The sequence below is a fragment of the Halichoeres trimaculatus genome, unplaced genomic scaffold (assembly GCF_033239565.1).
Source record: "Halichoeres trimaculatus isolate MK-OKI-2021-1 unplaced genomic scaffold, fHalTri1.1 fHalTri1_scaffold_18, whole genome shotgun sequence".
In the NCBI taxonomy this organism is placed as follows: Eukaryota; Metazoa; Chordata; class Actinopteri; order Labriformes; family Labridae; genus Halichoeres; species Halichoeres trimaculatus.
In genome coordinates, this window is record NW_027437196.1 from 24,713,169 (window position 1) to 24,857,347 (window position 144,179).

At 41.1% G+C, this 144,179-nt stretch overlaps 3 protein-coding genes and 2 non-coding genes across 14 annotated transcripts in view; 2 read left to right on the top strand and 3 right to left on the bottom strand.

Moving 5' to 3' along the window:
* Window positions 1-2,421: 2,421 nt before the first annotated feature.
* mkxa (mohawk homeobox a) lies at window positions 2,422-41,631 on the bottom strand. Of its 2 annotated transcripts, none has more exons than XM_074693579.1 (7): window positions 41,532-41,631; window positions 40,134-40,418; window positions 37,793-37,952; window positions 33,952-34,105; window positions 28,664-29,059; window positions 5,110-5,143; window positions 2,422-4,978 (listed from the first exon to the last, which is right to left on the bottom strand). In XM_074693579.1, the coding sequence occupies exons 2-7, from the start codon at window positions 40,307-40,309 to the stop codon at window positions 4,774-4,776; spliced, it is 1,125 nt and encodes a 374-aa protein (XP_074549680.1). In that variant the 5' UTR covers window positions 40,310-40,418; window positions 41,532-41,631; the 3' UTR covers window positions 2,422-4,773. The 2 variants fall into 2 exon arrangements, with proteins under 2 accessions (XP_074549680.1, XP_074549679.1); XM_074693578.1 differs by having other exon boundaries at window positions 2,422-4,981.
* Window positions 41,632-51,552: 9,921 nt separating this feature from the next.
* trnas-cga (transfer RNA serine (anticodon CGA)) lies at window positions 51,553-51,634 on the top strand. Its single transcript has one exon. It is a non-coding gene; the product is annotated as a tRNA-Ser (tRNA).
* Window positions 51,635-51,839: 205 nt separating this feature from the next.
* On the top strand, window positions 51,840-51,911 carry trnaa-cgc (transfer RNA alanine (anticodon CGC)). Its single transcript has one exon. It is a non-coding gene; the product is annotated as a tRNA-Ala (tRNA).
* A 5,345-nt stretch (window positions 51,912-57,256) lies between these two features.
* Window positions 57,257-108,285, bottom strand: odad2 (outer dynein arm docking complex subunit 2). Of its 6 annotated transcripts, none has more exons than XM_074693556.1 (22): window positions 108,198-108,236; window positions 107,394-107,540; window positions 100,396-100,634; window positions 99,888-100,045; window positions 99,318-99,516; window positions 99,000-99,106; window positions 98,507-98,643; window positions 96,658-96,774; window positions 91,598-91,815; window positions 90,881-91,036; window positions 89,840-89,993; window positions 82,871-83,017; window positions 80,613-80,822; window positions 79,358-79,591; window positions 79,134-79,244; window positions 78,874-79,028; window positions 73,529-73,709; window positions 73,383-73,444; window positions 70,950-71,064; window positions 66,841-67,029; window positions 66,388-66,609; window positions 57,257-57,772 (listed from the first exon to the last, which is right to left on the bottom strand). In XM_074693556.1, the coding sequence occupies exons 3-22, from the start codon at window positions 100,617-100,619 to the stop codon at window positions 57,650-57,652; spliced, it is 3,219 nt and encodes a 1,072-aa protein (XP_074549657.1). In that variant the 5' UTR covers window positions 100,620-100,634; window positions 107,394-107,540; window positions 108,198-108,236; the 3' UTR covers window positions 57,257-57,649. The 6 variants fall into 6 exon arrangements, with proteins under 6 accessions (XP_074549657.1, XP_074549656.1, XP_074549655.1 ...); XM_074693555.1 differs by having other exon boundaries at window positions 100,396-100,637; XM_074693554.1 differs by lacking the exon at window positions 107,394-107,540 and having other exon boundaries at window positions 108,198-108,285.
* Window positions 108,286-126,723: 18,438 nt separating this feature from the next.
* mpp7a (MAGUK p55 scaffold protein 7a) overlaps window positions 126,724-144,179 on the bottom strand; it is a 228,423-nt gene continuing 210,967 nt past the window's right edge. For 3 of the 4 annotated variants that reach the window (XM_074693560.1, XM_074693561.1, XM_074693562.1), the window contains 3 exons: window positions 143,889-143,997; window positions 142,272-142,415; window positions 126,724-129,895 (listed from right to left, as the gene is read on the bottom strand). In XM_074693560.1, the coding sequence (XP_074549661.1) occupies window positions 129,716-129,895; window positions 142,272-142,415; window positions 143,889-143,997 (433 nt within the window). In that variant the 3' untranslated portion in view covers window positions 126,724-129,715. The remainder of the gene's footprint in view (window positions 129,896-142,271; window positions 142,416-143,888; window positions 143,998-144,179) is intronic. The other variant, XR_012599844.1, reaches the window with a different exon arrangement.

Here is a 144,179-nt window from a genome sequence, read left to right on the forward strand (position 1 = left end):
TTAGTCTTTGAAGTTGCACTTGGAGAAAAGCACTTACTGCTCAGATCTGCACAGCTTTGCATCTTTAGCTTCTTCTCCTTTGTTTCAGTAGGATTGAAAAAAACGTAAATGTATTCCTCTCACACTTCTCAACACAACCAGGTGATGCATTACGCAGCTAAAAAGAAACTTTTTTAGAAAGCTCTTACAATAGGAAACATAAAAATCTGTGTTCAGTGCTCTGGATTTTTTTTAGCAAAGTGTTTTGGCTCGTCTTTGGAATCCATCAGATCAGCAGGAAACAGTGTGGCCGGCATGACAGTACCTTCACAATGAAATCTCAGCTCTATCTAGGCTGAAATATCCTCATGCAAGTGCAGATTGAACAGCAAATCTGTCAGGCACCAAGCCACCGACCAGCAGTTTGGTTTTCCAGAGTCCTTGAATGATAAGCCCCGTTTCCACCAAGCAGTCCGGTTCAGATCAGTACTGTTTGGAATGGGTCGGCCCGGTTAAGCTTGATCTTGTTTGCATTTCCACAGCCAACCATGCCCCCTCATGGTAAGTGGCGTATAAGCTGGATGCTGACAGCTGCATGTAGTGTAATGCCAAAGCAGCGCCACACAGTGTACCCTGCTGATAAATCCAATGAAGAAGAAAAACTTGACACAGTAAACAAAGAGCATAGATGGAAGACATGCAGCATTTTGTCCTCTATGATCGGCATGTAGCTCTTTGATACAAAGTGCAATCAAGCTTTGTACCCGAGGAGGCTGTGTGCCACCAGGAGAAATGCAGCCGCTGTTGCACGGTAAGTGATGATTCTTTTGACCAACCAATGGTCTGCAGTGTTGTAGCTCCACCTTCCGAGAGCGGATCAGTTCAGTCTGGCACCCATACGAAATGGTCCCAAAAAGTGGGACGGCTTGTTTCAATTATTTGGGGATCTGTCCAAGGATAAGTCAGTGGAAACGCCACAAAATGTGCACTGTGCCGAGACCGGACCAAAGCAGACTGCTTGGTGGAAACACGGCTAAAGTCTGTATAATTAATGGACGTAGTCTCCTCGATGTCACCTGTCTGTTTCTGCAACGGATTTTTGAAGCAGTTCGGCTATCGCGGCCATATTGGAAGTAGCACAGGCTTTGAGTACAGCTATAGGGCACCCGTCAGTCACGTAGTCTGAGCTGTGCCTCTAAATGGGCGAGCTTGCAATCTTAGAATCCTCTGACTTAGAAAAAAAATTCATCCTCCACCCAGTGTGCGCCATTAAATAAGTAATTCAGATAGGAGACGTATTTTAAATCAGGCTGTAAATAGGTTAATTTCTGCCATGAAAATGGCTTTTTTGGCTTGGTGTGTATGAGACTTCTGGTACCTCCAGAGCAGTACCTCAAGCAGACACTCGAGAAACAGCAGATTTTTTTATTCTTAGAGAGGAGGTTGCCGCTTGCTTCAAATGTATCACAAATGTTCCCTCTTTCTTCACATATTTCCAGGCCTGTCAAGTTGTCGTTTTTGCTTCAATAAATCTGCATTGTGATGTTATTTTGACATAAAAATAATGTTAACCACAAGAAAATCAAAAGAAAACTGGTTTATTTTTCCTGCCTCTGTGTAACTTTATTTTACAACACCAGTAGAAACGCAGATCTACCTGGAACAGGTGAACCAAAACTTTTCCTGGGTATACAGTAGACCACATGAAAGCTAAGAGTTAAGTGCTGGTTACACCCTGTTCACTCAGGGGTACACCGTTTAGCATCTTTGGACAACAGGGGGCAATGATTTGCAATATGTTCCAGACTCACAGGGTGTTGATGTTGGACTTAAAGCTGTGAGGGATTCCACTCTTTGCCCACAGATCTATTGGTTGGCTCTAGCTAACCGCTCAAAGCCATGGTGTGTATTTCTTACCCTTGTTATCACCTAATCAGCCTGAAGTGACTCCAAAAGGAACGTCAATTTTATTTTAATTTAGCTTGAACTAATTCGTTTTAAAATTTCTGTCTGAAACTCATCATGTTACTGTCTGTCTCTTAAAGCCTCTGACTGGTTTCTTCCAATCGGCCAGCTTTCCAGAAGCCTCCTCCTTTGTTTCCATGCTACAAAACAAAGCTAAAAAACATGGAGTCTGACCAGGACAAGGAAAGAGGACGTTTCTGTTTGGTGATTGTTACAGTCGCCAATCAGTGATGGCACAGACTGAGCAGCGTCTGTCTTGGTTACTGTGTGATTACTCCAACAGGCGTTTACCTCACAGATTTAAACTTTGACCATCGTCAGCATTGACCAGACTGCTCAGTGTAATATCTGTTTGTAAAATGTGAAAAAGCACTATACCACCTCTGTCATTTACAAAAGCTTTTTCTACCTCCTTTACAAGTCCTCTCTTATAAATGAAATGAACACACTCTCCTTTCATTTCATTCAGAGGTTTATTTTTTTTGCTTTGACCATGAAACATCTGTTTTTATAAAAGAAATTTTACATGAGAGCAACAAAGAGATATGCATTTGGTCATTGGATTGTAAATCCAGTCTCTATCAAAACAAACAAAAAGAAAAATCTCAATTTATATAACTTAACAATAAAAAAACAAACTTTCTTTGTTTTTACAAAGTCTGTAATAATAATTTATAGGCTTTATTACATACCGTGACTTCCCATTTGTCAGCATGATTTGTGAGAAAGGTGTGTACAGTACCAAAGTCTGGGCTGTAAGAACCTCTTTGTTAGGACTCGTGGTGTCGTTGTTGGGGAGTGTCTGCAGGTAGAAACAACAAAGGCCGCTCTGTCGTCTCTGAAGCCTCCCTCCATCCCTCCTTCTCTTCCCAGCGCTGGTATCGTGTGAGGTGTGAGAGTCACGAGTGGTCCAGAGGTTCAGAGGTGCGATTAGAAACACAAGGCAGCCGGCCCGGCACTACCCTGCAGCTACCCTGCCTGGATCAGGTGTATAAAAAACACATGTGGGAGCCCAAAACCCCCGCTGCATAAGCAAATAGTGCCTGGGGATTGGCTAGTGCGATTGATTTCATTATACATCCATAGGCACGCTAGCAGGAACAATATAGGGCTGTCCTTCATTTCTGTTACTTCTCTCCACAAGTTTTCAATGGAGGCTGTTTTCCAATTGGAAACTAAAAACCATAAGTGCACCGTTTTTCAAACTGTTCGCACATTCAAGACACATAAAGGGTTTTAAAAAAAAGTCTCTGTGTATCTTCTTAAAAGTCTTTGACCAGAAGCACAGTCTGGGTTGTCTGAAAACAAAACAAAAAAAATACTGCACATTTTATGAAGAAGTGTACATTTTGACACACACACAGTACCTTGAAGATATACATAAAATTAAAAAGTCAGCACAAAGTGCCAACTTCAGTTTCTCCCATAAGTCCAACTTCATTTCCCCCTGGTCTGTGAACCTGGCTTCCTTTGCTACAAACGTTTTAAACATATGCACCGTACAAAAGTACAGATTCTTTCCACCGATGACGAAAGAAGCTCTTAATGCTGCACGGTTGAGAGGAAGCAAAGTACAAAAGGTCTGATTAAAAAGAAAACGACCACACATATACAGACTGACAGTAACAAATACTCTGAACACTTGCTTGGCCGACACGTAGATAATACTGGAATGTATTTTTGAAGACAAACCAAGAAAAAAAAAAAGGAGAAAGTCAAACGTTTAAGTCTCTCCCCTGGCTTCTTGTAAACAGCAATTTGAATGTAATGCTAAACAGCTGAGAGGGCTGAGGATCAAACAGCGGGGGGAGCTGATGGTGGCTTTTTCTTCTCTCCTTCACTCCTGACTATCTTGTTCTGAACACAAACATGTGAGAAGGCAACAAATGTCCACAGAAAAAAAAAACACTGATAATGCAAAGCAAAAAACATCCCTTTTAGGTCATGGCATTCTGTTAGAGCAGATACTGTACTGAAGTTTAAAACAGATCTACGTCGGCGTGAGTGAGCGTGACTTCACCGGGTCCAGCTGAGCGTTTGTGCACGTTTCAGCAACTTAAACACCCAGATAAGACAGAAATCCTTCGCTGATTGATGAAATCCAAGGCTGAGATGTGAACAAGGTGGAGAACGCTGGCTGCTTATCCATTGTTGCTAACTTATCTGCAGCAGTCATTGTTGCCCTGCCAGCAGCGAGAGGCCGACTGAGACAAAACAGTGTTCGGTTCGACCGTCAAAATGAACACTCCAGTCAAAACAAGCACGGCATCTTCAGGGAAATACTGCAGGGTGTGTTTCTGTGAGTGTGCTGCTTGAGTTCATCACTTCAGCGGGCGGTGAGCTCATTCAGTCATGAAGGCACAGGCCGAGTCTGAGGAGGAGTCCCATTCACAAAATGAATCCTGAATCACGACTCTAAACTTAGCAAGAGAGGCACATCAGCATCTGAAAGTCTGCATGGACCACAGTCAGCATGTTCATCTGGAAATAACAAAGGCACTTTGGCAAAATACAAACTTTGTTACATAGAAAAGAAGAAATAAAAAATAATCACAAAAATAAGTTAACATTACAAAAGTGTCTTGTTTTAGGAAATACTGCATGATCGTCTCCCGTCCGTCACACACCATGCCACGAATAAAATGTGTTCAAGGCCTCTTTTTGCATTTTTTGGACACCAGAAAGAATAAGAGTACACTTATTGTTCCACACTTCCTTCTTCAACCTCCTTCTTCTCGAATCAGGGAGTTTATTTGGACTCCAGCGACTTCGCTGGAACAGGAATGTTTGCTGGTTTTGCATAGAGAGATGTGAGAACGACGTCAGCGGCTAATATTTCTGCACCAGAGGCACTTTAACAGTCTTGATCTCTGCTATATGAGAGGACTTCTGGATGATGCAGCTGGTGGTCCCAGAAGCGCTGTCCTTCCCCTGCGCCAAGTTGGTCAAGGCCATGGCGGCGTTGATCTCCCTCCAGTACGTCTCGTCTTTGCCCTTCACCTTCTCTTTCTGCGCAGCACCGACGCCACCGCTGCTGCTGACGATCAGCCAAATGCGCAAACATGCGGAGGGGAACACAAAACAGAGAGCAGGGAAGTTAGAGGTCAGGTTCAGCGTGTGATGAATCAAACGGAGGATGTAATCTGGTAAGAGAAGGTCGCTTACTTGTCACATTTACTGGATCCGTGCTCTGTGGTTTCTGAAAGCACAGAAGGAGAAAAAAGGTTAATCCTCAACAGTCAATTAGTATTACTGTAATATAAATGAACGTACAGGCTCAGGAGATCTGTGTGTGTGTGTGTTAGAGGTTTGTACAGTATGTGCACTGCTCTGTTTTCTCTCCTCACTCAGATGCTGGACAGAAAGGACATTTTTGCAAGAAGCCGTCAAAACACAAGGTGACTAATAGGATTGGGTTGAAAGATGTTTCTTATGACTCATAAACTCCATTAGCTAATATTTTGTAAAAAAAAAAAAAATTGAAAGAGAGAAAAAAATGGGCCCAGGCTGGTGTAATTGACTTGTCTGAGGAAATCAGATTGAAAATGACTGAGCGTAAAAGGTTTGAGGGGGAATGTGAGGGCAGTCAGTGAGTCATTGAGAGAAAGATGAATGTCTGCTCAATCTTTGGTGCTCCTGAACGCAGAGCGATATCTGTGTCATGTGTTAAACATTAGTGAGGAATAGCAGAGTCATTAAACAATGAAAGCAAACTTCTCTTCAGGGCAAACGGTGTGTTTACTGCAGAGGAACCTGTCTTCTGTTCAGAGTTCAGATCCAGGTAGGCCTCGCCTGGCAGTGGATGTGATGACACAGGCTTGGCGGTTCATGAGGCATTAAAAGAGAGCAGAGCGTCTGGATTTGTGCAGCCTCCAGGCCTTCTTTTAAGTTGGCTAAACAAACAGCTAAGGCCCTCTGAGCTTTTGAGAAGTTCAGGTACAGATGATTGGCTGATTTAAGAATCCTCAAGGGAAGGTGCACGCTCCAGAAATTTCCATTTGGGAGCAGGGATGTGAACAGAAAATTAGAGGGCAGGGGCTTCAGCTGAATTAAGGCACCACAGGCTCCCAAAGTTTCTTTACTTACTTCAGTGTTTACACACGATCACTCATTATTACGGATGGTATAAGATCACAAATGGGAAGTTAACGCACAAATCAATCTGCAACCTCTGGGGCTGAAAAGTGAAGCCAAAAAGAAAATTGCAGTTCCTTGAGTGTCCACTGGGGCCTTGCTCCAACAGTTGGGCTTTTGTTTTTTGCACAACTTTTAAGATTCACCCACAACATTGTAAGACAAATATCAGCACTCTGAATCCTCTTTATTCCACACAAATGACCGTTTTGAGAATGTTTCTCAGAATCATAATCTTATTTTTGTCTCGTGAATGTGGGAAAACACAAAAGACAAGATTAAGAGCCATTTTAAAATCTAGTACTCAGACATAACAAACAAAAAAACACAATATAAGAAACCCCATACACACAATTACTAACAAATGTCCAGAGCTCAAACCAAAAATGGAAAATTACGACCAAGTAGTGCAAAAAACTGCAATGTGCAAATGAGTGATAGTAGTGCAAGAAGAACGCATACAACGTAAGGGCCGATCACCAGTAGCAATCAGAGTAAAACCCTTAATGTGGGTACACACTACAGGATAATCAGGCAAATTTCTGTCCCGATCTCCTCCTCATGATCAAAGGAAGCAAAGGCCTGATTGTCTGATCTTTGCAAATGTCATTGAGTGTGATTTTCCTGTAGTGTGAGGTGTGTTGAGAGTGATTTTTTTCTGGTCGGAGCTGCTCAGAAGACCTCCGGAGGAGAGATCATTGATAATGAACATGTTTAATATTTGCGACTAAAATACCTGTAGTGTGTGGGGCGCTCTGAGAGGAGTCGAGCAGGTACAGCGAGTAATGTCACGTGTGCTGGAGCAAAGCCAATCAGGCGCGAGCTGACGCAGCTGACTGACCGAAGAGGAAGTAAGAAATCATTCTGTAATACTTGTGACAACTTTACTCACCACTAACTCGCATACAGCCCATATCCCTTCCAACTCCATGACTTTTTCATTCACTGTTTTTCTTTCTTTGTGTTTTTTTTTCAAAGTTCTAGAAGCCAAAAACAGCCATCATTGCTTTTTCCTGTTCATCATGTTTGTTTGGAGAGTGCACACCACACACTGTAAGATCAGAAGAGAGATCTTGTGCGATCTGTCCTCTAAATGTGTGAAGTTTTAAAGAATCTTGAATGTGTGCCAGCCTTTATTTATTCTTTAAAGAACCCTAACAGTTTGTTATTGTTGTTGGTTTTACTTTGATAGTGTCTTTTGGACTGAAGTTCATTGTTTCCTGCAAGTTATAGTTCAATGGTAAATGCTTTCATTAATTTATTTTTGAAAACCTATTTTGGGGGCGTTTTGTGGCCTTTAATCAGATAGTAGAGAGGACAGTAGATGGAGCTGGAAACAGGGTGAGAGTGGGAAATGTCATGTAGGAAAGAGGCCACAGGCTGGATTCGAACCCCGGGCTGCCCGCATGAGGGCGAACCTCATGGAGCGCTACCCAAACCGCCAGGCCATCTGCGCTCCATAAATGCTTTTATTTTGAAGGATTATAAACCAGAAAGAAGCTGTGGAAGCTGCATAAGTTGCACAAAAAAGTTACATTTAAATAGTTATTTTATGATCACGAAGCAGCTGTGTTGATGGAGGCACAAAGTTTGCATGTATTTCAGTTTTTATGCAGATCAATGTGTGATCAATGCAACAAAAGTAACGTCACTCCTGTTAAAAGCTGTGAGATATTGAAAATTTAGTTTATTTTAAAGGGCCAACATAATGTGTCATTATTTGTTAACATATATTTTTAAGGATGTGATTGAACACATGCAATTATAAGGACTATGGTGATTAAGATACTTTTTTCTTCACTCATCTCTTTAAGCTCTTATAGTGTGCTCACTTTCTCCATGGGTTTACAAAGGAACAGTTTTTAATCAGACTTAATGAATCATCAGTTTAAGAGTCAAGTACAATTGTCTGTGTATCGTCACTGAAGCCTGAAGATGTCACTTGGGCCTTTTTCTCATTTTCCTGCTCTGACTTTCTTCCTTCAGTCTTGCAGATGTCACACCACAAACAGCACCCAGGAACAGCGCGTCCCCTGCACACCTCCCTGCGCCACATTTTCCAGTAAAGCAAATGTGAAAACCTGAGCTGCTGTTTTAACGAGCCGTCCCTTGCGCCACCGTCACCGCAACACACCCGTCGACAGGCGTTTCTGACGGTTCCCTGCTGCTAATGAAAATCTGCACCCGTCATTTTCGCTTGAGTTTCACTGCCGTGATTGTAAGAAGGGACTGGAAAAGGTTGCACGAGGACATTGTGTTCAGGTTTTTTTGCATTGTTGCAGACAGCCGCAGAGACAGACAGCCAAGCTCCTCTGGGTGTTGGGGAAAAGAGACAAAAGGTTTTTACCATTCTGCTTTGTCACCTCTACCCTCGCCTAAGCCCTCCGTTCAGTTTCCAAAGACCTGGATCCAGTGTTCAAGCTGCAATAAGCACCTAATTATCCCCAATGTATTACTTTGTTCCTCCCTTGTTTTCCAAAAATGTTCCCCTTTAGTCTGACCCGTGCCGAGTTTGCAAGGCCTCGGGCTAATAATGGCCTGATTATGAAATTTCCTGTAGTTTTCCATTCGCTCTGTAATAGGTATATTCCACAGAGAGAGACAGACTTCACTATGCACAGTTTTCTACCGTTGATGGTTCCTGACAGAAAGAGGGAGGAATGCGAGTGCACGTGTGAGAAGGAGATGAGGACATGATAACCCAGACGTACAAACCACAGAAAGAGATCTTAGGTTTGAGTGCGTCAAAGCGAAGCAATTAAATCCTCACATTCTCGTCTGACCACAACTCCCTGCTGTCCTATCTCTCTCCCGGCCTTTATCGTGCTTTATCAGCGGAGCTCTTTTCCCTCTATTGATATTCCTTAAGTCCCTGAGCCTCTGTCCTCCACTTGTTCTCTCCTCGCTGCAATTTGCCTTCACGTTTTCTGATCCAGGTACTGGAGAGTAAGCATTGTTCAGCCGGCCAGCCAAGACAAATGTTTCTCCTCCATGTTTTAATGAAGTCTGAGAGTGTGCTTTGTCTTCTTTTATTATGTCAAAGCCTGTGATGTTATCCATCTTGTCCTCGTCTCCTATTCTCTGTTTAGCCCTCCTCTCCAGCTCCTCTCTTTATTTTAGCCGATGCTCAGGAGCAGATTGTTCCTGATTAAAAATAAGCACCATCCTCCATAATCACAGCTCTGTAATTACAGGAACATTACACTGTCTCTAAGTGTGTTTTATGTCCCCCCAAAATATATTAGGTTAGTTTTTACTGCTGCGGTGTTAGGCGTATAGATCAGTTGGTGGCAGCAGCATGAAGGTCAGTACCAGCCACATCAACGACAACAGAAGAAAGTGTCTCTTTGTGTGTTGTGGACTTTCTGTGGGCTGTGAACTACAGTGTGTGCGAGTCTTTCCATCCACAGCCTTAAGTGTTTCCAGTGTGTGTGTGTGAGGCAGCCTGTGTCCACACGCTCCATTCAGAAACATTCAGAACGGTGTTTTGTAAAGGTCTCTGGCAGGTGGCGAAGGTGTGGATGCAGAACTTTAAGAGCGCCACGCCAATCTCTCAACCAACTTCTGGAGCAGGCACCGGGCTCTGCCCCTCGGGGAACCCAGGACCCTAAGACCTGGAAATGCACCACTGCATACAAAAACTCAGTTTCCAAAGCTCTGTGCCTAAAACATCTAAAAGTCAGATTTTTGAAAACAAGAGCAGCGCCAAAGACTCAATAAATCCTCAATAAATCACTGAGTAGCTTTCAAAATTTTCTAGTTCTTTTTTTTTTCTTTTTTGTTTTACTTCTCTTGCTACTGAACACCCGGTCCTCCCTCGCTGTTGCCTTTAGGCTGCACTGACAGCAGGGTTTCACAGGCCACCGCAGGCAAAAGCTACAGAGTGGGATGTTTTTTAGGAGCGTGCTGAAAGTCAAAAATACAGACTCACACATGTCACCACAGGGTAAAAGACAGGAGGGCTGCTAAAGATGGATGAAGAAAAAACTTTGAGTAGCTCAAAGAAAACTTGGTAAAAATGAGGGAAAATTAGAGCAGGAGTGAGGTTACACCTGTTGAGATGACTTTGGAGGAGAGAGGTTTGCTATCATCATTTCCATCTGGTGCTGTTGTTAGCAACATACAACAATAAACAAGGCAGGCTCTGTTGCACAAAGTGAGGGCTGGGCTGAATTAGGCAGACAAATAAACACACACACATACACACACACACACACACATGCGCGTGTACACACACAGCCTTTGATATGAGATTGAAGTTTCAGGCATTCAGTCGGTGGTCTTACCAAAAATGACTTAGAATAAGTGTCAAATCTTACATCACCAACGTAGCCTGCTGCCAAAAGCATCTGAGGCTTCACAATGTTTCCATAACTATAAAAACAATTGAGTTAAGTGTTTAAAACAACACAACAGATTAGAAAGGGATGGGAATTTAAAGGAGCAGTCCTACGTTCTTTATAAAAGGGGCTAATGCTTGCTTTCTTAGGGTTTGAAAATATATCTATATACACCACCGCCATGTTAGTCAATTTAATTGCTGACTCTTGAGCTCTTAGTTACTAGTCAGTTGTGTAAACCTGTTTCCAAAAAGAGTGGAAAAAATCTCAATATTCAGTTTTTAAGGATTTATGTTTCGCATTTATGTTTTGGCATTTAGCAACCAAGTGCTTGTCAGGGATGTGCTGCTCACAGAAAACATGTTATCAACTGCTATAGTTAGCACCATCATTTGCCAGTTGAAGACTTATTCCTATTTTTATCACTATATGCCGAGAACACTGGTTACATGTTGTGTCTGAGCTGTAGTTAAGCCATCCAACCACTAGCTGGTGCTATAGCTTCAGTTATGCTCTACCACACAGATGAAAATAAGCACAGGCAAAAGATGGCAACTTCAGTCCAACAAGCTGCATGACTGACGGACAGCTGGAGTCACAGACTGAGGAGTTCCTGCTCTTTCGACTCCATTGATAAGTCTCTCTTCAGTCATGTTGGGCTGAGTAACCTCAAACCTGTTGACTTCTGGTCTGGCTCTGCTCATTATGTCTGTTTGTTGTTGTAGTCAAGATAGATACGAACTGATTTTGACACAGTTTGTTTTATTTTGAAAGTCACTGGGTGTTTTCAGTTAGTTCTTGTACAAGTTCCCGCTCAATCTTCCATATATGGAATTTAAGCAACACAGCTCTGGCATCCAGCAAAAATAGGGTGGCTACATACAACCAATGTCCTGCCAAGCTAGACGAACCTAGAATGCAACAGAAATCCAATGCCGTGATAGAGCGGACTGGAGAAGGATCTGGTGTATTTCAGCTGTTAGAGTTAGTTAACCTGCAAGGAGGGGGCTGCTAGCTCTGCTAGTGGTAGCCCACACTTGGTAAACCAATTTATCTGCAGGCTCTAACCCTGTGTTTAATAACTGTGTTTTTTGTTGACTGTTTTCTGAGATTTTTCTTACCTTCGCAATCCAGAAGTATCTGTAATCATTGTACAGGAGTTAAACATTTGTTTAAATAATGTAAAATGTACTTTGAGTGAAAACAAACGTGGTACATCCTTAGCCAATTTTTGATCTTTAAACATGTTTATGGGCTGAATCCTCACATAAAATGTGTTTCATCTTGACAGTACACTGATCTCAGGGATAAAAGGTTTACAGACTGTCTCAAAGGAGCTGCTGTCAAGTGTTGTGAAAAGAAAGTTAGTCCTTCACTCAAGTGGACAATAAACTGGTTTGTAATTGCTAAACAAGACCAGATAATGTGGTGGAAAACAACAGATAAAGCCAGTGAGTTACAACCACTTTCCAACTCTAGTTTTGTTCCAAAAAAAGCAAAAGAACTGATCCGTTCACAGTCACCAGCTGTGAGTTTGGACATGAAAACAACACAGAAAGTTGAGTCAAACAGTACGTCACTGGACAGAAGGCGAAACGCTTTTACTCTGACCAGATTAAGAGGATTATTGCAAAACACACACACACACACTAAATCGACACACTCGAACCTGATTGTTAAAGTAAGGAAATGAGCTAAGCTGATTTTTCTTCAAGCACCAGATGAGAAGCAGAGTTTTGTTGCAGACTCAACAATGTGCTCGCTGCTGATCCGTGCAACTTCAGGTCAGGATGAGAACACGTCATCGCTTCATCACACAGCCGCTTTGATTTCTCGAGCAGACGGTAAGATCTGAGGATGAGTCAGGACTTACAGTCAGCAGGTCAGGTGAGTCAAAGCTCAATGCTGGACAGAAAATGTAGTGTCCTGACATCAAAAACAGGGCATACGCTGTTAGTTCTCCAGAGGTGTATGGTTAGAAATCCTGTTAACACTTTAACTTAACATGTTTTCTTTATTTCAAGTCACTGGTGAGGTGATAAAGTCACAAAACTAATTAAAATACAAATTTATTTTTAAGATATCAAACTTGTGCTGCAGGATAATTTCATCATTTAGATGCAACTTTGCAAACTTGTTGGATTCAAATCTGCAGCACCATCTTGGATTTTCAGACAGGAAACAGATGACTGGATAAAATGTTGGTGTCTGACTTTTGCAGATGCAACTGCATGGATGTTAACTTTTCACAAACTTCTCTTGGGTTGCACCGATCAAAAACAAGCAATGCTCCAAGGGATTGTCTGCTGGTGCCATCTTTGACACTCAAACCAAGTCTCAGGCTGGATTACGAGGTGCAGCACAGAGCAACCACTCACATGTCGAAGCTTCCAGATCTTCCATTTCTCTAAACCTTTCTTGTGATGGTGAGGCCTTTTATAATGTCCGGAACAGTCTGTAAATGAAGTTAGGGATTGCCTTGGCACTGCACTGCCTCTCACTCTGCCAACACATCTTTTATATCACCCCTCCCTGCCATTTTTCTGCCTCTCTCTCTGTCTCTACGGGTGGTGAATAAGTCTGAGTCTGAGGCTCCAAAGCACCAAACTGTCAGTTCCACTCAGCCGGCCAAAGACATCATACACGCTGTGAATTTAATGCCTTCTCCGTTTGTCTTGACAACACTTTCATCACTTAAGAAAATATTGAATAATTAGCTCTTCCACTATTAAATAGAACATACACACAGTGACGGAGCCAGACAGATAGCAATCTGCTGCCCAAAAACGACTCTCCCACCCTCTCTGTTTCTTCTTCTTCTGTGTTTTTTCTCCGTCTGCCCGGCAGATGACACGCTGGTGTGGCTGCGGTCAGGGCAGATAACCAACATCCAGCGCGGAGGACTCCGCTTTGTGTCTTCTAGTTAGATGGGGAAATAATAACAGTGTTTCAAGATGCTTAAGTGCTGCCAGGTTGTCATTGTGTTTACGAGTGCCAGTAAACACAGTGTAATCAGGGCCCCAGTAAATCAGCCAAAATGGGAAGATCGTCTCGACGGAGAAGTAAATATGTTGTCATGGCGAGCGTGCGAGTGTCTTCCTGATGTGTGTGCGTGAGGGCGTGACTGCCAGGGTGTCACGGACAAACTAAAAAAGACCAGGAATTGGGAATTGGCGTGACAACAGATGATCGCAAGGAAACGATCATCACACCAGATTTAAAAGGGGAGAGTGACATCATCGGAGGAGCAGCGCCAGGGTTTCCCCGAGTTAAGGCGGCTTTTGGCCTGACCTACAGCCGCCTAATTTGAAACCTTTGAGTAATAATTATGTTTTTTAAAACTACAAACAAGAAACGATGTGGTTAAACAGCAGATCCACCTGACACTCCTAACCTCAGAAAGCCCACAGCAGAAACCATAACTCTGCAGGGTTCGTCATGATCCAACCTCGAGGGCAGCCCCTTTAAACTAAGACCACAAGCCCAAGTGCTCATGAGCAATAACAAAGGAGTCAGTGCTTGTGTTTGGACTGCCTTTAATAATTTTTACAGTTGCAAGAGAAAAGTCTGCAGTAAAAGTGTAATCTAGTCAGGATTTTTTTCACACTTTTAAATAAAGTTTAAGGACTTAATTGGATTAAATCCGACACATTTCAATTGGAAACACTTGATTATTTATTGTTTTTATCTATGTAAATTTTTCTGGTATTCTCAGCATTGATCTAACCAGACTGCAGAGCGTTGTTGAGGTGTGTGGAAAAACTGCATATGAAGTCCTGGTAACTTAACATGCTTGTACAAAGTAAAGACAAAGAGACTCAACAAACCGATCTGTTTTAGCAGCTGCTGGCTTTCTGACTGACTACATGTGTCTAAATCTGTGTTGGAGTCTATTGTGTGTCTTTTGTTTTTACTTACATTTTTTCTCCAATGATTTTAATCTTTTTAAATGTTTTTTTTCTTTGTGTGTGTGTGTGTGTGTTGGCTTGATGGGCATATGATTTACTGCTGACTGCAAGACAAGTGGACCCTCACTGGTATCATGAAAACTACCTGGTACCTTTACTACGAGGTAGGGCTGGGTATCAATCAAAAAATTTTGATACAGCTGCATGTACCACTTTGACACCAGTTCCTGACAATACAATACTTTTTCTACTTTTCAAAGTTTCATTTTTCAGCTTTAATGTTTTTCCACCTCAAGCAATTTTCTAACATAGAAAATAAACAATCACCAATGCAGAAGAACGGTTGCTGCTCCATCATCCGCTGCTTCACAACAGACAGTGAGCGATGGGGCAGCAACTGTTCTTGCAACTGAGACCAACACATGATTTAACACCTGTCTCCAAACTCCTGAAAAGTCGCTAGATTTGTTGCTAATCGCTTTTTTGAAAAAAAAAAAAAAAAAAAAAAAAAAAAAACTTGCTTGAGGAGTTTGAAAAGTTGCTAAATATAGCGAAAAAGTAGCTTAAGTTGGCAACACTGTCCCGTATGCAGCAACCACATGTGACGCAGTGGTGTGGGGATTTTTTTTGAGGAAGCCAAGTGAGACAGAGCCTCGAATCTGTATGTTTTTTAGGGAGTGGGGTACATAAAAGACTATGTTGCAGCTTGTTGAATGCTATTTCATGTAATGGAATGACCTGTGAGTGCCCAGAACGCTCGTTTTACGTACATATGCTTGTCATGTAACAGACACTTTGAGCGCCGACACACGCCCTTTCACTCTCCCAACCTCAGTCACTCATTCACACACGTACATTGTCCTCTTGACTTAGCTTAAACATCTTATCAGTTTACTCAACCACCCACTCAAACACACAACTGTCCACTTCACGCACACTGCTAATGTGCTAATCTCCCTGATTTCATTCAGTGGATTGATGATGACGATACTGTGATTTGATTGGTTTGAGGCCAAAGACGAGGTGGCTTCCCTTCCCTTGACACAGTCTTGGCCAATCACAGGTGAGCAGTGTCATGACCGCAGCTTCATCTGGTGGTTAATCATTCTCTTTTCAAGACTCATTTGCCACAGAACATTTAGGAAGGCGCTGTTTAACACATCGTAAAATGCTCAATTACTAGAGGAGAGAAATAAGGAAGAGATGACAGTGGCGAAACACAGAATTATTGAAACTGTTAAAAGGAGTATTTTCATTGAATCACAGCCACAGTCTGAAAAAAAGAGATAACGCCACTGATGTAACGTTATATCCAATCAGTCATGGTGTTATCAGATCTTGATCATGTTATTAACACTTTTGGTACTGAAAGACAAGGGGTATTTTGAAACTTGGCACAATAAGCATTTCAGTCAGTGCCACAAAAGAACCTAAACTCAGTACTCAGACCTACTGAGAGGCTAATCTGTGAGATGTTTTAACCTTTTATCAGCAAGAAACTATATTTGGTAACTTTTACACTCACTACAAAATGAAAGGTTTTGAAAAATGTCACAAAAGTCAAGTCTTGTTATGGCCTTTAGTAACACTCTGTGGTTGAAAGTATTTCAATGGGTGTCCATAAAGGGCTGTGCTGTTGTTGAATCACAAAGCTTGATATTGATTTCAATTTCATTTGAAGCTGAGGGAAATAATACAAGCTACTTAACTACATCTTCTAACTTTTCTTTTTAATTTTATTTTACGTTTCTTACAGTTAACAGTCTCCATAGGTGATATCTTTGACAAAAGATCTGTTTTTATTGTCAGCCAAACATTTGACAAATGTAGCTGTATCAGAAATAATTTGTTACCTGCTAAACAGATTCTTTAAATCTAATTGTTATAGACTCTGAATGCCAGTCATCCACCACTACAGGGATGTGGCTCCAGCAAAAAGCTTTCAAAACCCAGATGCTAACAGATGGCATTACACAGCAGTATGTTCTTTTACTTTTTAGACAAGCTTGAGTCGAAATTTCACTTCAAATGATCAACAACTGTATTGACTGGAATGTCCCAACATCTGAGTGTGTCTGAGATTTTTGTCTTTAAAGATCCCTTATTGCACACGTGCAGGACGAATTTAACAAAAAGATAAGAGGTCAGAGCCTTAAATACCCAAGTTATTGTTAAAAAGCCTAAAAACTCACCAAACTCATGAAACTGTCCAAAATGACTACTTCTTTATCCCTCGACTGTTGTCACTTGTCCAGACTCTAACCACCGTGCCTGACGACTTTCCTGGGGAAACCCTGAGTGCGCTCATACTCCAGATACTGACTTTATGACACCAGAGACCCAGAAGAGTCACTTATCACTGCTTTTACACAACAGGTAATAAAAAGGGACAAGCCGTGGCGTATTTTCCAAAGTTAGACTATTACATCACAGCTTTCCGAGTGCGATCGCTGGAGAAGAACCGCTGCTGTTTGCGGTACGTTAAACACACTCACATTAAGGAAGAAAAAACAAAACCCGCAAGTAAACATTATTCAGATTTTTAAGTGTTTTCATGTGCCCAAAAATATCTCTTTTCTTTTGGGATCTGGAGGCCAAATGATACGTTAGCGCTTCGCTCACTGCATCATTATGTTGCAATTCTTCACAGTGGTTGGTTGAACAGGCCTCTCACACTCTTTGGGGATTTCTGTGTGTGTGTGTGTGTTCTGTGTCCTCGCTGGGTCACACCTCTGCTCTCTCATTAAACCTCCCTCTGCTCTCCTTCAACCCGTGGGAACACACAATGGCAGCCTATTGTTCTAGACACAGCTCGGTTTTTTAAAATGGAAACAATTTGTGTGTTTTATACGGAGCGGGGCACTGCGGCTCCGTTTCCCTGACTAGGCAGGCAGCTGGGAATCTGAAGACCTGGTTGTGTGAGAGCCGTGTCGTGCTGTGGATTTTAAAACGATCAAGTTGAGGGAGCACATTATTCCACACTCCTCCACTTCTATGTTAGGGAGTTGTGTATTTAGTGTCTGTGCCGATGTTTGTCTGTTAACACATCCCCGCAGGATGAACACTGTCTCACTCTGCTGCCGTCCTCTCTCTGTTTGCCTCGCACCCAGCCTCTGTTTAGTGGTCGGAAGCCAATATCCCAGCGTCCAAAGACAGAGATCCACCATCATTTTGATTTTTTCCTTTCTTTCCTTCCCCCTCTCTGTCTTCTCATCCACCTTTCCATTGCATGAAGCTGCTCAGTGCCAGGATATTCCCTCACCTCTGCCAGCTGCTTGTCGTTCCCACCATCAGAGCAGCCACACCCAAAAAGACACTTCACAGTCCTCTCAACACATCACTGGAGACTCCACATTTCACAGACAGAGAACAAAGATGACTTCAGTCATGTGATGGAGGCCCCAAACTCATTTAAACACAGTCTGTGAACAATAAAGAGGTGGTATCTCCCAAACATTTAGGGGTTTTTCAGAAGGTTGATAACAATCCTTACCTGAACAACTCTCTCTGACCCAGCTGGTACACTTTGTCTACAGTCTTCCGGGGTCAGTTTATAATGTTTGACAGTCAGAGAAAAATGCTGAATCACGGTAGATCCTGAAGAGACCAAAAGCAAACACCTAACTGACCCATGTTTGTTGATGGCAAGCTGTTCGCTGTCATGTGAGTCATGTGAACCTGCATCATCTACTTGCTGCTACATGACATGCAGTTCATGCAGTCTGATCAGAAATTGGGGATAAGATGAAAGGAAACTCCTCTGCTCATGCAGGTTAGTCTAAAAAAGATGGGCGACATGCCTGCCCAAAAGTGAAGCCAAAACATTTGGAGCTCCTGACTGGTTAGAGTCATAAAACCTGACTTGTGGGATTATGACACCATGACTCTTCAGCACTTAGTGTTGTAAGGTTGCACTAGTTGTAGTTTGGCAATCATGCTTCCTTCAATTTTGAATGTCCAGTATGGTTAAAGTTGCACTTTTTGTCTTGTATTTGCTTTACATAAAAATGTAATAACAGTTGACAGTAGCTTTGTACCCTTAAAGCAAGTATAGTTAGTTTCTCCTCAGTGCAAACCTCCGCTATTGTCGTTGACAAAGTCGACAACCCAACCCTTACGGGTTTTGATTGGTTGGTGATAAAGGGTGACTATAAGTATTTCAAAAGAGTGGAGTTATTCATCTACAATTCTACCATTTCATTTAGCAGATGCTTTTGTCCAAAGCCATGTGCAACACAAGCAAGAATTTAGACTGGAGGGAAAACTTTACAAGTGCAAAAAAGTGCTCTAGTGCCAGAAGAAGTGCCAGTTTTCCTTTAAATAATGTGATCTCAACTAATAATTCAGCAACAACAACACTGTTGTTGTTCATTAACGTTCAATAATCAGAGCTAAATATTCACAGAGAGCTGGGTCTGAGACCTTCTGAATCATTCTGCCCCAAAGAAGAAGAGTCAGATGATGAGCCTATAGCCTTGTTTTCACCGAGTGGTCCAGTATGGATCAGTACAATTTGGTACAGGTTGGCTTCGTAAAGCTTGATCCTGGTTGTGTTTCCACAGCTAACAGTGCCCCCATTGGTTGGCAGTGTGTAAGCCGGATTAAGATAGCCACTAAGTGTAACCCTATACAGTGTTTCCCACAGGATTTTAAGAGACTGTGGTGGCAGAGTCGCTGACCCTCGGCGGTTTTAATGTGTGTGTACGATTTTAAGCGTGATGTATCGCCCTTACAGTAAGTGCAGTTTGGGACTATGGACATGAACGTACGCTGATAAATAAGAACTTACAAAGGCATATCAGAAATATTTTAAATTTGATTCAGAAACAAAACCAAAAACTCACTTACTCACAATATTTTGAAAAATTTACTGAACAGCATTTCAACAACAGGTTATTTACACTATTTCCATGATCTGTGATCCGTTATCAGGCTACTGAGACTGTAGCCTACCGTTATTCTTCTTCTCTCTGCTCCCTTATCTGGATTTAGGACTGTTGTGTTTTCATCATTTTTTTTCTACAGTGACTGCAGAAAATAGTCTAAATAAATAAAGATGCCTAAATTTGCTGAGGCCCACTTCATTACAAAATGTAGCCTAAATCAATGCAAGATCATTTTCTGACTGATATTTCCTGATATTGCTGTGTATCTGGCTTTGAGATAAATTCAGCTTCTTCCATGCTCTCTCCGTATGTTATGTTCACCGTCTTACGCTGATGTCACTGTAAAATCCCACAGCGCACATGGCTACTTAATATGCACGTATTAAGTAGCCACAACATTTGCATTGACCATATATGGTTATGTTCGGGCGTGCTGAAGGCGGGAAAAGAGGTGTGTTCACGTCACCGCATTTACGCTGTTCTCGGCGCGGTGTGGTTTATCACAGGGAATAGCGTGCAGCCGTGTGTACACAGAGTTTGATAGATCTGAATAGAGTGTATATATTTTGGTCGTATGCACGTTTTGCCTTTTCGTCGTCAGTGAAACTTAAGAGGACTTTTACACGCTGTAAAAAATGAGGCCCCAGGAGAGGAGACTTTGAAATAATAAGCCGCGTCAGCTCGTTGGGATGGTAACAGGTGATTGTACTGTGTGCCTGCACTGACTCTGAATGCGCTATGATATTAAAACAGTGTGGTCTCTCTCGTCACTGAAACTCTGGAACCGAGACGTGCGCTGTGCAGCCGGTCCTCTTCCAGTGAAGGGAGGCAGACAGCGCAGTGAGCTACTGTGGCCACGGCTGCAGTTAGCATGAGCGCTAATGCCCAAAAAAAACGTTGCACGTACCTCAGAGTCAGACGCCCCGCTCCAGTGTCTCTGGAATCTGGTTTGCGTCAAACGTATCAGCGACGTGTATGAGCGTGACCAGTGCGCGCGCACTCTTGTTCTTGCTTGTTTATGTGCGGTAGGAAATTACAGCTGTGCAATGATCTGACCGAGTGACGGATCGTATTTTTTTCTCCATATGAGACTGTGGCGGGGCCAAATGAGACTGTGGCGGGCCGCCACAGTCTCATTAATTAATGGGAAACACTGCTATAGCAGCACGCACAGTGTATCTTGCTCATACATCCAACAAGGAAGAAAAACTCGACACAGTAAACAAAGAGCGACAACGGAAGACACCCAGTTATTTGTCTTCTTTGTGATTGGCATGTGGCTGTTTGTTACAAAGAGCAATCAAGTCTTGTTTCAGAGAAGACAGTGAGCCATGAAGAGAATTTTAGCAACTGCTATCGCACGATTCTTGAGATGGATTTTTTTGAGCAATTAATGGACTGCATTGCTTCTAGCTCTACTTTCTGGGGTCGGATCAGTATTTCTGACACCCTAACCTTGGACCTGCCCCGGGATAAATGGGAATCAATAGAAATGTCACAAAATGCTGAGCCAAACCGCTGAAATGCTTGGTGGCAGATTAAGTGTTCCCTGAACAGTTGAGTCTTCAGACATCTCTTAAAGTAGAAAAAGACTCTGTGGATCTTATGGAGTTATAGAATATAGTGAAAAGTTGTTTGAGCGCAGAACCAAAACCATGTGATGGCCACACTGGGGGCATTTTTGCATTCAGAGTGCTGAACTGAAGTGGTTCACAGGTCAGTCAGAGAAAGAAGTGCTACCAGCTAAAAAAAAAAAGGAAGACAAACCAACACCATTGGTACATTTGTGTGCCTCAAACTGACACATGACGCTGCATCGCTATGGGCTGTAACCTGAGAGGGTCAGCTATAGGTGAATTCAGTTTCTGTGGCAGGATGTCAAAACTGCAAACCAGCTGATCCTGATGTGGGCTCTGGCTCCAGATGGGTTACCCTTGAAAGACGGTCAAAAATACATCTAGGTTGACTGTTTTAAGGAACTTTTCAGTGGGAATAAAAATGCCTGCTGGAGCTGATTTTTCTATCATTTTTCTGTAATTTATAACACCTGTTGAGTACAGCTGATAAGAAAGAGATTTCAGATGAGACTTTTCAAAAAACAGCCTTAGTTCTTCCAAAGCCTGATTGTAAAAGGTTTGGTAGTAGAAATAATGCAGAATGATGTTATTCCTTTGGCCACCTTCACATGCAAATTTGATGCTTTATCCACTGGGGGCGCCAAAAAATGACACAAGTCAAAGTTCCTCACGGGAGCTTTAAGGGACATGACACATGCAAGTTAAGTGAGCAGCCTATGTTTCATAAGTGGCATTCTGTATTTTTCACAAACCAAGTAAAGCACATTATGTAACAGATAAGTGAGCACTTATTGTGAAATGAAAATGCCTAACTTTAGAGGAAGTCCATATTTAAAATGATTGGAATAATCATGGTATGAAGTACTCTTTATATGGTTAGCTGGTTGGCTCAATCACAGGGAAAGAAGCTGCCAGGTCTCTTAAAATCTGCTCCTGGAAAGTCATATTCCTGCATAATATTTAATAAATGAAACTTTAAAATGTTCAGATGAGCACAAATTAAAATCTTTATTATCCTAATGAGAGGGGAAGAAGTTTCACGGGCAGATATTCAAAGGAAAACAGTTGCATGGCCAGACACAACCTGAAGCAGGTGCAAAAATATGAACAAATATGCCTGTTAACTTTTAATGCTCCGATCAGCGCAGCTGTAATTTAACACAATCCCTAAATCTGAGCTCTATTCTTAAAACAGCCCTGTAATAAAGTGAGGTCTAGTCAACTGACCTCAGTCTGGCGGATTTCCCTTTTCTCCCTATCTTTGTGAGAGGAAACTCAAGAACGCACACGTCTCATTTCTTCCAACCACAATCTCTGTCTCTTAGTCACAGCCACCATGCTGTCTTCCTCTCCCGGCAGGCCTCTGCTGGAGAAACTCAACTTCTGATCTTGATGGAACAAGAGCCTCCTTCTCCTCTTTTTGTCCCTGATTTCTGGAGTCCAACCTGAACCAAGTGAGTTTTGGCAAAAGCAGCCGTCTTGGAACAACATCCCTAACCCACTCCTCCTTTTCTCTGTCTTCCCTTTCCTATTAAACTGTGGAAAGAGCAGATCTCCGCCAGTCTGTCCACATCTCTGGATTCCTCTGAAGATGAATCCTCATTTATCACTGTCCGGGAGTGGCTCATTGTCACAGAGAGGCCTTGTGTCAAGCATTGTCTTCCCCACTCCTCTGTGGTTTACAGTCAATTACACCAGCACCACACATCAGTCACCAAACTCCACATCTCAAGTCAGACACAACAGCTCCCATCCCTCAACGACGCTGCTGTATAAATCCTCACAGTTGGGCTCCTCTTTAGAGAGGAAACAAGAGACACATTAATGGTAAAGGAAATTCAGTTAGGTGTATCTTGTTAGAGGAAATATGAAAACAGCCATGATAGAAATATACTTTTATCAGATCCGATCTCCCAACCTTTCTACCCTTCGACGAGAAATCCAAACATTCTTTTTTTTCCACATTAAGGTTACTTTTCTTCCTTTTACCTGGACCAATCCAATCCTCCCCAGGGCCCTCTGATTTCTCCAGGATTCAATAACTGTCTGGCACGAGCTGTGACCTAATTTGAAAAGCCCTTAGCGACAGCGGTAAAACGCTGCTGATTTCACTGAATGTATTTCTAAGAACCCTGTGTTTTTAAAAGCACCTGACTTACAAATAAGTCACTTTGGTGCTGTCAAATAAAGGTGACTTTGCTGCTTTGCATGGCCAAGAATTTTTAAAATAAACATGGTATTTCAGCCCTGGCAGATACCCTTGTTCCCTTTAATATTTCTTTTAATGACACTGGAAGTTCCTCACCTTTTACTGATCCCGTCATCAGGTCAAATGTACAACCTGCCAACACTTTATAAAAGTACATACCACATGTTAGTTTTTTGATTTGGTCTGTATTGATCTTGAGAAACTTATGTTAAATTTTGTGTTTCTATTCTTTTTCTATAGATTAAAGAATCCTTCTGAGTTTGGTGAAATGACAGTTAACTGGCCAACACTACGATGTTTACATTTTGGGGTTTTGGAGGGAAATAAATCAGCATGTGTTTGATGGATTCAAGAGAAATCTGGTTTACTCAGTCACACCTTCCTAAAGAAGATGTATTCCCAATTTTGTGTTTCTGTGACTTTTAATGAAGTGCAACCATGGGACAAAAGATTGTAATGAGAAAACAAAAGCAAAACTTAAAAAAGTCCTATACATCTCATTGGTTTTTAATGTGATAATGTGTAGTGAGAGGCTGATCATACTAAACAGGATGATACCAGAATGAGACAAGATTCTGACCCCTCTGTTATGAGGGTTTGGCCAATCAGAATTAAGTATTTAAGACGGTCAGATGATCTGTAAGATGGCTGTGTAATGTTAAATAAATTTTATCGTATCTCCTCATTTTTGGCATTTTTTCATTTTATTTTCTGCATTCATCATGTTAAGAACTCAGTTTGTCTCTATTTTAGGAATCCAAATGAACTCTTACTGTTTTAAGTTCCTTCTCACCCACTATGCTTTGTTTGTGAAAGACGCCTGGTGCTCCCAGCTCAGTGCGGCTCCAAATCTTTAGCCAGATTCTTCTCTGTTGTTCCCAAATGGTGGAATGATTTACCTAACTCTATATGACCCACAGAGTCCCTCTCTACTTTAAGAGATGACTGAAGACTCATCTGTTCAGGGAACACTTAGGCATTTAATCTGACCCTTCTCCTCTTTGTCCTCAGGGGTAGAATGAGTCAGAAGGTCTCAGACCCAGCTCTTAGTGAATATTTAGCACTGATCAGTAAATGTTGTTGAAGGTTAAATTATATATTTGCAGCATTTAAATGTGGTTAGTTATGGCTACATTACTCTACAAAAAAAATGTTGCACTTAATGGCAGCACCTGCAGCCAAATAATTTGTAGTACTTTGTCAAACTAATAAGGTCTTCCCTTCTGTCTAAATTCTTGCTTGTGTTGTACGTCGCTTTGGCTTCACTGCCCCTCCTGCAAAAATCAGAGGGGAAAGACCGCCTTTGTGCCCAAATCTATGCTACTCCTCACTGCCCTTTTACTCATAACTGAATGCTATTTGCACCAGTAATAAACCTACCTCAGGCTACCTGCATTCGCTAATCTTTATTGCACTTGACTTCATACCATTCTGCACTGATTGTGCTGGTCCCCGGTACTTAAAATTTTCAGTATTTCAGGATTTCACAAAGTAGTATTTTCCATTGTTTATTTTCATGGATTCAGTATGTTTTTCATTTTAAACATTAGCCTAAACTTTATGCGCAATGACTGAATCTGTGCTGTCTATTTTTCTTGTCCTTTGTTTACAGTTGTTAGTGTTTTCATTGTTTACTTGATGCTCAGTGTGCCTTTAATTGCCCCTTGGGGACAAATAAAGTTTTTTTTCAGTTTGAATTTGAGAAATGCTTAAATGCAGAGCGATTTTAAAACCAATATGTCATCTGTAAAGGGTTTTAAAGTGAGGTGCTGAGCTCTCTTGCAGTGGTCGTCATCCTTGCTAAACATGGTTAGCGCAGGTAGTGGTGCAATTTTTGCATCCCATGAACCTGGACACAGAAAGAATCAACTACCGCTTGCTTACTCGTTAAAAATCAAAAAGGCACATTGATATTCTTACATTTGTTTAAAAGCATGAAAAAGAGAAAAAAAAAAGGCTGAAATGTTGTGAACATCTCGTCCGTTCCAAACTATTCTTTACTCATGAGTTTCACTTTTTGGACACGTGCTGGTGGCCGTGGATGTGCTTTCACCCATCAATGCTTTTCCACATCAGTGGGCTCTCTGGCAGGCGTTTCACGTTTACCATCGGGTTTCTTCAGCCAGCTGTAACCAGAGTGCATGAAGGAGCAAACCTGAGAAAATGCACCTCTGTCAACCTCGTGTAAAACGTCTGACCGAGATCTCTCAGTCTCCATCCACAGAAACGTTTGGAGCCATTTAGCGTATAATGATCTGTATTATATCGGACGGGGCGAAATCTGGTACGGAGCGAGAAGGAAAACATCGAGCCAGATTCCTGCCATTTAATATCCCATTAAAGGGTAATTTGGCATGAAACCCCTGGCATGTGTGATGGAATTCTACTGCTCCTTGTGTTCAATGAAATTCCCCACAGGCTTTGAACTGTAGGTGTGTGTGCATGTGGGTGTTGGTACTGCATGTGTGTGTGTGTGAAGCCAGTAGAAGTAGTTTTCCACTGGGGTAAATCTACACACTCCATCTCCTGCCACGTCTGACTGCCCTCTGTAGTCACAGATAACACTGAGGGCTCAGGCTGCAGCCACAGCGGCCAACTGGCCCATTAATGGCCTCTCAGCCAATGGGATGATGGTTGCCAGGCACGCCACTTCTACCCCGACCAATCAAAATTGTCTTGCAGGCAGGAATTAGGCGAAAGAATGTGCCAAAAGACACCGTTTTTACTCCTAAACTCAAATTCTTTTGCTCTCCACAGCCTGAGACTGTCAGACGTTTTGTCACTGTCAGAAGAAAGCAGGAGGAACATTCTCTGAGCTTAAACCCGATTTATTCCTTTTTCCCCTCAGTATAACTGAAACAAGTCAGATTTATGTGAAACCTGCTACTTGGGGAATGATTCTTCTGCTTTTACAAAAACAGAGTAAAACTATTTGTAAAAGAGGAATGTGTTCAGAGTGAAAATATTTGGAATGTGCTGCCACAGCGTGAAAAACGACAGAGGAAATGATGCAAACACTCTCCACTCTCTGCCCTCCTTTTTTTTATTGCTGTGTCTGCGTAGGAAAGATCAGATGAGGAATTAAAAATTCATTTTCTTTGTTTCGTTTGTTCAACCAGACGATCGGATCACAGGGCTCCAGCAGGTGTCCGATCCCTTGAGTCAAAACCGCCTCAGAGAACTTTCCATGCGTGGATTCAAAAGCCTCTCTTGCATGTAACAGAGTAACACTTCTGTAAAGGTGCCAGAGCCAAAGAAACCCAAGAGGGAGACGTCAGCGCCAAGAAGTTATATTAACCACAGAGATAAAATAGTTACTCTCTATTAAAAACAGCAGGCCAGCCAGGTGAATTAATCCCTTTTTGGGGATTTGTCTTATTAAAGTCTGGTTGAGAAGGAGTTATAAGTCTCACTTGGTCTATCCATCTCCGTCTTTTATTTCTCCATCTGTGACTCACAGCAGGTGCTGCGACGCGAAGAGTCTGATGTTGGTTCAGGTCACAGAGTTTCATCTTTTTCTCCACGAAGGACTGTGAGCGTCGCGGCCTTCTCATGCATCCCCCACCCCCTCCGTCCTTCTCACTCAGATAATACGAAACACATTCGAGCAGCTTCAAATGAAACACAATGAAATCTGCTCTTCCCCACACTAAGCCCACACCCCCACACACCTCCATCCTTTGTCACTCAATCACCTCCACCTTCCAATCCGCCCCCTCAGGGTCCCGTCTGTGCCCGGCAGAAAGTGAAAACACAACTATGGGTTCTGGAGTCAGACTGAACAAAAGGAGCAGTGTTCTCAGCTGAAGAATGAGAAGAAGAAGAGACTTGGACAGATCTGACCTTGATTGTTCACAGCTCAGACGAGACGCACGCTGAAGAGTTGTGAAAGAGTTTGTGGTGTGTGGTGTGAGTTTGGTGGTGTAAGTTTGATGACTTCACAGTTTGAGGTTTGAAAGAAAATCAAAGTCGACTGAAAAAGTCATGTGACAGTGATAAAAAATAAAGATCCTCTTGAATCAGCTTGAAAAAATTGCTTTTGCTCATCAGGAGACATTAAAATGTCAAACAGGGACGCTGAAGCTGAATTTTCTGCCAGCACACAAACGCATGCCAAGAGTTTATTTATTTATTTATAGTGGTTTATTTTTCCTTAAACAGCAGAAACATTACTGTTAATCTAAGAAAAAAAAATTCAATAAAGGGTAGAGGAGTGAAAAAATATTCTGATACTTTGACCTGTGATAAAATATCGATATTTCAACTCTTAATATCAGTATTTTTGATAAAATAAAAATTCATATTTTAGGCAAGTTGGAAGTACACTACGTCTTCTGCACCTCCACTGAGGTAGATGGCGCCGAAGAGCTATTCTGCTGTATGTTGCCCATATAATCTCAAAGTATATTCAAAATATTTTTTTCATAAACTCGATGATGGGGGTTTTGATGCTGTAAACATGAATGTTTTTTCTCTATTCTTGGGTCAGTTAGTTTAAAAACATTTTAAATTTACTCTTTACAGCATGTTATACCATCAACTGTATTTAGAGAGGACAACATGGCTCCACCATTTACCATGTGATTGGTTGAATTCTTTAAATTCTACATCAATTCCTCAGTTTTTGACATTTTTTCAATGGTTTCATGTGTTATCTAAAGTTTGCTGTGCAACAAAGAAAGTAACAAACTTATTTGCCCCCTACAATTTTGAAGATGAACTCCTTTCGATAAGTTTTACAAACAGAACATTTTGTGTGAAAGCACAAAGGAAAAAGTGACAATAAGAAAAAAGAAGCAGCTTCAATCTGTGTTATCTCTTCTGGAATGCATTCTTCCTTTTGCAGACAGATAAATCACAGGAAGATATTTTTCTCTGAACAGAGAAACTCAAGGCCGAACATCTTCAGCTCAACCAGGAGCGGAGATGTGCCCCCGCAGTGACCCGTGCCTGATTCCACCTTTTTCACATCTGCATGCTTTTCTCTTAAGGTGATACTCACGCTGTCTTAAAACAGAAATGTGTGCTTATACATGTCACACACACTCTGTCTGCAAACACACAAACACACAGTCGGTGTGTTCTGCCCGGGCTCTCTCAGCAGGACCTCAGAGCAGGATCAAAGGCATGCCAAACGGTAGCCTGAAAGTGAGCATGTTCCACATGGCCTTGTTGTGTCTGGCCGGCTAAAGCCCGGTCAGAGGAGCTGGCTGGGGGGAATTCCTTCTCTGCTCGGCTGCTCCGAGTGAGTGAGAGGAAGAAAGACTGCCAGTGCGTGTGTGTGTGTAGAGAGGGTGCACAAGCTCTGCTGTGCATATGTGAATGTGTTTGTGTTATTGAAACACAGAGGCTCCCTTTAATCTAATCAAATGTTCTTTTTCTCTCCTCATAAGTGGATTACTATTTCAGCAACCACAAAAATCACATTAGGAAATAACTTTATACCAAATCAATGAAAGTATGGTGTTATGAGAGCACGGTTCAAAGAGGCAGCAGCAGTGTAACAGAGGGAGGCGGAGGCAGACGCTTGGAAATAATGGACCAGCTGCAGGAATTAAAACAAAATGTGCAGATGGAGGGGACGAAAAAAGAACAAAAGTGAAGGATGTCGTGTGTGCGAGGGAGACTCTCGAAAGGAAGGAATGTAAGAAATGTGGCTACTTACCAGCCCGATAAACAAAGTTCGCCTCGGCCTCGGAGGAGGATGGCGAAAGCAGCTCGTCGTCGTACTCGTTGGAGCTGAAGGAGCCGGAGTGGTTCCTCTTACGAGCGTCCATGACGGCGTTGGCCACCATGACGTGGCGCAGCGAGTCGTTCAGGTAGCGGTGGAGCAGGCTGCTCTTGTACTTGGGCGGAGACACGTAGTCCTCGGCCAGTGAGGCGGCTTCGGCTGCCGAGCGGAGCCCTGCACCCATTCCCATCCCCATCCCCATTCCCATTCCCATCCCCATCCCCATGGCCATGCCCACCATGGAGGAGCCCTCCTTCTTGATCACACTCTGGTACATCGGCTTGTTGAGTTCCTCCGGGCTGCTCTGTGTTCTCTGAGGGTTATCTCCATCTGTCAAAGGTCAAAATCAACACGAGAAAACATTCATGAAAATTAGTGCTGTCAGGCAACTAAAAAAAAAAAATCTGATTAATTACAGGATTTGTAATTAATTAATCTAATTAATCAAATTTTAATCTCATATCTGCTTAAGGTCTCCAAATAAAGATTCTGAATTCTTCATTACAAAATTGTAGTGCATGACTAATCAGATGAAAACACGAAGGAGAGAAGATTTGCAGATTGCCATTGACATAGTGTAACCGTTGATGCGTCTATAGAAGTAAATGATGTTTTTCAGTGGAGGAGGCGGGGTCTGGTGGAGCTTGTCAATCAAAATCCTGCTCGTAAAGGAGACAAATAAGTGGTGGTCCGATCCCAAATCTATTTACCGAAAGGCCAGGTAGACCTTAACATTATGTGTAACTGTCGTCTGTATGTATATATGATGAATGGGTATCTGATATGTAAACACATCAGTACATGTGAGACCACAAATGTATGTTTGTGCAAATAACTTACTATTAATCTACTGATGTCAGTGAAGTTATGTTACTACTTTTTCACTTAATTTTTTTTCTTTCTTTTTATTTTATGTCTTTTCTCTTGGTTTTCTTATTTTTTATTTCTTTTTATTTTTTCCTTTTTTTGCATTTTGTTCTTTTCTTTCTCTTTCTTTTTTTCTCTTTTTTTTCTTGGGTGGGGGGCAAGGATGTGGGTTAAAAAAAAAACTGTACAAGTCATCTCATCACTGATATTGTATTAGGACAGACATTTCTGTTGTCTCGTATTTCACTTTATTGGAAATAAAAATGTTTTCCCCACAAAAAAAAAATAGTAATAATAATAATAATCCTGCTCGTAAACTTTTGTGGGTGAGAGCGGTGCGCTCTTTGGATGAGAGCGCAGCATGGATATGAGGAGAAGATGAGTGATAACAGAGACATAGGGAGACGCTGCAAATCAGAAAAGTTCAGGCAGCTCATGCTCCAACTGAGGATGTTTCAGGGTAGTTCAGAGAGAAAGAGCGGCGTGATTGTGAGAAAAGACGACAGAGATCATTGAGCGGAAAGGATGGAGCGCGGAGATGAACGCAATTAAAAAAAGAATGTTCTGTCTGTATTTGGATCAAAAACAGGAAGAGAGACATAAAAGAAGAAAATCCACTCTTAAGTAGTTTTGGTGTTTACATAGTCATAGAAAACAATATTATTTGGGTCTTGAAAGATCATTGCATACAATGACAGTAAGTAAGTCATGGAGATATAGTCAATGGGGATGGAAATTAAACTCTTTCTTTTCAGCCAATTCCTCTTAACTCCCGCGCACGTCCATCCCCTCTGACTCACAGTCTGCTTATTTGCTCTAATCTTGAATCTAAAAACCAGGGTGAGGGATTTGAACCTGGCGCTACAGCCTGGCCTCCGCTTGGCATCGCCTCAAGAGCAAAAAGCCCAGCCGAGACTTGAGAGGCATTACGGAACCATAACGTATCAGTAGCTTATTTCCTCTTCATCAAAAATCAAGCCTGCATCGCCTGCTCTATCCCCAGAAGAAATAAATAATTTCCAGGTACTCTGAGGTGGAGGAGATTGGATTTAAGCGCAGGTCTGTACCTGATGAAAGAAGCAAAGAGCAGGAAGATAAAGCAGAAACCTGAAAAACAGATATGCTCTGGCAGGAGGGAAATTAAGGAGAAGTTCACTCTAATTTCTCTCCATGCCAAGAATTGTAATTCTGATTCGGTCTGCGCCAGATTAAAATTATGGCCGCCACTTATCAGAAACACATGGAGGTAACACACTCCTTCTCTTTGTGCCGTCTAAGGCGGAGATCAGTGAGCACAAAGCTTCCCCTGTCAAAGCAAACAGCTGATAACACATGTGACAGTTTTCCTCCATCTTTTTTGAATAAATCATCTTTCTTTAACACACCCCACATGACAGCGTGTCCTCTCCAGACCCCATGCAGGAAAACACTCATTTCTCCACTCCATTCAAAACAAAACACGCCGCACAATTTTCAGGCCGTAAGAGGAATGTTTGCAGAGTCAGTGGGGTCAGGTCTAGTCCCATAAATAGATCCTGGAACAAAAGCATAGGCTTAAAAACATAATGGAGGGCTTTTAGCACATGGGTCAGAAGTGGGAGCAGGCTGCGGATAGCTTCATAACCATAATGTGACAGGGAGAAGAGTCAGAGAGATATACAGAGCCTCCGGTGGTACAGTGGCCTGTGGCGGACACAATGCAAACACCATGCACGCATTCCTGTGTCAGCCGCAAGCCCAGCCTCCACTCCTCTGAAATTTAATTAGAGATCACTGACACCACAGCGCTCTTCCTTTCTCTTCATTCTTTCATTGCACCAGCACACGTGTTTTGTATTTTTTCGCTTCTCGACCATGTTTTCAGCGCTGTCAGTGAGTAGAAAAAGGCAGTTGCTGTAAATACACGGCTGACAGAGAGCTGCTCATCTACAATTGTAGGCTGGGAGACAGAGGTTGGCTCAGCGGGGTGTTTTAATGACAGTGTGTCACAGCACGCCGGCCTCGGCGTCGCTCGGCTGGCTCACACACTCGCCATTTTTATACACGGAGAACATGGCTCTGCATAGCATCAGCCAGCTTTAGGATGGGCACTGGGTGCCTTTGGCCTCGCTTCAGGTCACAATGCTGGATTTGAAAGTTTGGGGCACTCGCTGGATGATGTAAGGATGGTTTCTCGGTCACTCTGCACAAAGGGCAGCAGGTTTCTTCTGTGGTTTCTGTCCCTTTAATCATCAACGCTCCAAAGACATTTAGATATGATGTTTCTGAAGGGATCATCAATCAGGGTGATGAATGGGACTGTTTCCCAGCATGCTTTTCAAAATGTAACCAATGTTAAAATCTGTCTAGAAGGGGTCCAAATGAAATCATAACTAAGTTAAAAACCAGGTCACGTTTGTTTTGTGGAAGAGAGAAAAAAAAGCTTTGTGATTTCAACATTTGTCAGGTTTATAAACCAGACATCGCTGAGCCTTGCTTCCATTTTGACATTTGTTTCTCTTTTTTTGGATTAGGAATGTGAACATTTCACCAACAAAGTAACTACATCCTCACTTCAGTGAGTCAACACCAGCATTACATATAATCAGGGGTGCAAACCTCTGGAAATTTTCAAAATTGGAAACTTTCCATGGGATTTTTCGGAAATTAACAAGAGTTTTTTATCGGGTATTTGTATATAGTGCATTGACCTGATCAAAGATACTTTTAGGTTTTGTTATGTAAAAACATGCACGCGAACTTGTCTAATGCAGTATTTTTAAACAAAGTTAAAAACAAGAAAAATAAAAACTCAACAATTTCCAAAATTTCAGAGACAAAATTTCCGGGGAATTTTCAGGAAATTAATCGAAGTTAACGGCAATGAAATTTCCGAGCTAATATTTGGATAGACATTTTTAGGAAAATTTCCTGAAATATACCACAAATTTTCCACCTCTTTGCAACTCACTGAACCATTCATGCTTTTGTTGGGCTGTATGTAATGAAAGTCATGTGGATAAGTCATAAGCTGTAGTGCAGCCACTCACAGCTAGGTGGGGCTGTGGCTCCAGTTAATGGCTACTGCTGTGGTGCTGAAATGCAGTCTTTTAGTCAGGAAAATGGGTTTGAGTTGTTTTCAGTAAAGATAGACCCATATGTTTTTTTAAGTGATTATTAGAAGTCAAGGAAGCTGACAACCGACATTGGACATGGAACTATTATTTTTTTTAATTTAGCATCAAAATTTTGAACACTACAAGCTTCAACACTTAACTTTGTTTAAATACCTTTCAGAATATGTTTTTTAAACAGCTCCTGGGCTCAGCAGTGTGTCTTGTAAAGTTAAATAAACACTGAAAGTGGGGTGGTTAACACTATTTCGTAAAAAATCTACTGCCTAAACTTGCTTTAGAAACATAAATCTCTACTTGGCAAACACTTTTTTTCTTATCTGCAGTGTGTGTGTAAGCAATGTGCATGCACAGGTTTTACTGCTGATTGGCTGTTACCTGAGCCACAGCTCTGTGTAACCAATCAGATGGCAATGTGAGTGGGACAATGCTGAGGACAGAGCATTGACTTCAATCAGAAATTACCTAGTCTTAAAATCATTTTTTTATCGGCTGTTGGATTAAAAAAAAAAGCAGAAGCCAATACCCTTCAAAATGTCAAATATCGTCTGGTAATTAGTAGTTCCTATTTTGTAGGCTGTTGTTTGTAATGGCATTTTATCACTCCAACAGGGTGAAGTGAAACCAAAACAGGCATTTGAAAATCAACCTGCACAGAGGACTGCTGTCTTGCGATGCTAGCTCTGCTATCGTTAGCCACACTTATCTAACCTATGTGACGTTGTTTACATGCAGACTCTGTGAATTGTGCTCTATTTGGCCTGTTTTCTCTATTTGGCCTGTTTTTTGACTGTTCACTAAAACAAAGACTTGTGGGTTGGTCTGAATTTAAATTTCTGTTTAAAGAACAAGGAGCTGAGTCACTTTGGATCATCCCAAGAATCAGAACAATGTTTGGCAGCCCCTCAGATTGGACACATTCATAGTTTTTTTTTTCAAAATCCTGCAGAATCTTGTTGTGGAAAGACTGTTAAAAACAGAGCTGAGGCTGTTTGTGTCGCTGACAAAGTGAAAACAACACAAACTCCGAGGGAGAGACAGGGCAGCTTTTGATTAACTGGATGTTGACTTAAAAGGATTTAAGAAAGTGAAAGAATTTGATGAAGGTCTACGATCTGTGGTACACGGGCGAGGTTTACCTGCCGTACACGCTACAGCTCCAGTTTTACCCCAGCCTCTGTGTCTTCATGGATCAAAAGTTTTTTAATATAAAGGATGTGTGAGGGTGTTGGGTAGTCATACCTTCCGAGCAGCTGTCATCGCTGCTAACGCTCAGCCTCTCCGCGTTGCCCTGCACATATTTGTTGTAGAGTTTAATCCGCAGCGCCCAGCTCAGGTCTGGCTGCCTCACCGTGTTCTTCAGCCGCCTCCTGGCATTAGCGAACCAGTTGGAAACCTGGGAGACAGAGAGAAAGAGAAATAGAAGGAAGTGGGAAGACACAGCAAATAGAAACATATGTTATTGTTTTGAATCCAAACACCTCCACATCCCTGACCAAACAAAGACTATCCTTTATGAAAACGTCTGCTCGCTGCCGGCCATCCGTCTCATTCACAAAAACCAAGAGGGACTCCAGGCAGAAGACAGAAACAGAGTCAGATTGCAGAGCAGCTCTCTGAAACTGAGCCTTAAGAAACATCCCAGACGCTCCGGAGAGACATCCCAGCATGCATCTCTTCTGTATCAACACCATGTAGAAACATTTAACACCCTTAATCACTGAACCACCGGTGAACGCAACGTTTCACTTACAAATGTTCTGAACGAGGTGTACGTTCACCGTGCTTATTCTGGACTCGTACAGCCTGACTTCAACCGAACACTTTTTTCCAACATCATCTTCAAGATGCAGTGAAACAGACACTCGAGCCGCCGCTCTTCCTTTTCTCTGGGAATGGAGAGCATTAGATGTTATACTAGAATAACTTTTCATGCCCAATAGACTTCAAGCGGCTTATGAACAGGCTGGGACGGGCCTTATGCTAGAGTACTTATTTTTTTGATCCCTTCTTTCAGTATCGTGTTTCTCGTTAACTAAGACTCTCCCACACGCTTTTGTCTGCAGCCCAGGGCCGTGGCACTGCAGGGGGAAAGGCGGCATCTCGTACATATGGCTGGCCACACGAGAGGTGAGGTGAGACGAGGCGAAGTGTGGGACTGGAGGAAAGATGGACATGAATGGGGTGAGAGAAAAGAGAAAAGAGGGCATAAACTGCCTGCACAGATGACACTGACTATATTAAAAAGTCTGCATCCCAGCAGCCAAACCAGCTCCGTGAGCCGTGCCCTGTCTGCACCGTATGTACCGGAGAGGAGACAGCATGCAGTGATGGAGAGATGGCACTGATGGCACTAACTTTTAGAAATCATTTACATGGAAAAAGAGCTCTTTTGCTCAAACATGACAGATTTAGTTGTTTCAGACACCTGCTGCCAGGTGGGTGCTGCCAGGGAAAATGCTCAGGAAGTGATGCGTTGTACATTGCTGGCTGCAGCACGGGGTTCGTTTGGACTAAACAGTGGAACGTCTGTGTTCATAGCCTCCTGGAACGGGTATCTTTGGAGGGAGAATGGCACTTAAGGGCATAAGGAACAAACTATATCATATCAAACTAGAAAAGCACTCAGAGTTCAGACCTCCTCCAAGCACACTATGATTGTCATGTAACCTTTTCGTCCTACTTTAATGTTATACTCCCTTTCAGCAGACTGTCTGCTACAATTTGGTGTTAGTTGCAGGTTTGTACGATAAATTGTTACCTGACAGAGTTAAAAATTATGATGACCCAGTACACATTTCATATTCCAGATCTTCGTGTCCAGAATATTGCCAGGATCTGGATCGTACTTTTACATCTGTCAGAAATTATGGTGACCTTGTCTTGTATTGTTTTTCAAAGCAATCTGACCATTTATCATAGAGTTATATACACATATGGTGAAAACAGCCCTATCTCACAATGATAAAGAATCCTGGATCCAGACGGTGATCCAGATCACCTCCAAAATTTAATCACTTCTTCCTTATCCCATTTTGAACATTTCCTGAAAATTTCATCAAGATCCATTAGTGACTTTTTTGAGTTATGTTGTTCACAGACAAACAGACAAACTCTCCCAAAAACAGAACCTCCTTGGATGGAGGTAATAAGCGATTGGAGATTGAAGGCAGTTTGGTTCTTCATGTGATTATATTTTAAATAATTCACAGCTTTGAAATCTTTTACATCCAGGGATGGATACCTTTCACATTTGAAACAATACTGTAACAATTCCTGGAACCTGGCAACTCAGTATCGGTACTCAACGGTACCAATTCTCGTTACTTTTGTGTGTTGATGGGGTAAAAAAAAAATATCAATTTGTTTAATAATAAAATCTAAATTCTTTTCAATTCAACATGTTTATTCTTCATTGTATAACTTGTGTTCATGGTCAACATGGAAAATCATCTACTCTTCAACCCCCTTACAGTCACAAGGATGCAATCAGGTACCTAAACATGGAACCTTTTGATTTACATGTACTGGTATCCGGTACTTTTGACAGAATTGGTACCTATAAAAGTACCTAATTCGGAACCCATCCCTATTCACATCTTCAGTTTTATAGTGTGTACTGTGTCTAAGTGTAGTTCAGTCAGTTCTTTAAGGGATCAGGTGAGCTCATATGACAAAGAAAAATCCCCCTAGGCAGGAATTTAAGGAACAAAAATTTCAACAAAACTTAGGGTGATTTTCTCAGTGCCAAAACTTTGTAAATATTAGTCTCCCGTATGAAACTAATAATAGCAGTGTTATTTTTGCACGTAAGAATCTATAAAGAGACTCTTTCCTACTATTATATCCAGTTTTTCCAATGCTCAGATGCCAAAACAGATGACAAATAATTAACTCATGTCAGGATAAAAACAGCTTCAGTAAAAGCTCACAGATGTAACAAAAAAAACAGGATTTTTAATGTTTCAAGTAGGACAAATGTAGTTTAGCTGTTGGCCATCACCCTTGTACAAAATCATCCTCTGACCTCCGACCCTGCTGCTGGTGTTTGAATGTCAGCCTTAAAAGTATACATGTGTTCAGCTGTGTGAGTGTGTGTGTGTGTGTGTGTGTGTGTGTGTGTGTGTGTGTGTGTGTGTGTGTGTGTGTGTGTGTGTGTGTGTGTGTGTGTGTTCAGCACCCTGGTGTCCAACACAAAGCATTCCTCTGCACTCCGCTCGCCCTCAACAAAACAAACAGCCCCATCAGGCTCCCAAAATGAGAACCAGATTAAGCAGCGTGGCCGGCAGCCCGAGAACGCCGCCGCCACAGACGCTGTGAGGCCGTATCAGTGACCTCATCAGCCAGATGATACTGTATGCACACACAGCTGCAGGCGTCAGAAATGAAACACACACGCACACACACACACTTTGTGTGTTCACTGCTGGGTTTCCCTCTCTGAGGTTAGTTTGTCAGGTGCAGAAGTTAAGAGGTCCAGTGTGCTCCTGTGCTATCAGCAGAGGGAGCAATAGCAAGCTAACAGCATGGATTTAGAATAAAACACAACTTCACCTGAGACCAGAGAGAGAGATGAGAATTCAAACCAAAGAAAGAGACAGAGGAAAGTGTTTTCTGTTCATTTTTTAAATTTCTTCAAAATGTCTAAATAGTCTCACCTGTTCATGACTCTAAAATGTGCAAGATAAGATTTTTAGATGGAATAAAAACAGAGGTGTAAGCTGCTGATTCCAGAAGTCCCTCATCAATTTATGGCTGCAGCATTTTTTCACATTGGAGTTAAATAAAAAAAAGGAAAAGGACGGCAGACTGTAGCGTCTGGAGGAAGCTAGAAACAACATTAACCATCCCTGCAGGAGAGCTGTAAAATAAACAGCTCAAGATGTAAAAACACTTTCTACTCACAGCCTGTTAATCCCATAACAACTCCAGTTTTCCAGACCTGATTAGACAGAAACTCAAATACAGAGTCATTTTCCCCTCGCTGATCGCGCCCATGCCTGCAGTAAGGCTTTAGAAAACGCCTCGCTTTTATAACCACTGCAGATTTGTTTTCGCCTGAGCTTCCATAAACGGGACTCACCTGGACCAGGGTCATTTGCGAGCCGAGGGCCAGCAGGATTTTCTCCGTCTTGGTGGGGTAGGGGTTGTCTCGGTGCTTATAGAGCCACTGTTTGAGCGGCCGCGCCATGTCCTGCAGAGCCTGGCGCTTGTGCCGCACTTTACCTCCGCTGGGACGACCTCTGTGGAGGAACAGGTACACACACATGTCAGCCAGACACCGAAGTGTAGATTGAGTGAAGTGAAATCCAAACCTGGGCTGTTTATTCTCCTCTGCCTGCAACATTTCTGCTTTTCTGACTGAAAGCCTGCCAACAAATAAACATGCACTCTTTCTTTAAAGGTGTAAGAAGGATTGTTTGACATGTTCCCATTCTGCATTCTTCAGTGACATTATGCTCATTATGTCAAGTTAAATTGTTGGTAAACAGTGTAGATTAAATTTCCCCCTTTTCTAAATTAGATCTGGTTTTAAAGCCATAAACAGAACCAGGATTATGATGTTTATCGCAGTCAAACAAACCAGTGGAAACCTGAGCGGACCGGCATGTTGTCTGAATTTGTGAGTCATGACATATAAAGCGAACACACTCCACAGTGTACAATTTTCTCACCCAAATATGCAATTAAGCTGAGAGATGTTTGATTAAAAAAGAGGGAAAGACGTAGAGACATAGCAGGAGAGAGTGGGGAGCAGGACCAGAGGAGCGGCCGGTTGACTTTTCATTGCGTGTCCCACAAACCGCCAACACGTTGCAATGAAACAAACAAAAACATTTCACCCAGGCCAGATGAACATTTCACACCCTGGAGAAGAGGAACAAGAACAATGTAGCTGGGTCACATTTGCAGCCAAGGCTTCACACCAGGGACTGACCGAAAGCTGAGATTATACTTTTACTGAAAAAGCTGTGATACATGTCCAGAGGAGGTTCTAAATATAACGCAACAGGAATTTACCACGAGACCGAGTCAAATATGAAAAATACTGTACTGTGCCATAAGAGCAAGGCAGACGTCATAACTAACAGCTGCAGAGAGTGTGTTACAGTCAGTGAGGCAGACAGCACCACAAAACAGGAATAAATTACTACAAATGAAGCAGAAGATATCCAGATAAGGAATACTAAAAGTTTATTTCTAAAGAGGTCTGAGCTCTCCTCTCGCTCTGTGGAGGTCTCAGCCTCACCTTCACTCCAGGTTTTATGAACCTGTAGATGTCAGTATGGTGCTGTGCTCTGCTTCTCCCTTTATCTCACCAAAAAGCTCCACCGGCTGCAGATGTAACATATTTCAGTCTAACCTCAAGTCTGCCTGAGGTTCATGTTCTACAAATATTTTCCTTGTAATCTAGATCAGTAAGAACATCCGAAAGGACGTGTTACTCTGTGTTCTTTGCTCTGATTTAAACACTCTCACACACGCACGTCTCTGTTTGGTTATTTAATGTTCTTCATTAGGACTGATGCTTCCTATGAGGGGACACCTTACGCTCTGACTCAAAATATTCTCCTCAAAGTCACCTCTATTCCTCTGTCCTCACCAAATGTGCCAAATAACATAAAATGAATCCTCAGCAAATAGTTACGTTAAATCTTCTCTTACACCTGCTCCCTGACACGTGGAGGAGAAACCAAACAAAAACAAAATATACATCTAAAAATAAAACAACTGGCTCTGCTGTGATTGACTAGACCACACAGAGAGTTGAAGGGCACATCTCTTTCTTGGAAACAGATGTAGACCTTCCAGAAGACACGCTACCGAACAGACTGACCTACTTATTAATTTTAAGATTAGCTGTGAACATCAACACTTTAATGAGCTCCAGATTGGGAACCTGGAAATATTCATTCCTCACTCCATCAGATCCTGTTGCACTAAAGCAACGTTGAGATCAAGCTTAATGAGTTAGAAAATGTGGTGCTGAAGTCTTGAGATGTGAAATATAAATTGATGCTCTGTTCGGTTCAAAAATACCTCTTATGTATCCGTGCGTAAATGTGTGAATGTGTGCGTACAAGAGAAAATTACGCACAGCTGCTGAACAAAATCTGATCAGGTTGGAGCTGGATAAATCCACGCCTATTAAAAGTTAATAAGGTTCACACCAGTATACTTATAACAGATGTAATTTTATAAGAATCTGACCCAAGAAGCAACTCCCTGAGTTTGATATTTCTCATCCTCTCTTCATTTTTCGCTCAAGGTGGAGAGAAAATCTCAGACAAAATCATCATCCGTATGCACGCCCTCGCTGTACTAACCTGAGCCAAGTGAAATAACAGCTAATCCACATATTAACACAAGCCCCGCACACCGACCAGCAGCGTGAAACACAGCAGACTGGCTGCTCCACCTACCCGCTCCGTCTGTGCCTGATGGCCTGGTTGTCTCTGATGGTCTGGTTGCTGGAGAGGAGGTCTGGATGCTGCCCGTCGATGACTTCCAGATAGTTTCTGCTGCTCATTTCCACCTCTTTCGCCTTCTCCTCAAACAGGACCTGGCTGCTCAGCTTGTTAAACACGATGGTGTTCATCTTTGGAGAGATAGTCCGCAAATATCACCGATGCGCAAAAGTTTAAAAAAGAAAAAACAAATGGGGAAAAAAAACTCCACGTGTGTGTTAAAGTGTCCCAGTGTCTCTCCTGTAAAATAAAAGTGAAGATTTTAGAAAGAAGATGATGTACACAATAACAAAAATACTCAACTTAGAGCAACAAACTTCAGGTAGAGATAGTAAAATTTCAATCAGCACTCAAAATTAATCTGAAACTTTTGAAAAAAAATCTCTTCACACACTTTCATCCTGGAGTGAATAACCTTCAACGTGCCTCGGCGTACATATACACTACATTTATCAGCACGTAAACTATCCTGCGGTCCCTGCGTAACTGCGCTTTTGTGATGCGTCACTGTAAGGTCGCTCACTGTAAACATTTGTATCTGCCACTCCAGTTCAAACCATGGGGTTTGTCTGGAGTCATGAAGCGCACTGCACAGATATTTCAGGGATCGGTACAGACAGCAGGTCCCACCACCAGGAGTGAAACATTAAATCTGTGAAGCCGCGCAGACATGCTCCACAGACTGACACCTGATTTTCAATAAAAACTGAAGAAAAAAATCTGTTCATTTTCATTCTTCATTGAGTTTCTATTCATTTAAAAAAAAAAAAAACATGTAGACCCAAACATTTAATTTCCTACCGTTTATGGCACAGCCAAGTTTGGTTAGGACTGTAAAATTCTAAAATGAGCTCAAAAATGTGCTTCATAATCCATTTCAAGCATCTTAAATATTTCTGCCCTGCCTCCTCTGCGCTGTGGTCGCCCGTTTCTGTAAATCCTGTAAGGTCTATTTTAATCCGTGCTCTATTTTTTAAAACTACAAAATAAACAACCCTGCAGAATCCTGAGCTGTCTCATTTTGTTTTTCTGATCATTTCAAACTCAGATTTCTGCAGATTGGATGTGTCAGGGAGAGGAGCACCGGGATGTGGTGTCATCAGCAGCTGCCAACACTCTCACTGCCATGAAGTGACACCACGGCTCAAACAGCGACAAAAGCCAGAGTGTTTAGAATGAATAGTCCAATAATTTTCACATTTCAGCTTAATTAACTGCTATAAGAATAAAGCGCAGTGCCATGTCCATTCAAACTTTGGTAAAGTGGATTCATCCTTGTCTACATCCTTGTTTCCAAACTGCCGCTCCACTCCTGAAACTACCTCAGTGTGTCAGTGTATCTGTGTCTCCTACCTGTCCCGGGCCCCTCCTGTGTCTCTCTGCTGTGTAGAACAATAATCCTGTTTCCAGTCTCCCATTCCCCGCTCACATGTTCCCGTCCTGAGATCCTGAGCTCAAACCACACGGACCGCCGTCTCCTCCTCCGCTTTATCCAGCGACCTGCGCCGCTCCGCCCGGGACTCTGAATATCTCACCCTGCTCATGTTTCCTAGCACACAGCCCGAGCCTGCGAACATACTGTTGATGGTTTACGCCGGTTCAGGGGCAGCGGCCAGCAGGAGGAAAGAGAGGGAGGACGGCTGCACGCTGCAAAAAGTAGGCTGTCTGGATCTCTGAATCCTTGGTACAGTTTGAGAACGGTACTTATCTCCAAAGAATGTATCCAACTGTTATGGGAAAACATCTCCAGCTTGAAGAACTGTCCTCAAACTGAAACATCCTCTAGATAAATCATCATGTTCTCGTTCCAATTTTTAACTCCAACAAGGCATCATTCACAGAAACTTTATAAAATAAAATATCTAAAATTGAAACTAGGCTCTCTAAACTGATGGTGCTCTAAGTCTGAGGTAGACTTCACAAACACTTGTTATGAGTTCATGCCAATCAGAGTGAGCAGCTACATAGATATTACACTAAAAGTAACTAAAAAGTCAAGTATTCCTCCGCTCCTGCCACCTGTACTGGTGGGAGGAGGTTTGAAACAATGAATTAAACAATTTAAAACAAACTTACTCTTTCTTGATGTCAATAAAACTGAGTTATATCAAACAGATACTTTTGGGATAGACGCTTAGAGTGAAATGTTAATAGTACTTAATGTGTTTGAGGTCAAATGCGATCATCATTTCAGATAAGTGGCAACAGGTGTGATAAAATTAAGATAACTGAATCAAGAACTTTGCAGGTAAATGTTACGGTAATGGGCCTATGGAGCATTTTTTTGGTCTAAAAGGGTTTTGCACTGCTCATCACATGTACATAGTCTCGCAGACGTCATCTGTTTGTTTCTGAAACGGAAAATGAAGCACATTGGCTATATTGGCCATATTGGTAGTGGCAAGGGCTTTGCGTACAGATATAGGGCATCTGTTGGTCATGTGACCCATAGCTGTGCCTCTGATTGGGCAAGCTCATGATCTTAATATCCTCTGAACCCATAAGTTGGAAAAAATTCACCCCCAGTACAGTGTGTGTCAATAGAAAAATCAACAATCCAGACAGGAGACGTTTTTGGAACCAGGGTGTGAATGGGTTAATTTCTGCTTTGAAAATGGCTTTTTTTGGCTTGGTGTGTATGTGACTTCCGCTACTTCCGGAGCCAGCTTCAAGCGAACACTCCAGAAACAGCAGATTTTAACACTTCCGCATTGTCTCATATTCTCAGACCGAAGGTTGCCGCTTAGTTTACACATACACAGCAGTCTTTCTGAGGTCATAGCTGGATCATAAAGACACAGTGGGGGGGTCTAGCCTTGCCTGCATAAACATGCAGAAAAGAGAATTGGACTTCTGGCCAAGAACGTCTCACGCCATTTTTGATATGCAGTGCTGTGTGCCTTTTTGATTGAGTGAAGCTGTGTGCATTTTGAACTAGTTTAAACAGATCAACATTTTGTGTTTTTCTCCCATTCATGAATGTAAGATTGTTCCGTTTCTTAAACTGTGTTAAAAGGAAGGTTGTTTTCTCCTCGTCACAAAAATGAGACTTGTTGCCCTCTGTTGCCACAGTGTTGGTATGCAGCAACCTCATGTATCATGGACATCTATTTCCTTTTCCAGGTGAAATCTACTCACAAGGAAACCAATGCAATCCTGACAAATTGGATAGCAATCTCGGTCTGACTATGCTGTTTACATGCAACTTATAGTCCGATCTCGTGCTGACTGAGCTCATAGTCTGATTTCTTAAGCTGAATGTAAACGCACTGAATGTCTTCGTGAGCAATTTGGGGGTTCGATTTCTTGAACTTTGGCGTATGACTAAAGGAGCTGGAATCAAACCACCATTCTTTCGGCCTGAGAGACAAACAACTCTGCCACTGAGCCACAGCCGCCCAATAACTTCAGTCACTGAGACAGAAGCTAAACTGGTGCTGACTGTCAGAAAGCTTTGTTTACATGGTAATGACAAAAAAGACTGAACCACCAGTTTCCTAAAAAGATCAGACAACACAGAAGTTAACACCAGATTAACAGCTTCAGACTTGTCTGTTTGGGGAAAAACACTTTATCAGGAGTCAAATATTAAAACTTTCACACGCAAAGTAAACTGTGTCTGTACGCTATAGTCCAGGTCACACAAGTCTATGTATAGTAGTTATGGATCAGGATTTCATACAACATAACCTTGATGTGGGCAAGAAGAGGAACTTTACAAATGAAATAAAGGTTCAAATAATCTGCAGACCCACCGGGATAATCTAGTCCAGATCTGACAAGTCTTAGCATTGTGGTTTTGTAACCGTCCACATACCGGCCAAATTGGAAGCTGCGAATCAGATGCTCATTACAGCCTTAAAGCTCATTTATTAGTGCTTTTCATTTTGCATGTTTGTTTCTAATTGTTATAAAATCAAAACTGCTTAAACATCAAACTAGAGTGGAGTCATCTGCAAACAGTTAGCACAAAACTGCAACATCACCCCCTTTTCAATTCCTCTTACAAGTCAAATTGCTTTAAGCTACAAAAAGCAAAAAGATGGGTGTAAACTTAGAAACTTTACAGATTCTCTACCACCATGTAACAGAGACAACCAAGCTTCCTCTCTGCTATTTGCACAAACACTGTTGAGTGCTGGTCCAGTGAAGTGTCTTTTTTTCCAAAGTTTGCAATTTTGCAGAATTTGCGTTGAATGACAAGACTTCTGGGTGTTTCCGGAGCCCTAACATGTTTAACTTATTCTAAATAAGTCTTCTTAAAAGTGTGGCAAGACTGAAACCAAGCAGAATTTAGTAAGACCAGATTCACTCAGTGGAAGTAGCCTTTTTCTTTTTTACAGCCAGTCTGTGCACCAAGTTAAACCCATTACCTACTGTCTGCTGCAGACACACTTTACAGTGCAGTAAACCTTGTTTTGGATGCTCGTAAAGGCGTATCATGTTCCTGCAAGATCACACCTTGGTCCTAAATGGTGGAATATAATTCTTTAGTTTTACCACATTCATCTTCAGGGTGCCTGAGGCTGCAGCTGGTGTCAAATTGAGATAATTACTTCTGCTGCAATAAGTATTCAAAACCAGAAAAATCCAAGTTTGTTTTGGTTACACTCAGAAAAAAAGAGATCTTTACAGTATATAGCCATGCCACTGTTGATTACTCTTGATACCCTCTCATTGACTCCCATTATAAAACCTGTCACATTATGGCCTCATGAGTCATATGTTCTGAGCTCCTCAGCTGTGTGTTCCCTTGGGTTTTATCCAAGGTAGTGATTCGAAGGACGTGACTAAGCAGCAGGAGCCATATGAAGGGCTGGAGATCCGTGTAATTATTGTTTATTTGTGCTTATTTTCATTTAACGGGGGAAGTTAACTTTCACTAACAGCTTGTGCAAACATCCCATGAAAGGGCCAGTCATGTAATCACTTTAATTAAGGTCAGGAGGGTTTATTTGCTTAGGTCATACACAATGTGTAAGTTTCCCTTCTCGCCTGAAGTGAACCTCCGTTACCTCCCATGACCTTGTCACTGTTATCTGAACCCCAGGGTCCGAGCCGCCTCCTCCAGGGAGGGGAAATTAAGGAGCCTCGTCCTTAGCATCTCTTTCATCTTCATCATCCTCTGTTTTGGCTCACTGTGTCAGACTCCTGCCTCTTGTCCAGTGTGGGCGTACAAAACGATTCACCAGGTAGGAGCACAACATTAATCATGATGTCCGGCATTGTAGGGGCTGTGTCAGGGACCCTGCTGGAGATCTCTGAACGCAGCCCTGTTTCGTCTCAGACAGGAGTCCATAACTTACACTGGCATCTGCTTTCTTTGCCCTGTAATCCTTGTAGCTTTACGAGTCACTGGGGTTTGACAAATAATGGTTTTTGAAGCCTGGCACCGAAACCAATAAGCAAGTATTTTGAGTCTGAAGTTGCAGACAGCTGAGAGATTGTGCAGGTTTAACAGATTCTCGGGCTTGGTTGATCAAGTAGCTGAGAAATCCATTTTTGTTCTGGTGAGAAACAGACTCCTGTGTAACACCTGATATTCTAAAACCTGTGAAAGTAACTTTTGGCTGTGTTGAATTAAATCAAAAGTAAATTCCATCAGTGTCTGAAGGAGCGGGTCACATTTTTAACAACCAAAGTCACTTGACTTGTCTGAAAGAGAAGTTTCAGGGTGAAAACAGAAGTTTTATTGCCTCTGAGGTTAGGGGGCCATCTGTCAAATCTATTATCAAAGTAACCATGATGATGTCATAATGATGTCAGCAGGGTTACTTAACCTTTGACCTGCGGTCTATGAGTTTACAAACAGATAGCTCTGTATGGTAATAATTTGGTCCTGAAATGCTAATCCATTCACCCAGTAGCTAAGTCTAAGAAACTAACCAGTCTCTCTGGGGTCTAAGAGCTTGTTTGTTGCAGCAGACATTCCTGATTTCACAGCAGCTTTTAAAAAAAGATGTGATGTGAGTTTCAGTGTTTTAAGACTTAACAGAAACTACTCCAGAGCCATTTATTGGCTGAGCTAACTGTCCACTTACCCTTTTAGCTGATTTCTTTGATGAGATGCAAAACTGAAGGTTTTAAATAATTTAAAACAAAAATAATTACTATTTCACATTGGTAATGCTATCTGTGAGCACAAAGAGAAGTGTGTTACTGCATGAATATTCTGTTAGATCAGCTCTGGCACATTTGCAACAGAGATTCTGATAGGTGGAAAGTCTGAGATGGTCAACAGGCCAATCACAGACTTAGTAACATGGAAAAATAACCCCTGGAAGATAATGAGCATAAACTTCATATTGTTTTGCCTTGGATGCGCTAATTTAAAGACTCTGCAGACACTCTGGCCTTTACTGCTTGAATTAAGCTCTGATTTACTATTGCACAACTTCCTTTAGATCACTTTAAAGAGGTGGTATTCTGCTTTCTTATATTTATAAACAAGAATATAAAATAACAATGCTTGATGTTCTAATTAATGTGTGCAGATTTCCAAACCAAAACATATTCATATTCATATTCATATTCATAGAATAGAATAGAATAGAATAGAACAGAACAGAAAAGAATAGAATAAAATTGAATGAAATAGAAGAGAAAATAATAGAATATACTTTGTTTATCCCTGAGGGGAAATGCAGGAGTCACAGTAGCAATCAAGAAAAAAAAAGTAAGAAAGTGTAGAGCACAAAAAAGATCCATAAGAAAATATATCCATCTAATTGGAGATTAATTTTACTTTCCAAATAATGATGGATGGAAGGAAAGGTCGATGTCGGCACTTCTTGTCTCCCACCTGAAGCAGCGTGTCAATTTTACCTCCTTCTCCTCACCTTGTTGGGAAACATCTGGCCTTGCACCAGGTAGCACTGACATGCTAAAGGCTGCTAATAGCTAATTTCACATGTAAACAATGCAACCATTGTTACATGTAGGATCTCCAGACACACACAGGAGAAAAAATAGTAAAAATATCACAGAAGACAAAACCAGTTTGGTGTCCATGACCAACAAATTAACCATAAAAAGTGATGACCCACTCCAAGTGCAGAGATGATGAAAAAGAGATGGAAAAATTACAGGAAACAGACAAGAAAGTTAAAAAAAATCCTGAATCCCAGATTTCAAGAGATTTTCACAAGACCTGGTGAAATGATGAAGTCATCACATGAAGATCTTCAGACTGGTTCATGACACATTGGAGTAGTGGGCCTCAAACATCAAGGTCTGCCAATATCTCCATCCCCAACAGGCCTCCAGAGTGCTGGCCAATCCGAGAGAGGGTGGTTTGCGAACTGGGGAGCCTTAAAAAAAAGCAGTGTTTCAGACAGAGGCTAAAATAAAGGTCCTCTAAAACATGTGCAAAAAAAAAGAAGCTTTAAATCATGTAAAGCTACAACAAGGTTACCTGAGGGACAGTATAAAGACTTAAAAAGCCCAGTATGCCCCTCTTTAACGTTAGCTTAATCCTCCACTAAATCCATACACTGGTTATCATATCTTTTTGAGATAACTCACAGTATGAACCCAACATGTGGAATTTAACTTTCATCTATGTTTTTCTGTGCTAAAGAGGAGAAAACCTCAGTCTTACCTCTTCCATCAAACACAGCTGAATTTGTATGTGACATGTCAGAGCAGTTTTGGGAACATGGAGCCTCGTCATCTCTTTGTACATGTTTTATATACATGTTAGTCACTCTTGTATTGTTTCATTCCACATACTGGAGTTCATTTGTATGTGGCTTTGGTCTGTTCTGCCAGAGGAGCGGTTGTAGTGAAAGTTTTATTTTCTTGCTCTCATAACATTTGTTTTCTCCGGGAACTTCCAATATAACTCTGACCCATTTAGAGAACACAACTGCTTACACTGACAAAGGCAGTTCAATGGTTCGGATTCAGGAGGTTGGGTTAAAGATGCAGAAAAAGGTCCAGAGAAAAGATTGGGCTTGTGTTTCTTTTTAGGGGCATGGTTAAAAAACAGACATTAATCACACAACGTGGATCCAGCAGGAAACACCTCGTTTTTTAGGCAAGGGCTACATCATCGTTCAGTGTGTGTTATAGAATCTGGTTATGAAAGGTGGCCATTACTAAAAATCACTGCAAGCTTAATGTCAACACCTTACGCCATTACAATCCAAATTATTTTTAAAACCCTGGTCCCTGCACCCATAATCTGCCCCTCATTTAAGGCAATGTTTTCACTCCAGACTGGGACTTAATTTCTTCATGTAAACCACTTTTGAATTACACACTGCCGCTCTCGGACTACTTGTAAAGCCACAGACATATTTGTTCAATAGTTTGCCAGCCTTGCTGGAAAATGTGACTGAGGAGAAAATTTGCAGGTTGTTTAAAATGACCCAATTACTGTTTTCAGGGAGAGTTAAACATTCGGGACACTAATCAGCAAGTCGTAGTGCGCGCTGTCCGTGTCTTCAGAAAGCAATCAAGAGTCCAAAGAAGGCGCCGTTAGAAGTCACCAGGATTGCTTCTTAAACATACAGTTTGGTGGGGAAAAACTGCATCTTGGAGCTGCTGATACTTTTTAAAGCCTCCAGTCTTCTGTTGTCTCTCTAAAAATGGCTTCCCAAGGATACACAAATGGCTACCTCACGGGCGACTTCACAGGGAGGAGGTGCCAGAACGGTTTCCAGCGTACAAGGTGATGGATACATCTGTCAGAGAACATGCTTACACTGTGAACCGGACCCTCTCATTTTCATACATCGTGGATCCAAGCTGAATTAAGTTGGACAAAGTGTGCTTTTTGTGGACCCAAGCCTTGCCAAATCCCCTCATGTTAGAATAACAAAGAATTACCTTTGACTGTGTCATTAATAATGCCAGCGTGAAAGGTTTCAGTTCTTCAAGTGTCATCACCTCCATAACTCGGCTCCTGCTATCTCTGCTTGTTCAGCCTCCAGGTATTTTCTTTGTGAGTAGACCGTTGCAGAGGTTTCAAGTATTTGGGAGTACTTGGGCAAACTGACAGACAGCAGTGAGCTAGACTGGAACAGGGGGTTATTTATGCGAGGCGCAGAGGGAGAGGACATTTATAAAAGTCAGAATTAAAGCAGGAGCATCTAGAAAAAACAAAAGTAGAAGAGTGGTGTGGTCAAACAGAGGAGAAAACTAACCACATAAGACGGATAAACCACACCAAAGCAGAAAAATGCACTCTGGACACTGGCCCAAGTGTCCACTTTTACAAATATTCTTCTCAATTCTGTGAAGAAACTCAATCCTGCAGCGTTCTTTACAGTTTTCTCCTCGGTGCTCGTGCCTCAGAGCGAGCAATCAGTTACAGATTTAAATAGGATGTTCTATAATGCCTTGCTGATGATTTGTTGATTTGGTGCTATTCCCCTCTGTTGCATGTCTTCGCCTCAGGTCCAGGGTTGTGATAGCTTGATGAAAAGACTGTGATGAAAACTCTGGGATAATATAATTTTTGGTGCGGTGCCATACGGAGCTCTCAGGTTGGTTCCCGATCCAGAGAGGGGAAACCTGGCCGGGCTTCTGGTGCACAGCTGTGCGTCTGGGAGCGTGTGCCAACTCATCACTGTCTGCGTGAGGAAAATTTTTAGCATCTTTTTCTGACATTATCCTTTGTGTCAACAAATGAATATAACTGCCTATTGGCTATCAGCGTCCAGAGATATCAGAGAGGTCCAGAAAGGCTTGAGGTTACACTAAAACTTCTGTGAACACAAAACTGAACATCCTCACATGTCACATCACAAAGGGTGAGAAAGTTAAAGCATAAAAAAAGAGCGCTAGCAGGATGTTCTTTTCAAAGGATGCAGTTTGAGGCTAATCAGAGCAATTTTAGCCAAATGAGAGTCATACCTTCCAAGTTTCATCAAATCAGAGGAGTGTGTCTACAATTTCACAATTTCCTCAATTTCAAGGTCAGGTACAGAAAAAAAAGCTCTGATCTGTTAATGTGGGTGACAGGCATATCCTGAACACCAACCCCCACCCTTTCTCCTGCTTACACTGACTGCAGCAGACACACAGACATCAGCCCGATCAGTAAAGAGGCTCATTAGAAATACTTGAATGTTGAGAGCCATGAGGGTTCACGATGACTAATCTGACAGAAGTCCTGCGTGCTGCCTCCTCCAATCTCCTCCACTGCTTGTGTTCACTGAAGGAAATGTCAGAGTCTTAATAAGAAAAATTAAAGTAGGTGATCAAAGACTCACAGTCCAGAAAACATGGAGCTGGAGGCTTGGTGACAAGAGTACTTGCAGGTCTGATCAGTGGACCAGTGAAGCTGATGAGCTAACTGCTAACAGACAATCCAGCATCATATTTGTGTAAGCTTTACCTATCATCTTCAAAGGAGACTCTAAATCCTCCTTTTATCAGCAGAAGAGGTGTAGATGGTATAAAACAGAGCTGTAATTGAGTCACCAAAGTCTGACTCAAGCCAGAGTTTCAGTCCCAGTCTGAGTCACTGAAGAGGAATCAGAGGAGTCTCAGTTAAGTCCCTGTTATCTTTGATGAAATCTGAGTTAAGCCTCAGATTCAGTAAAACCATTGAAGTGAAATACACATTTCCTGACGTATGTGGCAGTTCCTGTAGCTGAACAAGACACCACGTGAACAGGCATGCAGGTGAACAGAGGTGTCATCTCCTGTTAGACAATGACTGAATTATTGGAGCCTTGTAGAAAAACATTCAAAGCCTTTACAGTCTTTCCTTCTTTACTACTGGGAACTGACACGGCCAATTCAAAAGAAATCTTATGGGCTCTTCTTAAGGGGATCATACCAACTACGTGAGACTATTTCAACCTTAGAGCTCAAACAAAGACCACTTTTAAGTTGTGAGGTATGTATGAAGCTGGAGTATCGACTGAAGGTATCCTGGCTTGCAGGGATAGTTAATGTCTGCCTTCAGATGCTCCTGCCAAAAGCCAGAGATCCATCACTCGCTCAGATATCCTTACTGTAACTCAACAGCTACTCAACCAGTCTGACTTATGTTTGCTCCATTTAGAGACAGTGACCTGTGCTCTGTTCCTTGTTATCTCAGCTGAATTGTTCCTTCAGAGTTCACATTTGATTTTCCTATACTCAGCTGAAGGACCTGACAGTTACCCGCCATGGGATAGTGGTGCAGTGGTGAGCACAGCTGCTTTCGAAGCAGTGGACCAGTTCCTCACCACTGCAAACCAATTTTAGCTTCCTGCCTGGTCAAAGACTTCCTCATGGAAAGAAAAATCACAAAGTTACATGAAAAGCTTTAAATTGAGAGGTGGCATCCCTCAGGGCTCTTGACTTGGCTCCCTGCTTTTGTCTCTCTAGATCCCTAACTGTGCCATCTCCTCAGGCCTGGATCCCATTTTCTGTGGTTGTCGTGGCCGAGTGGTTAAGGCGATGGACTCGAAATCCATTGGGGTTGCCCCGCGCAGGTTCGAATCCTGCCGACAACGATGGTCACATTTGGTGACAAGTAGCGATACTTACAAGTCCCTCAGATGTTCTTAAAAGTGTTCAAGTCATTACACCTTCATCAATATGACTGTAGTGATTCTAAATTGCCTTTGACTTCTGATGAAGAGCTTCCTGTAACTCTATTGGGCTGGCAATCTGCAACTTGTGAGTGAATCTGGGGGTTGTAGATGATTGCAGAAATGTGGGGATGTAGCTCAGTGGTAGAGCGCATGCTTCGCATGTATGAGGTCCTGGGTTCAATCCCAAGCACCTCCATGAGGTTTATCTTGATGATTCAGTACTCAAGATCAAGGAGAGGTGTTTTCCCACGCTCAATGAGGCAATTATCACCTCAGCAAAAGACCACAGATGACTGACATGAGGTGAACGTGACAGTCAGTTGTATGGGTATGACGCACCAGAGCTTCTTGCTAATCTCTATTGTGATGACTGCTAACTTTGGGCGTCAAAACTCTTCAGAAACCAGTTGGTGACATCGATGAGATAACTTCCTTGTTCTATAGTATAGAGGGGATCTCACCCTGAATTCTAACTTCAAACAAAGATTTCTGTTTCACAGGCCAAGTTGACAAATCAAAAGCCTAGTAGTTTAAAGTGATCTAAAACATCCCCTACCTGTTTGATTTTGGAGCTCGGTAAAAAGTGACCTGCTACATCCTGCAGAGCCACGCCTCTGCCATTAAAGTACATGACTGTAGCTGTCATGACCAATCATGGTACAGATCAAACTTTAGACACCATTACACTGACATCAATCTTGCAGCCTTTAAATCTGACCCACAGGATAGAGCACGTGTTCACACATTTCTGTGTTTGTTCAGTGTCACGCTGACTTGTTATTTATGTGTTTCTTGAGTGAACGTCAAAATTCATTAGTACAGTGAAAGCTGTTATTAATAACTCCTGAAAAACCAGCCGGAGATGCAAAGGCATCTCAGGAGAGGGGCTCCTGGGGAGTACGGAGCAGCTCAATGTTGTGAATGACTGAAGGAAGGAAACGGAGCAGAGTGTGAGAGTGAGGCCGCTAAGCAAACAGTGTCTGAGAGTGACACGCGAGGCTCGCTCCAGAAAACCTGTTGGTGTGAGCATGCTGTAATGATAAAAAAAAAGTTAATTTACAGATTGAAGAGAAGCTGTGTTCAGCCTCGTTCCTCTGCTAGTAGAGAGCACTGCCCTGTGTTTGGATGGAGCTCTGAGAGCCTGTTGTGTACGTGCATGTTTTTAATGGCAACATCACAAGCAAACCATGCTGCTGCCACTGCTGTGCAACAGTTTGTGATTTTATATTAAAACTGGTCCTTGGACACTAAAGTGGACTGAAAGCCACTTCTAATATTTGGAAAGAGCTTTTACTATTCATTAATTTCTAGTATAAAATATAGCTACAGAACGCTGCAGGGTATGTGGGATCTTTTAAAACTTCAAAAGAGCAGTTCCATTTGAAAACAATAAAGCTGGTATCACAATACACAGCTGCCTGACTGTAAAAATAAGTGATATATAAGTTTATTGCTCTGTCCACCCAGAATGCGGACAGACCAGTTTTCTGACTGTGAACCGGATATTTCCACACATAAGTCTTGCAATGTGTAATAAAGTCATCGAGTGTGGTTGCATCCATCACCCTGACCTGAGGGAAACCTCGGCTGGAGTCCCGACAGGGTGAAGGTCGGGCCACTGGTGAGACAGACCAGAGAGATACCGGGGCGTGGTGGATGCCTGGGTCCAAATATCCCAACAAACAGCAGCAACAGCATCAGGGATATCCCTCGGCTATTTCTATCCCTTCCGTGAAGCGATGAAAAGCATCAGATCTCAAATGGCCAGAGTAGGACGTAATTGCTGCCTCTGCCGAGGCGTGGAGGCATATAACCTCTAATTTCCCCGTGAATAATGTCCCTGTGTTGGACAGCAAGCCAAAGAAAGTGGCAGTTTCTTTTCTCAGAGGGTTTGTGGCTCGACTAATACATTCAAACTGTGGCTTTATGACCAATGAGCCTGAGGGCCAGGCTCCTGCAAGGGTTGACATCAGGTTGAAAGAAGACTTTTCCAATGAGTGTTTAAATATTGCAGATCAGTGTTCATCACACAGACATGATAAGAGCCAGAGTGCAGAGGAAGAATCTGTCTTTTCCATTTAATTGCTCGGCATCTTCATCTGCAGAGGAATCCAATTCCACGGATGCAAAGAAAATCATGGCCAAAAAATCAGCCGAACTCATTTTCTGAAATGCTTTTTCCTCTCACCCATCACCAGAATCACATGGGTTTCTTGTTTAGATTATAAATGCAAAATCAAGTTTCTGCAGAAAGCCAACATAAGCCTTAATGGATGAAAACTTATGGATGTTAAGTGGTGTAGTTTTCTGTGTCGTTTCATAGAGGAAATGTTAAAGTCTGAAAAAATTAAGTTTATTGTTTGAGCCCAATGTGAGATGAAAAAATCAATACCAATCTCATGTTTGTGCGTTAAGTATAGGGCCGGAGTCAGGATGTGGTTATCTAGCTTGGCCTAAAGTTTGGCAGACGGGGAAGAAAGAGGGAAGACGCAGCCAAAGTGGTTGTGTTAAAACAGAGAAAATACGCCAACCAGCATGGTTAATTAGCATGTTGTATCTTGGTTTGTTTAATCCATATTCAAAGAGAAATGCAATCAGGACAAGTTGTGGTTTTAGGGAAAGTCATGTTCTGAAATAAATTTCTGGTAAACAACTGCCTGGCGCTCAGACGGACATGCTGGACGGAGAATTTGTTTTTTGGTCGTGATAATTCCAACATGTAATTCGCTCCAAAAACCACTAAATCCTCTTTGTATATTTTAAATCAGATACCATGCGCTAAGTTGTTAGTTGGAGAGATGTTCTTGGCTTGCAGTCTTTACAGGTAGCAATTTTCCTGCTCTTTTATACACACACTGCGCTAACTATACTCCATCCACTTCACATTTGCTGCATAAAACAAGACGTGGGGTGCCTGTTAAGCTCTGTGGTTAAATTCTGTTCAATTCCCACCCCTGGCTATTTGCCATGTCATACTCTATCCTGTTTCCAGCTCTATCTGTTGTCCCCTTCTCTCAATAAAAGCACGAAAAGCCCCAAAATAATCTTTAAAACAAACCAAAGTGAGATTATTATCAACCTTCTCGTCTAACTTTTGGAAAGACTTTTCCTGCTATTAAATCTCAGAACTGGCAGGAAAATTCACTTCTTTAAAGGGAAATAAGAGAGCTTGATGTATAAAAAAGGGGACGATGAGAGACGGGAAGGCTGAGCTGCCACACACAAAAAAAGGAAAACAAAATGTTTCCCTGCTTGTTGAAACGAATAAATGCTTTTCTGCGAGTATTCTAGAGAATAGGTTTTGACACTGGGCATGTTGCGGAGGCCATAAAAGTGGCAGCGTGGAGTTAAAAAGCCATTAATCATTGTGAATTTATTTGCCCTGACTGCTCTGGAGACAGTGGCGTCTTTCAGCTCCTAGATTTGTGTTCTTGGAGGAAGTTGCTTCTTCATTGTAGTGAGGCTTCCACTGGATCCGTGCTCCCTCAGTGAACCCTGCTGACAGCTGGAAGTGTTTAAACTTCAAAGAGTGATGAAGATTTTCAACCACATATTTTCACTGTTTTGCTAATTTTCTATTTTAGCGCGCTGCTGATATTAATGATAAAAGTCCCGGGAGATTTAGTGGCAGCTTCTGTGGTTGGGTGCTGAGCATCTAAGCTAACTGGGACCAGGACAGAGGGATCAAAGAGATGGAGAGGCTGACAGGCACGGTGAGGGAAGTAGCAGAGGAGGCTGTGATGATCTTCCTCTGAATCTGCCTGATATGGTCTGTTTATAATAAACAAGAGCAGAAGACAAAAGGATCAGCTGTACTCACACCACTACCACTGCAGTGAAAATACCCTTTAAGGACATATCCAAAAACAAAAGACAACCACCACTTGTGGGGGATAGAGCAAAACAATGTTCTGTAATGAGGGATTTCCCAGAATCCCTCATTAGGTTGTTTTATAGCTGGTGCTGACTAAATGCTATGTTAGTGCTCTGGAACACAGATGACCCCACAGAAGAGACATCTTATTTTTGACTGACAAAAATAATGATCTTGTTTTTTAAAATGAAGCATGTTTTTCTGAAAGGAAACAAGCTGCAAAATCAGACATAAAAGTAACTCCATTATGTGGAAGATACAAACATAATTCACAGCTGTTGGAGGAAATGCACAAAACTGTATTCCTTTTTTGTTTCATGCATGCTGTACGTAGACCATTAAAGGTAGAGTCTGCAAGATTTTCCTAAAAATTAAAATATCAACTTTTACAGGAATACTGCTCAATCGTCTCCTACAGGCCTTTATACATGTGTCAGTGTCTGCGTCTGCCTTGAACCCTCTCCTCAGCCTGTATGTTGACGTTTTGGTTGTATCTGGGCGTTTCTGGGTGGAGATTAAGCATGGTTACATCAGCCAATCCCAGCCTGCCCAGTGCTCAAGTCACTTTGTGTGTTATTAATGGCGAGTGGAAAAAGCCATTCAGAGCAGCTACAATAATGGACGTAGCACGGAGGAAGAAAAACACAAAGTGAAATGAAACGCCAAACAGATAAAGATTTTTCCTAAATGAGGGTGAAGCTTGACTCGACTTTCACTCACTTTCGGGCACTTGGAGAGCAGCATGGGACAAAAAGTGACATGAGTTAGCTTTCTGCTAACAAGGTATGTGTCAAATACCTGTGATTAGCTTGTGCTAACATGCCAAGTCAGGTGCACAGCTCTCAAGTCCCTCCCATGTAGAAATGCAATGCTATAGGGCTAGTGTTCATGAAGCTGCGATTAAAGGCTGTGGGTGTGTGCTGCCGCTGGCACTGAGCCAAGGAGGGGGAGCCCAGTTTGAATGTTGAGTTTACTAACAAGTCAAAAATAATAGTAAGCAAGCTGGAGCTGATGTTCAAAATCAAAATATAAATGAGGCAAATGTCAAAACTGTGAACATCGTTGCTGTGATCTCTACCTCTTACAGTTAAAGTGACTTAAGTTGCTGTGTCTGGATTGCAGGACACAATTTTGCCCCTTTTTCTCCATCACAGATGTTTGGGGTCCCATAGTTTCTCAGGCTGCTCTTACATCTGTAGTAGTGGAGAAATGTGGGACTCATTCCTGTAGGCAAACTGAAATGCATTGCTTTAACTGATAAAATGAATCTCTGGCGATATCCAACCAACAGTAAGTAACTCCACTCTTCTAAATGTCACACTGCCTGCTGCGTGCTACAAATACTTTTTAAGTAGAAGAGTACACAGACTGAAAACCAGGAGGCTGAACACCCCAAACAGATGTGTGCCTTGTTTGGTTCTGGTGGTCTCGTGTGGATCACTTTAGGAATGCTGCTCGGGAAGTGTTTCACGCTAAGCAACGTTCGCAGTATTTGGTGAAAGATCAAACATGAAAAAGAGACATTCATTTTTATCATCGCTGTGAGAGTGAGTGAGGAGGGTTACATAAAATGTTTGTTTGAACTGCAGATGAGGTAGGTGATAAACAAAGAGATCAGGACAGGGCTCTGGAACAGACACAGGAAGGTAAATAATCAATTATATTGTAAGATACAACATTTTATTTGGCTTTTTCTGATACAACTGACTCAAAACACTGGTGGTACCAAAGTTTGTAACACTTGTATTTTTTCTTTAACAGTTTGTGCCGGTAAGGGATGAGAAAAAGTGGTTTCTGTTTCCAGTTTCTTTAAAGTAGAATAACCTACTCTATTTTTTATCGACCATTGCCCCTTTTCATTTGGTTATGATGTTCAGACACATCAAATTGGGGATGTCATGTTGATTTATCAGATTCTCTGTAACCACACGGTTAAAAAAAAACTCAAACACAGCAGGACAAAGTGATAACAGCACACAGGAATCATGCATGGAGCGTGTGTTCAGAGAAACAGGCAGCCATGTGAATATGATGAACTGGTTTCAAGATTTATTCCTTTTTCACTGCCGATAAAACAACTTGTCCTCTTTGTTGGCCTGGGCCAACAGACGGATGTTGCGCATACAGCCAGCAGCAGCTTCCTGGAGCATCTCATCTTCAGAGCCCATGATGCGGATGAGCGGCTGAAGGAGAAGAAACAACAGAGGAGGTGACAGTCAGCAGCACAAACAGGAACAGTGTTTTAATATGTTTGAACCATATTACATGACAGCAGCAGTCACTGCGCAGCACAGCCAGGCTGTAAGGTTATACAATGTCTCTGACAGTCTCAAGCAACACTTGCATGTGGTCCTCAGTGTATGTGTGTGCATGTGTGTGTGTGTGTCCCACTTTACCCTTCCAAACCATGCCTCAGCAAAGGGGTTACAGCTGCGAGCACACATGCTCCTGTAAGTTTGTTCAGATGAAAGCCTCACAGGGCAGGCTCGACATTAAAAACCTGAGCATGAACCGCACAACTTGACAGCCTTTCCGCTGCTCCAAAGGTCAGATTATATCCGACTATTAGTGGCTTGTGTAATGGATCTCGTTAGATCTTATTGCAGAACAAGGTTTTGCGCCCTCCAGAAATCCCCGGCTTTGGGAGTTTATATTTTGGTTACATAAAACTGAACATTAAAAAAGATGTTTGCAGCTTCAAAGAGCTGCGTATTGTGCAGAAATGAGCAAAGAGGAACACTGGATGTATGGCACACCACTGAGTGGCATATGCTTTGTAGGGGTGAGCCATTTCTTCTGTTTTATCTGCAGCAAAATCACTACATTATGTTTGTGGGCGTCTGCCTGGCTGAATCAAAGTAAGAGTAAATGTAAGCATAAATACTCTGGTGCAATGGATGCATCTAAATTTGTTCAATGTGTGCTCCTTGGTAAATTCATAATGGTGTGCCACAGAGGTTTCCTAAGCCACACTTGCAATTATTTTGGATCATCTTGTTTACATCCATAATGAACCAATGGCAACATTACATCCCTCAACTAAGCACTTAAGGCCTCCCTGCAACTAAACACAATGAAGCTTTGATAAATACAGCCACTCAGAAGTCTGAGGCACTTTTAAGCCCCATATATCAAGGCCTTGTTTGGAAAATGAAAAGGGATTCTGAAAGTAATTTCTGTAATCATGCTTCAGCAGACTCACATGTAAAGCTGTTAAAAAAAAACCCAAGGAGAAACCTTCCTTGAATCTTACATCAAGTCTTTTGTGGAGATTCAGATAAATGCAGGAGACATCTAAAAAAGTTTAAAATGTCATCACGTCACTGAAGGATTAAACTGATTCTAATGACGACTGGTGAAAACAGTTATGTTAGAAATGCTGACAAAGTTTTTAGTGTTTAATAAAACAACTGATTTAAAAAGAAGACTAGTGAAAAGTATACAGACCTAGTATGCACTTTAAACACTCCTCCTTTTCTAATATTCCCATGCTTTTTGCATTTTGTACCATATATTGCCACCATGAATGCTGTTGCAGCGCCAGTTTTTCCTACTTGTCACTGTTACACCTAAGGATGAGTACGTGTAATTAGGTACTTGAATACTCGCACTTTACTCAAGTGGCAATCTCCAGTCTATGTATATAAGACAATGCGGAAGTGCTGAAATCTGCTGTTTCTCGAGTGTCTGCTTGAGGCTGGCTTCAGAACTACTGGAGGTCACATCCACACCAAGCCAAAAGAAAAGCTGTTTTCACAGCAGAAATTATCCTATTTACAGCCTGGTTCAAAAAACGTCTCCTGTCTTATTCACTAATTTCATGATCAGCACACTTTACAGGGGTGAATTTCTTTCTAGCTTGGTAGTTTGGAGGATATAAAGGTCCAAAGCTCACCCAATCAGAAGCGCAGCTCAGCTCACTTGACTGACAGGCGCCCTTTAGCTGTACTTGAAGCCCCCGTCTCTTCCAGAATAGTTGTGATAGCTGATCTGCTTCAAAAGTCTGTTTCAGAAACAGACAGGTGACGTTAGATATACTACTTCCAATAATTATAAAATCTATGAGTTTACCCCATTACTTGAGTAACTATTTTTTTTATTTCCGCACCTATGCAAGCACTGCTTTAGCAGCATATATTGAACACACACAGTGTTACATATGTGACTCAGCTTTTTGTTTTTGCCTAACTGAATATACTGGGAAGGAAAATAATTAACAGGATACAAAATTGTGACTTCTACAGCCAGGTTTTCAGCACACCGAGCCAGCAAAAACAACTGCTCTACGGCAGCAACTGCAACACTCTAGGAACACATCATTACACTTAAAGCAAAAGCACAACAAATGCAGAACCGTCTGCTACACCTGTGACATGCCAGTTGAGAACAGTGATGTCTGTTGGTACGTCAACATAAACAATGAAGTTATTGTGCAGAGTAAGATATGTGGTGTTAAACCTGCAAGCTGTAAAAATACTAGTTTGATGCTTAACGACATGGGCTCAAAGCACGAGGAGAAAAAAGCGGATTGCTAGCTTCACAAGTTATTGAGAATCGCCTGGTAATAAATGGTAACTGGAGATATGCTCCCAAGTAGTTTTGTGGAAGGTGACGGCTTTAGACAGCTGAAGGTGTTGGCTGAGCTGGGTAGCTGAGTACAAGCCTCTGCCATGGAGAACAATATCTACGAGAGTGGAAAAGACGTATGTAAAATTTTTAATTATGATCTAGTACGTCCAAATACAACAGAACATATCTTTGTTTACGGTTATAATATAAATAATCTGTGATTATTCATTTATTACATATTTTGAGTAATCGAATACAGAAATTACAGTAAATTCACATCCCTAGTTACATCTTTTGTGTATGTGACTCTGCTGGTGATCAGCGCTGAGCTCTGACCCCTCTCAGTTTATCATCGTGCTCATAATGCCTGTCAGAGCAGGACTGAGGATGACCCTGACCCCTCCTTAAGTTACATGCAAACTTAAAGCACAACTCTGCACATTTGTGTGATTAGCAAACAGCCAAAGAATCAGAGAGAAGACATTCCCAGGATGTTTAGGGCACAGACAAACAGTGTAAGGACGACAGATGGGAGATGAGGTGAGCCAGCTTGTACACACAGGAACAAAAACAATTCAAGTTTCATGAAAAATTGAGAAAATCTCTTCCCATGCTGCAGTCTCAGACATCAGCTCCTCTCAATGCCCCAGTGTGGTGGAGTATATGTAAAACATTCACCCTCAGGTTTTATATGATTTTTAAATAGCACCAGAAACACCTCCAAAAGTAAACTCTCATCCACAGGCAGAAAACATGCAGCTCACTAAACAAGTCTCTTTTGTGAAAAGAGAGGATGCCTGAAAAGTGCCAGAGGCAGAGTTTTTGCCAGCCTCATAGCATGTTATTCAGACGTAGCCAAATAAGGCCTCTCGAAGCGTGCAGCTAGGCTGAGATAAGCGTGTCTCTCTTCACTGCTTTTTTCAGACGCGCTCTTTCCCTCCCAGCTGGGATCTCTCAGAATATAATACGCCACTTGTTAGATATTGCCTGACTGTGGTAACATGAACACTTGCCCCACATTTGAAGAGTGAATCGTGAGTTTTTGAGGTTTGTGTACTTCAGAGAGCTCTAGTGAGTTCTGACCTCCAAGAAGGGAGCTGGGAAACACGCTTTCCTCCCTCTCTGGCTGGAGGGAGGGGGAGGAGCAGGCGTGCAGCCTGGGAGGGCTGCTCAATATTGTAGCGTGTGTGTACATACACATGCTATCGCACATGGAGGTGCCGTGGTGTTAAGTGTGCCCTGTTGGACCTCGTCTGCTCGCAGGAGTTCAGGCTTTAACTCTCCCGTGCCGGGTCTGACAGCCATTATGGCTCCATCAGCCCCCCCTCCTGCTCCAGCATTTCCATGTTTTAGCCTCCACCATGCAGGCAAACAGCACAAACAGACAGCAGTGTTTAGCAGGGGTTGAGGGGAAGTTGGTGAGGGAAGTCAGGGTAAACAACATTCCCTGCAGTCTCCCTTGAGCCAGAGAGTGTGTGAGCTGCTGTTTCTGTGTCTGTGAAGAGGAGGAAGAGGAGGCGAAAGAGACACTTTTCAATTAGTGACTTTAGGAAAAGTTGAAACCATGACATAGCCGACCAAACTCTTAGCCAATGAGAGGAGGTTTTCATTACATCAGTTGGTTGCTGGCGTATACCATATTTGTCTGTTGTCTGCGCTTCTGATGGATCTCTCTGGAGTCTTACTGAGCCACCTCCTTCAATAAAGCTCCCCTGTGTGTGGTTATAGCATGAAAACACACCTCGGACCAAGTAGCAAACTCCAGGAATAAGAAATTAAGCCACGTGGAGGTGCTAAAAACTGCAGTTCCCTAAGTGTCCACTTGAGGCTGGCTCCAGAAATACTAGAAACCCTGTAGACACACATATACAGTTTACATCTTTAACACAACACACTGAGGGAAAGGTCTTTTTATTCCCCAACAGTAAGACACTTGCTCAGACAACCAATATGCCACCCTGTGATGACAGGCTTTAAGACTCTGTTTCAGGAACAAATGGATGTGATTGCAAGGCTACACCCTTATTTCTTTTTACAGTATATGCTGCCAACACAGAGAAAGACGCTTTTGTCCAAAGATGTACAACACAAGCAAGAATTTAAAATGGAGGGAAAAACCTTAGTGAGACAAAGTGCTTCAAGTTTGATTGGTCGTAGGTGCTGCCCTCTAGTGCCAAAAGAAGTGATCTTTTTGTTTGTTTGTTTTTGTCTTCCGATAATGTAGCCATAACCAACAAATATTCAATGCCAACAATCTTACCACTAGCTAGTTAGATTGTTCTGGAAATAAATTATTTGTAATGCTTGCCTACCTTCAGTCCAGTTAAGATAAAGAGCAGTTCCTGCCTACCTGGGGACCCTCGTCCAGGTCTACACTTCTCCTTGCCCACTATGCTCTGCTTGTAAAAAACACCTGGTGCTCCTAGCCCAGCGCGGCTCCAAATCTCTAGCCAGACTTTTCTCCTCTGTTTTGCCCAAATGGTGGAATTAATTACCTAACTCAATACGATCCACAGACTCCCTTTCTACTTTAAGAAATGTCTGAAGACTCATCTGTTCAGGGAACACTTAGGCTCTCAATCTGAGCCTTCTCCTCTTTGACCTCAGGGGTAGTATGAGTCAGAAGCTCTAAGACCCAGCTCTTAGTGAATTTTCAGCACAATTTACTCAATGTTGTTGAAGGTTGAAGTATATTGTTTCATCAATTAATTGTGGTTAGTTGGCTGGATTATTCTACTCTACCAAAATTAAAAAAAAGGAAAAAGAATTCTGCACTTAATGGCAGCACCTGTAGCCGAATAACTTGTAGCACTGCTGTCACACTGACTAGGTTTTCCTTCTTTCTAAATTCTTGCTTGTGATGTACGTCGCTTTGGAAAAAACACATTTGCTAAATGAAACTGTTCAACTGTAGATAAAGCTAACTCAGACAGGAAAGGCCATAAAATAAGTGTATGCACAGCGTCAACATTCCTCACCATGTTTAAGTTTCACTTACAAATGCAAAACTCTTGAAAATTTCATTGACTTGATTGAGGTTGGCTTTATGTCCCACAATTGGCCATAGAACTTAAAACCACAACCTCATCTAGGCCCTTTCTGTTAGCTCCCCTCGGCAATTTCTTGCAAATAAAGAAAAGTCTGGGTGAGTTTTAAACAAAAGCTGCTTTACACTTTCCCTGACACCAGTATGTAGTGTTTCAGTTATTGATTAATACCATGAATATGTCTAATTATACCTCTCACTGATATAAAAGCAAAAACCTGTCATTACAGATTTTTACTGTGTTGTTTCATCCTCCCCTTTTACTATGTTGTGCACATTGTACAGTGACGTCCGCAGCACCTTTAAGCCCAGCCTCAAACATATCCTGATACTTAATAAATATCTGTTAGTATAAACTCTAGTTTGACTTACTGGCCTGCAGAGCATGGCTTGGTATGTCTGACAGAGCAAGGCCTGGGTCAGAGTCTAGACAACATTAGAGTCCATGGATGTAAAAACCATGGTTGTCATAACAGAGCAGGCAGCACAGAGGGCCTGTATCATCTGCTCACCACACCCCGACCTGAAGTCATGTAACCCACAAACCAGCATCCAACTGAAGAAGTAAACCTGTGATGCTCTGTTTGGTTTTCACTCCTGCCCTCACATTAAAGTATTTTCTGCCCCCCACATCCTCACTGTGCACTTTCACTCCTCACGTCTGACTGTGTGTGAGAGAGAAAAAAAATAAAACAAACACTCAGCATGCTGGGGCAGGAGTGTGCACATGGCAACCAAAGTGCAAACGTTTTTCTCATTTAGATTAGTAAATGCCTAAAATACATACCAGGACCTGGCAACGGCAGTGCTCTGGAACGCCTTCGGTGTAAAATTACCAATCATTACCACCACATTTTGTAATTTTCATCCATTTACTTCACAAAGCTTTTCTTATGTGAGAGCCTCTTTAATAGAAAAAGCTGGCTGAAGCTGTCTACAAGGATTTATGCTTTGAGCAAACAATCCCCAGTGCTTTTGGAAGCAATGTAAAGCACAGGAGGGAAGCATGTTGATTTTGTTCATGACACAAAATGAAGCACATCAGTATAAAACTGTGAGATACCAAGGGTGGATGTCAAATCAAACCATGAGAGCAATTTATCGGCTTTTCTGGGGAACGTATTTTGCACCTCTAGCTTTTCTCCTGTTATACGCCTGATCTGAGTGACAGGCTGAGGAAAAAAGGCAAAATATTTGAGAAACAAAACTTTAAAGACTTAAAGAGAGGATGATTGACACAAGAAGTCCAAAGCAAAGTATTTACACAAATATCTGACGGACTATGGACCGACTTAAGGCAAATATTTCCAAGACAAGTCAGTAATCTGTTTTCCAGTGTGAAATGCTTTCTCATCCATGCTTAGTTTCCTCTGTGGATCTTAGGGGACGGCCCGCTTAAGTGCACCACAGGGGAAAGTTACTTTCTAAACCAACTTTGGACCCAGACAGATCTTCGGTCATTCAAAATCGTACACTACACGTGGGTAAATATGTTTGTAGAGACTCTCAACGGCTCAGAAGAACTCTTTGAAATGCTTTTCCAATAATCGGAGGCTGTCCAGAGTTTTACACAAGGCTGTAAATCAGACACACGGCTCCGTATCAATCCTCAATAAGCCCTCTCCAATGCATTTTCAACGATCAGAAATGTTATTCTAACACATTCTCTCTACCAGCTGCCTGTAGATCATCAAGCAGAACATTACAGAATATGAAAGACGGACAAGGTCCCACTTTGAAATATTTCCTCTGAGGTCAGGCAGGTGAGCCCCCTCCTTCCAGACCAGCTGAGACTGAGCCCAGACTGAACAATGAGGCTGCCTGTGTTGTGTTTCCATGTCTGAGATTAAGAACAAATGCAATACTGGTGCAGTTACGTGGCCTTTGGTAATTAAGCTCTTTAAAAGTCCAAAAATACATTATGGAGTAGTGTTGCAACTCTTAACTGGTACATTAATAAGGGCAAACACAGAGACGGATTTAAAAGGGTGGTATGCCTTTCATTTGCACACATACTCACACCCATGCAACACACTAGATTTCAAATACAGACACACACGCACACACACAGAAAAAAAGAGGGCTTGTCCAGTTTTTGTCGTGGCTCAAACTACAAAAAGCATTCAGCTTAACGACTTTTGCAAATTGGACATAACTCCCTTGGAACACCCAAAGTTCGGTCCAGCTACCAATTATGGCCAGTGTTGAACCACATACACTGTAACAGCAGATCGAGCTAAAGTACACCATTTAATGAACATGGGAAAGAAGGATCTGGCTGCAATGGCATAACCACTTTATAATTTATATCGCAGTTGTTATTTAGGAGAGGGGAAAAAGGATTTAAACTCGCTTTGGGCCACAAAAAGATTTCCATGTGAAAGTCCTTGACGTGAAACACGATTGAATCAGAGGAAGAAGATAGTGATGCTTTCCAAAAATATGGGTTCCTGATAATCTATGACAAGACATCAATTAGAGCCTAATCTGAACATCAAATCTGCAATGACTGTCAGAGACAAACATAAACAGTCTCTGGAGCTGAATGGAAACAGCCCAACAGGCTCTAAGTTAGACAAAACAATGCTTGTTTCTTTTTGGACGAGTGCTACACAACTGCAATGATGAAGAAAGCTGGCGGATGTAGCCCTACAGAGAAAAAAAAAACCCGAGAGCATAAAAAAACATTGTTTTCCCAAAGCCTTGAACAGCTCTGACTCCACTCTTTGGCCTGAACCGTATCGCGGCTGCATTCTGCCCTGATGTCCAGGAACAGCCCTTAGCAACAGTTACCCCCAGCTACAGCCCTTTGACTTGTGCTGTAATGGCATCTAGGGTCTACCGGAGAAATGGCACTGCGCACACACTGAGCTGTTTGCTTTTCTGAATTCCCATGACGGCTAGAAAGTGGAGTCATGTTTCCGCCGCTGAATAAAACCCGCTTTGTTTCTGCTCCATCGGTCAAAGGCTCTGAAAATAGTCACAGCTTTTCAAAGTTTATTACTCAGTGTTTTTCACACATTGCTGAAACAAGAGCGTTTGAGGCCAAAGCACCTTTTCCTTTGAGTTATTATGACAGATTTAGCCTAAAAGGCACAGAATAAACAAGGGGAATAATTACTTTATAAATTGTTTATGAAAAAGCAGAAAAAGTAGTCCAGCCCCTGCAAAACTGAAACTGACCTTGACTGCTCCGCTCTTGTGCATGCTGATACAGTTGTTGGGGTCTTTTGACAGGTGGTACAAGGCCATCACTGTGCTCTTGTTGACTGTGGTGTCTTTTGAATTGAGGTACCGCACAAGAGGGGCCACGGCTCCAGCATCACCAAAAGACGCCCTGTTGCTGCCCCACATGCAGCAGTGCCCGATGGCCTCAGCCAGGTGGCAACACAGCTTGTCATCAGTCTGTGGAGGAGAAAACAGGATGCTATTGATCTCCAGAGACCATTCTTTACAGTGTGTACAACAGCAAACCTGAGCCCAGCTTTGCAGGAGACTCTTGGCAAAAACATACAATGTACTTCTTATTACCTGGATTTATGATGTATTAAATGGGAAAATCCAACTAAAACCACAGTGAAAATGTGTGTGTTTAGAAAACCGTGTTGTTTGTTTCCAGCAGTGAGGTGAACCTACTGTGTCAGTCAACTTGGCCAGCAGCGGGACGACCCCGTGATCAGTAAGGACTGCCAGATTCTCCCTGTCTTTGGCTATTTTGGCGATGGCAGCACAGATGCTCGCCAGCACTTCGCTGTTTGTTGACTTCAGCAAATTAACAATCAGTTCCAATCCACCGACGAGGGAGCGCACCATTTCCCCTGCATCCTATAGACAAACAGTCTGTTATTAGCTGATGCTCTGTCAAAATGAATGAGAAGGGTGATGAAGAGGGCAGGCTACTGATTGAGGAAAGAGGAGCAAAGCAGACACAACAAAGAACACCAAATACGAACAAAGACAGTTCTTTGATCAGCCCAGGAAACAATCAAAGTCTCATCAAGGCAGACCAACGAAAATAACTATCTTTATCTGTGTAAAACAGATGCTATGAAAATAGAAACGGCTTCCTTGGTAGACCTGTATTGTTGATCTGAGTAAACAAGCAGTGGCTGAGTGGGTGGTTAGTTGTTCAACACAAGTCACTTCTCATTGGGTAAAACCATTTAGAAAAGCCTGAGAGGAGTCCTTTGAGACTGAGTGACTTTTAACATCTAGAGGAAATAGATTTTTTGTTTAAAACATGCTGATCTTTTGTTCTCCAGTTTTTATTTCACTGTTTGAAAAGAAGTGTAGCGAAAAAGAAGTGGCCAGTAAAGAAGTCTGCAGGGTGTCAGCCAGAGGGGTTCAGAGGGTCACACACACCAGAACGACTTGGGAGGAGATCACATATTTAGCAACAATTGCTGTAAATTTATAAATCAATCAAACAAAGAGATCATTTTTTGTTTTGATTCAGCATCAGCATCTCTCTTTGTGAGGCTTCTCCCTCGTCTCTACCAAACTCATTATAATAAGAACTTAGATCTTAAAATTGACATTTAAAGCTGCTGCCTCAGACTGACACACTGTGCAGACTCAAGGCTTAAAGGTTTGATTTCCTGGCATCTGATGGTGCCCAAGGGCTCACAGCCACTTATGGGTAATGCCTACTGAACACGCAGGCTGGTGAGGAGAGCTGGGAGAACCACAGCTGAAGAGCTGGCAGGCCGTCTGGCTTCAGTATGGCTTGGCACATTAGGCTGCTGTTTAAAATCACAACACACCTTCTGCCAGCTGTGGAAGTGCACATCACGGTGGCAGAGCTTCTTTAAAACAGAAATGATGGCCCCAGAAAACATACCATGATGGATTACTACATGTAACTCACACAGCAGGCTTATTCTACAAATGTTTCAACATCAGTCTACTTGGTTACAGGTGATGAATGGCTCAGAATTTCAGAGATCAGTAAAACAGTTTTTCACGTTAACTTGGTGGTTTTTCATTCTACATATTGAGGGATTTCATCAGATTCAGCACCGACAAACAGCAGCAGCTGATTTACAGTTTCAGAGCACAGCTACTTCAGGAGAGCTGGATGTACTGTTGTGTTCTCCTCCCTAACAGAGAGCTACAGCTGAGATCAAGCCAGCCTGCGGTGTATGGGCCCTGTGATGCCGTGCCAGAGGATGAGCCATGTGTGCAGTGCAGGGCACAGGAGGGAGGGGGTGCCGGGGCCAGGAGCTGACCTCCGACACACAGGAAGCCTTTCCTCAGGAATACTGATGACGGCTGGCCGGGAGTCCCTGCGACAGAGGAAGCTCTCTCAAGCCACCAGCTGCGATTGACTAGCCAGAAACTCTTTCATGGCCTGGACGGGCCCCCAGATCTGAAAACCGCAACATTATGAGGCTGCACACGGAAAGGCTCTTTCTTGCTATCCTCTCCCTCTCCCCTCATCTTACCAGGGATGAAATGAAATAGAAAACACATTATCTGCTGTGCGTGATCTTAAGCTGATGGGAGCCAGCCAAAGTGAGAATGGCAGAAGCGTGCCCTGACCCTTTTTCTACAGCAATCAGGCTTTTATAGCATGCATGGCTACTATGTGAAGGAAAAATAAATCGAGCACCTCAATGAGACCCTGCACACGCACAAACTAATGATACACCCCATTACCTCCAACTGGGAGGATTCTGCCTCCTTGATTGGAAAAAGAATTAGTGCACTATTCAGGACCAAGCCTTTGCAGCAGTTTTATGGTACGAAGAGTTTAAGTTAAAAACCTGAGGGTACTGAGAACCTTACTGTGTCTGTGGATGAGCAGCAGCACTGTATGAAACATGTCTCATGCGTCTGTACCACAGCTCTCTCATAAATCCACTATGGAGCTGCTAACTCAAACCACATGGGGGTTTTATCTAAATAATGGCTGCACCAAAGCAGCTGTATCAGGTTCCTCGTCAGGACGGGCAGAGAGCGCTATTCAGGTCTTGTCATTGCCCCTGTCCCACACAAAAAAATCACCCCAAGAGCATGTTCATGAGTTTCCTTCAAAATTGGGAAACTGACTTCCAGACAAACATTGTCAAAGTCTGTTAGCGCTCACAGTGGGTCTGGAGTCCACCTCTCCTGCCATATGGTTGCCATGCATCATTTTCACTCTGCTGCTTGGTTAGAAAAATTCCAGCTTAAAAAAAAGGGTTTCACCCTTGAGACACCTGCCGGCCGTATATCTGTTCAGACTTAACAAGACTGTCCAACTGAGGAGATTTTACTTGAATCACAATAAGAATCACAGAAAAAAAGTCACTACAAAGGAGCACAGGGGATCAAAAACTCACTTATGTCTGACTGAAATAAGTTTATGATGCATTTCTCATGTAGTTTTAGGAGCGGACTTCCCTCAACCAGTCAGATAATGGTTTGATTGATCAATACATTATTTTTCCTACCTGCTGTGCAACTAAACCTGCACCCGGTCTGGACTGTTTGCTTATTTCCCTTTAACCACAACTAATGAGTCCCATGTGTAACCAACCGCCAAAGCTTAAATATTTCTTGAGTCTATCACTGCAAAAACTGAAATCTTATCGAGTTATTTGTCTCATTTTAAGTAAAAACTGTCTTATATATTCATGATGTGAGCCACATTCAACTGGTTAGTCTAGAAAAATGTCTTGTTTCAAGTTATTTAAAGACAAAAATGAGGTCTGAATTGCTTGTTACAAGTGAAAACAAATCTGCCAATGGAACAAGAGACATTTGATTGAAAATTTGCTTAAAATAGAATAATGTTTTAATACAAAAAACTTTTCTCTTGCTCCACTTGCAATTTTTTTACTTGTTAAAAGAAATTCAGACCTCATTTTTGTCTTTAAATAACTTGAAATAAAACATTTTTCTGGACTGGGCAGGTGAATATGGCTCATATTAAGTCAAAAAAGACATTTTCTACAGAAAATGGGACGAAAACACTTGATAAGATATGATCTACCTAAGCCTAACTTTATAGTGAACATGTATGCTGTTTGTCACCCTGTAAAAAGTGTGACTAAGTACAAGGTCTCCTGTAAGTTTGATCTTGGGGTGAAGGCAGAGGCTAACGTTATGAGTTTATTAAACTGCTGTGCTGTCTTTTTAACATTTTGAAGGAGAAACCCAGAGAGAGCTGATGAGATTACACACGGAGCAGAAAGCACTCATTTAAGCATCATAAGGATCCGCCTCATATTCTGATCTCAGTCTGCTGTACTCATGGTGATGCTGCTGGTTCTTCTGTGAGCCATTTGTGCTGTGTTTTCATTAGAGAGGTTGGTCTCACAGAAACCGTCTGATACCCTCTGGAAGACAGTGCGCCTCTGTAACTAGTAGCATGTTGAGGGAGGATTTTTAGCTGGGAAATCAGAAGCCGTGCCACAGGATATTACCCAGTCTCTCCCCCAATTCACCAATCCTCGTGTGCCAAGGAGGCTTCTCTGCTTCATATTAGCCTGAGGTTCATGTAAGCCTCTCCTGAAACAGCTCTGCCCCTGCTAACCCCCCAGCAGCAGCAGCAGCAGCAGCAGCAGGTTGGAGGCAGGGCTTGCGGACAAGCATGCTGATATAAGCAGGCTTCTACTTTGTGAGTGGGATCACCCTTTATTCTAAAACAACATGAACTCTGCAGACCTCTTTGATTAAGAGGATATCCATGGGCCTTTGGTGGGCTTCCCTCCAAAGCTAAAGGTCAGAGGCAGAAGACAAATTACTTCTCTGTACTCTACCTTTGCATTCTCAATGCATGGACAAAGGGCCCACGCTGCACTGGACTGAACATCTGCACAGGGGTTTTTCAATAAGGACCACACCAGGCGGACTCCATCGAGCTGGTCAATGATTCTGTAGAGAGACAGAGACAAAGAGAAGTGAGGGGTTAACTGAGCAAGGCTAAAACAATGTTGAGTTTTAAACTACATCTTTCATAGAGTTTTTTTTTTTTTCCTAGAAAGATTTCAGGGTATAACTCTTTTGATTATGTTTGCCTCAGCTGGCTAGCAGCAGGTTCACCACAACAGCAGCCAAGCAGGATCAAAGGATCTATCCATTTCAGCTTTGGCTTTTCATCACAACCGGCCTTCAGTCCTGCTCAGCTCCTCTGCAAGCCTGAAACCCACCCACTGTCTGCTCGCTTAAATCACTCTCCACGGACCAACGCTGGAGCCAGAGGTTAACTTACATACATTTGTGTATAGTGCTTCATACATGGATTTATAAATAGAAACTGAGACAAACTTACACTTTATGTTGGTGGCTTGTTTTTCAACCAAAGCCAAAAAGAGGACCTCTTTCCAAATCAAACAAGCCTGAGACAGGTCGCTCTATATTTCATCGGGTCTGACTGAAGTTTACTTAGGCATGAGCTGTATTTCATGTCGTATACATGTCTGTATTCAAAACTGCAGTCAGGGTCTGGGAACCCAAAGAATTACGCCACAGAGCACCCGTTGTCTGGTATAAATAACATGTAACGTGTTCCCCATGTGTGCTTCCACCAACAAGGCCGACATTGAATGCTGTCATAATTACTTAAACACTCCCTAATCACAGTATCTCCGTGACTGGCAACGAGCGAACACTCATCAGGGACGTCCCCTGCGCCATCTGTCTTCCGTTTGCACATAAATCAGTCTAGAGGGATCATAACATCAGATTCCAGTCTGCTGGGCCTCTTAAACCCGGACTGAAAACAAAAGTACAGCGTCATATCATCCGCCAAAACAGCTTGCTCTTCCCATGAAGCAGGTATGAAAAAGATTAGCAATGAAGCTGTGGCTGACAGTGATGGATTAGAGGAGGAGACCACAAACCCTGGAGGCATTGAACAACGTTGTGTACACTCTTGTAGCTACACAGGATTCATAGGAGGAAGTGCTATGTCATTAACCACACACTGCCTACTGGTTGAGAATAAAAACAAACATGTGAGTATTTCATGGAAACGTGAAAGCAATCTGTGCTTCCTTTGCACTGTTAGCAGATATGGATGACCTGAACATTGTTCTGACCACCAGACGTTTCTGTAATCTAGATGAAGACATGTTAGCTGACAAGAGCTGTGTGGCCGACTGTGTGGTATCAGACATATTTTATCCTATGCTCCTTAGCTTGCCAAACTGCCTAATCTCAGGGATTTGAAAAACAACTTTGGCAGCGTTGAGTTAGAGCAGGAAACAATCAAGTGTGAGTTATGTTAATGGCTCAGAAAACTACTGTATACATACATATCTCAAAATAAGCCATCCTCACAAAACATACAACATAGTGCTGAAATAAGACCTCTGTGTTTACAGCCATGTGTGAGGGCTGAAAAATTACAAGTTCTGCTCTAAATATACATACCGTGAGAAAACATGGAGAACATGATGAACCAAAGTAAAACACTCCTCTATTTGTGTGAAGTTTACCACACTTAGTGGCTTTATTTTGACATGCTTCATTTTTTATTGAACCTCATGGTTTTCTCCTCCAAACAAATGTAATGGGCTCATGTGATAGCGTTAACAGCTAGCTAACAGCCTAAACTTAGTCGTTAAGCTGTATTTGTGTCCAGTTCTAATTAAGAAGGGTTTTGTAGTCCATAACAACCTTGTAAAAGCAATGAGGCACAGATGGAAGCTCCACAATGTTCAGCAGTATTGAGGGTGAGGTTAAATGAACTCAGAACAAAGGCTGCTCTGGACTGTGGTTCGCTGTGTTTTTCCCAGACATGTAGTTTTGGACAGGCTAGGTCTTTAGGTATGTTCGTCTGACCAGCCTGAGTCCTGACAGTGACCACAAAGCTATAGTAAAGCACTGGGAATCAAACCACAACCATATTTAACACAGCAGGTACAATAAACAAAGCTTTTAAAAGCAGTCATTAAACCGAGGATGAAAGAGAAAAGTACCTGTGTAATAACAAATTAAAAGAACATAAATTTCTCTGAGCATCAGCTCATGACAGGTTAATGATACTGTGTTTGTATTTTGGAGTTGGTGTCATTCCCTCTTCATAACATATGACATCAATACACAGCTAAGAATACATGTTTGAAGCTAATCTGGTAATAAAAGTGAGTCATCACATTGTAAGATACACCTCACATGTTGTTAGTCCCTCTGCCTTGTGTAAAGAGCATGTTAGCTGGTTGGACACCCTGGAAGAGTGATAGACTTACGCCATGTTGTTCATGTCTGTGGCACAGGCACCCACTGCCTTGGTAACGTTCACAAGCAGGGCCTAGTGAAATGGAACACATTAAAATCACATGCATGAAACAACATGTTTTAGACACTGGATACAGGAAGAGACAGTAACACATGCCTGATTGGTTCCAGTGAGCAGGTTCACCAGTGACTTGATGCCCCCACTCTTGCGAATGATGGCCTTGTTAGCATGAACCTGGGAAAACTCGCCCACTGCTCCAACCACATTTACCAGAACTTCTTCTGGTTGATCATTCAGCAGCTGGACCAGGGTCTCAAGGGCTTTGAACTCCTGAAATCTATTTAGGATCAAGACGAAAGAAGAGCAAGAGTTATAATAAGCTTCTTAATGACATTTCTCACTCTATTTTTGAAACCACTGACTTAGAGATCAGTACAAAAAAGAATAGGGTTGTGTCAACAGCCAAAAATAACAAAGCAACAGTGATTATCCTTGCATTCTAATATACAGTAGTAATCATAATCATCAATTAGTTCAGTCTGCCATTGTTTGCTAATGAGCAATATACTAATCAAATTGTCATCCTGCTTGACTTAAGCTCTGCATTTGATACTTTTGAGCATGAAATTCTCTTTAACCTTTAAAAGAGCTTATTGGTGTTAGGAACATAGCTCTTAACTAGTTTAGGTTATATCTAAAAGGCTGATTTTTTTCTGTTTTTATTTGTAAATTCCCCTCATCTCCAGCTCCCCTCACAAGTGGTGTCCCACAAGGATCAATTCTTGGTCCCTTGCTGTTTTCAATATGTATGCTTCCTCTGGGTCAAATTATTTGAGACCACAAAATTGACTGTAACCTCTGTGGGGACAGCACTCAATTATGTGTCCATCTAACCAGTAGCCGCAGAAACAGACTTGGACATAAAATGTTGGATGTCTCAAAACTGCCTCAAAATACCAAAACCTGAATTCCTTTGATCAATCGAAAACATGATTCTGGAAAAAAGAAAATAAGGAAGAAATGGTCATATTTGCAACAAAGACAGATTACTATCTGACTGAAGCATGTCGTTACAATGTCCAACGCCAACTTTACTTGTGTGTTTGTAGTCTTAGAAAACACTGAATAACACACCAGTAAAATAACCAAGACGGTAGAAAAATATGAATGAATAATGTTACGAAACCCAGGAATGGAGAGTACCATAATGGAAATGGGAACCAAACCTAACTTTCAATCAATCTAAAAACATGTAAAGAGGAGGTGTTGTGACGAAGTTTTAGCCCCTTTGAAAACAGCCACAACGCACCAACCTGTGCCCCTAACTATGCCCATATACTGTTATAAAGAAGTGTTGTGAAATATTTCACACCGCATATATTCAAAACAAAGAAAGAAATAAACTTCACACCCAAAAATGTTTTTAAAAACCAGACTGTAAACATGTTTATTTTTCTATAAAGTTGTGTATTTTAAGCTCAACCTACGGGGGATTCCTTTGCTTTTGCTCCAAGCCATCAGTGGACACACAGGGAACTGCAACTTTGTGCACTTTAGCTTTATTTTTCAACCATGAACAGTCAAACCCAGCTACAGTAACTGTCAAATTGTATAATCTCTAACAGTTGTGCCAAAGTGCTGATCAAATAATTTATCTATTTAGGATCATGAATTTTTATCAAAACTTTCAGTCCAGACTTAGGGTTATTTTGCACTGGGTTAACAACGAGCTAACAGACTTAACAACAAAGAGACAGAGCTGCCATCATTGCATTCACACCACTGTGTGAAATCACCACGAGTTGTATGACAAATAACAGTTACTGCACCACCAGCCACATGGGCGCAGAACTCACACTGTAGCAGAGCAGGCAGGTTTCCCACGGCTGCTTACAGCTGTCCCATGAACGTACTTTGCATAACCAATGCTTTGCTGTGGCTTGGAAACACTTCCTCCCTCTTTTGCTGTGATTTTTTTCATGTTTGCCAATGCTACAGAGTGGTAAACTATAGTAAACTTTTAAAAGGGATATAACGCGGTCGCACAAAACCTCAACAAACCTCTGATGTACAGTTAAGTTCTACGACTGTTTTTATTCACAGTTACGGTTACTGGCATCGGGGTCCGTAGGCTATTGTAGATGGCCGGGGTCACTTGGTTTTGGTCAGGCTCCCCAGAAACACAGCCTATTCCTGCAAGTGAAAACACTCCTAATGAACAGAGGTGCTGCCAAAGCTAACTCCAGTGACATTTACCATAAAGACAAACAATGGTTTTCCTATGCCGCTGCTGAAGTGTCATCTGCAGCTGACAACGGTAGAATTATGTCATAATCACAGGCACGACTTTTGATTAACGAACAGTGAGTAATGCCAATCCCAGCTGAAATAATTACAGCAAGAGGAGCGCTGCACAAGGTTGTCTGGAGCAGCTTCAACTGCAAACACTCGGGCTCCAAACACCAGGAAGCTTATTAAAGGCTGTCAGAAGACACAGGAACCACAGCGGGGCTTCTGTGCAGGAGATTTCTATGATTGATTGCCTGCCTTTTCCTCCTCTCATTCTCCTACACTCATCGCAAATTGAACTAAGTGCATGGTGCTTAAATGCTGCCTTTTATAACAACAATGGTTTTTTAGGGAAGCCCTGGTGGAGTGAGACATCTCAGACACCCAGAGAGGCCGGGCACTGACCATGAAAGAAGAGGCATCGCCTGCTTAACATGAAATTGGACAGACTGCTCACAGTGGAGAATAGCCTGGTGAGTTAAGGAGGAGTATGATTCAGAAGGGCAATTATGGTTTGCTCATCACAGGCTGGAACAGAGGTAAGAAGGAGGGGTTGCACGTTCTTGGAGGCAAACCCTACAATATTGACCCCAAACATTATTGCACTGGCACATTCAGCCTGAGACTTGGCAGTCGTTACTTTCCATTGCAGTTATTCCCTCACTCTTTTGTTTGTGGTTTTTACAGCATTTCTGTGTCTACAACACCTTGGTATACAGACTCAAGGAACCACATGTCAATGCATTCATTTATCTGCTAAGAAAAGGCTATTTCTTAGTACACATAATCATGGCCCACAAATAGCGCTTGTTGTAAGATTGTCTGTCAAACATAAGCCCATGTAGTCTTCAAATAAACACACTTAAGTATCGAAAGTAATTACATTTTTGGGCATCAATCATCTTCCATTCTGATGCATCATTAATCAAGCGAATGTTTAACACATGCTGCTACTTGTCTTGAGCAGAGGTCCTCCAACCTCTATACTGTGCAGACCACAAAAATCATCATTCACACAAAATCCTGTTGTTTGCAGCAGGACGAAAGGTCGGTTTCATTCCACCAGGTTCACTACTGCTGTGGCAAAGTATATAACAAGATTTCATTCCCATAAACCCCTTCAGCCTGTGAATGCTGTTACCATTAGTAGCTTATTTCTCCTTGACAGAAATGGCTCGGTCACCTCATTCCTAGCTTTTGCCCAATCTTGACATTATAAGTGTTCAAATAAGCCCAGGAGAGTATGAGCAAACAGATCCACTGACACATTAAAGTGTTCTTAAAATACTTCTGATGTGAGTCATGAAGGTGGCCCAACTTAGTCCTCATCCACACCCACACTGTAAAATCACCAAATAACACAGGAATGAGGAGATAGATTAATAAATGAGTCATAGAGCCGTCTTTAGGAAAGATACCTCACTGACTGATAGATTTTAGATGGAGTACTACTGAAGTGATGGTGAATCTGATTAATGGCATCACTGTAATTATTTCTATTATTGTTATAATCACTTGCACTGTTAAATATTTAACATAGCAACAGTGTGACAGTGTCAGTGTGGATGGCAGAGAGCTTTTACAGGCAGAAACAGTATTAAGCTGCAACATTAGGAATGCCAGGTGCAGTTAACTCATTTTCTCATCATGCCAGAAAGCAGCCAGAGGGATTCCAGCCTGAACAATTTCTTATTTATTCAAGGCGGATCAAGAAGAGAGGTTTAGAAGCCAATTTATACACTTCATTTAGAGCATAAATGTCCACCTGTAGATTTGTAGTCTTGCTACTACTATCCGTCATGTATTGATATAATGATCCTTGAAGTTGAGTAAACCCCCTAAAGGTTTTCATCAACTCTGTGGGTTAAAAAGACAGTAATCTGTCCGTCTGTCTCCTTTTAAAAAAACTGTTATCAACCTGTATGTGCTCCTGTAAGGGAATCCTCACTTAACTCAAAGTGGCAGCAGACACTCCAGACCCAGTTGGGAGGACTTAAGTTGGACTTTAAATGCAGGATATCAACCTGTCAGTTATGATGCATGGAGTGAGGAAAGATCCCTGTGAGTGCTACTGCTCCTTTTTCTTGTTATTTTTAGAATTCCACTGAAATCTGAACGACATGGCATGTCTGAGTCAAAGGACAAGTATTTTCACATAATCTCACCTTAACATAAAAAAATATTCTCTGTCATTAAAATTATTAAAAGACCAGTTTGTTTCTTTGCCACGTTGGCAGGAATAGGTTTTAGACTGATTAACATATTACCAAAGTATAAAATTACTGCATGAGTGCTGCATGTTATGCCCCTGACCCCACAGTGAATAAGAAAATAAATACCACTAAATCATTCTTTCAAGGGAGTACTAGTGGAAACGTATAGGGCTGCCAGGGCATGCTCTCCTGGTACTATTTTTTCAAGAGGGAAAATCACTGATTTAAAAATCGTCTGACTGAAGTAGAAGTTGGAAACCATTCCAAGAATGTCACTGCTTAAGGGACCCAGGCTAAATGACGTTTAAATAAACCCTTAGCCTTACATGACAAATGATTAAAGCCCCTGCCAGCCTGCGTCCTCTGACACAAGTCAAAAACCACCAACTCAAGGCTGGCTCCTGCAGCGTATGCCTTCATACGATCAGGCCTTGACAAACACATCAACAGAGTCTATAAAATCAGCGCAGTGACTTGAGCTTTTGTTAACAGTGGAAAAAATATACTTATACCAGCAGACGCTTACGTTAAAGATCTGAGCAAATAGAACCGGTGCTAAAACCTTAAAAGATTTTACACAAATAATCACTTCAACCAGACAAAACGAGGAAAAGGGACCTATTACAACAATGTGAGTGGAAAAATTGATGCAGCTTGTCATGAATGAAATAGAGGCTCCCATAAAAGTAACATATGTGATGATGGCATGATGACAACAATGCACGCTAGTCAGTTCAATCTCTTATTGCTGTCCTGGATTCATATACTGTAAGACTGCAGCAAACTTATTTTCAAAGAGCAACGGGCACATGTGGGTGAGGTTTCAAACTGCCCTTCTACTGCACTGATGCTAATTAGCCTGCTATTTTGAGTGATTTATCAAAGTCAGACTCACATTTATGCAACCCAAAATATTCTGCTACAATGTGTTTTTGTATCTCTGGTATGTTTAGTTTGTGTGTGTGTTAATGAGAGGTAACACAGTGAGGCCGGGCATACTTAGCCACATTCTCCACACTGATGGAACACTTCCAGATGGCCCCCGTGGCAGCAGCCAGGAGCTGCTTGTTGTCTGCCTTGCTCAGCAGTGAAACCAGTGGTTGCAAACCTTTATACCTGCGCACCAGGTCACGAGTTTGCTTGTCCTCTGCACACTGCACGGCAAAAGAAAGGGGACAGAGGGTTAAAGGACTGATTGATTCCTCCACAGGAGTTTCTCAGATTATGCTGGTGTCTGAAGGTAAAGTTGAAAATGGTACCTTGAAGATTGCACTGGCACAATGCATCTGAAGCTCTTCGTTGTCGCTGCTTAAGTTCTTCACCAAATCCTTGATCATGCCCAGAGACTGGATTAGCACCCTGTAGCTTTCCTGGAACAGGGAACAATGAACAGACACTATGAACAACATTAAATGATTAAAAATTACATCACATAGTAAAATTAGCTTTTTTTAAAATGCCCCTTTTTGTGTGTTCCCCTCACCTCCGAAGCACACTCCTGCAGGGTGCCCACTACAGGAATGAGCATGTTCTCATGGGGAGACTTGAGCAGACGTCCCAGCAGCGGGATCCCCTCGGCCTTCCGGATGGCCACCTTGTTCTTGGTGCTCTTGCTGCAGCTCCACAGAGCCAGAGCCCCACAGCGAGCCACCTCCACATCCTTCTCCTGGTTTGCAGTCAGGTTGGTTAAATCAGGGACACAGTCCAGCAGCTTCACCTGAGCAGAGACAAGGGAGCCAGATTTAGAGGTGGATAAACACAAACATGAAAATGTGTGCAAACAAGCTGACGGACCACACGTGTTTAGGCATAAAACCTACACACATTTACACAAACTCACTGAACTTGACATAAATTCAAGGACTCAAGCTTTGCTTGCAGCTTTGGAGTGATAATGGAGGGTTCCAGATGGGGAAAGCAGGTTATTTTCTGTGATTAAGGGTGTAATTAAAATTCTATTACCACTGGGTCTGCAAGGATGAAAAAGCCAGAGATGCTAGGAGTGGAAAACTGTCAGGATAGATGTTGTTGTTAGGTTTGAAAAGCCCTGTGTGACGGTTTATGGCCATCGTTCAGTGTTGTAATCCATAGTTCCTGGCCAGTGAGACAGAGCAGGCAAAGCTATTACACACAGCGCAGTTCAAAGGTGGTCTTGTAGCATAGCGTGAAATTAATCTGCCTTTGTGAGTGACTTGTACATGAGAACATCCGATGTGGAGCAAAGGAAAATATACAAGGCATGGCGGCTTTAATCACAGGTTGCTCTGTCAACAAACATGAATGCAGGTCAGAGGATGTAGAGGACATTCTATCTGTTTTAGTCCAGCACCCGCTCTGCTGTTTTCGAGAGGGACAAATGGGCCGCTATCTGGCATGAAGGGATGACGGATTTACTGTGCATCAGAACCAGGTTCAGCAAAGTCTGGATATGTCTTTTACATCTTAGTAATAGTAATGATAATATGGGGACCACTTCCAAAAAGGCACCATCCTGTTTTTCCACAGCTCCTGCTGCACTGCGGTTTAGCACAAAAAAGTTTGTACTAAATTACAAACCAGCTGACATCGACATAAACAGACACGTTTTAATGGAAAGTTTGCCACTGTAGGACATAACTTCTTTTTTTGTGTTAGTGCCTGTGAAGGAAGATCAGGCTCCTTTCTGCACTGAATTCAGATTATTCATAATTCTTTAATATTATTAAAATTTAATTATTTAGTTCTGTGTTTATACACACCAGTTTCTGGATGCCACCACACTGCCTCACAGTTCGTCTTGCTCTGCGAAACCTGGCAACATAAGCGATAGTCTCCGCTGCTAAAGCCCTGAGATCCTTCACAGGTGAGTCCAGGATCTTCACAATGCTCTGCAGGCCTCCCATGTCCACAATGGCTCGGCGATTTTGCACGTTGTGACTTATTTTTCTCAGGATTTTCAGAGATCCAATCTAGAGACACAAACACACACAAACAAACAATGTTCATATGATGTAATATATCTTCAACCTATTGAAATAAAGGCCTGATATTTATTAATTATTTAAATCAAACAGACCTTCGCAGTGGATGACTGTTGACATGCAGAGAACATTGTGTGTCAATGATATAACATGAAAGAATAAAGTGACTTACGCAACTTCAAACCTGTCATAAACTGCCCTTTTATTCCATAGTGCAAATTCAAAACTGAAATTACCCTGAGTTAAATTAAACAAATGTCAGGTAGATGATGAGGTGGTCCCTTTCTCACTTCTCCAGGTCTTCTTTGCTGTTTTTTTTTTATCAAACTTAACCCATTTCCAACATCCAGTTTTGACAAAATTTGGAACCTGACCATCAACTGTCCTATAATTCCATAAAACAAACTCAAAACTTAAGTAACTACAACCTAAACTAAATAAATGTAAGGTTAACCCTACGCTGAGTAGGCCTACTCCAAAAAGCAAAAACATTTCTTTAATTTCAAAACTTTGAGGGGTGTTATTGCCTTGTGCTCATTTGTGTGGAAATTGTTTCTTTCTGAACAGCAACTTAATAATTTTTTCGCATTTTTTTTTTACTAAAACAAAGTCTCATAACAGTTAACCACTTTGCATAACAAATAAACAAAAATTAGAGCTGAATGTATTCCAATATTTTTTTTTTTGCACTTCTATAAAAATTCCTTGTTCTACTTTTTTGTCAATGGTGTTACCAATATTTGAGATGACAATTCAGGCTTCCTGGAATGTAATTTGACTATTTAATTTTATGTGTAGTACATAGGCTGTATAAAACATGGACGTAGTCTCGCCGATGTCACCCGTCTGTTTCTGAAACAGACAATGAAGCACATTGGCTATAGCAGCCATACTGGTAGTGGCAAGGGCTTTGCCTACAACCATAGGGCGCCGGCCGTCACGTGACCCTCAGCTGTGCCTCTTATTGGGGGAGCTCGCGATCTTAATATCCTCTGAACGGCCGCGTTACCAAAAAAATCCACCCCCCGTACAGTGGGAGCCGGTAGTAAAATTTGCGACTCAGACAGGAGACGTTTTTTGAACCAGGCTGTAAATAGGTTAATTTCTGCTTTGAAAATGGCTTTTTTTGGCTTGGTGTGTATGTGACTTCTGCTACTTCCGGAGCCAGCCTCAAGCGAACACTAGAGAAACAGCAGATTTTAGCACTTCAGCATTGTCTCATATTCTTAGACCGGAGGTTGTCGCTTGGTTTGGTGACTGAAATAAGTTGGCTGGCCAGGAATAGCTAGCTAGCTAGCTAGAAGTAGCTAAATTTGCCGTTAAACTTTAACTTGTGAAATTTAGACTAAATCATTACACAACATTATACCCTAGCCTTTATGAATGTGAACCTAATTACTCACCAGTAGAAAATGATTCAAGAATCATGTTTACAGCTTCTTCCGCACCTAAGTTTCGGTTTCTTCTTGAAGCAGCCGCCATCATGGAAGCTTTTTAAATTGCCCAAGTCACACATTTTATCCTAAATAATCCAACATTTTGACTTAGGCTAGAAACAGAATGGCCTAGGTCACCCTCTTGACATGGGCCACTGTCTTAAGGCATAAAGAGCATGATGCTTTTAGCTTATGATTTAAGCAATTTTACCAGAGATGGCCAGAATTAACAAGAGATGATATAAGCCAAAAACTCATTTTCATCAAAAAAATGATATAGGCCATTATTTTAATAGGGTGACGATATTATGTGTTGTCCATGTGTCTATACAAACATGGAGCCCTCGTCTGTTCATGCAGCAAATATCTACGAACCATGTCCACCAAAAATAGAAAGGATGAAGCTGTAATAAAATCAGGGTTAAAAAGCACCCACATGTCATTAGCCACAATACAGAATAATTGCTACCCTGTGTCTTGAAAGGCACGCTCTCTAACCACCACTGGTGTTTTTGTTACTACAACACAGGCTGGCACACACAGCAGACTCAGCTTATGCCTGCAGGGCCATCCAGGTTCAGCTCTTGCACAGTTACTCACTTTGCATCTGACTTCATTTGTATCCAGCAAGTTAAGGAGGACTTCAAGGCCACCTACATCCCGCATGGCCATTTGGCACGTCTCCTGCAGCAAATTTAAGTCCATCATGGCGCACAGAGTGAGCACTGTGGCCGTCTGGTGGCCTCCCTGAAATAAAAGTGCCAAACATGAATGAGTGAAACAAAAAGGAAGGGAGGAGAAGAAAAAAAGATCAGAAATTAAACAGACATTTGGAGTAAAGAGGATACATCTTCCTTTAATTCACCCAGCTTCCTTGTCTCTCTGCTGTTTCCCCATGTGATACCACTCCTGCTGGGGTTGTTTTGTTTGTACCGCAGCCTGGTAAGTGTTAAGCGTAGCAAAGAAATTACTGCTAACAGAGCATCAAGCTCTGACAACACTGCCAACCCAAAAACTATTAGACTATGACCCCTGAATGGAATCGCAAACTATTTGCACCAGAACCCTGAAAATAATGATGAGTTTGCCTTTCAAAAGGAGAATATGTTTTGACAGTTGCTATATGCTCACATGTTCTAATAGCCCTGCACCCTGGGGATTAGCAGGTTTGTAACTACAACACTCCAAGATCAACATGTGCTATGATTTAAAACGAGGCAGCTTTACACATTTGGCAGAAAACTGATTAGGTTTTATTGCTTCTCAGTGATAATGTGTTCACTAAAATAACAAACAATACAGAGATTTAAGGTTGGGCATATGTGGTAGGTTTCTGGCTCATGTGGTTGCGGTAGAACCTGCCTTCTGCTAAATGTAGTATCCAAACAGTGTTTGTCGTTTTTTAAGTTCTTCTCACACTGCATAAATCCACAGAAATGACCTGGCTGTGGAGGGATGCTGACAGCATTATGGCAAACGTAACGCCAGTTTTAAGGTCCCAGACAAGCAGTGATGGTGTGTTTTTATATATAACCCTGTTTAGACTGCATCATCTCTTATTGCATAACAAACCTTGATGACATGGTTTTGATCAGAACAAGGGGAAGAAATCAGTTCGCAGATTAAACAGAAGCTCATGGCACGAAACCTAACAGTTAGCTGCTGTAATTTTAGCTCTGCTACAAGCCTTTGATACGTGACACTGAAATGTGCAATCCAAAATGTCCTGGCAAGTGAACAATCAGATATTATTCCTGTTTCGCAGTGGTTTGAATGTGCAACAGATAGAAATCCCATCTTGAGAATCCAAGGCCACGGCTATGGCTCCAAGCTTTGTACACTTTTATTATCGCACACTTGACCAAGAACTGGATACTTCAGGCATATCTTAAGTGGATTCTTTCAACCTCACATAAGAAGGTAAGATATTCTACAATAAGCTACCCGTATAAGTAGATAATAGTCTATTACTGTATAGAAGACCAGGACAGTAATGTGTTTCAGGCAGCTTTTGGTTTGGGCTGGCCCATCAGTGTAGAACTACACCACAAACTCAAGTGGTGTTTGATCATATCTGCTTCACACAGCAGTGCTCTGACACAGCAGGGTAACAGCCACATGTGTTCTCCATATCACGATGTGAGCCTAAATGTGAACCATTTGCCCATTAACAGCAGTGGATCCACTGCTTCCTTTGTGTCCTCCATTCTCACTCTTCAAAGGATTCAGCAGGCGAGGTTCGTACCTTGTAAAAACAACCCCAAAAAAAAGCTATGTTCAGGAGTGATAGCCGAGAGAACAGAAAACAGATCATGTGCTTTCATTTTCTGTTAGCTTTGCTCTTGAAGTACTGTCGACATTCTTTAAAACATTGGGAACATCTGACCATCTTTTATGGTGAAAGATATTTGACTCTGTAAGCATGATAGGGGCAGATGCTCAGAGTGGAACCAATCAAACCGCTCTTCGACCCTTGAACAAGATACTGGAAAAGTAGTTTAATATCTGTGCACTGTTTTGGCTGGGATACATTAACTTTGTCTAGGGGCTGCAAAACGTACCATACTGCCTTATATGTTCATAGTCAAAATACATTGCCACCCAAGCAGCTTGGTGAGATGGTAACATGGAGTAGGGTTAGTTTGTTGTAATGATAAGGAACAGTTATAACTAAGTGTATGCACCAAAGTTAAGATTTTTTCACCAAACATCAGATGCATAAGACACACTCTGCCACCTAAAGCTCATGTTTGAAAGAATTTATCTGGAAAATATTCTAAGTTTTTCTCCTTTAATCAAAGAGTCAAAAAATAACAAACCTAAGCGTGCTCGGTACTGAGGGATCTATAGTTTTATATCTGTACGTCAGGATTTGAATTTCAGTGAGGTGTATTTGGAAAATGTTCCAACGGTGCTAAAATAGCTAAACAGATATTTCTCTACTAAACTTTTAGCTGAAAGTAAAAAGAGGCACAACCAAGAAACGGTTAAATAAAGAATCACAAAAACCACCAAATGGAAAAAAGAATATCCAGGAAATATATGGATAGAAAAAGAGGATTTCTCTCTAAGGCACACCACCAATGTAAAGTGATAAACACTGGAAGAACTGAAAAACGAATTCGAGCCTGCAATTAAGTCTCAGTCTTTCATTCATTTTTCATACCCCTTATCCTGTTTAGGGTTGTGGGTGGCTGTCTTAGGGCGAGTGGCGACCCCGGACTGGTCGCCAGTCAATTGCAGGGCTGGTGAAGTCTTTATTTTTTAATTATTTTGTTTTAAAAACAATGCTCTTGCTCGCTGTGGACATTTTTGGATCAACAAGACATAAAAGAACCAGACATTTGTACTAAGGTTGAATAACACGGAAACATAATGTTTGTATGAAATGATTTTAATGTAATGTAATGTTAAGTTTTTAATGTAATGTTTTTCACTGTACACTTTTGTATTTGCTGCTGTAAAAATGTATTCCCCATTGTGGGACGAATAAAGGTGCATCTTATTTTATCTTATCTTATCTTATCTTATCTTATCTTATCTTATCTTATCTTATCTTATCTTATCTTATCTTAAACAATGATACACATGTAAATGTGATTTCTTCAGAAGAAATTCTGCATTTTTTTTAACAGTCAAACTGATGAAAGGTCCAGACACAAAAAGGTCAATACTATTTCTTCTAGGAAATCCCCCAACAGTAGCTGCCGCCTACAAAGGCAAGATGTGATTTTTTTTTCCTGTTAAAAATCATCATCATGATTTGATCAGGCTCTACTAAGATTATCTGTCCAAAATCTCTAACAGATTTGATATCAACAGAGCCATGCAGCATGTTGTGATTGGAAAATAATATCTTAAATTATTTACCCTAAATGTTTATAAACCTAAGACAATAAGGGCTGTACTAAAAAAAATCTAACGCCTAGGTTAATAGCAGAAATATAGCAATGATGTAGTTAAAGTTACCTTCTCATTAACACATTTGTTCAGATAATTAGCAGTGTCAGAGAGCACATACAGTGAGAGCAAGAAGCAGGTATTAAACTTTTCTTGTGGGGAGGAGAAATATTATCAAATCTGGTTCATGAACAATGAAATGTTCCATCATCAGCCACCTTTAGATGCTTCATTTTGTCTCTCTCAGTCTAACTCTGCTCTGGCTCCTCTGCAGCAGCAGCAGCAGCAGACTGGACTGCAGACAGCCCGCCCTGCCTGTCTCACTCAGACCTATAACTCACAGTACTTAGCATGAGGGAGCAGGGATGGAGTTAACCAGGCTGTCAGTGATACCCTTTTGTCCTCAGGCCTCTTTCAGCAAAAACCATTTCCTCGAGAACATTTTGTGCATGAGTGGCTGTTTGGCTTGGACTTGTTCCAGCAGAGGTTAACATGCATATCGAGCATAATTGCTGATATACATGAAGAGTGTATAACTGTGATGCTGGACTTCAGAGAGCTCAGGCAGAGGAATCAGGTTTTGGCAGAGGACGGGTCATGGAGGTTCCAGCTGCTCTCTGCAGCACAGCAGACAGAAGGAAGGTAACTAACGACAAGAACAAACCCAGTCTGCTGGATGAATAATTACTGGTTTGTTTTGTTCCTCATATTTGACATGGAATCTCCGATCATAAAACCTGATCACTTTTCTTTATAGGCCTTGATGTGATTACAGAGCACGCCGAGCAAACGTCTGTGAATTAAAAAGTTCCTTCAGAGTAAATGATTCAGTTATTCCTGTAGTAGTTTTTCCAGAACAAGTGAGTTGTAAAAGTTCTAAAAGCACTAAAATTAATCATTTGGTTGATTGATGTAGTTGTTTAAAAAATATTTAAAATGTTCCTCCACTCAGGGCTAAATTAGATATAAACTGTTGGGAAAATGAGCTGATTCTGGCTTTTGTTCACAGGAGCCAGGATTAGTGTGGAGCAATTAGAGAGGCGCTCATGGCCAGCAGTACTGCGACTGCCCAGCAGAGGGGGAGCAACCTTAATGAGGGCTGAGCACAAAACCATGTGTGTGTGGGACAGCTCTGTTTGTTTGTGTAAACTCCCTCCACTCTGAAGGTAAACTTGTAGTCATAGAAGCATAACGTTTAAGGTTATAAATAAATTACATACCTGTGAAACAACATAAAAGCACTGAGGTGAATCCTCTTTTAGAGAGATTATAAAAAGACGTATCTCATCAAAAAAGAATTCAAAATATTGTACGAGTGAATTACAAAAACATTTACAACACACAATATTCAGATGTTTATATGTTAACCAGTAACATATTTAATATCAGACACAATATTTATAAGACTGAGAATATGAAAATTGTTTTCTGTTTAGAAAACCAGGGACCAGAATGATTAACAGCAGCTGGAGAATTTAGTCCTTGACTAAACAGAGACATAATACTCAAAAGACATTTTATTACTTAGCGGCTAACTGACCATGCAGAGTACTTCACTCTAAACTAATAAAACAACCTCTAGTTAAGTATTTCCATTTGGGTTTTGATCATTTACTGACATATAAATCTATGAACTTCTGATGGAGTTTTTTTTTTTTAAGAAATACTGTATTTTTATTATAATCATAATTATATATTTCATTTATGTCTAAAAAAAGCTTAGTATTTGTTCAAATGTGATGTTATGACTATAGATGTAATTGCAGGAAACTGTCTGAAAAAAAAAGACAAAAAAAAATTCTGTAACTGCTTATTTTCTATACTTATGTAGCCCTGTACAGTACTAAAATTAAATTCTTTACTCTTCCATACTGCATACAAACTGTAAAGTGAAGGCCTGTGTGCTTCAAGCATGACTACACATCAGCTGGGTACCGCCAGTAAAGACATATGTTGAAATAAAATATGATCATAAGTTTTTTTTATAACACAGCACTGATGCATCTCAGACTGAAAGATGGACTGTTGCCACGTTTCTTTTTCTGTGTCAGTTTCCCACCAACATCCAGACAAACATAGACTGACCATCAACACTCATGCATGTTAGACAGAGTTGTATGTATGTATGAGCACGCTGGACTCTCTGAGAGACCATTTTGCACTACACAGATCTCCTGTCATACAAGTATAAAAACAAACATCAGAATCTTAGGTAAATGTTCTTATATAAATATCATTAAAAGACAAAACAGAAAATCCATGTGGCGCTGTAAGAAAGTGTGAAACTTCCTCGAGTACAAACGGCTGTCTATAGTGCGAGGGAAGGAGGGAAAAAAGATCTCCTCCTAAAATAAAACAGATATTTAACTTGGCTCATGGTGAGTTTCAGCGTCTGATGGTAATGATATTATAAAATGACTACTGGACAAACCCCATAAATAACTGAGCTGTGCTGTTTCCAGACAGATAGAAAAGCATGTTGGTTACGGCAGCGCTGCATCTCGTTGGAGCAGGATCATACACAACCTTTAAGTTTACACTACACATTCAGATGAGTACAGCATAGATGGATCAGTGATTTTTTTGTTAATTTTGAATACGCCAATTTCATATCTTTTCCATCTCCTTTTCCTTTTGGGAAAGAAGTAACAGCATGCATTTAGAGCAGGAATTTCCTTCTATTATTTTCTGTTTTACTTAGCCAAAAATATCTGCCTGGAGTTAGACCTGAGGGTAGTGTTTTCTATAAAAGACTCACTTTGAACAAGAGTTTTCATCCCAAACTGCGATGAATCCCAACCTGCATTCACTGAAATCACTATATGACCATGTAACACAGACTGTTATTGCTTATTAATTAACTTGTGAAAAGTTATTTTGGATGTAGCAGCATTTAAGGCGTTCTGCTGTTAGATCAAAAGGAAGGCTTGTCCACATAAAGTAAATGCAGTCTGTTTTAATCTAAACTGTCAGGATGATACTGTCCAGATAAATAGAAAATAAGGACGAGTGAGGAAGGTGGGGTGATCTCTGATGTGGTTTGAGGTATTCCCAGCCAGTCTGGGTCATTGGCGCTTCTATCCTCTCCTCTTTTCCCTCCATGTTTTGACACATTAATATTCACCATATGCCCTGTCAGACCTATCACAGGGAGCGCTTCATTTTTATGCTTCTGCTGCGGTGTGGGCAAACAGTGCGTACAGCTGCTGCCGTCAGACAGCTCTCTTCCCCTGTGCTTTGGCCCACATGTGCAACCAAACAGGCCCGTGTCAGCCGCCAGGAATCCATGAGCAGAGCCAACCACATTAATAAGCATCTTCCTACTGAGCGCCACTGAAATTGGGTGAAATCGGGTCTTTACTTTATCTGACATCTTTTTGAATAAAACCTCAGCATGGCTCAAACAAAGCCAACAAGTCAAACCATGTGATCGGAAAATAACCTGTTTTTCTACCTTGAACCTGATCACTAAATATAATTTTCCCTGCATCAAGAAGAGGTTTTTAGAAGTTAAATACAAGCTCGATACAGCATTAAAATTCTTGTCTGGGTGACAGGAAAAGAGCCGGCGCTTTATTGTTTCCTGTAAGTTGCAGCCTGCCTCCACTTGCAGTCACAATTCTCTGTACATATTTTCATAAGAGATCCAAAAAGATCCAATTTGCATACCTTCAGGTACTTGACCAGTTTCTGGATCTGCCAGTATTCAGAAGGCAGGTCTGTGTTGTTTTCTGCTCGGCGCTCGGGCTGCTCCTCCTCCTCCTCACTCTCAGATGAACTCTCGCTGAAAGCGTCCACCTGCATGGCTCCTGCCGGGGTCTTACTGAAACAGATAGCAGTGCACTTAAGACCTCAGATAACGATCTACAGAGGTGTGGGATTGTGTAGCAAGAAGACAATACATAACCAGACAAAAGGAATGGAACATAATATCCCAAAATCTCTTTTCCTGCGTTTCAAATGGAAATACAGCCTGGTCATCCCACACAAGGAGACACATCAAGGATTCTGAAATTCAAGTGTCAAGTGCTCTGACTTCCGAAGAAGCTAAGAAGCAGGAAAGTACAGATTGGAATAATGTCATGAGAGGACTGGAGTCATCATTAAACACAGAGCGAAGACTTGATGCAAACAAATTTGCAGATGGCTTTTTAGAGCTACTCCGGCCATTTGGATAGCAGTTTCATGAAAACTGTGCACTGTGGAGCAATGAAATTTGGTACGCATTCAAATGGGGCTGCTGAGAGACAGTTTCCATGTATGTACAAATAGCATTGCCAGGGGAGCTTAATATCAGAGGGAGCCAGCCATTATGAGCGAGAGTTTTCCACAAACCAACATGATAAACACAGCAGAAGACAAGACCTTTATCCTGGGTGGTGTGCATGATTGCGCCTGAGTGAATGCACCCTGGGGTCTTTAATGCCTTTACACTCAGTGATGAGCCGTACAGGAAGCTATCAGTAAACAGCGTGTTGATTTATCAGTGTGTGTGTTGGTAGATGAAGAAAGGTGAGGAAGTGGGAGGAAGAAACAGCTTCTCCATGAGTCTCCTTTAGTTTCACAACTTACACTGTCCACAACTTACTCCCCAGCATTTATCTCTGCATATCAGCTCCTGAATCTCTGATAGCTTTATCTAACTCTTCCAGTCCTCCACAAACATCCTGATGGATCCTGACAGAAGAGAAACTAACAGTAGATACTTACCTTTTTAACTGGGAGGACAGGCGTAGGACAGGTAAAGAGGATGCAGAGAACTCGGCTTTCATCTTGCTCTTGGCTCCTGTGGCTGACTTTTTCTTCTGCATTTCAGCCGACTTCTTCTCTCCAGAGCTTTTATTGGTTTTCTTTTCCTCTGCCGTCCTATAATGATGTGAAATAAGAGCCATTATGCCTACTTCTATTTTGAAAATGGTTATTTTTCTAACATAATCATTATTTAACAATTTCAGACAAGGGCTCAACTGGCATTTCTCTTCAATTGAGGTACTTTTATCTTCAGCCAGCTTCTCTTCAAATGGGTACAGTTATCACAAGGTACAGCTGCAACAGCTCAACCCATGCTAGATCTATTTATCAATCAAAGACCATATGTGATAGCTCTTTTAGGGATTTTTTCTAAGACTTTTTCCCATGATGTCTGTCTGTAATCGAGCAGAAAGGCTCTCAGCAGTGCTAACGTCATTATTAACTCAGATCAATGTGTAATTAGGAATATTTGCAGTTACCCTAAAATTTATAAACCATATAACCACGTCTTTATAATGTGCGGCTGCTGGCAGAGCACTGAGCACATGTGACAAAAGCTTGGCATCACTATCACTGACAGCTTATCTCCTTAACAAGAGGGATTCCCGTGGCGTGCGTTACGTCTCAGCCTGAAGATTCCCCCAAACCCGTCTTACGACAGGACTTATCACGTACCCACATGGTGAAATCAGACGGAGATCCCTCCATCTTGGACATGGTTCATATTTCTTCTTCTTGCCGCCTGCCTTGTACGGCGTGTGTTGTCTCCACTTCTCATGCACATTCTTTTCCTGTTGCTCGTAAGACCTCTGGGGTTGGCCTTGTTCCTCCGCGTCAACCGATTCCACATGCTGGATCTTTTGTGTTGATGGAAGTTCTTGAGCTGCAAAATCCTGTTGGTAAGTGGAAAAAGACAAAGGCTGGAGAGTAAGGAGAAAGTCCTCTTTCAATTTGCACCAATTCTCTACTGAGGAGATGTACAATGAATTTAAAACCATATGTTCAAGGGTCATAAATTTTTCTGAACGTTGCCTGTGAAAAAGCCATTTCAGTGTTCACTTTCCTTTTTCTTTGGTTTAATCAAACAACCATCTGACGCATGTGTTTTCTTTTTAATCATTTCTGACAAATCAGATTTAAATGTGTCACAACTGTTACAGAAAGACAAATATAAAACTACAGAACAGTCTCAGTGACACATGAGAAACATACATTTTACAAGCCTCATGCAGACCTGTATAACAATACAGTCTTTATTGAGGACTCAAAATCACACTCTCCCACAGCTTTACATTAAGCGGGTCCCCCTCCTCTGATTGGCTGATATCACACGTTTATTGTTACTGTACATTTCTCCACCCAGAACTCTGCAGCTTGGCACAGATAAAATAACGCCTTTGTGTCACTGTTTTTCAGTTTAGTTTAATTTTTTTTCTTTTGGTTTGAAGGTCTTTTTACCAATTTAACAACCTACATGAATGCCAATAAGACACATATGAATGGTTTGGAGGCAGGAGAGTTTTTAATCACAGACACCTGCTCTGCAGAAATAGCTCAGACTGTCATTGTTTGTTAGGGGCTCAACAGATTTTAAGGGCTAGGGAAAAAGAATTAAGATCCTATGGCTTGTGTTCCTGCGCGAGCCGGAGCCAAGTATGCCCAATCACTTTTCCAAGGACTTGTTTTTCATAAAACACAAAGTGACCTGCTGCTGGAAACATACAAGTAAATTCACCCAGCCACAGACCCACAGTCTGACTTTATTAGGCAAAAAAAACTTTTTTAATTCTATTATATGTGAAATGGACAAAGTCCATGCGCTTACACAGGAGGGAACACTTCAAATTTTTTGACATGCTGCAGTAAAAGTGCTATTACAGGTGCCTTTCTGCATCTGAGAACGCTGCAGGCCTGGAGACAAGCACGGTGCTAAGCAGGACGACGCCTTCAGTTTTTATAGCAAGTGACAATCAATTACAACAGTATTTCTTAAATTGTCCCTTTTCCAAGCAGCTAACCAATAAAACATAAACTATTTACATAGGTTTGTGGTAGAATTGTTTGTAGATTCTTAAATATATATAGGGATGGAAAATCAACAGAGCAGCAAATCAGCAGCTTTAGGCTGTGAAATATCTGTCAGTGGAAAGAGTCAAGAGGTTTTTACTGACTGATTATGACAGTGAGACAGCACATGTTAACTTCAGGATGTGAATAAGGAAAACAAATCTACAACCAAGGGACCTCTCAGGCTTTGTACTAAAGATTTTGTGCATGCAAATACGCAGCATGTCCAATTTCCAATCACACTGTGATGTCAAAATAAGTCCACAACACTGAGCTGAGCAGGCGAGTCTACTTCCTCATGTGTTTCTGCTCTCCTTGGCTGCCTCTGCCTGTTTGATTGAAGCTGTCTCATCTAATGGAACTGTTAAAAAGAGCCGCTTCCTCACACTGGGAATACGCACAGATATGTTTTCAGATTAGGTGTTGTTATCTTTGGCGATCACTTCTCAAGTTCAACTCTCTGATTTGTAATCAGGGAACAGAGCCGCAGTGATGTGAGTGTGTCTTTAAGTTACGAATGGAAAGGATCACGTCCAGAATGAAAGCACTTCCTTCATATCTCAGACAGAGGATGCATGATGCACCATTTGATTGCTGTCATCATAATCAATCATCATTTGAAAGCATTGTGTTCTCTGACTGACTCCATCATATGAAGATGATTAGCTCATGAGTGGAGGCGAGACGGTAAGTGGAAGACTAAAGCACCAGGGCGCTGCGAGATGAATATCAAAGGAGAGAAAGAATCCAAGAAGACAAAGACTTTGAGTGATTTGTGCCTCTTCAAACTACCTCACAGCAACTTTTACAGCTGCTGTCAATCATTTTTAGATTGTTCAGTCTCAGGGCATCATTCTTCACACAGCTCTCATAAAACATAAATGCCTGGATGTCTTTTTCACACCCTTCAGCCTGGCACCACTCATTGGTTTATTGGAGTTTCTTTAACCTCATCCTAGATCACGATAACTACACTGAGACTACTTCAGTTTCAGGACTCTTGTTTTGTAAAACAATTTAGGGAGTTACATAACAATTACTTTCACTCATTTTAAAATGATAGGATCTGAATGTGTGGTGGTGGTTGAAAAACAGAGAGGAGTCTGTATGCACACTACCTTTCATGGTGCTTTCTGTTAGAGAAACATCTGAGGGAACCGTGTAGTGAATAAGTTTTACACAGAGAACTGAAATAAGCAGATAGAAAACCTAACGTGCTGTATGGTAATAGGAGGTTGGTTTGGAATGAACTCAAGAGTCTGCAGCGATGTGAGAAGCGCCTGAAGCTAAATGATTATGCCAGGCACACAACCCCACAATGCGAATGCTAACATGATGATGTTCACAATCTGCATTTACTTTACAAGCAAGCTAACATTTAATTATCAGTGATTTACATATGACACGGTTGAGGCTAATAAGAATTTTAAGCAGGATCAAGCCAGGATTTCAGTCCTGGGTGGGCCAGAAAAATTTTGGCTGGGCCTTAAGTTACAAAAGTTTTTAGGTCATTAATTTACTTAATAAAAATGGCTGAAAATATACCAGTGTTACTATGTGTGGGTTTGAAGCAGATTTGGTTGCTTTTTTCACCTTTAATTTGCATTTTTGCATTAAAATATGTAAGAGCAAGGATATTAACCATGGTTAAATAAAATAAATAAAAATCTACAGTCTTCCCCAAAAAAATGTTATGATCCTACCCACATGAAGCTGATTCTTTCATAACTCTTTTCTCATTGGCTCATTTTACAAAGACAGAGCATCTGACACTTACAATATGAACGAGTGACAAAATTTTACTGTGCTCTTTTCAGACCGATTTAAAAATATAGATGAAAAAAAATATTTGAAAAAGTTTAGGGTGGGGTTGTTGAAAAGTGGGTGGGTCTAGGACCTTTGAGCCAACCCACAGGATTTTATGTGATCCTGTGGCAAAATTTCTGGAAAAAGACTACACCTCACCTTTATACCCAGAAAATCAATAACCATTTAATTGCTTTCTGTTGATGATAAGGACCCTGCTGGATGTGCTAGTGCTTACCAATTTTTTTGCTATTTGGTCAAAATAAAAAGCTTACAAACAGTTAAAGGCAATGGCAATACCTCCTTTTGAGAATAGGGTGAAAAAATTGATGAATAGATGCATCTAAATATTTCCTCCCCCAATTCAATCTCGATTCAGCAAATCCTCTGAATAGGTTACTCTCCTGGCAAGTGAGGGGGACTGTGTGGGTTATTTGTGTTGTATGGATGAGGGCCACCAGAGACCAAACAACGGCAGCCAAAGCAGCAGCAGCATAAAGCCAGATCCCTTGGCTTAAAATTGTCTGATGTTTGGGTTGTTTTATTGCTCCAAAATGTATGGTGACATACCACATATGTTCACATGGGGCATGAAAATCAATAATCCAAGCATTTAAATTAATATCAAATCGAATTGAATCAATACCGAATCGCAACCTAAAAAAAAATCGGAATCGAATCAAATCAAATCATGAGGTTCTTGGCAATACCCAGCTCTAATTGAGAACATGTCAAATTTTTTCCGAACAGTTTGTAAAATATTTAATTAAACAAGTAAAAGCATATCCAAAATAAACCAAAAAGTAAAAAGTGCTTTTGGGACACAGTTAGTCTGGCTTATAAAGAAAGGCTTCATTAGGTGTGGGGGAAGGAGCAATCTTACAGTAATGTTGTGCAATACTTTAAGATACATCCTGAATATTCTTCTATACAATCCAAGAAGCTTATTAGTCTAAAAAACTGTTCATGTTGTCTTTGATTCAAACTTACCTCTTACCCAGAACAGTTCTGTAAATGAAACTGGTTCTCAAACGTAGGATCCATAAAAAAGACATTGGTTAGGAGAAATCTCCATGTGTAAAAACTTTATGAACTTCCATGTGGGGAGTAAAGGTTTCATCTTTTGTGAATATTTTCATTGTGGTCGATTTTAACTATCTACCCCAATCTATCATAATTAACAGAAAAGTACTCATCATGTTTTAAAATCAATGAGCCACATGCCTTTCTTTCATTCACCAAAGAAAAATGATAACCGCACAAAACAGGCTGTGATTAGTTAGCGGTCTTTCAGGCTTTGATTCATATCAAATGATGCCATATTTTCCAACAAACATCAGCCTGAGCAAGAAAAAAAATGATCATATTTCCAAATGATAAACGCTTTTTTGGTTACATCTGGAATCTATTATCAAGACAACTTGTTAAGTCGTCCAATCACCAAAGCAGGAAGTAGCAGGGCTGAATAAATCACACATATTTCAGTGTCTGGAAATGAGCATGTGTGTGTCCCTGCACAGTTGTATGTGTGTGTTTTAAGGGGTGTATGGTGGGTGGGATTGTGGTTGAACTGTTTTGAAGCTGGAAACACGGAGGAGGCTGCTTCAAGAATCTTTCAACGCTGTGACAACCAGACGCTCGGACGTGTGGAGCAGCACAGACACTGATTACACAATTCAAACTCTGTTTATGAGAGTGAGTCACACTGCATCACAGATCAAATCAGAGTTTTAAAGAAAAGGACCTTGTTCTTGGACAAAGAGGCGTTTAACACCCACACAGCTGAGCTCAGAAAGTTAAAATTCAAGGCTACATGCGGTCCTAATGAGATGTTTACAGCATCTGTCCATATTCCTTTGTACCTGCTTGTTCACGTTTTCAGCAAAATGTGGAGATCGGCTCTTCAGGAGAGTCACCAGGTCTTTGTAGATATCACTTCTTCGCTCATGGCCATTTTCGCCCCCCTCCTGTTTTATGTGCTGAGAAAACAAAGTGAAAAACAGCTTCATTAATTCTACAAACCACAATGTCAGCTGGAATATCTGGTGTTAGCAGAGTCAGAGTATCTCCAGGCAGCCTCAAAGAGGAAGTGTAAAACCGTGTTAACCACTAAATTAGGTGTAAGACACTACTGCTCTTTGAGGTTTCATTTGCATCAAATGTCAACCATTCCGTTTAAGGCTGTAGCTTTTCCACCTCGATCCAACCGTTTCCAGGTGAAGAAACAGAGGCAGGAAACCTATGGTAAGTCAGTGAAGGCGGAGAAGGAGTGAGAGGTGCTGCACCCTGAAAATCCTCTCTCAGGAATGATTGCTAACACATTTGATGAAGACTCCTGCCTTTTGGACGTACTTGGAAGCTCTCCATTGAAGGCATAATGATACACTGAAAGCCTCACGTTTGATATTTACATGAAACAAATTGGGGTATATCCATAAACATGGTAGAAAACTTTAAACTTTGAGCTCAGGTTTAAATCTGTTACTGGATCATAATTAAAGACAGGCCTTTTTTACTCATGAGACAAAGTTTCCTTACATTAAAAACCTTAAAACAGCATCAGAAAACATCATGTATTGCTATGTGATATCTTTAACTTTTTCAGCCTCACTGGGTCATGGTGATGCATGTGCCCCGGTCTCTAAGCATGTTGAATGTAATGTAAGACTTTCCTCTTTGTTTTATTACTGGGAGTGGTAATCTTGTAGACCACTGTATTTTGTTTAAATATGGTGCTCCCTCCAGCTGGAACGATGCACAGTGACTTACAGCTGTCAGAAGAACTCACGCTGAACTCTGATCACTTCAAAAAGTAGGCAGAAAGCTGTCTTTGGCAGTTTTTCTGCCCTGTATGAACTGTGTTCTTCTTACTTTAGAAGTTTTAGGAAACAATAACTGTTGTTAAGTAGATTACTGAAAATGCTTTATGCTATTTTTAGCATGGGCTGTTGTCTTTTCCTCTCTGCTGCATCCGTGTGTGATGTGATTATTTCGATTACAGCACTCTCTCAAGTCTTAATCAAACCTAATGTGGTTAAAGACCAAAACTATGGTAGTTTATTGAACCATATGAAAAGCTTGAGACACATGCAAAAGTGATGCTAACTTCTTGTGGGGTTTGTTCTTTTTTTTGTTTTGGTTTTGTTACTTTTTTGTTGTTGTTGATGATTTTTTTTTTTATTTTTTATTTTTTTTTTTATTTTTTATTTTTTTATTATTTCTACGTTATTTTTATTTTTATCATCATTTTTTTTCTTTAAAAAGGAAAAAAAGATTGGGGGCTATTATATAAAGCGTCAACTCGACAACTCAGTTTGAACATAAAGGACTGGTTTTGTAACAGTTGTTCAGGGAGCGCAACCAGTAGACTTGGCAAGTTCCTACTCTTAAGATGCATTACTAAGAACGAGTTTTAATGAAATATTTTAATTTATTTAAACTTATATCAATTTTTTGGAAAACAATAGTGATTTGAAGCTTATGTTTATTGGATGACCTATTTCTTTTTACGCTGATGATGGTTGTTATTTTTAACTCTGTCAGGTTCTTTGACCTGCTCTATGTATAAATGGTACTTTATAGAAAAACGTATAAAGTATATGAATATGACAAAGAGAAAGTGCAGTATAATGATAAAATATACCACTTCTGTTACAGCTGATGCATGACACAGTGCTTCATCTTGCCCCATAGACTAGTTAATGGTCTTACCCCATTGAGAAAAACTCCAGCAGTGCTGTATGTAATGTGGAGGGCCTCAGTGTCACAAGGCTCAATCACAAGGTAACAGATCTCTCCGAGCACCTGCCTCCATGGAGGAGCACGACAGCCATTTGAAAACTCATAATCTAAAAAGAAAAAGATAAACAAAGCTGAATGTTTCCAAACTCCAAGAAAGAGCTTTAAATCATGTTTTGTTGCTGAGGTATGGATCTTCAAGCAGCACAAAACTACCTGGGAGATAAAAAAAAAAACAAAAAACAGTATCACAGAATGAGGCAAATATTTGGTTGTGTTTGTATACAGACAGACCATGTGATGAAGAGTGCATCTCCTCACAAATGACTTGTTAAACTTGAATTCAACAAATACTATCTCTCTTGTTACTTATGTGCAGACTCCTTCATGCTTTATAACTCCCAGCATTGATGTTAAAAACATTTGCTTTCCTTACAACTAAGTGTAATGTGGAGATAATTCAAACCTGATGTGTATCGAACTGACTTCAACACCCTCTTTTCCCCCTCAGTGCAGAGACGTCTCAGCAGCTCCACTTCATTCTTCACTGCGGTGGGGTCGAGGCTGACTTGACTGTGATGAAAATGTAGAAAAACAAAACAAGACAAACATCCAAATCATTTCACTCACTCATGGTTTCTTCTCTGAAACCACTGACAGTTCCTATCCAGAAGAACCACATGTGACAGTGAAACTGGTTAGCTAATGACAGATGATAGCCGTGGAGGACGGACAGACAATCAGAATGAATTCAGAGAAATGTGGAGATAGAGGAAAAACCCACTCTGATATCTCTTGGAGGCACTTGTTGAGGAGCTGCTTATCCAGGTTTTGCAACAACAGGAACAGATTTATCTTGATCTCAGAGTCCTTTCCTTGACTCTCCTCTTTTATGTTGTCTACAAGACTCACAAAATCAGATTGGACATCCCATATGTCTGCAAAGCTGGAACCAAGAATCTTCCCCACGGGGTCTCTATTTTCTGTGTAACACAGCAGAACAATGTTCAGATGTAGGGTTTGATCACTTTGTTCATTGGGTTCATTTTGAAGCCTTGGGTGTAGTGTACTTACACTCCTATTAAAAACAAAAAGGTACACACTCCAGAAAACACTAACTAGTGATTTTTATTCATCACAGGCTTTTTTCTCTGATATAAACATCTGAATTTGTTACTTTCTGGAAGTTGCCCCATGAAATATAGATATCTATATATCAAGGCATACAGTGATAGCATAATTTACTAGCTGTGGAGAATAGAGAGACAATCTTAGTCTGAGGGTTTTAGGGGTATGTTGGCATGTGGACTGCTTAGGATGTAAAGTAGATAAATCACCCTCTGGTTAAACTTACCTTCAAGACATGCTCGAACCTCCTCCAGCTTCATATCATCTGCCAGACGAAGCATTTTGGCAATCTGGCTGAAGGTGCGTACATAAACAACAGGAGGGGATAACTGCAACAATGGACGGCCTTGACCATCTTCCTCCTGGGACTGCACAACTGAGTCACTAAGAAAAAACAACAGAAGAATTTAAAAACAAGTCTCTTACATCTCTGATAGGCTGTCTTCTATTAGATTTCAAATGTTACGGTACAGCGGGAAAATCAGAATTTGTATTTGTTGTTTTTGTACCTCTGTGCCTCCAAGATATGAGAAAAGAAACCAGAAGTTCTGATGAATTGAAATGGAATGTACTCTTGTATAACTAAAGCTGAAAAACAAATTAATTATAGCTTACTTCTTTGACTAAAGCCAAGGTAAAATACATTTGGACACCATGGTGACAGCATATCCTGCACAGACACGTAATACTGAAAGCACAGGCCAGCCAGCTGCCCGCCTCATGATTAGACCAACCTGATGTCATAGCCTGTTTTGAAATCAGATGCCACTAAAGTGGTCGTCCACTGGAGCGGCTCCTCAAACACATGCTCTGCCTCCTGTGGGTGTTGGGTGCTGAGCTGTTCCACAAAGTGAAGGATTTCTTTCAAGAAGGTCTCATTCATAGGTGTAGACTCTAGTTTGTGAGTACCAGAGCTGGCTGTGGTCCACTGAGCTGCCCTGGTCAGTGACACCCCCATGGCACCAGCTGAAATCTTCTGAAAATAAACAACATGAAGTTAAAGAGATCACATTGATTAGCTTAGTGCTTGCTGTCCTGTTTGAAGGAAAGATGAGGAGAGACACCTGAGTCATGAGCTGAAAGAAAAAAATCAGTTACTAACTCCACCAACTATTCATGATAGTTAGTCATTCTTACCACAGTGATACAGCCAAAACCCTCTATTCACAGCTTGTCTACAATATAAAGCCTACTTTATCTATCCAGAGCTTACCCTAAGATTCACGCCTAGATAGATAATACGCTCGATGTTAAGTGATCGAAAATACAGTATACTGCATGTAAAAATAAAGTTAATTGTGAAATTGCGCTAAGCTGAACCCTGATGTAATGTGTTATTAATCACTTCCTTCAACTACAAGCTCACCTTTTTCAGCTTTGAAGAATTAGTGTCAAAAATAGTTCACAATAAAAATCTAGTTTTGTCAAGCAATGCCAGCAGACCAGTGTTTGAGAGATGTATGAAATTGTTTATTTTGTCTTCATCATGTATCTCTGTTAAAGTATTATGTTTGCTTTATTTCAAATTAATGTTTTTAGGCTTCAATTTTCATCTGCCGTCTCTTGGAAGGTCACACATGCAGTACAGATAAATTTTAAAAGAAATGAAACTCATTAAACCCAACTACAGTAAGACTTAACATAAACATTATATATATATATATATATATATATATATATATATATATATATATATATATATATATATATATATATATATATATATATATATTAAGCCATCTTGCTTCGCATAACCGTTAATTACGTATTACGTAATTAACGGTTATGCACCTTTGCTTTTACCCTGTTTTGTTTGTCGGTTTGTGTACTGCGCAGTAAAACAGGTATAAATTCGACGACGCTTGACTGAATAAATGCGTTAACCCTGTGAATTTGTTAACTCTGCACCTTTGTACTTTTAATTCAGACCCTTTTTACTCCATTCTTGCCAAAAACAGCAGCTAATACTTATGACTAACTAATAACTTTAGTCCTCCTGCGACAGCTTTGAACTTTGTCTAATGAATAAAATCTACGTCACATATTTATAACATAACTTGTTGTGTCGAAAAATGTACTCACGAAGAGACCTACCGTGTGGTTTTAGTTTCCTGACAACTTCTAAACTTCTAGCTAACGCTCTAATTTTATCACCTGTGTCCATGGAAACTACACGCTTCCTCATCTACGCTCGTACCGCCCCCTTTGGTTGCTATGATACAGCAAACAGTACGGCATAGGGGGTGGATCAAAATAGATATTGGATGAGAAACAGAGGGAAACCTTTCGCTTTTTTAAAAACACCTTACATGATAAACTGTTTAATACGCAACCCGTGGATATTATCAGTGTCACATTTTCATATATCCTGGTGAAGTACCTGTGAAAGTGTTTTAGATTATGAAGCCCCCAAAGAGTATAAAACTCAGAAGTATTTAAAAAATACAATGTTTATAATAATAATAATAATAATAATAATAATAATAATAATAATAATAATAATAATAATAATAATAATAATAACGATTATTATTATTATTATTATTATTATTATTATTATTATTATTATTATTATTATTATTATTATTATTAAAAAATATTGATTTATATGAAAGCAATGCAATCTAAATCTCAGCATATAGCTAAGAAGTTGTAGATATAGGCAAGACTTATGATAGAGGAGGAGGGCTCTACATTTTGTGACTTTCTTCAATAATTAGACTCTGAAATATGCATTATTTTCAAGTTAAAATGACCCCAAGAATATACTTTTTTTAATTTGTACATGTATGCATGTTCTGTCATAACCCTTGCATTATAAAAATGACTAAATAAAAATGTAAACAAAGGAAAATGAGTGATATCTTAACATTATGCACCACTACAGCTCTGCTTTTTGCATTCCGATCTGCAAAGCTTGTTTTTCTATCTTTGTAATGAGTCAGGACAGATGCCGGGTGGCAAACTCTATTAAGTTCTTTATTTTATACACCCGTCATATACCAAAATTAAAAGAAGTCAAACCATAAAACAGAAGATGCAATTTGATGTACTATCTCAAGTAATGTGATCTGCATGGTACCAAAATGTAAAGTCTAATGTTGTAACAGCACAGCCAATCCGTGTGTGCTTCCCTTTTTTTGAGTGTCCACATAACCACATATTTGAGAGCCTATATCCTCTCTCACCTCTGGTTTGGCACTGTCATTCAGACAAACACTGGCTGGTAAAAACAGTCTATTTGGGTGGATACTCCTGGTTTGGAAAGCAATAAGTTCACTGAGTTCAAAGTTACTAAGTACCGTGTGTCAGCAGAGGTATCTTATCCATGAATCAAGAAGCACAGGAAAAATCTGTGGGAAGGCAATCCTGTTCTGTCTATCACAGACAAACTGGAACAATCATTCTTTGGTTTTGTCAGTTGCACGAGGACACACAGCACATGGTGGCATATGAGACTGATAAGTGAGCTCAACAGAGGCCATGCTCAAGAAAATCCTGCTTTGGACTCCTGTTATTCTACTACAACCACATTCACTCAGATGTGATATTAGACAGAAACAGAAAGATTATCTGCAGGCCTCACAGGCAGCTTGAATAAGTTCGAGCATGCTCTCAGACACATGATTCATAAATGGGATGCAGACATGTTTTCGTTCAAAGTGATTAAATCCCTTCTTTCTCAAAGAACAAATTTGTGTCCTTATTGCTTGGCAGCTGCTCATCTATAATATCTTCGGGCGCACTGAGAGAAGGGGTATCTCATGGCCAGTGAAACCACTGATTTCTCCTGGTTCTGGCCCTGTTTGGCACGCTGACATGATGCAGAGACCTATCCCTTTCAGCCCTGCGTGCATGGAGGTACAGCAGGTGGAACTACTTTGTCTCCTAAAACCGTTTGGGTGAGTTGGATCGAGTCTGCATGTAAATCAATCACCAGACATTCCCGGGGGGAGAAGTAGTAGCTCATCTCTGGTATTAAGAGAGATCATGCTGGATGCTGTTGTTGTTAGATGAGTGGATTTATGAGTTTGTCTCCCCCTCCAGGTATTTTATCTGGAACGAGGGAAAAGCTGTCTAAATTAAGAAGCATTGAGAATTTGCAACGGGGTCTTGAAGTTTGGGGGGCTGAAGGCAATCAAGCTCAGACGAACCGGTGAGCAAACTCAGACAGAGATGACGTTTGTGCATCTGTGTGTCTGTCTGTGAGGCAGTAAAGGAGAAAAAAACAAAGCAAAGAGGAATGGAGGACTGAAATAAAAAAGAAAGGGAGGAAAATCAGGTTAGAGGAGAGTCTTAATACATCTGACCCTGGGTCTCATTAGTGAGCCTAATTGCTGTTTGTTAAAGGGGATTAAATGAAACGTTCTTCCCTATCCTGGGTTTTTTGCAAAGTAAAATAAATATACTGGAAGCTCTAAAGCACCTGCTAGCCTTAGAAGCTCTTAGACTAAAACTTAAAGCATAATAAACACAACTTCTCTCCATGCTATTCCTCCAATACTGAAGTCCAGTCTCTGATTGAAGCGCACGGAAACCCTCTGATGACACGTGCAGACAGGAACTGCTGCACGGCCTCTTTACACATGGACATCATGATTGCAAACTCAACAACACTCCATTAACATTGAACATACACAAAAGCAGAGCGTGAGCAAGAAGAGTGATGAGGAGGAGTGTTCTTCCTCCTTAAAGGAAGGCGGTCTGAAAGCGTATCTCCTGTATTTCTTCCTCAAGCTTTCAGGCGTGTATTCACAAAGCTCCAAGAGTTTTTACAGGCTCAGAGTCAAATCAAGTTCAGCGCGGCTCATGGCAGTGCGGTTAAAGCAGAGTAGGGGCGACACTGTAACACTGGCTGTCGTAATGAGCACCTGTGAGATACGTCGCACTCGTCCATGTGATTTTCTAAAATAGAAAACAGTAAAAGTGACTGTAACAAGAGGCGGTGACCACATCCTATGGTAGTAAAAATCTCCAGAATCCCATCTGTCGTTTCCCATAATCCTTTGTGTTCTTAGGCACTGAGAATACGAGGCAAGTGCTTTTAAATGAGATTCAGTGTGGGTGACTTGTGATTGACAGGAAGCCTATAGAGCCTGAGTCTAACTTTCCTTTATGGAGCACTCTGGGTACGCTGCAGTGCAGGCTGGGTCACTGCTAACAAGGTTATCTTTTCATCCCTGACAGACAAAGATGAGATCATTCAGTTGCTGAAAGTAATTGCTGGGTTTACTGACTGTTTAAATAGGCAAAGAGGCCAAATGGAAAAATGCATTAGGTCGTGCTCAAGCTGTAAAGAGCAATAACCAAAGAAGTGCCAAAGAAAACTGGACACAATCATTCCTAATACCCACACTGCCTGCAGAATATCTCCACATTAACCAAACATCGTGGTGTATTACCCACTGGAATAAAGGAAATGTCATATTTATTAATAACCATAAAAAGCAACAACTGCTCTGTTTTGCAGTCAGGATCTGTTGAATGTTCCTGAGAGCTGGAACATGAAAAACAATTAAATCTCTTCCAAATGAGTCTCAGCAAAGAAAACCTGATACTGTTGAGAATATTCTTCAGCAACAATCTCATCGCTTCAGCTTCATATGGACATAAACCTGCAATTGTGGCTTTGAAATACTGTGTACAGTATATATTTCAAGTGGCTATCGCTTGGTGCCAGTGCTTTCTTTGGAGGGGATGGATGCTTGTCAAATATAGAAGTAACACAAGATTTATGACCATGAGGATTCTGTGGAAAGCCAATGACAAAACCTAAATCTACATGACTTAAAACACATTTTGTTTATTTTGGTTGCTGTTCTGCAAAGCGCGCCTTGGCTCCTATCATGAAATCAGCGAAGCACTTTACAACATCTTTTATGTATTTCCAGAAAAGCTGAATGAGCACATGTAACCACAAAACATATCTTAGAGAAAATTGTATCATCATAAACTTGAGAACTCCCAGTTCCTCCATCTGGCTGATACAATGTTTTCTTTCAATCTGCAGCTTGTCATTTCATGCAGGAATAGACCAAAATATCAAGCATGACAACTGTGTTAGATGTCTATGCAGCTTTAGTGGGAACAAGTCACATGCATGGATCTTTAGTGGTCTGCGATTTGAATCTAATGGTAAAAATAGACTGAACTTTTATGGGACGAGACTTCTAACCACTCAAAGTGCTTTTTACTCCACATGACTTTTATAGCTCAACAAATACTCAAAGTAGAGGCAAATACCCCAATAGGATTGATCAAACTCTGCTCACACACACAGATGACTATTAATATTGAAGCAATTTTATTTAACATGTAGCCTGTAGAAGTTTGGGATGACAGCTGGAAGCTTCTGATTGGAAGACGATTCCAGTATCTGACTAACTAAGCATCCAATGAAATGACAAATGATTTCACAAGTTACCTGCTCTGTTGTTCAAATCAAGTCTCACAATGAATCAAATTGCACTAAGATGTGCTGACATTGCCTGATGCCTAATGTGACCCCTGCACTGATCAATGAGAAAATCCTCTACAAGAGTGTTAAGAAGTCACACCTTGTGGTCGAACATGAAACTACCTGGTTTGAGTTCCTCATAACCTTGAACACCTTACAGTAAAGTTTCTGTCTTCACTGCATATGTGCCTTCTAGTGATGTGTATGGTGGCCAATAGGTGTCAGCTTATTTGCAGAAGCAACAACACAAATGAAAAAGCCACAAAACAATGGAAATGCAGCCACAATGGAAGTTAAGAGGTTGGTTTTCCTAACAGACACAGAAAAGTTGTGAAAGTTAGAAATTAATTGTTTTCTTTTTACCTTCAGTTATGATAAATATAGCTTTAATGCTAAAGTCATTGATTCATAAAGCAAAATATAAGATGACATATTTTTCTGGTAAATATAAAAAGTTATTACTATAAAAATAAGATAGTACTATAAAAGATATTACAATGTGAGACCCCTATAGAGTTTTATCATAGTAATTTACTTACTTTTGCAACTTTTCTGTGTCCGTTAGGATAAGTAGCCTAACCTTTTTAACTACTGTTGTGGCTGTACTTCCATTGTGTTGTGGTGTTTGCATTTGTGTTGTAGCTTCTGCATTTGTGTTTTTGCTCTTGCATTTGTGTCGTGGCTTTTGCAAATTGTATGACACCCACCAGCCATCGTAGATGTGTCATGATCAAAAGATGTGGCTCTAGGAGCAGATGCTTGGTAGTGAATCTGAGGAGGCGACTCCTATTGAGCGATAGTTGACTCCCATCTATTTTCCATTCATTGCTCTGCTCTCACTCAGTTGCTCAGCTCTGCTCACAACAGAACTTTGACTGACGGCCAATTCCGTATAAGGATATGATCACTCAAGATAGGTATGGTGTCTTGTCCACTCAGTGAGTGAGACAGCAGACAGCCCTGAGGAGGAGAGTGTGTATTGTAAAAACACATAAATTTGGGTGACAACTGCAAATAGCATGAAGTTTGGTTCTGTTCTGTTTCTGTTCTGCAGGTTTGTGGGGTTTTTCCCCTTCATTTTTCTTTATTTGTTTTTTGATGCAAAAAAAAACTTTGATTAAAATGTTTAACAAAAGTAAAAAAAAGTCTGCTTTTGTAAAAGAACAAACACACATTTAGGCTTCTCATAAAGACACTGGATGCTAAAGGGTTTATCAATGCACAAATCATTCATATATACTAAGTTAGGCTGAGACATGAGGATGCAAATTATACCAAATCAGGAGCTGTTGAGGAGCTGAAAGAGTTGACTCTGCTTTGGGAGCTGAGCTGAAAGAGCCAGCTCACTGAAAGGGGCTGAACTTCCCATCACTAGTGCCAGCTTCCTTGGTAAAAACTCTCTGGTTGAAGTTGTTCCACCTCCTTGTAAATGTGAGACACAGATGAAATGATAGTTAACAGATCAGTTAAAGCTGCAGTGAGCGGGTTACAGGAAAAGGCCAGACAAAACAGGTCTGGGTTTAAAATATACAACCCTGGTTTTGCAGCTTTCTCCCTCCCTGATAGACAGCATACACCTGTTTTACAAACCACCCATACTGCTTGCATGATAAATACAACCTGTGTGACTTCACATACTCTTGCCAGAAGTCATTGATCAATCTGTCTCTTACAGCTTTACAGATGTGTGTGTTGTATCAGGATCTAAGAAAGTTGTGCAAAGGAAGTAGAAAGCTGGCGTTTAGTGGCTTTTTGGCAGACAAAAAAAAAAAAAAATCATTCAGCTTGGTGATGGTGGTATAGTGGTGGGCTTAGCTGCGTGACAAGTATTTGACCTGGGTTTGAGTCCCAGGTAATGCCATTAAAGTCTTCCTTTCCAGTCTTCTCAATATTGTCATGAGTCAACCCTGTGCCCTTTTAAGAGTTCGATGCACACATACATTCTGTATAACACAGCCTCTCCTATTTGAATGCCAAGCAGGCTGAGAGGCCTGTGTTTACGTTAGCTAAGCATGCTATCACAGAAGAGAAGCCATTTATTTCATTGGTAAACCTGTAAAGTGTAGTTATGTTGGTCACCTGTTCTCTCCCGCCATGCTGGGCTTTCACCTAAAAACCAGGAAGTTGCAAACAGAACTGTAGCTGGTCACTGGCTTATGAGGAGATGTGCCAAGTGGAAGACACCATGTGGGAAGGAGAAGTAGGGAGGGATTAGACAGAAATGGACTCAGAAATACTTTTAATCAAGTCAATTTGAGCATTTATTGTGTTTAAACATAGTTTGATAATGTCTCACTAAACACAACCTTTATGTTTATTGCATTGTCAACCAAATAAGAACGGGAGGTAAGGTCAAAAATTTATAAGTATTAACCTTTCACTCTTGGTAGGATCCAGCAGGTATAAAAGAGGACAAAACAGTTTTGGAGTGTGTTGAATTTAAGCATTTCCTCTGTTATGCCTTTCGTTGTTTTATTTTTCTTGGAGCATTTCAGTTACTTTTCCCTTGATTGTTAGACCTGCATAAATTGGGAATCACACTTGATCTAAGGATGGGATTTTTGCCTCCTTTTAAAGCCACCTTAACAAGATCAAACTTACAGCCATGTAACATGTTATGCAAGTCCCAGAAATGCTGGGCATAGTAACAATTCAAAGCAAAGTGACTATACATTAGTTGCTTTGATCCTTGACCATGTAAGGGTTAAAGTCAGGATTTCAGTCACAGACATATTTTAATGATTGGTAGCAGAAGACAGTAGCTGCCACACTCACCCATTGTTGTAGAATCACACACCTTACATAACATGCTCAAACTCACGTTTGATGAATGTATTTCACAGTAACTGAAATTCTGAATGTTTCTTCATTTAAAGCCTTTGCACATCAACGGTGAAGTGAATAAACGGCACAAAATTACAAAAAATTTGGAGGCGTCATATTCAATCTCTGCATCTATTCTCCTCCAAATCATGTCTTTGTAAATGTTTTCTTGTAGTTTTCAAGTCTTTTGTTGTAAAGAACCAGGTGCTGGGACACGGACACAGTCAATGTTAAATGTTTTGGTATGTGACTTGTCAAAAACGAGCGTTTTGATTGATTGAATGTGTACTCCTTGCAAGCGCAACTTTGGAAAATTCGGCCTCGGTCCAGAAAAATAAAAGCTGCAGTTTCACTCAGCGAAATAATGTTGCTGGTGTGAAAGCTTGCATTGAAACATGGTAGATCTAAATAAAATGCAAAATATTAGCACAGAAAATAAGCGTCTGGTGTGAGAAAAGCTTAAATCTAAATTTGAATCATCAGAGAAAAAATACATATTGGTGCTTTACCTATTTAAATCTTGAGAAATCCAGTCAAAAAAGAGCAAAGAGTTTAGTGCCAAGAAAGGTTTGCAGGTTGTGGTTGAATCTATGTGTAAACACACTTACCACTTAACAGCACTACACGATTAAACAATAAGACCCACGGACTAAGAAAGTGTGGTCTTTAAAAAAAACGAAAAAGCTATGCTTTTTATTTTAGGATGCCTAAACCTGATGTTGTGATATTAAAACCTTGGGTCTCACAGGGTTAGCAGTAATCTTATGTGTAACATTCAGACGGATACTTCTGAAAATGAGCTAATCTGGCTGCTTTAATCACATAACAAAAAAAATAGGATTCACACAAAGAATTTTTGTTTACTTCATCCAAGAAAAACACTCCAGAACAGACATTTATCTGAAATAAATTTCTTGGAGTTGAAATAAAATTCCTTGGAGTCAAAATTGACAACAAATTAACCTTAAAGTCACATATACAATATATTACATCCAAAATAGCTAAGTCAATTGCAATCTTGCACAAAGTTAGACATCTAATAAACCATTCCTGACTTTACACCTTGTACTGTTCCTTCATTCTCCCGTACATCACCTACTGCATGGAAGTGTGAGGAAACACATATAAAACAAACACAGAAACAATATTCAAACTCCAAAAGAAAGCATTAAGAATAGCTAATAACAGTACCAACAGAGAACAATCAAACTTTGTCTTCATCAAACTGAAAGCACTAAATTCATGGATTTGGTCAACCTCAAAACACTTCTAATAACGCACATAGCAAACCAGAATCAGTTACCAACAGGCAAAGTTATTATATATTAAATATATATATATATATATATATATATATATATATATATATATATATATATATATATATATATATATATATATATATATATATATATATATATATTAAACGCAATCTCAGAGGATTATGCGTTTTCAAAAAAAAGCAAGTTTGTAGTACCACCAAAACACACTGTGTGACAGTTAAAGGAGTCAATTTGTTCCACAAATGCAGTGGTAAAAAATGAAAACATGCAGATCACTTAAACAGTTCAAACAGTATTTATATAAATCTTAGTCTAAGTAAATACAAGAGTGAGAAGCACGCAAACTTAAACAAAGACAAAATGTGTTGTTAGTGTTGTTTTTCTTTGTTTTACTGTGATGCACTTTCTTTTGTTTTGTTTTGGGTTTCCACACATACTGTAACAGACTTGACTATAAATATGCAAAGACAAAGCTTTGTCTTTGCATATTTATGGTCTTTCCATAGTCTTAACTTATAGCCTTTTCTGACTTCATCCTACACCCTTTCGAACAAGGTATAAAGATCTTTGTTATTAGAGTTGTTTTTTTGTTTTTGTTTTTTTCTGTCTAAACACATCGTACATCTTATTTATCTCTGCTCTGTTTTTGTTTTGTTTTGTTACATCTTTAACCTGTTTGAATAAACAAACATATACAAAATATCTGAGAGTGAAACAGTTTTCAGGCCTGAAAAAAGTGAAGCACCTTTACCAGTTCAACCTAAGTCAAGGACCTTTGTTACACACCCACTCTGCTTTTTCTCCTCTTGCCTCTGTCAACCCCACTGTCCACTGTCAAAACAAAGGCCATAATACCCAAACAATTACTCTAAAAGTGTTGAAGCTGCCTTTGGTCTGGTTCATGTAAGGATATGTTGGCCCCACCTTGACCTGTTTACCAGATAAAGGCTTGAAAATACCCTTGAGCTGGCAGAATCTGTTGTGCTCGACTGATCTCGTTGCCACCGCTCCCCCCTTCTTCTCGCCTGGAGATAACAGCTGGTTCTACTCTCCTCACAACGCTCAGCAGTCTTAAATAAAAACACAGGTCTTCCTTCTCTTTTTTTCCCTCCTCTCTTCACCTCCTTGCTCTCCTGTCTGCCCTGCTTCATCTCTCATGGCGTAATTATTATTTTGAAAGTGCAGTCTGAGAGGCCGTCCACGTTTGGCACTGTCTCACCCTCTGATGCTGGGCGAGCTCTAACACAACTTGACTTTCTCTTTATAACCTCTCCAGGACGACATCAGGGGCTCTTTGTTCCTTCGCTGCTCTGTCTCAGGATGAAGGCAGGGCTGAGGCAGGAGCTGAAACCAGGAGGGGAGGGAGCGGGGAGAGTGTGTGAAGGAGTGGAGGGGAGAGGAGTGAGTGGTAGTTCTGTTCTGTGGGAAGGGAGTCAGGAGGGACGTGTGGATGAACGGAGTGGGCTGAGATGAAGATAGATGTTGAGTGGAGGAGGTTTGGGGAAGAAAAGAGTGAGAACAGACTAAGAGGGCGACTTGTTAGGTGTCGTGAGAGGTGACTGAAAGAGGAGGCCGGCTCTGTGTCCTCCCATCATCAGAGAGGAGGTGCTGCTTGAGACCTTTATGTTGGTGCAGCTCCAGCGTTGGCGCCGCCGGACTAATCAGAAAAAGAAAGAGAATATTACGCCTTGGAAATAATGAGACGTCCTCCTGAAAGACGTAGAAGAAAAACAGACTGGCCTGTGAATGGACAAATAGAATTTAGAGAGGGTTTTTGCCTGGAGACCACTCTGGTGATTACTTCATTTATTTTAAGCACAGAGCACGCCGACCTCAGCCATCGCTCTACACGGGCTTTACTCTCTTTTTTTTTTAACTCTCTTTTTTTAAACAATCCAGCTGAGAATGTTTAAAGTTTTACTGTCTTCTTATTCTTCATCACAGAAATATACATCACAAGTTTTTAATCATTAAGTTTAAGTAGTTTGAAGAGTAAACCACCCATAAAGGCTCTGATTGAGTTTGATTTAAAACATATTTGTAATAAAGACGTCTTTTTTTTTAAATTTTGTATACATATTTGTTTGAGGTAAGATTATTTATAAAATAAGTGTCTCAAAGTTATGTAAGTTAGCTCATGCCTTGAGTTGGTGAGTCAAAGAATTGACATAAATACTGGATGTAGCTTTTAGGATAAAGTGGGCTTTGCTGTGACAGAGTTTTTCAAATTAAATAACAGAAGTGCCTCTGAATGTATAATTCACCTGTAGCCTGTAAAAAGATGACACATCAGCTCAATATTCCTTTTCTGACTATAGCTGCAGTGAGGGTCATTAAGTCAGTCTCCTCTATGTTAACAGATGGGTCATGTGTCAAACTCCAAAATTAAAATTCAAGGCACAAATAATTTTCATTTTGGATGATCATTTAATGTCATAGGGAGGTATGTCACTGCTATGATTTGCAGTTTTGCCGATTACCTCATTGTTTTGCACTGAAATAACAGAGTACACTAACACTGATTGGATCACTGGTTTCTGATCCATTCACTAAAGCAGAGTTCTCCAACTCCCACCCTGGAGGGCCGAGATGCTGCAGGTTTTCTTTCCAACCAAAAACTCCACCAGCTGATTTCACTGATTAGTCCCTGCTCTCTGCGTAAAGCTGAGGTAATCAGTGAAATCAGCTGGTCACCTGTGTCATATTTAGGCCATGTCCTCATGTAGCTGTATATGTTTATACGCCTAGGCCTGTCATCCACATGAAACAACAGTTTTACGTCACTAAAAACATTGTTTTCTGACAACTTCAGCCAAAGTGAAGATTTTGGAAAACATCAGTTTCATGGTTTTGTGTAGATGCAGAGTTTTTGGCCGTCACATCTGGATGCCGGGGGGTTCATTCTGATTGGCTGGCACAGGTTTCACGTCTGTAAAACACTGCCAAATATGGGTTTGGCATGCTCTGCGCTACACCTTTTAGTAAATTTACCCTTTGTGGACAAAAAGACAAGGGGGGGGTATTTATTTTTGAAAACATGTACACAGTTCTTTGTCAGTTCGTGTCGTCTCTCTCTTCATGCCTTGCCCATGTCCTCTTCGTAGTTTTTTTTCCTGGGGCTTTTTTTTTTTTTTTTTTTTTTTTTTTTACAAATAAGTGTTTGGCTTTTGGGTATTTTTTTTCTTTCTTTCTTTTTTTTTTTTTTTTTTTTTTTTTACTTTAGGGTTTTTGTTTGTATTGTGGGACTTTTGTCATTCTGTGTCGCAAATTTGGGGTTTTGGTTTTAATAACATCTTTTGTTGGTCTGTATTTGGGTCCTCCCTCTAGTCTGTTGCAACAAATGTGACAGTGACCCAAACCACAAGCCATAACTGACCCTATCTTAAGAGCTCTGTCTCTCATATAGCTGTTCTATCAAAAAGTTATCTTAAATATCAAGTAAAGAGGGGACTCAGTGTGGCCTAGTGGTAAAGTCAGTGTGGCCTAGTGGTAAGGTCACACACTCCAAAAGGGTCAGTCCTAGAGCTTTGGGCCTTGGTTTAAGTCCAACCTGAAGCTTGTTTCCCGCCCTCCCCATGTTTCCTGCTCTATCCACTATCCAGTCGTCTACAAACCAAGCCTGAAAAAAAAATCCTTGACGGAAAAAAAAGGAAAACTTGATGATATCAAGTCTGGACATCTAAGGTCTTGTTTCAGCCAGTTTTCAATCTGCACCCTAAACAGTTATTACAAAAAAAATCTATTAGAAAAGATTTAGAATTATAATTTTGATGAATTGCCCACTTTTTGGCGCAATACGAGTCAGAAATGATTCCTAATCAATCAAAGTGTTTTTGCAGAACTGTAACAGTGTACTGCCTCTGTCATGGGAAACACTGAACACTGTGCTTTATGGGCCGTGTGATGATAACAAGAAGGAGACATTGCAAGTCCAGTGTGTGTTTTGGTTCATGAAAGTTGCAGGATGTCAACAGCACAGCTCCAGCAGCTAATCCCTTCAGCATGATGTCAGCACCCGGCATAAGTCTGCCAACAGAAGGAGGCTGAGACACGCTGCATCATCCTGCTCTCCATACTGTCACTGTTTGGACAAAGTTAGGCTGGTTGTTAGCAAAACTGTCTGCCTTCCAGCTCAGGAGTTCCTCAATATTTTCTCAATCTCCTGTCTTTTTTTTTTTTTTTTTGAGTTTCTGATCAATCAAAGAATTAGTGAAATAATGTAGCAAAAGAAAAGTGCCCACACACCATGGTGGATAAAGTATAGTCAGTCAGGTGATTGTGGGGCATAATTTACGGAGTGGAGCAGAAATCTGATGCTAATTCTGTGAGTTTATTAGTTTACATTTGGCAGCCTACATGAAACCCAGATTCCCTGACATGTCTGACTCATGCTTTTACTCATGTCCCTCAGCTGACTGCATGCCGTGTTAAACATTCAGCTGCAGATGGAGCATGCAAGAAGTTCAGCATCAGCTGACGTTCAGCGTGGACTGCATCGTCCGTGTACATAACCGATTACTATCAATAGCCTCTGAGTCCAGAAAAGACCTGAACCGTAGATTAAAATATCACGTTTGTTTTCTTTCTGAGCTGACCACGTTACAGCTCAGGAAGAGGGCTTTACAAGGAAACATATAATTTTCTTGCAAATGGTAAAAAGCATTCAAGTATGAAACGTCGAGGTGTTCTTGTGTAATTAACCAGAGTCAAATATAGGCTGATAAAAGTCTGCTGTGTGAGGCGTTTGTTTGCTTTGAGCTTGTGCCTAAGCAAGTGAAGATTTTGAGATAATAATATTTTCTTTATTACCTCATTTGTATATTTTAGGAAAGTTACAGCCAGCAGCATTTGCAGATGTAGGTAAAAGTGATATAATGTGCTCTGAAAGTCATTTGAAGGATTGGTAAAATCTTGTCCTGCATGGGGGGTCGCAGAAGTAGGAAAGTATAAACTGTAACTTGCTTCAGTACAGCCATCCAATCATGTTTCTGTCCAAGTTTTCAACAAGCCAAAGAAAGGCAGTCAAAGTTTTCTGTTCCAGCGTGTCTCAACACAAAACTCAGAGGACTAATCAGTCAGTCTGAAGTCCGTGTGTAGCTTCGACAGACTCAGAGGGGGCTGAGCCGGGCTGTTTGGTGAGAACTCTCTGGAGGTCTGTAGGCTGGTCAGAGTGCCAGGCAGCCAGACTTTCAACTGTGGGCATTTCCCCTTTCTTCACATGGCTTTGGTTAAACATAGCGCTCAGTTCTCTCAACCTCTGGCTGGCTGTTGAGCAGCAGCCCCTGTGGAGCATCTCTCATTAGGAGCTGTTGTCTGCAGCCAAAACCTCAACTGCTCCCCAGGCTCCTGCAGCACCACTCCCTGTCATCAACACCTGCCGACACATGACACACAGGCTCCGGCTGGCTGAGGAGCTCCTCTCTGCTCTCCAGCCTCTGATTCTGATTAGCAATGAGCATCTCTGTCAGATGTGCCCTTTTGATGCTGTTTTCTTTTCTGACCTTTGCTTAAAAAACGCCTCAGAGTCCCTGCTGCCGTCACACTTACAGTATGTTAAACTAACTGTTATGAGCTGGCACAAGTGACAGCTTTTATGATTTGTTTGTGTTCGCACTTTGTCGCATGGTTTCTTTCATGTGAGTCCCAGCTATAGTGTTGTGTGGAACAGAGCTGTTCACAGGTCTGCCCTCCGTCCACCAAGTTTGCTCCTGACAGAACCTAGTAGCCCCGTTTCCTGTCTGCGCAACACGTATTATACTGGAACCCTCACTGGACCCATGGCTCTTTATTGGAAATTGCGTCACCTCATAAAGGGACGTGACCCATTACTAAGTCCCACTTTGTCTTGTTATTCTCTCTGCAAAGACGGCTCAGATCTGGACCCTTGTATTTATTTTCCCTCTTGATTTTGTCTCTTTTTCAGCCTTCCCTTGGATCACCTCGCTACCTTCATTCCTCCTTACTCCTTTCAGGGCAGGGGGGGCACCAGGACAGTGTGAGCACTTTGTTAGAAACACAAACAGTGCAAACTGAGTGTATATGAAGCCACTCTGTTCTCTAACTCACTCAGAGGCATCCAAAAAACGTGTGACAGGGTGTCAAAACACGGTGTGGAGACTGCAGGTTCAAGGTCCGGAGCATGGCTTTTGGGGGATAGAGTGAAACATCTGTTTGTCATGACCGGGTCTGAACTCTTATCAGCTTCACACTGTGTTGATACAGAGATGCCAAGAGTTCCTAACATGTCACCATGTTTCCCAGAACATGACAGAAACTATGTGGTATCGACATCCATTACAAGGTCTTATACCTGCAGCAGGGACCAGAGATAATGAAGAGATACGAGAGTTTCTAGAGGAGCACGTGTTGCATTTTTGAACATGGTTTACTTCAACTGAGCAGATCATGATGTGATGTGAAGCCTGGTTTAAGTACAGTACAACCTTTTTACTGAAGAGCCGAACATTTCCCGACATTGTAGATGAGATGCATGTGTAGACTTTATTTGGACTTTTTCTTGTCAGGGCCCTGGAAAATGTAAACATGTGCAAACAGCAGGTAAAAGTCTTTGTAATTCACCTCATGTGAATTGAGGAGCCGAGTTCTGTTACTTAGGCAATTTGTTATTACTGATTATTTCTTTGTTGTAACAATGCTTCATAGTTCATCCAATAATTTGGGAAGCCTGCACCCATGAAAAGATTTGCCAGATCTTCTCTGCAGATGCCAAACGGCTCATTCTACTGTTGCAACTGACTCTTGTTTTTTTAGCTTCTGGTACCCCCAGGTGCAGTATGATACCTGTGAGCATAGTGCACAAGCATTTCTTAATTTTGTTGCTAAATTTATTTAAACTTTCTACTTCTTCCCTTGGTTGTCAGTACATTGATTTTGAGTGGGAGAGACTCATGCACATTAAACTGAGAATAAACAGAAAATCTCTGACCATGTGTCCAGCTCTTGTAATTTACCGCAGTAAAGTTCATGTATGAAAAGCAGGATCTTTAAAATATCAAGGTCTGACTGGTCTGAAATTATGGGTGCAGTATTAAAGAGCAACTTCAGCCATGGTATGGAGCAAATAATATCAGGGTCAATAATATCACGCACAAAATAACGGCTCACGAGCACTCTGAATAACGTCAGAGAGCACTCAACAAGCTGCTTCTGGCACGCGCGTCGTGTGTGCACCGCGAGTGCAGAAACAATCCTCGAGCAAGCAAAGCTCTCCGCGAGCGAGCGCAGAACCCCCTGAGCTCGCGGGATCCAAATCTGCGCGCGGTAGTCAAATACCGCACGTGTGAAATCAAACACCGCGCAACATGTACACCGCTCGTGAGACATTATTTTGTGCGTGATATTATTGTCCGGATTCTGGCTCCATACATGGCATTTCTTTGGGATATCAAACAATTTTTATGTCTCTTATTGCCTCTACTCCTCCAGGACCACAAACATATATAAATACTGTAGAGAGCTAGGTGTGTGGGATGCACCCATGAAAAAAAGCGAAGGCTCCTCAAAACGTGCATTTTTGGCATAAGCAGAAGCTCAAAGCAAGTGTCAAAAGCAACAAATAAAGCTGTTTGGCACTGGCAGAGAAGATGGGCAAATTGTTCATGGACGAAACACATATACACACCTCTGCTGCTCATCCTGCAAATAGCTGTTCCTTATAATGTGGCTCCATTTAAAAGGTCAATACATAGGCTTTACAACACTATAAGAGTTATGAAAAGGAAGCATAGATACAACAAAAAAATGATCTACCAACTTTTTTTTTTTTTTATGGTGTATTTATGCAGCTTTTAGCTTTCCGTGATTTTTTTTTTTTTTGCAACAATTAAGGGCAAAACTATGAGAGTGAGGTCTAATCCAAAAATTAAAATCCAAGGTCCAGTGCAAAGATCACATAACAGGCTAACAGAAGCCAGAACAAACAAGATGGAGTGCTTCAACACATTAGGGGGACAGTGGCTATGTTAACATGCAGTCAATCGTCGATAAAGTCAATATTTTGTTTTCTTAAAACATTCAGAATAACCCGCTTACATGCATGTGCAAACAGGTATATTTCTTTTAACATGGTATTCTGATCAAACGGCAATGCATGGACAACATTTCGACGCACAGAGAACGTCATGACACAATATGCGTCATTTCCGCTTGGTCTGCCTGCATCAGCAACAGCAGCAACAAAAAGTGCAGCATGGCGGACTTCCTGTACTCAAAAGACCAAGATTGAACAGAACATGCTCAGAACACAAATTAATGCACCTCTGGCTGGGGATATCCTGATTGGTGTATACATGACCAAATATTCAGGTTAGAAAAGGAGTAACCCAGGTGTTTTTTTTTGTTTGTTTTTTTCGGGTTTTTAAAAACTGGAACATGAGCATATTCTATTTTCAAAAAGGGTTATTGGTGTTTACATGGTCGCACACAACCAGGTTATGGCTAATATTCAAAATATGAAAGGGTTACTGACTGCATCTAACTGTTGCCAATGTCACTCGATAAAGAGCTGGTGGCAGCACAGGGGTTTAAAAAATCGGCCATATTAATGGAAAAAGAGTCACAGGGTAGTCTTGGAAAAAAGGTGGGAAGCAGACTAATAGAAGGAAGTAATACTGGCCGTAATCCAAGAACATCAGGATTCTTAAATTAAATAAGAAGTGAACACATGAGAACAAACTATTATACTTTCACATAGTCAGAGATGGAGCCTTTGTTGCAAGTATCCAGCCTTCTGTGACACTTAACCCTGTGGCATTAGCTACTGGCATTAAAAATAACTGAATTGAATTGGTGCGTCCATTCTTTTTCCATTTTCAGCTCATACAGAAGCATCAGCATTGATTTAGTCTGTTTCACAACCAGCGAAACGCTCCTCACATTAGAGCTGTTGTGTGGATTTAGCTCACTGTAAGAGGCACAGGGCAATGAGATTCTCAGGTATCTGGATGGTCTGAGTCTCAGTCTCTGCAGTCCAGCTGCTGCCACACAGAGGTAACTTTAGTGGACTCAGTATTAACCACCAGTGACCAGGGCCTCCTTGTAATCCACTTAGCATCATTACACAGGGTCAGCATGGCTACTGCTGCTGGGCTCTCATACCCCGGCTGGACGGGACACTTCATTCCATTGGAGTGGTGTATGGTTTGGAAGATACAGAAACACTGTTTTGCTATTTCCATTTGCGCAAGTGGGATTTTTTAAAGTAGCAAAAACTTGTTCAGATGACATCCCAGCTGGAAAGGCGTGAGGACAGTACAGAGATTTAAAGAATGCAATGAAAGCAGACACATTTGGAACGCAGGTGATATGTTTTGTCTTTCTTACTTTCCTCCAACTCGAGGGAATCGTGGCAGCGTTGAGGCTAATTTGTAGCACACAGAGAAGGTCTTGACCCTCACAGTGCTAACTTTAAAGATGACAGTTCAGAGTCTGCGTAATTAAAACTGCTCCCATAGAGGCCAATGAGGCTCAGGGGAAGGATGCAAGGAAAGTTTAAGAAAATACAGGTGGACAGCGCTAACATAGTCGGTTCCTTTGTGCGACCTCAGGCCCTGGACCCTGCTTTAGCTCCACATGTCAGAGGAATTTCAGCCCTGACGACCCTCCAGATGAACTTTTACCCCTTCATCTCATTTTCAAGTACACACACAGAATCAGCCCTGGAAGGTAGTGTATACAAAAGCCACCCTGCATTAATGAACAACTTCGCTACGGCTATTAGAGCCAGCATGTTGTTATGATTTCCACACGCTCTCATCAAGGTGAAAAGGGCGTTTTCAGGCCGAGGAGGAATGAAGGGCATCTCCTGTTCACTCCTCCTTCCAAACACTTTGGCTCTTAAAATCCTGTAATTGAGAAAAACAGCTCAAGGTAACTTGCCCTGAAGACCTTTGCCCACAGACATGAGGTAATGGTGAGGCTAATTAGGCAGAGGAGACAGGGTGGGCAGAAGCTCCTGGCCTTAAGCTCCATTAGTCAACAGAGCAGTCTCCTTATGGTCAAGGACGTTTAACAGGGGATGAGGAAAACAGAGCGGCATCGCTAGCTCCCTGGCTCCTACGGTAAAGCCGTGGTGATGAACTGAGTCACCACATGAAAGGCCGGAAAGCAGAACGCCAGAAAGAAGGAAGGGCTCAGAGAGAAGGAAGGCTCTTTCAAAACTTATGAAAAAGATGAAAATCTCAGCAGGAGCTCACTTCCCCCTCCGCCTCCTCCTCCTCTGATGCTCTTCACGTACAATTTGTCTCGCTTCAAAGTCAGGACTTATCACATTGAGCCTCATTCAGGATATTGGCTTTGGCGCTGCAATCCAAACACAGTAAATCAAAATGATTGCAGCGTGTATCGTAACATCCAGCGCAGAGATTTTCTTCAATGGTTTGTGAAATGTATCAGAGAGGAAACCCTGTGACATGTCGCTGAGCCTGAGAGGAGATGGGCTTTCTGACTTTTCCACGACTTAATCGCCTTTATTCTTCCACTCAGTCCACTTTCAATGCTGCCTCTTTGGATCCAGCGTTTTTTTCTCCTGAACAATGGCACAAATTTATAGACCTGCAAATAAATACATCAAATGGGCAGGAGAGGGATTGATTCATGAGGCCTCACTGCAGGGTCGTATTAATCTGCAGGATCTGACATTAAAGCTAAACTTGACTTGTCGTAAATCCTCTGATTCTTAAGTGTTCTGTTAAACTATTACAGACCCTGGAACGAACAGGGAAAAGACGGGGGGCAGGTTTTTGATTTGGTGAGTGCCACTGTTAATGCCTGAGCTGGGGAAGCAATCTCTCAGACTTCACTCACATGGCAGCTCACTTTTCACAGGAAGACGGAGGAAGACGAATAAAGAGAAGGAGGGATTTGTTATCTTAAATCAGTTCAACTGGCTTTTACACAGCTACATTTAGATTTATGAATCTTTATTTTTCTGTCTCTTGATCATATCACAGACCTCAGTGTACACACGTAGTACAGTTCAGTGTTACTTCATCCTTCATGTTAAGTAGCTCAGCATATGTGGTCAACTCCTGGCCCTTTGTTACCCATGTTAACCTAATATGAGAACATGTGTTTCTGTCATCCTCAGTTTAAGCAGATCAAAGATAGCACCCTGGCTCCTCATGTTCACCAAATCGTGGGCACCTAGAGGTGCGGGCTTGCAGACACATCAAGGAATCAGAAAGAAAAACAGCACCTCCATCTCTGCTCTTCAAGAGAAAAAAATGAGGTGCTCATTGTTTATTACAGAGCAAATGTCCAGGGAGTGTTAATCCCATCAGGGTATTTAGAGAGCTGTTAAAACAAAGCCTGACGTGTTAAACCAGGACCAGTCAAATACAAACGTAAGAAGGACTCCAAACTAAAAATGGTAGAGACAAAGGAGGTGGGACTTCTGTGGGAGTTACTGAGTCTTATCTGTGACTCTCCTGAAAGTAAGATGGTTTCTGATTAAACAAATCCCAGGAAACCCCTGAAACATTGAAAACCATCCCAAACAAGGCCAAAAAGGTCATGCAAACTTGGCACTGATCCGTTAACTTTAAGGAAATCAGACAACAGGTTTGGAGATTAACAATTATTTGAAATTAAATCACAACCCAACACAAAATGTTTTTAGAAGTGTCCCAACATTTCTGATATTTCCAGAGAAGCAGATGATAAATAGCTGCTTAGTTCTTGAAAACAGAAGTTAGGTTCATTATTTCCTCTGATAACTACCTTTGAAATGTTCAGTGAATAATTCAATTTCCCAATAAGCAGTTGATAGTTATTTGTTATTTAATTTCACCAAGTTCTTTAGTACCCAGTTTGTTGATATGCATAACCGAGATCAGGTGTAAAATGATAAACCTTTATGATTAGGCCTATAATGTTTTACATGATACAACTGAAGGCTTCAGATGTGACATTCACCAAGAGTGGGGTTGTAAAATGGCCTTACCTGATTGTGATAGACACTGTGAGTACAGGCTCACTGCAAAACAGAATCTGGACAGAAGTTATGAGCTAGATTTCACCAAATTCTCATGAAATTTGTGGGGTAATTTCAAAGAAATAAGAAAAAACTTTGTCTGATTATTACTTAAGTGTGATGAAATTTGCGGACCTCTAAAGTAAAGTATTACCAACACATTGTTGATTGTTTTCTCAAAGCTTTGATCCCGAACCAGCCTCGTACTGATACACCAATCAGCCTGTGAGTGAATGCTGTATATATTTGAGTAATTTTTATGTTTTATATCTCATTTGCAATAATTCACACATCACTTTTCTTAGGTGTAGAACCAAGCTTTCTGACATAAATGTTACCATTTTTTGATAATAGGCACTTAAAGATCTTATTTTAGATAAAGCTTACATAGAAGGAGTTTACCTGACAACAGTCACATGTGCGTCAGCCACTTTGGGCATTGGCATTCTTACTTCAGTCCTGCCACCATAATGATTCACTTATGGCAAGGAATGTAAAAACTCTTAATATTTAATAAAACATGTGCAAACTATCAATATTATAGAATAAATGTTGATCTGCGTAGTTAACCTTAAAGTTTTCTTACATCTCTGCCCTGAATCGGCTGAGACACAAATTGGTGTCTTTGACTAAAGGCTGGTACACATTACAGGATTCTCCAAAATTTCACACATTTAGACACACTTGATGATAACAAAAGACAAATCACACAAGATTTCTCTCTCCTGATCTTACAGTGTGTGGTCTGCACTCCGAGGACACCACACACTAACAGATTCTTTAGCAGAGTATCAGCCTCTTCACACTCAATAATCCAAATCTTGCGTAGTAAAACGTGACTTTGGTGTAAAAAATTTTTTTTTTTTCAGCTTATCCTGCTTTTCATCTTGAGGCTGTCATCTTTGTTCTTTTAGCATAAGCAGTGTTGTCACTTTGTCTTTTCTTGTATGTGTGTTACAATACCAGAGCGCTTACCGAATCTAACCAAGGGTACAATTAATATTCTGAATCTGAGTGGTAAGGTTTTTGTGAGCTCCTGAAACAACCTGTTTTTGTGTCTAAACCTAACCGGTTGTGACTGTTTCACACCACAGATCTGTTTCCTGCCACCAGCAGAGGCTCTTATGTTGGAAGCATTTCTTGACATTGTTTGGTTGCCTGTATGATGCCTGCGAGACAAAACTGAGGGCAGCAGACGGCATCAGATCAACTAATGGGATCATCTCAAATGACTTTTCTCCCTCTGCCCATCACTCAGTTAAGAACTGATAGAGGCTTTAGAAGAGGATCCAAACATCTTCAGCTGTTAAACAAGAAATGGGCTAAAATTATACCCACCTACTGCTGGAGTGTATCATCTGTTGAAGGATTTCACATCTGATCAGAGGGTATGATGGAGGAGTCCTGTGTTCTTGAAAGTCTCTGTTATCCTAATTTAAGAGGAGAAAGGGTGAGTAAAACACACAAACAAAGAGACTGAATATCTGGTTCCTCCCTTCAGTTGGAGTTAGTACCGTTACCTCCTCCTCCTTTACCTCTCTGTATCGCCATTCACCTCACCTTAACCCCCCCACCTCTCTGAGCAGCTATCAAACCGTGCAGTTTGAAACAGGGTCAAAGTGAGGGTTCGGTGACCTGACGTGGACCTATGGGGGATGTTTTTTGGATCTCCATCAAGTGAAGGCGTGCACAATCCTCCAGTGAGTTTCTAGCTGGAGGCAGGACTTCTCCAGAGTCCATGTCCACCACCCCCACCGTCTCCCTTGGTTCACAGAGTCTCTGTTTTCAAAGGTCCGGTGACATCTGAGTTAGTGATTTGGCACGCGGCTGCTGCAGGACGCTGGGGTTTAATTGGGCTGCAGTGCTCTGCTGGTTTCAGTCTCTGGATTCAGACTCTTCTCTTCATTCCTCATGTCTTCAAGGTGCTTATACTATATCCGGTTGGCCGGGTGACAGCGTGAAGCACATTCACAAACCATCCACCTACTTTCATATTCTCAGTGAAAACAATGCTACAGTATCAGGAGCATCCAAGCTGCTGATGGGGCTTCATTGTTTACATCCTATTCACTTTAAGCCGCAAAATATCTCATTGCACATTCCCCAGAGCTTGAATTTCTATTCTCCTGTCAGATGAAGGCTGGATGGTTCAAGATGCGGCAAATAAAATGAAGATACAGATTTATGTTTTATGAATGCAGCTTTGCAGTCCACCTTGATATTTTGAGACACATTTTCATGAATTGTGAATACAGCTTTAGATAGAGTCTTCTGAACAGTGTAGCACTGATCATTTAACAAGGTGTATCTCAAATGCTTCTGCGTCTCCTCCACAGCTTGTCTTACTGGAGTCCCCTCTTTGGGTCAAGTTGCCAAGGTTGGAGGAGAAGACTAATTTTCAAGATGCAAACAGAGAAGATTTCTCCACATCCATCTGTCTATCAATACATGGATGAAATAACAGCTTCCTGTTGCAGCTTACTGAAGTGCGTCCGTAAGTCTTCACCAGGTTTGCTCAGACTGTAGCTGGTATTTTGGCCCATTCCTTCGTGCAGATCTCCTCTGGAGCAGGGATGTTTTGGGGCTGATGCTGGGCAACTTGGACTTTCAACTCCAGGTCTGGGTTGAGGTCTGGAGACTGGCTGGGCCACTTCAGGACCTTGAAATGCTATCTATGGAGCCACTCTTTCATTGCCTGAGCAGTGTATTTGGGGTCATTGTCATGCTGAAAGACACAGCCATGTCCAATCTTCAATGTTCTCACTGATAGAAGGAGGTCTTGGCTTAAAATCTCACCATACATGGCCCTGTACATTGTTCTCTTAACACGGATCAGTCGTCCTGTCCCCTTCGCTGAAAAACAGCCACAGAGCACAAGATCTCCACCCCCATGCTTCACAGAAGGTATGGTGTTCTTGGGATGAACTTAGCATTCTTCTTCCTCCAAACAAGAAGAGTTGAGTTTTTACCAGAAAGTTTTATTTTTGGTTTAATCTGACCACATGATATTCTCTTAGTCCTCTTCTGATCATTGCAAACTTCAGATGGGCCTGGACATGCACTGGCTTAAGCAGGGGGCACGCTCCTGCACTGCAGGATTTGAGTCCTTCTCGGCACAACCTGTGTTACTGTGGTCCCAGCTCTCTGTCATTGATCAGGTCCCTCCGTGTTGTTCTGGGATTTTTTCTTACCGTTCTCATGATCATTTTGACTTCACAGGATGAGATCCTGCAAGGGGCCCCAGATGGAGGAAGATTATCAATGGTCTTGTATGTCTTCCATTTTCTTACAATTGCTCCCACAGTTGATTTCCTCACACCAACCTGCTCGCCTATTGTAAATTCACGCTTCCCAGGCTGGTGCAGGTCTATAGTTCTCTTCCTGGTGTCCTTGGACAGCTCTTTGGTCTTGGACTTGGCCATGGTTGAGTTTGGAGTCTGACTGTTTGAGGCTGTGGGCAGGTGTCTTCATACAGATAACCAGTCCAAACAGGTACCTTTAATACAGGTAATGAGTGGAGGAGAGAATAGCTTCTTTAAGAAGCTGTTACAGGTCTGTGAGAGCCAGAAAGTTTTTTGTTTGTGGGTGACCAAATACTTATTTTCTACCATAATTTACAAATAAATTCTTTAAAAATCCTACAATGTGATTTCCCGTTTTTTTTTTTTTTTTGTCTCTCATAGTTAAAGTGTACCTCTGATGAAAATTACAGACCTCTCTCATCTTTCTAAGAAGGAGAACTTGCAAAATCAGTGGCTGACTAAATACTTTTTTCCCCCACTGTATTCCAAAAACTTTTGGTCAAAGATCTTAAATTCTGTAAACTAGTTGAGTCTTTTTGTTCTGGGATGTTTAATAAAAGATGACTGAAATGTTTGTGTCAAAAACCTCTCAAACTCCTTATATTCACAAAGGAAACATTTGCCAATTGCATGTTTTTACACTTAATTTCTTGAAACTGATGAAAAATTTTCAAGTTTAGACTGTCATCCTTTGCTAGTTTATGTAATTAGTTCTCATTTGTCAGGAAATGAGGTTTTTAAAGTTGATTTTCAGACTTTCAGTCATAGAGATGTGTAAAAACAGAGCATTTGATCCATAAGAAGTCTTATGATAATTTAAAAAGCCTTAAAGAAGATGGCAGGGAGGGGGAAGCACTTCAATATTGTCAAAATAAAATTCAGCTGTGGCACTTAAAATGAGAAAAACGGCCGATGACTGACTTTTACTGCTCTCCAGCCCCGGCTTTACTACATGAAAGGTGTCGGCTCTGTTTGCACAACTGTGCACTCTGGACTGAACTTCTGTGGGGCAGCTGAAAGATGTTGCTGGAGTGTTTTTCTTAAAATCAGAACAAAGATAAATGTCAATGGCACTCGAGGGCATGAATCCCAGAAACCCTGGAATATTTTCCTCATACCGTTCCACCTCACACATCACCGCGCTGCGTCTCTGGAGACATGAAGTACATTAACACTTTGGAACAACACCTTTAGTTTGACTGTCTTTAATATAAAATGTAGTAGTTATCAAGAATAATGTGAATTCATACAACGTGCCCTTAAACAGCATTTCATTTACAGCAAGAAATCAAAAATATTTTCTGATGACTGTACAAATCTGATTCCAGTCGATTAAACACATGGCAGAGACTGAGAAACGAAGAGGGAAGGAGTTAAATAACATTTAAAAAGGTAACTTACTGTAGTCTGGTACTAAAATTAAAAACAACAGAGGGACAACGTCCAGAGGTGCATGGTGCTCAAGTCCCTTTGAGTGTGTGTTATAATTATTCACCTTAATAAAAACTATTTCTAAGCTTTTTAATGTAGACAGAAATCAAATATACAAACATATCATGGAGAACTAAACTTAAGAGACAGGGGGGAAAGAGGGTAATTCAACCTGAGAGCCGTAAAGCTTGAGAATAAGAACAACTCAAAGAGTAATCATAAAGTTTGTGGTCAGTTTAAATTTAAAACAGGCTTTTCACAAGTTTTAAAATGGTTTGACATTGTGGGAAAACAAAGATTTTACATCCACTGATAGCAGGTCAATAGCATCGCTCAGTAAATAGACTGAAAGAAAAGATGCCAGCAAAATTAAGGGCTTTACTGTCCTCACAAAACCAAAACAAATGAGTGTTTTCAGCACAAAAATCAGCCTCAGCATTGGGTGGTTTATGTTGCTGTGCTCAAAACTCTCTGAGCTGAAAATAGTTCAACTTGTGGAGCACCACAGTGCTCATCAGTGTCTCATCTCCAACACAGAGCAGTCAAAGTGAATAAAGGCATGACTTCTGATACCATTTCTTTTCAACGTGGCTGAGTAGAAAGCTAACTCCGCCCATTTTTCCAATGAAGGAACATCCAGTGTTGGAGCTGCAGCTTTATCAAATCTTTCTGCATAATCTTCTTGGTAAAACTACACCAGGAAGAAGCAAATGTGAAGCACACAGAGTCTTCCTGAACAGATTTAATGGAGCACTGCCATCAGTAACAGTAGACTGCATATGCTGCGAAAAAGCACTTTAAAATTGAGGTTGTGCTTGTTTTCTGCACATAAAACACCATCAGTGGAAACAGGTCCTTTAGCCAACAATAAAAACAAATATGCCAGAAATTTAAAGATCCTAAAATCCAAATTTAAATTGTTTGAATGCTTACTTCTGATCTCGAAACACATCACATCTCGAATCACAGGCTCAACTATTTCCAGTCTTCATGCTAAGCTAGGCTAGCTGCTTTTTACGGTAAGACACGGTTTGTAGAAATAAGCCTTTATGTTTCTCTTTTTTAGTTTTGCATACTATCCAGATGAAAATCTTCAATTCAGTGCTTTAAAAAGCTTCAGATACTGCGGCAAGATACAAATTGATCAGCCTCTTCTGTGAGTAATTACTGTTGTAGTAATTTTCTTAAAGCTTCATGTCACATCTCTGACAAACTTCGTGACTTGACTTGAATCAATAAGACTTGAGATTTTATTGGTCAGTGAGCTAACATAGGCAACAACTCAGCTTGCAGACCCTAATTGAAATAAAAAAATACTGATTTTAATTTAAATCGCTTAAGTTTTTGTGAAGTCAAAAGGTCTCCAAAGGAGTCCAGAGTCCTGAGCAGCAGCTCAGCTCACAGCCCCCTGATGCTCTGCCATCCAGCAGTTGAGCTGCTTTACCAGTTTTATTCTCAAGGTTCATTTTTAAGAGCACATATCTTTTTAATGTGGGATTAAAATAGTGAGGACCAAACGATGGCTGCTTTAAAAAAGCATGTCAGAAAAGTGAAAGTTAACTATCCCTGTTACAGCGGCTGAGTAAAAAAATAAGAGACTGAAATTTGCAAATAAACTGGTGATGCTCATAAAGTCAGAAGCTGCTCCTTTGCATTTTCTCTGAGCTTAAAACCTGGACGTGAGCTGTGGACCTGCTGAAGCCGTTTTTTTATGTGAGTAAAAATAAAGACTCCACCCTAATAAAACACAATTGTGAACATTTTCTTCAAGCAGACAGCCAAAAGCGTCCAGTTCTTCGACTTCAAATGGCAACGCTGTTATGCTGGGCACCCTCGAATGAAGAGTGGCTTTTTAAAAAGGCTCCTAAATGGAATATATAACACCTACATAAATGTGCTTTTTAGGGGGAAAACTAGACTTGGGAGATTAAATCTAAACAGTTAAGTGGAAGAAGAGACGCCTCCAGTGTAAAAAAAAAGACCTGCCAGTATCAGGCAGAGACTGAGATCAGGCAGCTCTTAAAGTCAAGATATGTATTCAGAGAAACACAAGAGGAGGAAATTAGAAAATATATTAATTTCTCTTATTTTAAATTAGACTTTCTGCCCTTTTTTAGAGTTTGTACCTGACCACGTTTAGTTTGGAGTAACAGTCATGGAAGAATTACTGAAGCACAAAAATACAGTAAGACAGAAAGAAGGCAAATATGTTTTCTTTCCTCCCCTTTCTCCCTTTGAGGTCGTGTTCTTTTACAGACGTGTGCATGTACGTAGTCCAACATGAAGAAATATGGAGATCCCTTTGGTTTCTAATGGTCTAATGTAATAAACACACTATAGACGGAGTCCTGGCTGGCACGGCCGCTGATGTGCTGGCAGGACCGCCGCTGCTGTGATGGTCCAGACTCGTTCCACATTCTGGTTTGGACCAAAAGAGCCCGACTCGTGGCTATGGTTGTGTGACCCAGTCTGAGCCCCGGATCAATGTCCAAAGCTCATATTCTGCACAGGCGCCCTCAGCCTCAACCCTGTCAGATCTGGTCAGACCCGGAGATCCATACCCAGACCACAGCTGAAGTCTAAATCCCACCTGATCCCAGTCAAAGGCTTATGTTTTAGCCCTGTGCAGCTCAGGTATGGCAACAGAGCCATCTGGCGCTGTCTTGTTTTATTCCCGTTATCCCCCAAACACCAGCCACAGCAGACATGAAAAGATAAAAACCTGCATATTTTGTAAAATCCCTTCCCTTTTCTCCTCTTACAGTCTCAGGAGTGAGTCCAGCTGACTGGGACCCAGTGAGTCTCCATCTCTACTTTCTTTAGTGCCAGCCGCAGCTCGCCGAAGGCGGCTGAGAGATCATCGTTGACGATGACTTTCTCAAACAGATGGCCGTACTGAGTCTCCATCGTCTGGGCAGTTCTCACCATCTCCTGGAAGTCCTCCTCCTGCAGGGGGCATGAAAGAAGGAGAGAAGAAGACGGGTTTGAAATAACAAATGGAAACGATGCACAAATCAAAGATCAAACAGTTCATCTCTCTGTTTGCTGCAAAGAGAAAAACACCCGGCTCAGTAAACAAGCGTGGAGATTCAGTCACATACAGTAAACACAAATTTAACGGCCTTGAGCGCCCAAAAAACATTGAGGCTGTTATAACACAGTACAAACACATGAACCCTGGCACAAACCACACACTAAAACCTCCTCATGCAACAACTTGACCTCAAGGAATTTTCATCATTTCCTCCAAAAAACACACACGCTTCTTCAATTCACAAAGAAAATGAAATACCCTCAAAATAAGCAGAGGACAAACACAAGCAGACTTTCCAAAATAGAGATATGTAAAACATACATTATTGTCGGTTTGGATTTTATATGTGCGATGGGAAATGACAGCTTGTGGCCTTCCTGTTTCAAAATCAGCAGCGGGACCATGTGAACTGGGCCAGCTCAGTCTGCTGGACATGATACTGAAGAGGCAAATATGGACACGGCGGTGACTGAGGTCTGCAGACAGTTCTCAGAGCTTCAGGGGGAAAAATTCAAAATAAATCAGATCGCAAAAAGAAGAGAAAGAAAGTGCCAAGGCTTTAACTCAAATCAAGGCTCTGACTTTTCTTTCTCTGAATTTGCAACTAAAACTCCTCCCAAAAGACAAACATGAGAAACATTTTTTAGGGTTTGGGCTGTAGGGGTTCAGGCTGATGACAAATCAATTCTTTTTTCCAACAATGTATCTCTTCTTTATTTATTTAAATCAATCAAACATGCAAAAAAGCTCAGATTTAAACTTTTAAATTTGCAGGAATAGTATGAGATAACTTTGACCTGAGCACAAACATTCTTCAGGACGATTTACTGGTTTGAATCTGTGGAAATCAAAAGAAGGTTTAGGCCCCATTTTGTACTGTAGTTTGTCTTTTTGGCCGATAAACCTGTTTTTTTATGAAACAGAGAGGGAAAAAAGTAGAATAAGAGTCACAGCAGCCAACAGGGGTCTGTGAGACTTCTGCGTTTACTTTGAAACAAACTTAGAGGCATCAGAAATCCAAGAGATCTCTTTTCAGTTTATGACAAGAAAGATATGAAAGCCTTTTTTCCCTCACACTTTCTATTGAACAACATTCTTTCCATAGGAGCACGACCAAACTCTTTAGAGTTCGTTTACAAAAACCAAGCAGAGAGACAAAACTCGATCATAGTGTACGAACTGAACGTCATGCTAAGACAAGAAGTTCACTACCGGCACATTTACATGATGATAAAGCAGTTAATTTAAAGCATTTGTCCAACCAAAAATGGACCTTTAGAGTACATGTAAACATGTTAATGATACTATTTCAAACTTTTCCAAATAAGAAAACAAGGAAGCTGACTTTTCTTGTGTGTGTACACCTCAGTTGGACTAATGATGGACTTGATGCTCTGCACATGCCAGACAGTTTGTATGCTGGGCTCTGACCTGGAGGTCAAACAGCATATTGTGAATAAGGAAGCCAGTTAGGAAACAGAATCTCATCAGAAGAAGAGGATGATGATGTTGAACTTCAGACATGTTGATATGTTACGGTTAGGGTTAGGATAAATGTAAGGGTCACTTCATCATGTTTAAGCCAGTACAGAGGGCAGTGAAGTGTGTTCCCCCTACCAAGAAGAACTAAAGGATGTGTTTTGGCTCCCAAGCGGGAACTGTTGCCAATTTGGAGCCATAAGTGGAGGCCCCTCCTTTGCACACCACTATCTATGATCTGTCTACACGGGTGGCTGTCCTATTAACACCTGTGGTAGAGGAGAGGACGTACTTCAATTAGTGAATCATTTAGAAAAAAAAGTCTTCTGAAGGAAGTTTAGTAAGGAGATCAATCAGGTGAGCAGTGTTAACGCTCTTACTCTTTCCAGTAACAGGTAATCTAATTAATAATTGTTTTAAATGTTACAACGCCGTTATCATTACTGACTTTGAAATGAGGTGTGTTATTATGTATCAGAACTGGCTCGCTCAGCCAGGCACAAGAAAGGAGCTGCAAATGAAATGTGGGGAAAAGTGGCAGACATGGAAGTAATGATGACAACAATCATGTCGGCACGTCTTTAACAAAGAGCTGTTGCTGAAGTAGAGACTTGCTCGGACAGACGCAGGACAGGAGCTGCAAATAAAACATGTGCGAGACACCACATTAACAGTATTTTAAGGGTGGGCTTAAACAGACACCACTTCAATGTCATAGGGCCACATGTTCGAAGAATTTAATCCAGATTAAAATGATCCAGATTTGGGAATCCCATTTCTTGCTATCCAGGATCAGTTAATCTGTCTTGGTTTTATGTTGGTTTTTCAAAGCAACATTGATCGAATCACCCTGATCCGGATAGACAGTTTTCAAGATTACCAAATCTGGATTACCAGTGGTCTAAATGGGACCACATATAATGGCAGCTCAGTATGGAACAACAGGTAGGAGAGCCAACATGAGCTCATTGTAGGTGTTTTTCTATTTTGAGAAAAAACAAAAATAACATTAAAATCTACTTAAACATACATTTTTAATTTCTTTTATGACCCCTCATCTGTGCCACAGCAAATGAATAACAAATCAAACATTAAAAATCACAAAGTGGATATTTTGAAAACATCTGAAATGTTAAAAAAGGAGGCTAAATGTCCAATATTAAGCAAAATAATGAAAAAAAAAGTTCATGGTACCTTTTCATCTGTGAAGGAGAGCACAGCATTTTTAAGCTCTGCTTTCAGAAGGTGGGTCCGAAGTTTTTCTCTGGTTTGCTGCAGTTTGCTCAGCTTGATTTGTTCCTCTGCCAGGAGTATCTTTGCTTTTGCTCTTTCAGTTTCTCTTTGTTTTTCTTAACTGTACTGAAAGGCTTTATTGGTAGCCTAAGTTAGCTTTATCTACTTTATCACTGTAATGATTAAACAAGTCAAGTGTGAAATACAAATTAAAATATGGACACTAAATTTCAAAAATGATTTATTTTTTAACCAAGTTTAAACTTTTACTACATTCCCTTCCTGAAATCCATCTTGAAATCCTACCCCCTGTTGGAATCAAGATAATCCTGTTTTTTTTAATCAGAGTGATCCAGATCCTACTAAAAAGTTCTGAACAACAAAAAGTGAAAGTTTAATCTGGATTAACACCAGGATTGGATTATGTGATCTAATCTGATTTTGAAATCCTTCTTTCCCTTTTGAACAACCCATTTTCGGGATTTGATCCAATCAGATGACCAAAATCCGATTGGATTACCTTTGAACAACTGGCCCTATAGATGTAAAAGGCAAGAACATACATGGGAACATTACGTCTCAGAGCAAAACCTACTCAAAAGTTAGTTACTTGTTCAATTGGCAACTTTAGAATAGAATAGAATAGAATAGAATAGAATAGAATAGAATAGAATAGAATATAATAGAATAGAATAGAATAGAAAATACTTTATTTATCCCCGAGGGGAAATTCAGGAGTCACCGCAGCATTTAAGAAAACAAAAGTAAGAAAGTGTATAGAAAGTGCTTTACTTTAAACTTAAAGGAACTTTACTTAAACTTTAGGAAAGAAACGAGTAACTCCAACTTGAAAAAAAAAAAAAAGTAAGTTAGGTAAGGTAAGTTGACCTTTTTTTCCCTTCAAACCCTACTTTTGAGCCTGAATTGGAAAGAGAACATATTAAAGTTAAACTAAGAGGTATTGTCCTCTTTTTGTTTCATAACTGATACATTGATTCACACTGAAATAGAGCCTTGACCAGGGGCCTTTCGAAGGTATGAGGTGTTTTCCATGTTGGTATGAAACGAGCTGTCCAGTGAAAGAAGAAAACCGCATCATAACTGTGAGAAGCCAAATGTCATATTTTTACCAGGTCTGGGGTAAACACTGCCTATCTGGGGCTCCTGTATTCATAGAGAGAGTATTCTGAGAGAGCCCAGGTATCTCTCTGCGGTGGTCCCTCTGAGGGGAGCTGGGTCCAGCTGTGTGGGCCCGGGCCGATCCTGACCTCAGTGCACCAGCAGAGCTGAAGAAGCTGCACAGATTTAGAGCCGTGTTTTCACCAAGAACACTCCACTTCAGATTTCTGCACAGATATGGTTTTTGTATTGAACCCCACTGCCAAACACAATTATAAATACACACAGATGCACATTCAGGAGCAGAAAACCAAACACACACTCATATAGACGCATGATACCGCAGAGTGTGTGTATACCATGTGTACGCACATAAACACTGCATCGTTAAAGCTGAAAACTCCTAAACGGCTCAATTTTTAGAGGCGTTCCTTCGAGCCAGGAGTTACTTCAGAATGTTTCTGGTGGTTTTCCGCTTCATAATGGATTAGCTGCACAGCTAAATTTAAACACTAACTCGCTGTTACACTCGGCAAAAGCCCTGTCTGCCTTTCCTTTTCCCTTTTTTCAACTGGCTGTCTCGTATGTTACAAAAAGCGGACCCACTTTATCTGAAGCTTTATTGTCTTCTGTGAGGGAGGTGTGATGGTTTTATCAGAGGACGGGCTGAGCCAAGGAGGCGGTTCAGGGAGGGCAGGGGGTTTGTTGGCCTGCGGAGGAAACTGTTTCACAGAGGGACTATATTCTCTGTCATCTGGCCTGAAGCCCCTGCAGGATTTCCACTCTTGGATCAGGGCTTACAGATGACCACTGTGTCCACCATAACCCCTCTGACCTGTCCTGGCTGCTACATGATCCTCGAGGCTTGAGTGGGTTTTCTGTGTGAGTGAGTGTGTGGTGTTTCCATGTCTGCCACGAGTCTCTAAGTCTAGTTTCTCCTTTTCAGGTGAAAAACATTTATCGCAGCAGGATGCCACTCAGAGGAGAGCAGGGAGGAGAGATGGAGGAAAAGTAAGAAAACAGAAAAAGAAAAACAAAAAGTGGAAGCTTAGACAAGTAGGAATCTCTTTGGCATCCACTGGTCCAGGTTTGGTCAATCTCCTTGAAGGGCATGTTGAGCTGATGCTACTTCTGAAGTGCCAAACCTGACTCTGATCTCTTAATCCTCACTGTACACTCGTTCCATTTTCTTTCTTTCTTTCTTTTTTTTTTTTTTTGACATGAAAGGATGAAGCTGCTTGTGCCTTTTTACTTTTTCAATCTAAGAGCTTAAGATGTAAATCTGTCTGCAGGAAGCTGAGGCTGAGACTAGTGATAGGGAGCTCTGTAACATTTTTAACTAGAAAAGCACGGAAAGTACAGACCTCTGCCAAGCATATTGTGATTGTCACAAACACTTTAGTCCTACTTTAATGTTATACTCCCTTTTAGCAGACTGTCTGCTACAATTTGATGTTAGTTGCAGGTTTGTATAATAATTTTTCCCCAACAGTGTTGAAAATTATGATGACTCAGTACATATTTCATATTCTGGATCTTAGTATCCAGAATATTTGCAGGACCTGGATCGTACTTTAACATCTGTCAGAAATGATGGTGACCTTGTCTTGTCTTGTTTTGAAAAGCAATCTGACCATTTATGGTGGAGTTATTTACACATATGGTGAAAACAGCCCTATCTCACAATGATAAAGAATCCTTTAAAAAAGTCCTGGATCTAGATTGTGATCTGGATCACCTCCCAAGTTTAATCACTTCTTCCTTATTCCATTTAGAACATTTCCTGAAAATTTCATCAAGATCCATTTGTTACTTTTTGAGTTATGTTGTTCACAGACAAACTCCCCCCAAAACATAACCTCCTTGGCGGAGGTATTTATGTTTTAAACCAAATAGTTGTGAGACAGTTAGGCATAATAACACAGATTTTAAGGGGTTAAACTTGGTTTAAACAATTGCTGTGTTCCAAATTGCATACTTCCATAAAATCTGCACTTGAAGAAGAACTGCCCAAAAATCTTACAGGGTAGTGTTTTCCTAAATCAAGCACTGCAGCTCTGCACTGACCAGAAACTGCACTTGCATATCACAACCGTTCACAGTTGTTCTTCTGCTTTTCAATGATTACATGCACCAACCATTGTTTGATCCATTCCTGTCCCATTCTCTATGTAGCCAACATGGCCACCACTGAATGTAAGAAGTGTCCAGCGTTCCATACTCAACTTTATTACTGTTTTGAGTGCACTCACTGAGAAACCAAAGTGCGCTGTGTTTTCCCAAACTGTTAGTGTAAACACACTTATGCGCTCATAATAGTAAGCGTCAGAGTAGAAGTACAAGATTTGGGACCCAGCATTGGTTTGACCTTTTAAACTCTAGATGTGTCAGTAGCTACTTATAAGAATTCAAATAAGAATCCTGAAGTTTCTCAGAACTTGCGAAATATTGTGATTATATACATTTAGAGATTTTTTTTGCACATTTTCAATTCTTAAAAGTCAAGCAATCTTTGGGCAATAAAACAAAAAGGCATGACTGACAGCATTTAACTGATCAAGTTCTTGTCAAACTTGCTGTGAATCATCATGTAGTAGTTTCATGTGTAAATAAAAATGTTCCCATCTCTTTTCCCACCAAGGAACTTCATGTTTTTCCACAAAAATGTGTTGGCTATGTTTGATTGCAGTGTTTTTTTCCCCTTTACCTTCAACCTCTAAAATCAACTTCTGCTTTTATGTTTCTCTCCACTTATACCGGTTTCACTCTCATATGAGATGCAGTATATTGAAATAACTCCCAGATATAGAAAGGTAAAGTATTCCAGAAAAGTGGGCTCAAAGCATTCATAATAGGACATTTTCTGACCTGTTTATAGTCAACACTTGAAAAAAAAAAAACAGAGATGTTATCAAGTGTTTTTGTCTTATTCTCAGTAGAAAATGTTTTTTTGACTTAAAATAAGCCAAATTCACCTGACTAGTCCGGATAAATGTCTTGTTTCAAGTTATTTAAAAACAAAAATGAGGTCCAAACTGCTTGAAACTAGTTAAGAAAAATCTGCCAATGGAACAAGAGAAAAGTTACTTGTTTTAAGTCATTATTCAAGTTTCAAGCAAATTTTCTCGTAAATTTTTCTTGTTCCATTGGCAGATTTTTAAACTTGTTTTAAGGAATTCAGATCTCATTTTTGTCTTTAAACAACTTGAAACAAGACATTTTTCTGGACTGGCCAGGTGAATGTGGCTCATATCGAATATAATAAGACAATTTTCACTTCGAATAAGACAAAAACACTCAGTTGTATATTTTGAGGCTTCTGTAATAAAAGGGTTAAAGTGAGTTTAAACATGTATGCTTCCACGTGTTACAGCTTTGAATCAGTGTGATGTTTTTACGCTTTTGTTTTTATTATTATACCTGTGACTTTACAGCTTCACTTTTACTGTAAAGTGTCTCGAAAGCAAAATACACTTTATGGGGCTATAAACCTTTTCAACACTTTAGTGGCACAAACCTGAGACTCTGGTATCATCTTCAGACATAAAACCACCACACACACGACTGCCTCAGCAGGGAAGCCTGCTTTATTGATCCCAGTAAAACAAACTTGTCTTTTAAAAATTAATTACAGCCTTTTTCAGATGATGGTAAATTTTCACACCACTTTAAATCCTCAATATTGTTTCAGTCAGACTTTTTTTTTCTAGTTCCAGCTACGTATTTTGAAAAACTTGCTCTGAATCATCTCCAGCTCAAACAATAGAGCCAGAGTCAGACGGCTGCTGGAACAATGAGAGGTCTGTTCTTCAGCTTTATCATTAAAGCAGACCTCTCCCTGTCTCCCTGCAGCCCACAGAGAGTCAAACACTGTAGCTCTGACACAACTCACCAAACAGTTTGTCTTTCAGAGACTTTTTGTTTTAAGTCTTGTTGTCAGTGTTCAGAAACATCCACTTAGAGTGGGCAAAATCTGCTTCCTTGTCTCACATTTTTACAGAGGTGAGTTTTCTCTTGAAGCTACCAAACGAGCAGTGAGGAATAACTGCACGGGGTTTTTAGCGATGATCCTCGTCTGACAGCTAAAGCTCATTGTTCTCGAGATCTCTCCTGGAAAACGAGAAGCAGACTGAGGCAAAAAATGTATTTCACTGTGACTTATTCAGGCTGTGTCTGTGCGGAGGCTTCAAACAATAGAAAGTGAAGAAAAAATTCAACGGGATGTTCTGAGACTGAGCAGACGTTCACCTGTGACCTCGCTGCACGCAGCATTTTATGTGTGAAAGCACCGCGGGGACGACGACTCCTGGGAAGGATTCAGCCGCTGGCCAAATCACACTGACGGGTTTTATTAGGTTTTTAAGACGCCTCCTATCCTGACAACAAAAGTAAAAAGTAAAATGTTTCACTTATAATTCTTTTAAAAGCCTCCCAACAGATAAGATCCTGATCCAAAATCTCAGACTGCATGTGAGGCAAAACTCTTAAACCCTGTTTTTTTCCTACACTGTAAAAAGGGAATCTTCAATCAGTTGAAGTGATGTAATTTTTTTAATCAATCTAACTCAATATTTTAAGTCCAGTTTCCAATGAATTTTTGTGGATCATAGCAACTTGAAATTCTGCTTTGCTTCAACTAAAAAAAAAGAAGTTGTTGAACCAACTTGAATCAATTGCTTCGATTGGTCACACCTACATAAATTAAGTTCTTTGAAATGAAATTAACAAGTTCATTTAATGCAACATAAGAGGTAAAATAAACTGAATATTTTAATTCTTCTCAAATCAATTTTTTGCTTCAATCTAAATAAAAGTTTACAGTTGTTTCAACTCAATAATCTGTCAAACCTTGGCTGCTTGCCTGCCTGCCTGGCTGCGCTCCACGGCATAGGCTGCTTGTCCTGGCTGCCTGGATGCCTATGCTCCACGGCAGTGAGGGCTCCAATTAAAATATTCTCGCAGTAATGGTAATTCAAATATAACCGAAGACAAAACCCAGTTTGTCATTTCTGATCATAATTTTAGCCCATCAACACGTCTCATTTATTTACATATAAAACATTAAACATGCTTAAAGGTACACAGTCCATGCCGCGGGGCACAGAAAGCCGGTCCATGCCATGTGGAGCACAGAAAGCCTGTGCCCTTGGCAGGTTAACATCTTAATGTACAGTGGGGTCTCATATCCACTGCATTTGCTCCTCACTCACGGTTTGAAATGAGTCAATTCAATAGGCTGTAAAGTAAACTTTACAAGTACAAGTAAACTAAACTCAACTTAAGGCTATTAGTTTTATTTACTAACCTTTTTAGTGCAATTGTCATATTTTACTCTGAGGTTTTGCAAATTATTGAGATTAAACAACTGAAAACCTTATGTTGGACTGATGCAAAATGTTGATTTGAGAACAATCACATTTTTAAGTTCATTTGACTTAATCAACTTCATTTCAAATAACTTAATATATTTAGGTGTGACCAATTGAAGCAACAATTAAAGTTGGTCCAACTGTTTTCTTTTGTCAGTGTAGACAGCACACCAACGGATGTTTTCCCAGTGATGTTTTAAGAGCAGTGAAAGGGAATGAAAGCAGGGGGTTAGGAATATAAGAAGTGAAATAGCACGCTTAGTATGAGATTTGAGTTGTCAGTTGGATTTTTTTATGCATGTGTTTTCAATAAGCATACATCAACCCTACCGTGTTGGATTCACACCTGCAGACCTTAGTTCACAGCCCATCACCCCCCTCTTCCCTTTCCTGCTCATGAAGCTGATGTCCCGTCAGTCCGTCAGTCTCCATCTCCCTGACAGCCTCGTCTCTCAGTCAGTCCATGTGTTTCCAACCCCCCTAACGTCCAATCAGGCCTCATCTGCTGTGCTGCTGACCGGGATCTTGGCCTTAACGCCTCCCGTGGTGAGCTAGACACGCGAGTGTGCACCACGCCTGACGGAGCTGGGAAAGCCATCATCATCCCACATCACCCCCTAAAGTTCCTCCACCCGACAACTTCACAGCAGCACCAAACCCCGCTTAATTGGTTTCATCTGCGTCCCCGTAGGGTAAGGATGAAGGTGTGTGAGGATGACCTCATCACTCACACACACGCTGACTGAACACACAGGGTCCAGATAGTGTTTCTGTTGTTTCTACTGCCACTAATCTGTTGTGTAGTAGTAAAGCCATGTGTTTCTTCTACATAACACCAAAGCTGTTGCACTGTTTTCCACACGGCTGTACAGTAAAACATACTATCATTTCACCAACTATTTGTTCGTGAGCTAATGTCATACAGCTACAAGTTATGCATTGTGGCTGCTGTCACATGACCTTTTTGTTCAAGTAGACAACATTTTTCACACTTATGGCCAAATTCCAGATTGACACAATATTTCCCAAAGGATAATATATGGGCTGCCCAAACTTTCTCAATCAGTCTCTCAGTGAGCTCAAACCTCCTTGTTCCATCATCACAGACTGATGAAATCAAATCTCACCTGTCCCTCAGGTGTCTCTGATCCCAGATGATCAGTGGTCAGTTTTCTGCAGTGTTATGTGCTGCGTAAACATCAGCAAACTCTGCTTCTGACCAAAGACAATGTTCTCCATTAGGGGGCGATATGAAGAAAATATGTGAGGACTTTTTAATGGCAGGATCAGGATCTGGATTTGATCAGAATTGTTTTTCATAGTCAGACCATTTTGACCTGCAAACAACATTTGAAGATGTAAATATTTCTGATCCTGCATTATGAACTATTGCCATGCACCTCTTTTTGTCTTTCTGCACCATTTAATAACTTTAAACTCAACATATTTCCTCTGATGTGTTTTCTGAACTCTCACATTTTCACATCATCTTCTTCAGCTGTAAGAGTTGTTGAGTTTCTGCAGAATGTGCAGAGCTTTAGCTTTATAAAATTAGCCTATAAACAGAACAAATGTGGTTTAGTGAGACATTACTAGAAATGCTTTTGTTTGGTTTGTGACCAAGACAGGAAGTGTCATAATTTAGAACATAATTAATTTCAGAGACATGACTGAAAAATTTAAATTTGGGAGCTGTAAGAAAATAAGTCTTAGGTCACAAAAAGTGTTTCTCTTTTGAACAGATCCTCACCATCATTAAGTAATGATTATGTATTTTGAGAAAACTGTATATAGGAGGTCCTTGACTTGCATGGTTCTCGACTTCACAATGCCAGTAAATATGTGTATGTCAAAAAAACAGAGGAGGTTACGCCGCTCTGTTTGTAAGCTCCTATAAGGCGTACTAGTTTTTGACCAAGGGGCAACATCCGGTCAGTAAAAAGGAAGCCTATGTGGAAGTGCTAAAAGTTGCTTTTCATTGATAATCCACTTGAGGCTGGCTGCAGATAGACCAGAAGTCAAGTACACACCCAGCCAAAAAAAACGACTTTTATAGCATTGAAAAAAAATACTTACAGCCTGGTTCAAAAAACAACTTGGGTCTAAAACGCTGATTTCACTATCAACACACACTGTACGCTGAGTGAATTTTTTCAATCTCTGTGATTTAGACGTTATCAGGATCCTTTGATTTTTCCAATCAGAGACACAGCTCAGGTCACGTGACTGGAGGGCAACCTGTAGCTGCTCCAAGAAAAACTCACAGCCGGCGTCATAGCAAATGCGGCAGCGTCCGTGTTTGGTAAATACATTATGTGGGGTGCCAGTTTGATTGTAAAGACTACTTGTTAGATAATACGTGAGCCAAGAAGGTGGGTGGCACTGGCCTTGGGATCTGGCTTCAGGTTGTGCGTACAATCCCTGCTGTTTGTCATGCTACCATCAGCTGAGCTGAATAACTGAACCAGTAGCTAGCAGACTGAGGATTTTGTTGATCACATTTGGTATCATCATCTAGTTTTGGAGATTCAAATTCAGTCTTAGGGATTTGATGCTAAAAAGCAACATTTATATTTGATGTGGCTAAAAAAAAATGTTCATTTCTGCTTTACACCTAGGGGCTCTGTGGACTTGGATCCAGTTTTGACTTCATTTGTCAGTCCCAGAGTTTGTTGCATAGTTTCCCTGAAACCTGTCTCAACAACAACAACGTCATTCACAAAGTGCTAAGATCAAAATCCTGCTCACGCTTTCACCCATCCACCAACCTTTTCAACAGCGTTTGTGTCTATTGAACCTTTTCCCCTCGGCTGTACATTTAAAAACCTCTTTATCTTTGTCCTATTAGCTCTTTCCTGCTGTTTTCTGCTTGAGTTATCCAATTTCCTCACAGGGGTCATTAAAGTTTCATCTAACCTAATCTAATCTGAATGGCATTGATAAATATCATCCAGTGAGAGCATCCCTGTGATTACCCAAATCAAGCCAAGCTGGACGTGTCTGGGCTGTTTGATGGAGTAAATGACACATAACGTTAACAAGTGTCTCGTCATTCAAAGAAACAAACACCAGCTTCCTGTGCTCTTACCGTGAACGGCTTGGCGGTTCCCTTGTCGTCTTTGCCTGATATGACTTTGGCGTTGTGTCTGGTCTCCCTCAGTCTGTCCAAAGCAGGAGGCTTCACAAACACCACAAAGGGTTTAAACTCTGCCGTCCGAAGGTGCTTTATCGTCTGGAGAGAAGAAGAACAGAGATGTAAAAATGTAAAGCTTCCACAAGACAATTCATTCATTTTACTCTTCCTCTTCAGATTTTCACATCTCAGAGATGAAATTACAGAGAACAGCCACCCTGTAAACTTTTATGTTTACTCATGCTGGACTTTTTTCCAGTTGCTGCTCATTTATTGATGACAAAGTTCGATTCTGTCTCTTTTGGGTGGTTCGGCTCCGCTGTAGAAACAGATTTTGGAGCTCATTAATCCTGAAGAAGCTCTGAGTGGAGTCATTGCTCCTTGAGTGTGAAAGGCCTCATCTGTTTGGAGGTTTTTTAGTCATTTCGAGCTGGACCGCAAACACCCCTCAGGGATTATATATCTTATTTTATCCAGGAATGTCTTAGGATCCCCCAGGAGGAGCTGGAAAACTTTGCTGGAGAGGTGGATATGGAAGATTTTGCATGCCTCAGGATGCAAATCCGACCTATCTCCTGACAAGAGGAGGAAAATGTATTTATGGATGAAACAACTGGATCACTGGTGACTTTTCATAGATGTGGGATCCAGTCTCTTCAGGGGTCACCCGCTTAAACAAGTTGGAACCCACTGCTTTAATGTTTGGGTGGGTCTAACAAACAACAGGCCTGTGGTGGTCTAACTTCAGTGGTTTCTCTAAAAGATAGAGGGAGATGTTTTCACCCTCCTGCGAGCCTTCTTATCTCCTTTTTTTGGTGACACTTGCACAGAAACAACACCTACAATCTGCCCCTCGAGAGGTAACGGAGAGGTCACGGTTGGTTAGCGGTGGCGTCAGGCTTCAAGCTCTCCCCTGGGTCCTGCACCGCGATCAGGGACCCACACTGTGCTAACAGGCAGTGAGTGGAAAAGCCACAACTGATAGGAAGAAGGATAAAAACCCAAAGGAGGAGCAGGAGAGGAACCACTGGGAAGAAACTCCAGTCAGCATGGGATTAATAACACGCTCCGACACTGCCGTTGATCTGATCCGGGAGTCGTGAGGGAATCACATGCAGGTGGAGAAATGACTGCTGGCTCAAAGATGGGACAAATATAAGCCAGAAAATTAAAAAGGTGGAGTTTCAAACACCCCGTCATCATCCACTGAGCGAACACAAGGGAGGAGATCTAGAGGGGCAAAGGCTGGACGATACAGTCCCGGCCTTGGCTTAACAGAAATCCTCAAGGGTTTAGCAACAAGCCGGCCATTTGTGTCTCTCCAGTTCACCACTGCCTAAGATGCAGAAGCCAGAGAGGAAATCTTCAAATGGAGGAAATTAGAAATAATTGCTCCCAAAAATGCCCTCTTTGAAACCCACTTCTGTAACCCAGCAGGCAGCCAAGTCCTTCATGAGAGGCAGGGAAGAGGAGGGAGATCTGCGTCTGAGATATGAAGGAGCAGCGGTGCACATGGATGAAACACAGAGAGTGATGGAGGCGGAGGGATCAGATTGAGTTTGTGCCACTTACATGAGGCTGGACACCCAACAGGCACACTTTGTTCTTGGAGAGGACGGAGCGTACTGAGTCCAGACTTGTCCCGTAGTAGTTCCCTTTGTACTCGCCGTATTCGATGAACCTGACAGGTGAAGTGAGAAGAGATAAGAGATTGTTAGAGATATTTATTGATAACTTTGTGTAGGGATTAGCCTCTGCTGCTGCACTAACAACCATCAGGATTAAAGATAAATTCTTGCTCTTATCTGGTCGACTGTGTCAGCACACTCCTGAGACTCATCTCAGAATGAAACATCCACCAAA

Excerpts from the sequence above, each read along its gene's own strand:
- mkxa (XM_074693578.1), bottom strand. The coding sequence starts at position 40,309 with ATGAACACCATCGTGTTTAACAAGCTGAGCAGCCAGGTCCTGTTTGAG. Across the intron at positions 34,106-37,792 it reads CGCAAATGACCCTGGTCCAG|GTTTCCAACTGGTTCGCTAA; the intron begins GTGAGTCCCGTT and ends TCTGTCTCCCAG. Across the intron at positions 5,144-28,663 it reads GAACTTTGTTTATCGGGCTG|AAACCACAGAGCACGGATCC; the intron begins GTAAGTAGCCAC and ends CTGTGCTTTCAG.
- odad2 (XM_074693554.1), bottom strand. The coding sequence starts at position 100,619 with ATGGGGGTGTCACTGACCAGGGCAGCTCAGTGGACCACAGCCAGCTCT. Across the intron at positions 98,644-98,999 it reads GTCAGTTCGATACACATCAG|ATTATGAGTTTTCAAATGGC; the intron begins GTTTGAATTATC and ends TTTTCTTTTTAG. Across the intron at positions 83,018-89,839 it reads AACTGGTCAAGTACCTGAAG|GGAGGCCACCAGACGGCCAC; the intron begins GTATGCAAATTG and ends CTTTTATTTCAG.